This window comes from Scyliorhinus canicula, chromosome 4, assembly GCF_902713615.1.
Source record: "Scyliorhinus canicula chromosome 4, sScyCan1.1, whole genome shotgun sequence".
In the NCBI taxonomy this organism is placed as follows: domain Eukaryota; kingdom Metazoa; phylum Chordata; class Chondrichthyes; order Carcharhiniformes; family Scyliorhinidae; genus Scyliorhinus; species Scyliorhinus canicula.
This window is the reverse complement of record NC_052149.1, coordinates 220,620,361-220,764,539: the sequence shown is the minus strand read 5'-3', so window position 1 is coordinate 220,764,539 and position 144,179 is coordinate 220,620,361. Positions and strand designations below refer to the sequence as shown.

Sequence of the window (144,179 nt, the reverse complement as noted above, 5' to 3'; positions counted from 1 at the left end):
GCCATTGTTCATTTATAAGACAGCCCTGTGTTCATTGATTGGGGAAAATTTTAAATAAAAACAGCAAGGGCTGGAAAAATTCAGAAGAGTTTTTCTAAGGTTTGCAAGATGTTTAGTAGGCATCTTCATACAGTACTATCAAAGTTCAGCAAAGCTAGAATTGTCTGATCGGCACCTAATTCTTTGTTCAAACACGACACGAGAGACGGCCTTGTACATCTGTTTTAAACCTCCTTCAGTACTTTCATCAATCATGGATGCTGCGAGTGTCATTAAGATCGCAATCAATAGTACAACAGCAGCTTTCTTTCATGATCACACACATTTCAGGACCACAAAATAATTAAACAATCAAAGTCTTTCATATTACTGCCTTCTTACAAGTCATTGTTTGGAGAATTATATACAAAGTTTATCTGATAAAACATATCTGAAAGTTTGTCTTCTTGTGGAATTAGTTTCTCTGCATTTCAAAACACTGAAGTTAACTCAGTGGACATTTTGGCTCCTGGTTATTTGTGCACGCAAAGCTTCACCGAAGTCCTAATTTTGGCATCGAAGTGAAAGATAGCTGAAGTATGTTTGTTTATTTGTTTCAAACTGATTTTACAACCCTGGCCCATTGCTAGACATTTTATAGACTTGAAAGTGTTCTATTTTATCATATAGGTGATATGACTCTGTTTATCTGTAATGAAAATAGTCTGCAGCTTTTAACGGGTTACGTTAGCCTTCGCAATGCATGCTGGTAAGATTCGGTCAATTACTGTACTCCTGTCTGCAGCAGCATTTTGTATTTCATCAAAACTATCGCTGCTCCCCCACGTTGAATAGCTTTTGCAAATCTTAAGCACAAATTTCACTTCTTACAATGTCAGGATCACAATAACATGGCTGGGACCAAGTCAGTTTTCGTGGGTGGCATATTAGCACAGTGGTTAGTACTGTGGCTTCACAGCACCAGGGTCTCAGGTTCGATTCCCGGCTTGGCTCACTGTCTGTGTGGAGTCTGCACATGTTTGTGTTTGTGCGCGTTTCCTCCGGGTGCTCTGGTTTCCTCCCACAAGTACCAAAAGACGTGCTGTTAGATAATTTAGACATTCTGAATTCTCCCTCTGTGTACCTGAACAGGTGCTGGAATGTGGCGACCAGGGGCTTTTCACAGTAACTTAATTGTAGTGTTAATATAAGCCTACTTGTAACAATAAAGATTATTATTATCAATTAATTCAGCAAACCTGGGGCAGCAGAGAGGATCAGCAAAAAGTTCAATTTAAAAGCGATTCCTTTGTGGAGCCAGGAGCAGTAGATGCTCGACAGCCTCCAGAAAGAAAGCTAAAGCTTCTCATGCCCATAGCCCAGATCCTCTCACCTTCCCAAATGCAAGATGCCTGTGAGGCACTGCCAGAATCTGAGCTGTGTCATCGAATGACCTCCATGCCTTGTGGACAGCCTATAAATGGGGTTAGGATTTAAAATAACCAGGGCTCCGATGTGTACGGCAGTGGGTGAGTTTTTGACTCACCTCCCCATCCACAAGCCCAGAATTAAAATTGAGCCAATAAATTCTGGTCACCTGAAGCAGTCACATTTCCTCCTCCTATCCCAGGCCACTGAGGCCTCCTGTTCACCACCCAGTTAACACTCCCAAAACCGGGGATTGATTTTGGTCTGTATAGCTCAGCAGATTATTAGGTAAACTCACTGAGTCACCAATAGAGCTGCGTCAATTCCATTATGAGAGCGAAACCAAGTAGCTACAAGATAGTAAAAGTGAGGGCAGTACGGTGCGCAGTGGGTTAGCACTGCGGCCTCACGGCGCCGAGGTCCCAGGTTCAATCCCGGCTCTGGGTCACTGTCTGTGTGGAGTTTGCACATTCTCCCCGTGTTTGCGTGGGTTTTGCCCCCAAAACCCAAAAATGTGCAAGCTAGGTGGATTGGCCACGCTAAATTGCCCCTCAATTGGAAAAAAATAATTGGGTATTCTAAATTTATTAAAAACATTTTTAAAAAGATAGTAAAAGTGACAGAAGGGACAACACTACAAAATGAACGCAACACAATACCAGCAGAAAGTGTAGGTATGACATGAATGAAAGGTCAGAAAGGCACAAAACAGACACAACATGACATAACCTTTATAAAACTGCTGGCTTAATAATTTCAGAATGCCCAATGTTTTTTTTATGCTGTGGGACTGGATTCTCAGTCGATATTGCATTACTCTCCCCTGACTTCCATTCTTAATTCCCGAGAAGGTTACATTTCTTGGGTTAAAGTTCACCACTCTTTTAAGTTAAAATGTTTTTTCAGGAATATAATGACCATTTTAGATGCTGGCCATGCCTTCAGCAATTTAGTTCCACTTTCTTGGAATTCCTGCCCTGCTCCTCCCCACCTCTATCTTTAAGACCTGCCTAATGTTCACTTATTTAAGAAGACTTTCTTGAGTCAAAGGAAGAGTAAGTTTATTTGTTACTAAAAACAAGGAAAATAATAAAAATGCAACACACAGATTAGAATCATAACAGTGCAGAAGGAGACCATTTGGCCCATCGAGTTTGCACCAACCCTCTCAAAGAATACCCTACCTAGGCCCAAGACCCACCCTATCCCCGTAACCCGATAACCCCATCTGACATTTTGGACACGAAGGGGTAATTTAGCATTGCCAATCCACCTAACCTGCACATCTTTGGATTGTGGGATGAAACTAGCGCACCCAGAGGAAACCCACGCATAAACAGGGAAAACATTCAAACTCCACACAGACAGTGACCTAACCCAGGTCTCTGGCGCTGTGAGGCAGCAGTGTTAACCACTGTGCCACCGCTCAGAAATGCTAAAAGTCCAAATAAAAGTTTATAAGAATATATACGTCAGTCCTTGGCTTGTCCGTGATGAGTAGATACTTGCAGCCGTTAAGTTGGGTGACTCCAGTAATGGGCGGCACATTAGTACCGTTGCTTCACATCGCCAGACTCCCAGGTTCGATTCCGCGCTTGGCTCACTGTCTGTGTGGAGTCTGCATGTTCTCCCCGTGTCTGCGTGGGTTTCCTTCGGGTGCTCCGGTTGCCCCCTACAAGTCCCCAAAGATGTGCTGTTAGGTGAATTGGCCATTCTGAATTCTCCCTCTGTGTACCCAAACAGGCACCGGAATGTGGCAACTAGGGGCTTTTCACAGTAAGTTCATTGTAGTGTTAATGTAAGCCTATTTGTGAAACTAATAAAGATTATTATTATTATTTGTGCTGGCTTCAGCAGTTTAGCAGTTAGTTGGTGACACTGGGTTCTGCAGGATAGCTGAAAATCTGCTCCATTTCCTTTGGATTGTGGCTTTTGCCAAGCCTTGCCCACAGCAACATAGAGAGAGATCCATCACCTGTTTGCCTTTGCAGGGGCTGTTTTCTCTTCCTGTTTTACATAGAACATAGAACAGTACAGCACAGAACAGGCCCTTCGGCCCTCGATGTTGTGCCTAGCCCTACTTAAACCCACGTAACCCGTATACCCGTAACCCAACAATCCCCCCATTAACCTTACACTACGGGCAATTTAGCATGGCCAATCCACCTAACCCGCACATCTTTGGACTGTGGGAGGAAACCGGAGCACCCGGAGGAAACCCACGCACACACGGGGAGGACGTGCAGACTCCACACAGACAGTGACCCAGCCGGGAATCGAACCTGGGACCCTGGAGCTGTGAAGCATTGATGCTAACCACCATGCTACCGTGAGGCCCCCTTTTTTTTTTTTTTTTCTTTTTTTTTTTTTTCTTGGCCAATCCACCTAACCCGCACATCTTTGGACTGTGGGAGGAAACCGGAGCACCCGGAGGAAACCCACGCACACACGGGGAGGACGTGCAGACTCCACACAGACAGTGACCCAGCCGGGAATCGAACCTGGGACCCTGGAGCTGTGAAGCATTGATGCTAACCACCATGCTACAGTGAGGCCCCCACACTGGTGTCACCCTCACACTGACACACCAGCACATTAAGATGCATAGATCAGGTCTGCAGCCAGTTTCTAACCCATTTCCCTGCACAATCCTGCAAGGGAAGTTTGTGACTTGCAACCAGAGTTCATGGGCTGGATTCTCCGGATGCCGACGCCGAAATCGCGTTCAGCCGGAGAATCAAAGTTCCCGACCAAATCGGGGGTGGGCGGCGCCGCTTTCACGATGCTCCGTACCCTCCAAAGCAACGCCGCGCCACGTAGCGACAGCCTCAGGACATTGCCTGAGGCCCGCCGCACCCTGATGCTCCGGCCCCGACCGGCCGAGTTCCCGATGGCATCGATCGCATGTGGTCTCATCCACTGGGAACTCGCCGTGGCGGCTGCGGACTCAGTCCAGCATTCACACAGTTGGGGGAGGACCGATCTGTGGGCAGGGGGGATTTTAATAGGGGCCGGGGGCACTGTGAGGTGGGGGGGGGGGGGGGGGGGGGGTGGGGTGGTCCAGGGCGCACGAGCGGCCCAAAGGAGGGGCACTATTTTGTGGTCCAGGTCCATGAGCGGCCTCCGCCATGTAGCATCGCGCAGCCGCTGCGGATTGCCTCCATGCGCATGCTCGGCCATGGACCCGGCAATTCTCTGGGCTGTATCAGCAACTGGAGCCGCGTGCTCTACGCTACCGGCATGCTAGCCCCAGCAGAACAAGGATTCGGTGGCCATTTTATGCCATGTTTTCTGGCATAAAACGCCACCGTTCCCACGCCGGCATGGGAACATAGCCCCAGAATTGGAGAATCCAGCCCTGTTCTTTTCACCTCAGACCATTTGCATATTCTGAGATATAAATCAGCAGGCGATGGGTTTTGGATGTCTGTTGAGATGTGCAATCAGCCTTTTGTCTCCATATCCTTCCTACCCCCCCCCCCCTTTCAAATCTCTGATTGAATAGGTTCATGGACACCTTTCAGGTGCAACATTCCAGGTCTCCAGGTTTCTTGGGACTAGTTGGTCAACTATAATCCACATAGAAATTTTCCAGAAAGTGCATATCATCAGCCATCTCTTGCTCAGTGTTTTTGCTTGTATTACTTTTTAAAAACTAACGTCTTCCTTACTGACTGCCCTTGACATCAAGGTAGCATTTAAACAAGTGTGGGATCAAAGAAACTGAACAAAACCGAAGTCAATGGGAAACAGGGGGGAAACCCTCTGCTAGTTGGAATCAAAGGGAGATGATTGTGGTTGACCAAGGTCAATCATCTTTGATCCAGAACAACACCATAGTGTCCTAGCCCAACCACATTCATCAATGGCTTTCTTTCCATCATAAGGTCAGAAGTGGGAATGTTTGCTGATGATTGCACAATGTTCAGCATCATTCACGACTGCTCAGACACTGAAGCCGTCTATGTTCAAATGCAACAAGACCTGGACAATATGCAGGCTTTGGATGAAAAGTGGCAAGTCACATTCATGCCTCAGATGTGCCAGGTAATAACCATCTCCAACATGGGAGAATCTAACCATCAGCCCTTGACATTCAATGGCATTACCATCACTAAATCCTCCAGCATTAACATCTTGGGGCTTAAAATTGACTGAACAGTGAACGGAACTAATCATATCCATACCGTGGTGACAAGAGCAGGTCAGAGGCTTGCGGGGGGGGGGGGGGGGGGGGGGGGGGTTGTGTGCTGAGTAACTTGTCTTCTGATTCCCCAAAGCGTGTCCACCATCTATAAGTCACAAGTTAGGGGGGTGATGAAATAGGCTCCACTTGCATGGATGAGTGCAGCTCCAACAACACTCAAGAAGCTCAACAACGTCCAGGACAAAGCTTGATTGCCACCCCATCGACGAACATTCACTCTGTCCACTAACTATGAGCAGTGGCTGCAGTGAGTATCATCTACAAGATGCACTGCAGGAACTCACCATGGCTGCTTCGGCAGCACCATCCAAACCCACAACTACTATCATCTAGAAGGATAAGGGCAGCAGACAGATAAAGTCATGACCACCTGTAAGTTCTCCTCCAAGTTATTCACCGTCCCGACTTGGAAACATATTGCCCTTCCTTTGCTGTTACTGGGTCAAAGTCCTGGAACTCACTCCCTAACAGCTTACCTTCACTCCATGAACTGCAGTGATCCAAGAAGTTAGCTCACCACCACCTTCTCAAGAGTAATTAGGGATGAGCAATAGTTGCTGGTCTCGCCAACGAAGCCCACATCCCAAAAACGAATAAAAAGAAATGAAGCAGGTTGATTTGTCCTGGATAGTGTGGAGTTTCTTGAGCATTGTTGGAGCTGCACTCATCCTGGCAAGTGGAGAGTATTCCTTCATATCCCTCACTTGTGCCTTGTAGATGGTGACAGGCTTTGGGGTGTCAGGAGGTTAGATCATCACAGTTGCTCGCAGACGGCAGCTATTGATGGTTGTTCAGGCATTCTGATTTGCACAGGTCTAACCCGAGACACATCTTCATTGCTCATTCCATGACCATATCCTTTTGCTTTGCACCATCATCCTTATGTCACTTAATTTCTTCTGCCTTCCACCCCATCGCAGACAATCCCTTTTGTTTTCTATTTCTTTCTGGCTTTTCCTGTCTCTGTACTTGCTTAAGATTTATCACTCCTCAAACATTTCCCAATTCTGCCCATCAATGTGAAAATTTGGGGAGATACTTAACCCCTTTAAAATAATTGAAGGTCAGAACCATTTCTGGGTCCTGACCCTAGCCTTTTTGGCACCTTGCCCAGCCATTCTCTTACAGACTGCAGATTCTTAATTAGCCGTCTCCGTACCCGCTGAGCAATTAAGAATAGTGGGTGGGTTCCTGTGGTTTAAGGCCCAATTAGATATCTTGCAGCCTTGGACGAACAGCATCTCTACTGGCAGAGATGGGCGCTACTGTTGTAGAAAGTGAACCTTGTGGGTATCTCCACACTCTGGTGGGATTCTGAGGCACTCTCTGATGAGATTCTGCTATTTTAAAACAATCCGTGACATAGCTGCTAGGCAACAGGATGGTCTGCACCTGCAACTGAGGCTCCTGCACCGTCAGTGGAAAGGGAGGTCAGTGGGAGCTAAAAAAAACTGTCTCCATTCTCCTGCTGGGCTTTGAACTCCTCCTGGGGCCATTTGCTGCTGGGAATACCCGAGCAGGGTTCCCTATCTTCCCACACTGGGCACTTAAATATGGAAAACTCTTGCTGCTTCCACCCCATCTCTGTCGAGATTGGCTAAAGGTAAGGTCTTGTTGGCTGACCAATCTGAGTCCTCCTGTTATTCCCAGGCCTGGGCCAGTTTTAATTTTTATCTTTTACATACGAACATATGAACATACAAAGGAGCATACAAATTAGGAGCAGGAGTAGGCCACTCAGCCCCTTGAGACTGCTCCACCATTCAATAAGATCATGGCTGATTTCATTGTAACTTCAAATCCATATCCCTGCCTACCAATAACCTTTCACCCCTTGTTAATCAAGAATCTACCTATTTCTGTCTTTAAAGTATTGAAAGGCTCTGTTTCCACTGCCTTTTGAGGAAGAGAGTTCCAAAGGTTCACAACTCTCTGAGGGAAGGTTTCTCCTAATCACCGTCTTAAATGAGCAAACCCTTATTTTTAAACAGTGACTCCTCGTTCTAGATTCTCCACAAGACGAAACATCCTCTCCGCATCTACCCTGCCAATATCCCTCAGGATCTTAAAAGGTTTCAATCAAGTCACCTTTTAGTGGATACAAACCTAACCATTCCAATCTTTCAACAAAGAATAAAGAACAATACAGCACAGGAACAGGCCCTTTGGCCCTCCAAGCCTGCGCCGACCATGGAACCTGCCTAAACTAAAACCGTCTGCACATACGGAGTCCGCATCTTTCCATTCCCACCCTATTCATATATTTGTATAGATGTCCTTTAAATGCTGCTCTTACCACCTTCCCAGGCAACGCGTTCCATGTAAAAAACTGTCCCTTGAGACTGCTCCGCCATTCAATACGATCATGGCTGATTTCATTGTAACTTCAACTCCCTATCCCTGACTACCAATAACCTTTCACCCCTTGTTAATCAAGACTCTACCTATCTCTGTCTTATAAGTATTGAAAGGCTCTGTTTCCACTGCCTTTTGAAGAAGGGATGTGGAAAAAAAACTTTCTCACAAGACAATCCGCCCATTCCAGGTAATATTCTTATAAATTTTCTCTGGACTGCTTCTAACGCCTCTACATCTTTCCTTAAATAAGGAGGCACTTCTTTTATTCTCTTGCTCTTTCTCTCGACTTCTCAACTTTCTGTTTCATATGTCTTCAGTTTATCAATTTGCTCTTTTTCACTCCACTGATGAAAAAAAAGAATTCTGAAGAGTTAGAAACGTGCAAGGTGGAAGACTGCAGAAAATAAACTAAGGGTGCTGTGGTATTATCTGACTATCAGCATTATAACTGTTAATGTAGTACCATGAATAGCCACTAGAGGGAGGTGCAGATACTACTAGATAAAGCAGTGATGCTGGACCTCAGGGGAGGAATTAGCAGGTGACAGCTAGAGCGAGGTTATAAGAGCAGTTCGTGTGAGAAGGTTAATTATAGTTATACCAGTTTGTGAGATTAGCAGTTGGTGAATGTAGTTAGATGTTATTGATCAATTCTGCATTCTAAAAGGACTAAGTGTCGAAACCCAGTTTAGTAGTGCAAATAAAATCATAGCTTTGTTTAAGTCAGTGGAACACTACGCAATCCATCCTGAATAAGCAACACAAAGAACATCACAGGTGCAGTTTGCAAGTTAGGAATTCTTTAATGGAACTGAGAAGTTTCTTCTTAAAGCATGGTACGTAAAGTAGGAATGTGTTTATATGTGCTTTAGGCTAATGGAATTATTTGCTCGTGTATTTTTTTATTCGTTCAAGGGATGTGGGCGTCGCCGGCTAAGCCAGCATTTATTCTCCATCCGTGCCAGGTCTTAATGGCTCAGCATGTCAGAAAGTGTACTTACCAATCCACTCACCAGGAGAGCTAACACAGGTTTGTTAATTCTATATATCCGAGATGACATTATGTGAACAGAGCTAGCTTCCCTGTGAACCATTGATTGTTTTAACATAAACTAACAGTGGTGATTTCTTTCACACTATCCTCAAATACCAACTATCTCCATGGTAACAGCTCCAAAGCATTCTGAAACTTAAGCCAATAGAGTGGCACAAGTCCACAGCAAATATATGCAAAGATCACTAAACAACCTGAACTTCGGGGCCTCACGGTAGCATGGTGGTTAGCATCAATGTTTCACAGCTCCAGGGTCCCAGGTTCGATTCCCGGCTGGGTCACTGTCTGTGTGGAGTCGGCACGTCCTCCCTGTGTGTGCGTGGGTTTCCTCCGGGTGCTCCGGTTTCCTCCCACAGTCCAAAGATGTGCGGGTTAGGTGGATTGGCCATGCTAAATTGCCCGTAGTGTAAGGTTAATGGGGGGATTGTTGGGTTACGGGTATACGGGTTACATGGGTTTAAAGTAGGGTGATCATTGTTCGGCACAACATTGAGGGCCGGAGGGCCTGTTCTGTGCTGTACTGTTCTATGTTCTATGTTCTATGAACTGAACAAACATGTCCCACTACCTCTTATAATAACTAGTACATGGTTTTTCAATGCTGTGTTCTCTTCAATAACTGAGCAGCAAAGTAAACCTGTCCACCATCTATAAGTCAGGAGTGTGATGGAATACTCTCCACTTACCTGGAAGAGTACAGCTCCAACAAAACTCAAGAGGCTCGACACCATCTAGCCCGCTTGATTAGCACCCCATCCACCACATTGAACATTCACTCCCTCAACCACCAATTCACAGTGAAAGCAGTGTGCACCGTCTGCAAGACGCATTGCAGACAACTCCCCAAGGCTCCTTTGACAGAACCCTCCAAACCCATGATCCCCTAGAAGGTCAACGGCAGCAGATATTAAGGAACACCACCACCTGGAGATTCCCCTCCAAGCCACACACTGACTTGGAAATATATTGATTTTCCTTCACTATCACTCAGTCAAAATCCCAGAACACCCTCCCAAACTGTAGTGTGGGTTTATCTACACCATACTGACTGCAGTAGTTCAGGAAGGTGACTCATCGCCACCTTCTCAAGGGTAATTAGGGATGGATAATAGAAACGCAGGCCTAGCCATGTTCTGTGGAAGAATTTCAAAAAAGCAAGCGCTGTGATCATGATAGGTGATATTACATGATTAGTGGCTGCCAGGCAAGGCATGGGACTGGCTGCTTCCAGGTCTGGGAGGCCACTGGGTCAGGGGAGCTACTGATGTGATGCAGCTACAACACCAACCTGAACCTGACTATCTTTCTCCCTCTCTGTCTGATCCCACACACAGAACAAAGTGATATCAGTATGGAACGAGTGAAGCTGGCTATTCTTCTTATTACAGTGTTGGAGAAGCCCAGATTCCAGCAGTAACAGGAGGTGGCACCCATGGAAGACCCAGCGACAGGAGACCAGGGACCACAGAGCAGGTTCAGGGGTTGGATACCATACCAACCATACAGAGGACATGAAGGAGCAGAAGGAGACCGAAGATATACAGCACCCGAGTGACCTTCATGAAGCTGTCAAACAACTTGCGCTGTAGAAGATTCCGACTCACAGGGAGACTGTGCAGTATCTTTGCCACGCCCTTGTTGACTTGGCGCCACATGGCGATGGAGAAGACCCGCATCCTGGGGTTGTAAAAGTCACGGCAGCCTTGAACTATTACACAACAGGATAATTCCAGGGCTCTACAGATGACATGTGTGGCATCATGCAAGCATCCGCCCATAAGTGCATCCGTGAGGTCACCTATGGGCTTTGGACTTCATTCATTTTGACCTGGACCATGCCCAGAAAGACGAGAGGGCTAGTGGAGTCAGCACCATTGCTGGTCTGGCTCAGGTTCCCTCAATGTGCAGCTGGTGTGCAACCACCAGATGTGATTCATGCACGCTATGTGCATATTTTCCAGGGAATATGTATGATAGTTACATCCTTCGGCAATCGCAGATCCGTGACATTTTCGACTTGTAGTGGACAAGGGATATCCCTTGAGGTCTTGGCTGATGACTCCAGTGCAGAGGTTAGAGTTTGCAGCAGCAGCCTGGTGCAACGAGGTTCACAGTACCACCCAGATCTGTGTTTAGAGCGGTGCATCGGCCTCCTGAGGATGTCTCCGCTGCCTCGACATGTCCAGTGGGGCCCTCCAGTACAACCCTCAGAGGGTTTCCCACAATGTGGTGGCCTGCAGTGCCCTACATAACCTGGCCCTGCAGCGGAACAATGACTTTGTATCATGTGGCAGGCTTGATTCGGGAACTTAAGGTGAAGGAAGCTTTAGGAGGCAGTGACCACAATATGATAGAATTTACCCTCCAGTTTGAGAGGGAGAAGCTGTAATCAGATGTAAAGGTATTACAATTAAATAAGGGTAACTACAAAGGCATGAGGGAGCGGCTGGCCAGAGTTAATTAGAAGGGGGGCAGAGCAAGGAAGACAGTGGAACAGCAATGGCAGAAGTTTTTGGGGGTAATTCGGGAGGCACAACAGAAATTCAACCCAAGGAGGAGGAAACATTCTCAGGGGAGGACGAGGGAAGTTAAGAACAGCATAAAGGCAAAAGGAAAAGCATGCAAGGTGGTGAGGATTAGTGGAAAGCCAGAGGATTGGGAAGCCTTTAAATATGAGCAGAGGACAACTAAAAAAAGCAATAAGGGGGAACACACACACACAGACACACATACGCACAAACTAAGATGGGAAACAGATAAACACACACAGACCACACACACAAACTAAGATGGGAAACAGATAAACATTGTGTACTTTTACAGATTTGAATGACTTCAATCACCGATTTACGACTTCCAGTCTCCTAAATGTATCCTTTGAGTCCTGAGATAACAATGGTGCAGTCCCTGAAGCCAGTTTTGATCATATGACTGTCGGGTTAATGCTTATGGGCCCCTCCTGTCTTGTTTGAATGAGAGAGGCCATCATGATACAATAGAAAATTGATAGTGGCCTTTAAATTTTAATTTTTCCTTTTGTCCAATATGAAACATAGAGACAGATAGTTTTGAAACTCAATAGCCTTTAGTTGTTGGCCTATCCTTATGCAATGAAATGTGTGAATTCCACAACTGACTGTGAAGTACCCTTATCAATATTCATATTTAATTAGGTATTCACCAGAGACTTGGTATTGTCTGTAGTCCAAATGCCAAAAGTCAGATGATTTGTAGCAGACATCTTAACAGTTTGTTTGTGTCCAACTTTTTAAAGTATTGACTAAAATCTCATAATTGACATACCTGTCCTGGGCATGACACTTGATACTTGATTTATACATTACATTCACAGAGAAGAACTGAATAATTGAATAATTAATTTATTTAATTTTAAAGTTGACAATAAATATACAAAGATGCTGAAAAAGTCTCCATGCCCATTTTACATAATCCTGCCATTAATAAATTACAGAGACTAATTTCTTAATGTTTTCTTTGTGTCGTATATCATTCCAGTTTGTAAACGCATTTCCCTATTGAGCTTTCAAGACCAGCAATTCAACAACGTTTGGAAATGGCACAAGCCAGGACATATGTTTCCTCAGTCAAACTCTAGGTTTGTAATTTATAAATTAACGTTTGGACTTTTCTGATATTGAAACCAAGAGCCTTTTCAGAAACTCTAATTTCCCTTCAAGAATATACACAATGAGTTGGCTGAGAAGTTCAGTATCCATCCTGAATGGTAATCTAATCAGCAAAGCCCATTGTTTTACAGGACGAGACAAAAGGTTAGCAATAAAGCTGCACTTCCTGTTGACAGTTTAAAAAAATAATCATCATCATAGAATTTGCAGTGCAGAAGGAGGCCATTCGGCCCATCGAGTCTGCACCGGCTCTTGGAAAGAGCACCCTACTCAAGGTCAACACCTCCTCCTTATCCCCATAACCCAGTAACCCCACCAACACTAAGGGCAATTTATCATGGCCAATCCACCTAACCTGCACATCTTTGGACTGTGGGAGGAAACTGGAGGACCCGGAAGAAACCCACGCACACACGGGGAGGATATACAGACTCCGCACAGACACCACACAGACAGTGATCCAAGCCGGAATCGAACCAGGGATCCTGGAGCTGTGAAGCAATTGTGCTATCCACAAGGCTACCGTGCTGCCCATGCTGAATCATATTCAGACTTTCCATTTATCTCTCCAGCTCTTGACTGCTAAAAGATAACTTGAATTTGTTAGATTTTGTGTTAAGTTTCAGACAGAAATGACAACCCAATCAACTCTGAAGAAGAGTCATATGGACTCGAAACGTGACCTCTGTTTCTCACTTCACAGCTGCTGCTGAGGTTTTTCCCCAGCATTTTCTGTTGTTAAAGTAGGACACACAGTAAACACTAAGAAATTAGTCTCTGTAATTTATTAATGGAAGGATTATGTAAAATGGGCACGGAGACTTTTTCCGCATCTTTGTATATTTATTGTCAACTTTAAAATTAAGTAAATTAATTATTCAATTATTCAGTTCCTCTCTGTGAATGTAATGTATAAATCAAGTATTGTGTCATGCCCAGGACAGGTATGTCACATTATGAGATTTTAGTCAATACTTTAAACAGGTGTGGAGATGCTGGCGTTGGACTGGGGTGAGCACAGTAAGAAGTCTTGCAACACCAGGTTAAAGTCCAACATGTTTGTTTCAAACACTAGCTTTCGGAGCACTGCTCCTTCCTCAGGTGAATGAAGAGGTTTGTTCCAGGAACATCTGTATAGACAAATTCAAAGATGCCAGACAATGCTTAGAATGCGAGCATTTGCAGGTAATTGAATCTTTACAGATCCAGAGATAAGGGTTACCCCAGGTTAAAGAGGTGTGAATTGTCTCAAGCCAGGACAGTTGGTAGGATTTTGCAAGCCCAGGCCAGATGGTGGGGGATGAATGTAATGCGACATGAATCCCAGGTCCCGGTTGAGGCCGTACTCATGTGTGCGGAACTTGGCTATAAGTTTCTGCTCGGCGATTCTGCGTTGTCGCACGTCCTGTAGGCCGCCTTGGAGAATGCTTACCCGGAGATCAGAAGCTGAATGCCCTTGAATGCTGAAGTGTTCCCCGACTGGAAGACCAGAGCGTACTATGAGGTAGGATAACGTCTGGCTCTCATCATATCTTACTGTACATGATAACATTTCTGGTGGCAGAATTGAACCTGAATATGAGTAGAAAGAAAGACTTCCATTTAAATAGCACTACCTTAAAATGCAAGAAAGCATGGCGCTTTAGTTTAATTTATCATCCAAAAGATCATGGGCGGGATACTCCGTCCCACCGTACCCGTTTTCTGGTGCAACGCGACCCTGCTGGCAGCAGGATTCTCCATCCCAGCAGCCGGCCAATGGCATTTCCCATTGTGGGCACCCCACACCACCGGGAAACCCGCAGACGTGAATGTGCTGCCGGTGAAGCGGAGGGTCCCGCCGACGGTGAAACCAGCTGCCCACCACCCATCACCTCTCAATACTTCACTGGAGTGTCAGCCTAGCATTTCTGTGCAGGTCTGCAGTGCAGGACTTGAATCTATAATTGTCTGACTCAGGCAAGAATGATTCCAACTGAGCCTAGGTTGAATACAGGCTAAAATAGTTTTCCAAACTACTGGCTGGATCGTGCTGTTTATGCATTGGTTACAACACGCAATGTATTCTCAGTTGGAATATTTTCTGTCAATTCATTGGCCAAGATGTTAGAATCATAGGAGCAGGAATAGGCCATTTTGTCTCTCAAAATCATACCACTTTTCAACTAGGTTGATCTGCAGCTTAACTTCATTTATTTGCTATAGCTCCAAATAATATTACCTCACAAAAATCTGACAATCTCAGTCTTGCATGCTTCAATTGTCCCAACGTTGTTTTGAGGGGAAGAACTGCAGCCTTCTACTGCACTTTGCAACAGGAAATGCTTCCTGAATTCCCTACCAAATGGCTTAGCCTGAACTTTCCCTTTGTTCTAGACTCCCCATTGGAGGAAATAATTAGTCCGTATCTACCGAACAAATCATTTGAAACTTTTGAACAGTTCGATCAGATTACTCCTCAATATTCTATACTCAAGGGACATGGGGAGGAACATGTGTATTTACATAATGGTTCGTGATGGAAAAATATATCGAAATGTTACTTGTCTGTGAAAAACATGAGAGCATTTTACAGGGATGGACTGGGAAACATGCAGAATGAAAAGAAGATAGCAAACAATTGAGGAAAATGAGGGCTCGAGACAGAAAAACCCATCAAGCAATATACCAAGATGCAGTCATGTCAACATGGGGCTGGTTTAGCCCACTGGGCTAAATCGCTGGCTTTTAAAGCAGACCAAGGCAGGCCAGCAGCACGGTTCAATTCCCGTACCAGCCTCCCCGAACAGGTGCCGGAATGTAGCGATGAGGGGCTTTTCACAGTAACTTCATTGAAGCCTACTTGTGACAGTAAGTGATTTTCATTTCATGTCACCAAAGTCAAACACAAAAATAATCTCAAACAAACTGGAAAACATCATCTGATCCTGAAAAAGGAGTACGATAGGAAGACAGGTCAATCTTTGGCCTGGGGGAAAAAGAAGAAGAAATTAAAACAATGAAGAGGAAGAATGATAAAGTTGTGAAACAAAATGAAGGTTGAAATAACGTGGAATAGAGCACCACCTTCTGAACATGGAATTGTTCAGGGTTTGAGGAGTTCAACTGTTTCAAATTTTAAACTGCTCAAATCATGAAAGGAGCATAGTCAGGACCAGAAGGAGCTTTTCGAGCATAATGGTGGAAATAGAGAAATAAAAACATGGAGGTAAGAGGGAGTCAATTGATTCTCCATTGAAGGGGTTTCCTATTCCCGACCATTGGACCAGCTCTCTTTTGGTAGCAACTGCGCATATGTAAATGTCTGACGAGAATAGCCATGTTCCCAAGACATCTAAGCATCATTCTAATATATGGTGAAATAGTTTGGTTTTGCCATCTTGCATTTATTACTGATGTCTCCAATGATGGACTCTTGTCTCCAGGAAAGAGAAGGTAAAATGTAGGGAATTACCTATTGATGATGCAACATTGAGTACAGCAAGGTCAAAATTATAAAGGAACATGTTGGCCTCCTTCACAATAGGAGCAGGAACTGACTACACGGCCCGTCAAGCCTGCTCCGCCATTCAATACGATCATGGCTGATCTTGGGCTTCAACTCCATTTACCTCCCACTCCCCATTTTAATTTGCTGAGGGATGAAAAATCCTTTGATTCGGGCCTAAAATGTATGTAACTGAGATGGGGAGGTCTTTAAATTGCCCTAAGTGTACAAGAAAGATTAATGTAGATGCCAGACATGCATGACACAGTACATTTTTAGGGGCCGTTGGCACAGTGGTTAGCACTGCTGCCTCACAGTGCCAGGGAACAGGGTTCAATTGCAGCCTTGGGTGACTGTCTGTGTGGAGTTTGCAGTTCTCCCCGTGTCTGCATGTGTTTCCCCCAGGTGCTCCGGTTTCCTCCCACAGTCCAAAGAAGCACAGATTTAGTGGATTGGGCATGCTCAATTACCCCTTAGTGTAGAGTTATGGGGATGGAGCAGGAGGTGAGCTAGGTAGGGTGTTCTTTCAGAGGGCCGGTGCAGACTCGATGAGCTGAATGGCCTCCTTTGACACTGTATGGGTTCTATGGATTTTGGATTGTTTAGCTGACTGCTCCTAACCCAATTGTTAAACTTTCTCCAGCACTGAGTTGCCATGCCATTAGCACTCATTGATGTGGCTACACCCTTCACACTGGCTCTGAGAATTTCAATTTGTTCATTCAAGAGAGGATTAACCCTCTTCTAACCTCCTCTACTTCAACATTCAAACTTGAAACAGTGGGGGTTCTGTGCCATGTAACAGACTTCACAAACATGTGGACTATATCCAATTGGTTCCTGTATTCATCGCAATGATGGTAATGTCTGAACTTTTAAGCTGCTGAAGGCTTTCAAATTGCAGGTCCTGAGATTTCCCACTCAAAACATGTCAACTCCCAGTCTGAGACAATTCCCATTCCTGGGACTCACTTTAATTATTCAAATGGACCTGGACAGGACTATTTGATTGATTGGCGGGGGAGGGAGGGGGGGTGGGTCGTCAAGGGTCAATGGCCAGCCACAACAGAGGTCAATGGCCAGCTCCAATAATGGTAGTGAGGCCAAAATATTGTCTATGGGATTCTCCGTCATTGGGATCCTTCACGCGGCTGGCAGTGCACCCATGCCGTGCGTTTCCCAATGGCGTGGGGTGGCCCACAATGGGAAACCCCATTGGCCGGCTGCGGGAACAGAGAATCCCACTGCCGGTGGGGGCACACCGTGCCGGAAATGGGTCTGGCGGGACAGAGAAATCCTTCCTGAATGTTTTCAAGAAGCAGTTAGATATAGTACTTAGGGCGAACCGGATCATCGGATATGGAGGGGAGGGGAAAGTAGGATTAGGCTATTAAGTTGGATGATCAGCCATGATCACAATGAAATGCGGAGCAGGCTCCAAGGCCAACCAGCCTCCTCCAGCTCCTATTTTCTATGTTTCTATCCACCTGGTAATGTGAAGCGCTGTCCAGGTATGACCTGTACACCAAAGACAGGACAAATCCAAACTGACCAATTACCGCCCCATCAGTCTACTCTCGATCATCAGTCAAGTGATGGAGAGGGTCATCAACGATGCAATCAAGTGGCACTTGTTTCACAACAATCTGATCACGGATGCTCAGTTTGGCTTCCACCAGGGTCACTCAGCTCCTGGCCTAATTACAGCCTTTGTCTAAACATGGACAAAAGAGTTGAGCCCCAGAAGTGAGGTGAGAGTAACTGCCCATGATACGGACGCAGCGTTTGATCGAGCACAGCATCAAGGAGCCCTAGCAAAACTGGTGTCGATGGGAATCAGGTTGGAGTTATACATGGCACAAAGGAAGATGATTGTGGTTGTTGGGGTCAATCATCTCAGTTCCAGGACATCACTGCAGGAGTTCCTCAGGGTACTGTCCGAGGACCAACCATCTTCAGCTGCTTCATCAATGATGGATCTGTACTTTGTTAATATATTTATGTGTCGCCGCACTATATAATAATCAACAGAACTTGAGACTGAGCTTCTTGGGTGAAGTAAAGTATAGCTTTATTTGTGTCAGTTTTAAAGTCGACTGATCAAGTCACATTTTGTGCCAGTACAGAAGCTAGAAAGTTGTTTGTCCAACGCAAATATACAATTAGTTGAGTTGAATTCAAAATACAATTAGTTTGTGGTAATCTCTTCAGATCAAAATTCACAAATCAAAAATGAAACAAAAGGAAATAGAATAGATTTCAAAGGTTAGGTTAAAGATGATTTCAGAGAGAGAGAGAGAGAGAGAGAGAGGTTAAAGATGATTTCAGAGAGAGCAAAAAAGGTTCTCTCCCGGTCTCATAAGGAAATCGTAATATTTAAGGTTCTGTCCCCCTTCTGATTGTGATTGGGTTAAAATGATTATAATTCATCTAATTTGATCGAAATGTCTGTCTATCAAGTTTTAAGAGATAATGTAACATGAGAGAATTTCTATATGTTTCCATAATATGGTGTGAACAAACCACTTGTTTCCCACCATGTTTTCTAGAACTGGGATATTTGCCCAGTAATGAAAATAATGAGTTTACTCTGCAACGTGGCCTTGTAGTGTATGGTCCGCCTTTTCTGCTGTCATGTCTAATATTTGATTTTTAATAGTATAATGTCACTAAATCATTTCTTCCTTTAAACTTTTATTACCGATAAGAAAAGTAGATTTATATCAATCAATGACCTTCCACCCATCATAATATCAGAAATGAAGATGTTTGCTAATGATTGCACAATGTTCAGCACCATTTGCGACTGCTCAGATAATGAAACAATCCATGCCCAGATTCAGGAAGATCTGGAGAATACCTTGGCTTGGTCTGAGAAAAGGCAACTAATATTCACTCCACCAGGCAATTACAACAAGAGATAATGTCATCATCACCCCCTGACATTCAATGGTATTACCATTGCTGAATCCCCCACATCTTGGGGCTACCATTAACCAGAAGCTGTACTGGATTAGCCATATAAATACTGTGGCTACAAGGGCAGATCAGAGGTTAGGAATCTTGAGGTGAGTAATTCACCTCCTGACTCCCCAAAGCCTGTCCACCACCTACAAGGTACAAGTCAGGAGTGTGGTGGAATACTCTCTCCAGTTCCCTGGATGAGTGCAGCTCCAATAATACTCAAGAAACTTGACACTATCCAGGACAAAGCAACCCACTTAATTGGCAACTTACCACAAACATTCACTCCTTCCACCACTGACAAACAGTGGCAGCTGTGTGCACCAACTACAAGATGCACTGTAGGAACTCAACACGGCTCTGAAGGCAGCACCTTCCAAATCCATGACCACTACCATTTAGAAGGACAAGGACAGCAGACACATGGGAACACCACCACCTGGAAGTTCACCTCCAAGTCACTCACCGTCCTGACTTGGAAATATATCGCTGTTCCGTCTCTGTCATTGGGTCAAAATCCTGGAACTCCCTCTATAACAGTACTCTGAATGTACCTGCACCACATGAACTGCAGAGGTTCGAGCAAGCAGCTCACTACCACCTCCTCAAGGGCAATTAGGGATGGGCAATAAATATCCTAACCAGCAATGCCCACATCCTATGAATGAACTATAAAAAAAATACACCAAGCATCCAGCAAGCCTGTCCTGCCATGCTTCTAGATATTGTGCCTCATACATGAAGAATGGTCATTTAGATTGGGTATCTGAGGCATTGCTGCCCTGCAGAAGTCAATACCCCCCAAAAAGATGGGGGGAAAGATTAAAGATCGATTGGCATTAATTGAGGCATGTAGTTGCTGCACATACCAGGACAGGAATGAAACCCCTATTTTAGAATGAGAAGGGTGTTAAATATTTATGATATGGTTCCCAACACAACATTTTGCAAAAATATAATTTGCAGAACAAACTTGAAAATTCAAAAATGTCTGTGCAGATCTCTGAGAACAGATGATTTTGATCAGCAGATATGTAAGCAAGTACTATATCAGTGGAAACGGCACATAAGAAAACTTCATAATATTTCATAAAAGCAGTTGGGAGTTCCTGCAGTGAAGGGGAAGCCAAGAATGTGTTTAGATAGTGGAGGGTAGGGTTTGGTTCACGTTGAACTAATTGCTTTTCACTGTGTTTACACTATTAGAATGTGGAGGAGTAGTCAGAGAAAGTATTACAGCTATCGATGGAAGAGAGTATAGTGAAGTCAAGGCCCCTGAAGTCATCGTTGCACACCAACATAATCCTATAATATGATATTTGTTTTAAATGGCACTTGATTTTAACTCAGGGCGATAGTTCAGTTTGTGTTATCTTTTGGGTTTGCTGAAGTGAGGCCTGATCAATGTTATCTCCCAAACATCAGGTAGGAAGCGGGAGCAACTTTTTCTTCAGGCACTGGCACCTGAGTGAGCAACATTGCACCTCCTGGCTTACAAAGAAGCACTACGAATTTGCATCTCCATTTCAGGGCCATGTTTGTATGATGCCAGGCTTCCCAGGTGAGTCCCACACAAAGCATCAAATGTGTGACAGCATGTTAAAATCGCTTTGGATCACTCTCCCTCGCAGGAAGAGTCCAGACGATCAAAATGAATGTATTGCCCAGGTTCCTCTTCCTGTTTAGATCCATTCCGATCTACATCCCCAAGGCCTTCTTCATAGCGCTGGACAAACTTATCATGGCGTTCGTATGGGGGGGGTAAAAATGCTAGGATCCCAAAGAAGGTCCTACAGAAAACAAAATCCAGGGGGGGGGGCTAGCCCTCCCGAATCTACAATTCTACCACTGGGCGGCAACAGCCGAGCGAGTAAGGGGATGGATCCAGGAGCCAGAAGCCGAGTGGGTGCGTGCGGAGGAGGCCTCCTGCATGGGGACCTCCCTCCGGGCCCTCGCCACGGCAGCACTCCCATCCCCACCCAAAAAACACTCCAGCAGCCCAGTGGTGACAGCCACCCTCCAATCCTGGAACCAACTGCGGCAGCAATTTGGCCTGAACAAAATGTCGGACAAGGCTCCCATCTGCAACAACCATAGGTTCAAACCAGCACTGACTGACGCCACCTTCAAAAGGTGGAGACAGGACGGGGGGACACTGACAGTCAGGGACCTATACACGGACGACAGGATCGCAACACTGGACGAACTGACAGAGAAATTTCAGCTAGCTGGGGGGAACGAGCTACGGTACCTGCAGCTCAAAAACTTCCTATGAAAGGAGACAAGGACGTACCCACAACCGCCACGACAGACACTACTGGAAGACCTACTGGACGCAAGTATCCTAGATAAAGGGAACTGTAGTGACATGTATGGCCGACTGGTAGATAGGGACGACACCGTACTGGACGCAACAAGAAGGAAATGGGAGGACGACCTGGGGATGGAGATAGGGTAGGGACTCTGGAGCGAAGCACTGCATAGGGTCAACTCCACCTCCACGTGCGCAAGGCTCAGCCTGACGCAACTAAAAGTGGTACATAGAGCCCACTTAACGAGAAACCGTATGAGTAGGTTCTTCCCGGAGGTGGAGGACAGATGTGAGCGGTGCCAAAGAGGCCCGGCCAACCACGCCCACATGTTCTGGTCTTGCCCCAGACTTGTGGAGTACTGGACAGCCTTCTTCGAGGCTATGTCCAAAGTGGTGGGGGTGAGGGTGGAGCCATGCCCGATAGTGGCGGTCTTCGGGGTTTCAGACCAGCCAGATCTATTCCTGGGGAGGAGGGCGGACGCCCTTGCCTTTGCCTCCCTCATCGCCCGCCGTAGAATCCTGTTTGGCTGGCGGTCAGCAGCACCGCCCAGAGCTGCAGACTGGCTGTCCGACCTCTCGGATTCTCTCCAAATGGAGAAAATCAAATTCGCCATCCGAGGGTCGGACGACGGCTTCCACAGAACGTGGGAGCCATTCATGCAATTGTTCCAGGACCTGTTTGTGGCCAACGTACAAGAGGAAGAATAGTCGGGGGAAGGTAGCCGGCGGGGACTGGGGGGGCTACGGGCTCGTTACGGGGGTTTGATGGCTAGCTAAGGCCCAAAACCAAACTAAATAAATGCCAATAAACATGTTGGGGAATGTAAAATATGTATGCCGGCAAAGAGGGGAAGGCCACAGTTATTACTACGAAGATGCTCACCTGTAAATATATATGTTAATTTTTGCGTGTTTTTTTTTCTCTCTCTAACAATTTGTAATTTGTTCAATATAAAACATGAAAACTGAATAAAAAACATTTATAAAAAAAAAAAAATCGCTTTGGATTCCTGGGGCAGCATGGTGGTGCAGTGGTTAGCACTGTTGCCTCACGGCGGTGAGGTCCCAGGTTGGATCCCGGCTCTGGGTCACTGTCCATGTGGAGTTTGCACATTCTTCCGATGTTTGCGTGGGTTTCGCGCCCACAACCCAAAGATGTGCAAGGTAGGTGGATTGTCCACACTAAATTGCCCTTTATTTGGAAAAAACAATTTTTAAAAAAAATTGAGTTGGATTCTAGCTGTATGTAAAACTACAATTGATGCGTGGAATACAGCAGTTTAAATTTCTTTTTTAATTAATTTATGGGATGTGGGCATCGCTGGTTAGGCTTACATTTATTGTCCATCCCTAGTTGCCCTTCAGGTGATGGGTTGCCTTCATGAACCGCTGCAGTCCTTGAGATGTAGGTACACCTACTGTGCAGTTAGGGAGGGAGTTCCAGGATTTTGCCCAGCAACAGTGAAGGAATGGCGATATATTTCCAAGTCAGGATAATGAGTGACTTGGAGGGGAACCTCCAGGTGGTGGGGTTCCCAGGTATCTGCTGCTCTTGTCCTTCTAGATGGTAGTGGTCATGGGTTTGGAAGGTGCTGTCTAAGGAACCTTGATGAGTTACTGCAGTGCATTTTGTAGATGGTACACACGGCTATCATTGTTCGTCGGTGGTGGAGGATTTGAATGTTTGTGGAAGGGGGAGCAATCAAGGGGCTGCTTTTTCCTGGATGGTGTTGAGCTTCCTGAGTGTTGTTGGAGCTCCACTCATCCAGGCAAGTGGAGAGTATTCCATTATAGTCCTTACTTGTGGTGAACAGGCTTGGGGGGGGGTCAGGAGGTGAGTTACTCGCCATAGGATTCCTAGTCTTTGACCTGCCCTGGTAGCTACTGTATTAGTATGGCGAGTGCAGTTTAGTTTCTGATCAATGGTAACCCCAGGATGTTGATGCTGGAGATTCAGTGATGGTAATGTCATTGAATGTCAAGGGATGATGGTTTGATCCTCTTTTGTCGGAAATGGTCATTGCCTGGCACTTGTGCGGCATGGATGTAACCTGCCACTTGTCAGCCCAAACCTGGATATTGTCCAGATCTTGCTGCATTTGGACTTGGACTGCTTTATTATCTGAGGTATCGCGAATGGTGCTGAACATTGTGCAGTCATCTGTAAACATCCCTTCTTCTGAGCTTATGATGGAACAGAGTTTGTTGATGAAGCAGCTGAAGATGATTTGGCTTAGAACACTACCCTGAGAAGGCAGCTCACCACCCACATCTCAAGGGCAATTTGAGGTGGGCAACAAATACTGTCCTTGTCAGTGATGCTTTAAAAAAATGCTACATCAATATCTGAGCTGGACCTGACTCCTCTTCATGGCCACAAGGGCTGAACAAAGATACACATTGTGTGGCTATAAAGCAGTGGGGGCTCATACAAGATCTCTAGGAGATTGGGCACAAGCCAACATGTATGAAATATATGGACGAGTAATCCAGACCAGTTCAAATCCCACCATAGTAGTTTAAGGGTTTGATTGTCATTCAAACCCATCGCCTGTTCACTAGTGGCCTTCAATGAAGAAAATTTTCTTTCCTTGCCCAGCGTAGTCTATAGCTGACTCTAGTCCTGCAATAACACTGTTGACTTCTGACTACTCCCTGAAGTAGGGGCTGTTTAGCACAGGGCTAAATCGCTAGCTTTGAAAGCAGACCAAGGCAGGCCAGCAGCACGGTTCAATTCCCATACCAGCCTCCCCGAACAGGTGCTAGAATGTGGCAACTAGGGGCTTTTCAGTACTAGTAACTTCATTGAAGACTACTTGTGACAATAAGCCATTTTCATTTCAAGTGGCCAAACAAGAACATAAGAACTAGGAGCAGGAGTAGGCCATCTGGCCCCTCGAGCCTGCTCCGCCATTCAATGAGATCATGGCTGATCTTTTGTGGACTCAGCTCCACTTTCCGGCCCGAACACCATAACCCTTAAAAAGACAATCAGTTGTGGCAATTACAGATGGGCAATACATGCTAACCTTACCAGTCACACTCACATTTTGAGAATTAACTGAAAATATTGAAATAAATAATTGCAGAATGAAAAATTAGGCACATCAACAAGCATATTTGGTCTGCAAGATGCAAGGTTGAGGCTCATGTAGATTGAGTCCAACACCTCAGCTATTGAAGGAAGGTGTCACTGCTATAAAAGCAAAATACTGCAGATGCTGGAAATATTCATCAGATGCAGGATCACCATGCACGGAGCCAAAACATTAACTGTTCTTTTCCATAGTTGCTTAACTTGCAGAATATTTTCAACATTTTCTATTTTTAGAACACATACAAAATGTTGTGTCAGCTGAGGATATAATGAATTTGTGAAGAGATATGAAGCCTGCTTTTGAATGTGTTTTGAAAGTATTAAGATAGAAACTATAATAAGTTACCATCAGAATGTTGTACCAAATTTCTCCAATTCAATAAAGATGTGGTTAATTATTGCCCATTAAAAAATATATGAGTGTGTTCAGTACTTATTTGAAACATGCGCATCATAATATTAAACAGAGAAAAAAATGAAAACTTATTTGAGTCAAACCGTCTCTTTGAGGTGTCTTAATTGGTGATTTATTGGTAGTCTGCTAATGACTCACATCTGAACGTGAACGTAATTCGGCAAGATGCAACAGAGCAGTGATAACCAATCAGCTCACAACTGTTGTGGGTTTATAGCCATTGGCAGAGCCATCAAAGGCATACAGGATTTCACCAATCTAACCATTTATAGCCATGTCCAACCCTTTATGGAATGTGGGCAGTCACATCCATGATGTTCTCAGACTGTGCTTGTTAACATAACAGTATCTGGGCAGCAAAACTATTAACATTCCAAGTAGTTAATTCCTGTTACTCTATGGCAGTTTTTCTTAAATTTTTCTTCTAAGTAGTGAGGTCTCTCAAAGAATCTACTTGCTTTTCACAACCTCCAGTGAACGTATTGCAAAGCCTCAGCACAAGGATACCTCAAATACTGGCTTAGAGAAAAGAAAGTTAGTCCTGTTATCCATGGTGCGCCTCTGAGGAGGGTGTAGATGAGGTTAAAAACAGCCTTGGAGGCTGCCAAACTTCATTATCCCTATGTTCAATGCTGTAAAAGAAGTAGCACATTAACTCTTTAGCAGCACACCATCACTCCCTCCCCACAGCCCAATAATCCTCTGCTGCTATTGCAATGTTTCTGGACATTACAATTATGTTAAATCAAAATTGCTATAAAAAAAAATAGAAAATGTGATTTAAAAAAAATAATAGTTTACAGGATGTGGGCGTCGGTGGCTGCACCAGCATTTATTGCCCATCCCTAAATGCCCTCCATTTCAGAGGGAATTTGAGTTTGCTGTGGATCTGGAGTCACATGGATGAGAGACCAGGCAGATTTCCTTCCCTGAAGGACATTAGTGAACCAGATGCGTTTTTATGACAATCGCTATCATTAGACTTTTTAACTCCAGATAACTCAAATCAAATTCACCATCTGCCGTTGTGGGGTTTGAACCTGGATCTCACGATTGTACCCTGGGTCTCTTGGTTACTAGTTCAGTGCCAATACCACCGTGCCACTGCCGCCCCTGGAACTCAACATTACAGTGATTTAATTTGGACTACTGCAATGTTTATTAACTGGGTGAATGTAGGGGTAGATAGTCTGACATTCTGGATTCCATGTCGCAACTTCTTTTTTGTTTTTCCTGCACAGTGATATTCCCCAGGCATTACTTACTTTGTAATGTGAACTCCCACTGGCTTCAGTGAACGAATCTTGATAAGAGATGTTGAATAACAAGATGGTTACTATGTGAGTGCTAAGAGAAGGAATGTGTGCACAGTCCAAACACTAAGAGCAAAGCTATTAAGGAAGAGTCAAAATTGAAGAGGGGGAGGTGTGTATCAGACAGGGGCACAGCCATGACTGGAGCGGCATCATCAGAGTTGTTAACACTGAAGACAGAATACCTCCATCTATTCCAGGATTCTAGAGCTTCTGCAGCTGCACCGTAATATTTTGTATTAATCTAATTTTAAAAAAATGTTATTCCTTTCTCAGCATTACAAAGCCAATGTACAGAGTAGACAAAGAAAAACCTTAACCAATCTCCCTATTTGCTCCAAAAAAAGATGCAAATTTAACCCAATTCATGATCTAAAAATGTCAGATCAGAATGCCAGTGTACACATTTCACATGTTGCATATCCAATCTATTTTGGGGCTTGCTGTGGTCCTGATGTAGGGGTATCAACATGACCATCCACAGGCAACTTTTCATGTCTATGCTGCTGAAAGCTGGTCTCAAGCTATGACTTGAGGAGAATATATTAACATTTCATTGGAATTATCTCATGTGCAGCACTTGATGCACTGAAAGATCATTTTGAATGTGCAGAAGGTTAGCTAGCATCAGCATATCTGAAGGGCACTGTTTGAACGACGCACTGGGGAGTTCACCCAGTGGGCTGGCCAATACTTATTCCCCAACCAACATCACTAAAACAGATGATCTACTCATTATCTCATTGATGTCTGTTGAACCTTGCTGTCAGCAAATTGGCAGCGGCATTTTGTACAATACCAGAACCAGAGGTGACATTTAGAAATCTTTTTTATGCACCGAATGGTTGGAATTTGGAATTGGCATCCTGATGGATGTAGTTTCAATAGTTTCCCCACAAAAGGGAATTTGGCAAACACTGGCTTCTACCTGGCAGTGTGGAAATTTGCCCAGATCTGCTTCCTCTACAAAGAGCTGGAAAAATTGGCCAGACCGACCAAATAACATTCCATCAGCCTCCTGTCGATAATCTGCAAAACGATGGAAGGTGTTGTTGAGGGTGTGACATTATGGGAATGTTCAGAATACAAAGAGTCTTATCATAATTTACCAGTAGATGGAGCTAGATGCAGAACTATATAAATCACTGACCCACAGACTTCTGGGAGAGAGCTGGAGGAGTGCTATAGAGAGCAATGATAGAGAGGACAGTACAGTTATAGATCGAGTGCAGAGAATAGTTAGTTGAGTGTAGATTGTAGATTACTGGGTAGCACTGTTGATTCACTGCGCCAGGGTCCAAGGTTCGATTCACGGCTTAGGTCACTGTCTGTGCGGAGTCTGCACATTCTCCCCGTGTCTGCGTGGGTTTCTCCCACAACAGTTTCCAGTTTCCTCCCACAAGTCCAAAAGATGTGCTTGTCAGGTGAATTGGACATTCTGAATTCTCCCTTTGTGTACCCAAACAGGCGCTGGAATGTGGCGACCTCGAGGCTTTTCACAGTAACTTCATTACAGTGTTAATGTAAGCTTACTTGTGACAATAAAGATTATTATTATAGACTATTGTTTACTATAGGGGTAATTGGTCGAGCTTAATTAAGTAGTCTAAATAAATGTTCACTTTGTTAATGAACTTAGCTTCTGTGGTCTTTGTGAACACTACAATATCCATCTTGATAACAAGAATCACAAAGAACACCACAGAGATGCTATCAAACAGGATTTACACAGCAATAACCTGCTCACTGACACTTGGTTTCTGGTCCACCAAGGCCACTGAGCCCCTGTCCTCATTACAACCTTGCTCCAAAGATGGACAAAAGAGCAGACCTAGAGAGGTGAGTTAAGAGTGACTTCCCCTTGGCAGCATGGTAGTGTTTTAACCGAGTGTGGCATCAAGGAGCCCCAGCAAAACTGGAACCAATGGGAATCAGGAGAAAAACTCCCCACTGTTCGGAATCATATCTAGAACAAAGGATGTTGGTTATGGTTGTGGAAGGTCAATCATCTCAATCCCAGGAAATCACTGGAGGAGTTCCTCAACGTAGTGTCCTAGACTCAACCACCTTCAGCTGCTTCACCAATAACTTTTCTCCTTCATAGAATCAGAAGAGGGGATGGTCATTGCTTGGCAGATGTTTGGCGCATATATTACTTGCCACTTATCAGCCCAAGTTGCAACTATAACAAAAATATACAGTGGTTTATATTACATATGTCATTTTAAATATCATGAAAATATACTTTCCCCTCTCGAGGTTGCAAACATGTTTGACCCTCAGTCAGCACTGACCTAGCTGGTCCCTACCAGGATGAGGTCAAGTGCTGTAACTAGCTTTGAAACACATTTTATTTAATCAAAATTATGCACAGGCTGACAATGGAATTGAGTCTAAAAATTGACTCCTTGGGTAAATATTGCTGAAAATTTATTTTATAAACACGCTTTTAATGAATAGGTTCATATTAAAAAGACTATATCAATTACATGGTAACAGTCTTGACCTTTGAGAGTATCTGACAGGTTCGTTGGATTTTAGCTAGAATATTACATTTCCTTAGAATTAGTGCCTTTCAGCACAGCATTTCAGCTGGACTGAGTAATGCTGCCCCCTACTGTAAGAGCACATGTATTGCTGGACATCTTGCAAACTAATTCTATTCTTGAGCACGTGGTGGTACTTTCACATTCTGATTAAAATTACCTACTTGAGAGGAAGAGCAAAGTTATAATTTGAAAAGTTATATTATAATTTGGAAATACATTGTTTAAAAATCAGTAATGTTACCAAGGTGGAGCAGTTTCTGGAGGATATGTGGCAGCAGGAATATACTGCAGGTTAGCTTGTGTCTGGAAAAAAAACAAAAGACATTGGGCGGGATTGTCCGTCGGCTGACGCCAGAATTGGGAAACGCAATTAGGCAGAACATAGGTTTTGACGTCGAAATAATGGCGGGTGTCGGTTTCATATCAAATCGCAATTTAAGCACTTTAGACTCAATCCCATTGTTTGCAGACAGCTGTGCTGCTGGCCGGGGGGGCTTCTGCCAGGGATGGGTTAGTAGCGGGGAGTGGCCAGGAGGTCGGCTGTGGGGTCAGGGTGGACGGGCACAGAACACCATTGCTACGACCTGCAAGGCAGCCATGCAGCTGCGCACACTGCTGACTGCCCACTGTGAACTTCGTGCCATGGGTTGTATCTGTGTTCCCCCAGGCCACCCCCCTAGGTGTCCTCTAGCCCAGTCAACCCATCAGCGGGATGGGCAGGCTCCAGCGCAACCAGTGCCATCTTGTTGGCTGGGATGAGTGTCTGTGGGGAGTGAAGTGTATATATGCGGCTGCAGCTTGTCAGCCTCCTGAATGTCCAACGCGAACCGATGAATTCCACACCCTTTCTCATTGGAATCGACTGTGTTCCACGTGGTGCTGGTGCTAGCCCCCGCAATGGTTGTTGAATCGGTCCAGGGGCGACGCCCAGTTTAGCTGTCGTGAATCCTGCCCCTGCATCAGTACTTAGTCTCAGGAACGGAGAATCCCGCCGATTCTGTTTCTATTGGCCCAGGAGAAGAAAAGGAAGATATGCTCCGCAATAAAATAAAAGTCTAAAAAAAGGGCAGTAATTAGTAAATAAAACAAAGAAAAAAGACATGGATGATGATTGTTTCCTGGGGTGAAAGCAGTTATCCTATGTGGAGAGATTGAATAGAATAATCCTGAGTCATTATTCACTGGAGTTTAGAGGAATAAGCGGTAATTTAATTGAAACAAATAACATCCTTACAGGGATTGGCAGGGTAGATGCTGAGAGGTTGCTACCCTTGACCGGAGAGTTCAGAACAAGGGATCACAAGGGTGGCACGGTGGCACAGTGGTCAGCACTGCTACCTTACAGCGCCAGGGACCTGGATTCAATTCCGGCCTTGGGTGATATTGTGGAGTTTACACCCCGTGTCTACGTGGGTTTCCTCCAGGTGCTCCCATTTCCTCTTGCAGTCCAAAGATATGCAGAATAGGTGGGTTGGCCAAGCTAAATTGGCCCTTAGTGTCCAAAGTTGTGCAAGTTAGGTGGGGTTATGGGGATAGTGGGGGGAGTGGGCCTAGGTCGGGTACTCTTTCAAATTGTCGGTGCAGACCCAATGGGCCGAATGGCCCCCTTCTGCACTGTAGGAATTATTATATGATTCACAGTCTCAGAATAGTTGGTCGGACATTTGGATTTGTTTATTTGTTTATTGTCACGTGTACTGAGGTACAGTGAAATATAATTTTCTGCGTGGAGCACAAACAGATCATTTAGTACATGAAAAGAAAATACATGTTAGGGCAACACAAGGTACATAACGTAAATACCTAGTCAATGGCATCGGGTGAAGCATGCAGGAGTGCAGTATTAATCAGGTCAGTCCATAAGAGGGTCGTTTCGGAGTCTGGTAACAGTGGGGTAGAAGCTGTTTTTGAATCTGTTTGTGCGTGTTCTCGGACTTTTGTATCTCCTGTCCAATGGAAGAGGTTGGATGAGAGAATAATCCGGGTGGGAGGGGTCTTTGATTATGCTGCCCACTTTCCCCAGGCAGCGGGAGATGCAAATGGAGTCAATGGATGGGAGGCAGGTTCTTGTGATGGACTGGGCGGTGTTCACGACTCTGAAGTTTCTTGCGGTCCTGGGCCGAGCAGTTGCCATACCAGGCTGTGATGCAGCCAGATAGGATGCTTTCTATGGTGAACCTGTAAAAGTTGGTAAGAGTTAATGTGGACATGTCGGATTTCCTTAGTTTCCTGAGGAAGTATAGGTGCTGTTGTGTATTCTTGGTGGTAGCATTGATGTGGGTGCATCAGGACAGATTTTTGGTGATGTGCACACATAAGAATTTGAAGCTGTTAAGCAGCACCACCACCACGCCCTTGATGCAGACAGAGGTGTGTACGCTACGTTGCTTCCTGAAGTTGATGACCAGTTCTTTCGTTTTGCTGGCATTCAGGGAGAGATTGTTGTCGTTATACCTCTCCACTAGGTTCTCTATCTCCCTCCTGTATTCTGAGTCATCGTTGTTCGAGATCTGACCCACTATGGTCGTGTCGTCAGCAAATTTGTAGATGGAGTTGGAACCAAATTTTGCCACGCAGTGGTGTGTGTATAGGGAGTATAGTAGGGGGCTAATTACGCAGCCTTGCGGGGCCCCAGTAATGAGGACTATCATGGAAGATGTGTTGTTTAGGACTGAGATGAGGAGAATTTGTTGACTTGTAGAGTTGTGAATCTTTAGAATTCTCTGTTCTAAAGGACCATGGATGTTCAATCATTGAGTATATGGAAGACCGAGATGGACAGAGTTTTGAGTACGAAGGAAATCAGGGGATACGGAGGTTAGGTGGTAAAGTAGATTAATATAGTGCAGTCATGACCTGATTGAATTGTGGAGCAGCCTTGAGATGTTCAATGACCTACTTCTGCTTCTCTTTCTCATGCTCTTTGTGTTCATATTAGGGAATGAAACAGAGATTTTGTTGCAAAGAATCTCAGTTCACTGTTGGCATGAACATTATTTTCAAACCTGTTGACGTGTGACCATGTAATGCAGCTGGACTATGTAGCAACACATGAGGGGTTGCATGGAATTACATCAAATTTTCTATGGCAGGGTATATGCTCCAAAGACCCGTCCTCCTAGCCTACTTTATTGTACCTTCTCAACACACTGAACACGTTCAGCCATTTCACCCTCTATGCTTATCGGGTTTTCCTTTTAATGCACCTGTAAGATGTGCGTTACAATAACATGTGGTAGTAAGTTCCACATTTTCACCACACTCTGAGTAAAAACCATCTTCACAGACATTCAAAAATAATTGTTATTGTAAATATTATAATACTTGATTAGCATAGCAACATCTCAATGTCAAAAACAAGAATGTCCCAGTGTCTGATTCCCTGCTGTCAATCTCAGTGGCTAAGGTGTATTCAACCAGTTTTGACACAATGCAAACATTAAACAAAATATGCAAGATCAGACTCAGGTAGAAAGATAGGTCCGGATTTTCTCCGTTGGGAGAATGGCGCAAGAGGCTGAAATGCGGACGTCCCACCCCGTAAACATGACATCTACTCTTTTCACAGGAGCATAAATGGGCCCATGTTGGAACTTGTACATGTGCATTGTGTGGAGGCAGCTGCCCATATAATTTAGTAGCTGCCTCCAGTCATGTCTAATGTAAAACACAACATGTGCAGAGTAGATCCGGTTGAAGCAGATCTAAACTTTGTTGATTCCTATGGAGAGGTGGGATACCCTTTTGGAGAGTTAAATATGGTCCTGAGACAACTTAGGGGGAGGTAAGATGTCCCTTGAAATTGTTAAAATCAGGCATGAATGTACAGAAAAAAGGGCACAATATAGGAGCAACAAAGGGCCATATGCCGACTTTGTGCCATCTCATGTAAAACCATGCCCCCATCCATCACCCTTTTCAAATTACATCTATCATGCCAACTCGTCCAATACCTAAAATGGAGAAACCTCAGGACCCATGCTGAGATTAAATAAAGTTTTAACTGTCTATGCTGTCTTTATTTTTAAAAGCACTCTCCTTTGTAAAACCAATTCACTGCATTGACATTTTTTCAACCACATCCACATCAAAATAATCATTACATTCATGTTCTTAATCCCTGACAAAATAAATCGGAATGGATGGTCCCACTTCAAAGAGTCTCTAACCACTTTCAGCTGTTAATCAATCTTTGAAATGGGAAGTGCCTTAATGTGAAAATAGAAGGTTGTGAGATCTGTCATGCAGTCCTAATCCAGTGAAGGTAGCCCTCAGGCTTATGTCAACAGACAGAGTGAAATAGCAAGTAATTTCTTTTTGAAAAATACTCAAAACATTTTTTTCATTCAAAGGGTAGGAATTTTAATGCATTCATGGCTTGACAATTATCTTTGACACTTCATTTGGCAATTTTGATGGTCCCTATAGTCTTGATGGTTAATGAGTTTCTGCACTTTTTCCCCACACATTTGTAGAGGATATGAGGGGTCATAGGGATTGGGTAGAGGGAATGCGGTGACATGGATTGGCATGGGAGTGTGTGGGTGGAGTGAGTGTACATGTACAGGGATGTGGTCTGGAAAGCTGTTTTCTGTGGGTGTTTTTTTAAGTTTGGACACAGAGCTGATGCACATAGGTAGGCGTACCATCCTGCCTGCCTCCACACCTGGCAGCCTCCACACTCATTCTGGGGTAATGAGTCCAACTCCCAGAGAATGCCAGCACCCTGGAATGGAAATTCCAACTTCTGGAATACTTATTACCATGTCAATTTCATCCCGACTCTGGGAAATGTCATGACTCTGTGCTCATTGCCCAGGAGAGAGAATCTAATAACCTTTTTTATTGTCACAAGTATGAAGGTATTGTGAAAAGCCCAGAGTTGCCACATTCCGGCACCTGTTCGGGTAAGCTGGTATGGGAATTGAACCCGCGGTGCTGGCTTTGTTCTGCATCACAAGCCAGCTGTCTAGCCCACTGAGCTAAACCAGCCGTCTCAGTCAGACAGACAGAGTTAGTGAGAACAAGGGAAGACAAGTCAGAGACAGACTGACACAGTGAAAGGCAGCCAGAAAAGGTGACTGACAAAGCAGATTGTGTTTAAGAATGAGAAACTGACAGGCAGACAGAAAGAGAACGATTGTGAGAAGAGGGAGTGAAACTTGAAGGGACACTATGGAATACAATAGTTAGATTTTGGTATAAAACAGAATATAGATTCTCATAGAATTTACAGTGCAAAAGGAGGCCATTCAGCCCATCGAGTCTGCACCGGCTCTTGGAAAGAGCACCCTACCTGTGGTCAACACCTCCACCCTATCCCCATAACCCAGTAACCTCACCCAACACTAAGGGCAATTTTGGACACTATGGGCAATTTATCATGGCCAATCCACCTAATCTGCACATCTTTGGACTGTGGGAGGAAACCGGAGCACCCGGAGACAACCCACGCACACACGGGGAGGATGTGCAGACTCCGCACAGACAGTGACCCAAGCCGGAATCGAACCTGGGACCCTGGAGCTGTGAAGCAGTTGTGCTATCCACAATGCTACCGTGCTGCCCCTTTTTTTGCATTTTCTGGCAATATTGTTCTGGGCCAGGGCTCAGAAACTCCAAAGTGTATTATGAAGCTCACCTGTCCTATAACTTTTATGTTGAATTTGGCTAGGATGAGCACAAGAGCCTTCCCTTCAGGTGAGATTCATCAGACTTCTTAGACGCCTTTATCAAAACAAAGCTTATTATAAGAATGTTTTTAACATATATAAAACACTTAGCAAGAATTTGTTATTAATTACAACCATGAAAAAACACAACAGCTACAGTAATCTATGTATATAACTTAATGCATCCCTTAGCTGTTCCAATTCAATACAAAATGCAATGAAACCAAAGTCCATTTGAAAGGTGTGACCCAGCACACTGCAATCTCACTTGAATGGGACGGGTCCTTTCCCTGAGATTCTGAACCAGTTTCCAACCAACAGATTCAAAACTCCTTCAGGAAACCAACTCTAGCTTTAAGGTTACCAAGGCAGTTTGCCAGACCCAAAGTGCTTTCAGTTCACTGGAACAGCTTTAAAATAAAACAGAGAAAACAGGGAAAACTTCCTGCAGCTTAACACACTGCTTCTTCTTCTACAGTCCAAACGAACAAACCGAAAATGAAACCAAAACACTAAACCCCCTCTCACCTGTGTAATCATCTGAGATGGCCACCTGCAAAGGATTATGGGAATTATGGCCAACCCAGGACTCAGACAGATACAGAGCTTCTGTGTATTTGAAACGCAGGTACCTTGACCTGATCGAAACCCCCCTTGTTTGCATTCTAATGGCCAATTTCCCCAGAACAATAGGACTCCAATCAAGAACCGGTACAGCCACAGACTGATCGGCACCACTGCTTTTACTCAGAGAGCCCAACTGCCAAGGTCAATGACCGCTAAGCACCCGCCCCTTTATTGGCCGAAATCAAAGGCAGTGATCAGAGCCCTGTCGAACTATTGGGTCCAAGGTTAAGGACCGACCCAAAGAGCGCAAAATCCCAGAGGGGTAAAAGGGGACACAACCATGTGTTCTGTCTCTTTTGGACCCGGCCTGTGCCAGCCTCTTTTGGATCCGGCCTATGTCAGCCCAACTGTAGCAGGAACAGCCAGCCAAGTTCAAGACCAACGATCGCTACCTGACAGATGAGCCCAGCAGAGACAGAGCCACTTTTTCGAACCAGCCACGTGAAATCAAGATAAAGGCCTTATCCATTTGCACAGTGCTGGTCACCGTGAAATTAATTATTGGTTATTGTAGCTGATAAGTGCAGTTTAACTTGTAGAAGATATTGTGTTTGCATGTCGAAGTAATCCTTGTGTATGTAAATAAACCACCTTTTGAACTGACTAACTGGTTGTGTGGTCATTTGACCGATATAAGGGGAAGGGCAGCAGGGTAGCATGGTGGTTAGCATAAATGCTTCACAGCTCCAGGGTCCCAGGTTCGGTTCCCGGCTAGGTCACTGTCTGTGTGGAGTCTGCACGTCCTCCCCGTGTGTGCGTGGGTTTCCTCCGGGTGCTCCGGTTTCCTCCCACAGTCCAAAGATGTGCGGGTTAGGTGGATTGGCCATGCTAAATTGCCCGTAGTGACCTAAAAAGTAAGGTTAAAGGGGGGGGGGGGTTGTTGGGTTACGGGTATAGGTGGATATGTGGGTTTGAGTAGGGTGATCATGGCTCGGCACAACATCGAGGGCCGAAGGGCCTGTTTTGTGCTGTACTGTTCTATGTTCTATGCTTGTGGTTCACCGAGATAAATAGAAATACCCACAGTATTGGCGACGCTGTTGGGACACAACATCATATTATAAATAGAGCCTCATTATTAAAAAGAGGAACACCTGACAGCCACAGCCCAACTCCACCCACAAATGACATCACTGAAGCCGTGTGGTAAAACACAACCTTTCTCAAAGGGAAACTCACATGACAATATTCAGCAGGCCAGGCAGCATCTGGTGATAAAACAAAAACCCATAGCTCTCAATTAATTGTTGCAGGTTATTTGTTACTTTACTTGTTACCCACATTAGAGGGAGCACTGTTCCAGAACTTTACGGGCAGAGCACGTGGCAAGTTTTGATGCTGTTTTCACCAAAATCTTTGTTTAAATTCTGGTTCCTTCGATGGTTACTGCTATTATTCACCACTCCTCCGTTGCCAACTTTGGTGGAGCGAAGTTTTTATATTCTTAATCCTTTTCTGCATATTTCTCCTGCTCTGCCTAATGCTCCCGAAAATGGGCTTAGTTTTGAGTCCATTGATTCGCGTCCAAGGTCAGGTGACCAAAAGGCTCAGACAGGAGCCAGTTTTTTAACAGCATCATAAAGGAGGAGAGAGAGGTAGAGAATTTGCGAGATTCAGGGGGGGATTCCCAGCAATCAGGCTGAGACAATTAACAGCACATCTCCTGGGGTAGATTGATTAAAATCAATGGTTCTCAGGAGATCAGAATAGGATGTGCACAGAGGTCTTAGAGATATTGGTCTCTATTGTTAGCAGCCGACAAGTACACATTTCAACAGAGGCCGGGCACACGCATTTCGAATGTGGACACTTTGAGCAGTCTTAATGGGGTTTCCCATTGTAGACAGCCCCGAGCCGTCAGGAAATCCCCAGGCATGGGTGTGCTGCCGGCGCAACGGAGAATCCCGACAGCGGAGAATCCGGCCCCCGGTCTTTCACAGCAGGTCTGAATTGCTATAACCCTTTCAGATAAGAAAAGATGAGTTAAGTTGTGAAGACAATGTATTATTATGGGGAACGAGGATAGTCGCACCCACCCCCACTTGGAAGCTATTGTTACATGTGCTACACTGTGCCCATCCTGGGGTGATGAAGATGTTCGCAAGCAATTACGTGTGGTGGCCCGGGACGGATAGCGATATGGTGAATCTGGTCAAACAATGTGACCAGTGTCAAATGTGGCTACATCTACAGCCCTCATGCACCCTTGGGAGTAGCCAGGTCGACATTCGGTGAGACTACCTGTCAATTTAGTAGGCCCATTTATTAGCTCCATGTTCTTGCTTATTTTGATGTTCAGTGGAGGACTGTGTTAGAACATAGAACAATACAGCACAGAACAGGCCCTTCGGCCCTCAATGTTGTGCCGAGCCATGATCACCCTACTCAAACCCACGTATCCACCCTATACCCGTAACTCAACAACCCCCCCCTTAACCTTACTTTTATTAGGACACTACGGGCAATTTAGCATGGCCAATCCACCTAACCCAGGTGGAGAGAGTGAATGACTTTTTTAAGATGGCTGCTGGATATAAGTTCCCTCGGGATATCGTTGCTGAGCACCGTTATCATTGTCCATATCGGCTGCCATCTTCGATCTTTCGCCCTCGAACTCCGTTCTTCCACAATTTAGGTTCTCCCAGTTCTATTAGTGGGTGCACTTCAGCTCTAATTATACGTTAACTGCTGGTTTAAACATACCTGGGCAAAATGTCGTCTGCCCATCCCCCAAACATGCCTGCTCTTTCTTTTTCTGTTTTTTGTAAAATAAATTTAGAGTACCCAATTCATTTTTTCCAATTACGGGGCAATTTTAGTGCAGCGAATCCACCTACCCTGCACACCTTTTTGAGTTGTGGGGAAGGAACCCACGCAGACACGGGGAGAATGTGCAAACTCCACACTGACAGAGACCCAGGGCTGGAATCAAACCTGGGACCTCGGCGCCGTGAGGCAGCAGTGCTAACCACTGCGCCACTGTGCTGCCCAGTTTATTTTTCTCAGTGAGCACTGAATCTTTTTTTAAATAAATTTAGAGTACCCAATTTATTTTTACAATTAAGGGGCAATATAGTGGCCAATCCACCTACTCTGCACTTCTCTGGGTTGTGGGGTTGAGACCCATGCAAATGCAGGGAGAATGTGCAAACTCCACAGGGACAGTGACCCGGGGCCGGGATCGAATCCGGGTCCTCGGCATCGTGAGGCAGCAGTGCTAACCACTGTGCCACCGTGCCAACCCGCACTGGGTCTTTTCTTAATTCATTTTTCAAATTCTTAGACTTCTCTGGACACCAAAACGCCATTTCAACACTGGTGTGTTTATTAATACTGCTCTTGTTAAGTGCTTCGGCATGTTTCGCCAAATGCAAGCTGTAGTTGGGTCCCTGTTCAGTGGCTGATATTTTAAAGACATTTTAGCTAGTCTATACCTCATCCCTAACTACTGCAATTACCTGCGGAGCTTGTGTATAGAATCCATAGAATCCCTACAATGCAGAAGGAGCCATTAAGCCCATCGAGTCTGCACCTATCCCTGCAACCCCACCTAAAATGCTCATCTTTGGACACTAAGGAGCAATTTAGCATGGCCAATCCACCTAACCAGCACACCTTTGGACTGTGTGAGGGAAACTGGAGCACCCGGAGGAAATTCACTGGTTTTGTTGATTTTTCAGCACCCGTCAAATTCTGCTCATGTCCAGAATTTCATTAGGTAGAGTAAGACAGATTTAGCAACTCAAAACTAGGTCAGTCTGCAGTAGAGTTGTATTCAGGGGAGCATGCCAGGACATACCATAGGGCAGCACGGTAGCATAGTGGTTAGCATCAATGCTTCACAGCTCCAGGGTCCCAGGTTCGGTTCCCGGCTGGGTCACTGTCTGTGCGGAGTCTGCACGTCCTCCCCGTGTGTGCGTGGGTTTCCTCCGGGTGCTCCGGTTTCCTCCCACAGTCCAAAGATGTGCGGGTTAGGTGGATTGGCCATGCTAAATTGCCCGTAGTGTCCTAAAAAGTAAGGTTAAGGGGGAGTTATTGGGTTACGGGTATAGGGTGGATACGTGAGTTTGAGTAGGGTGATCATTGCTCGGCACAACATCGAGGGCCGAAGGGCCTGTTCTGTACTGTTCTAAATACCTAACAATGAGAACCAGTGCTGGAGTTCCCTTCGTCAATCTCACTCGATTTTGCATACAGGTGAGGGCAATGGTTCCTCAGGAGCACAGCAAGAGCCAAGCCCGTGGCACCACAGCTGGCTCAGCTGCACAGGAGAGGAGAAAGAAGAGTGGAAGAGCCATCATTCTGGGGATTCATTAGCTGGAGAAACAGCAAGATGTTTCTTCAGGTGTGGACATGATTCCAGAATGGTGTGTTGCCTCCCTGGTGCTAGGGTCAAGGATGTAACAGGGCGGCTGCAGGACGTTTTCCATGTTTCTCATTCTGGTCAGTGTGCTTTACACTCAATTGGCTCTGTTTTATTCCTTTGCTCTAGAGTCGCCAGGTATCTTTATGATACCGCCACGAGGTTCAAGTTCAAGTTCAGATCAATGACTCAATACACCAGTTAGTAAGTTCAAACAAGACACGTTTATTATTAGTTATTTACTACTCATGCATATAGAGTAAGACTAAGACTAAACTATTCCTACCACTACTAGGCCAATACTAATCTGGAATAAGGGAACTGCCGGATCAGGGAACAATGGCCTCCTGCTCTGTACTGGATCCGCAGGCTTCCAGTTGGTGTGGACTAAAGGGGTCAGGAGTGTCTACTCTCGTAGCGTGCGTTGTATGACACTTACTTGTCAGTGTAGCAATTGGCCAGGCCTCTCCTTCTCACGTTCAAGTTCTTAGAGAGCTGCTGCAAAGGTGTTTTGCTGGGAGGGCCGGATAAGAGATCAAATTCGTCTTGGGACCTGACTTTTATAGGTCCCTGGGGCTTCGCGCCCTTTTGGGCGGACCCCTAACTCACTGGCAATCGATTGGGTCGCATCCCAATCGATTGATATGAATCCCCCAATACTGAGGCTGTTCCTCGATCGCGGGGCGGTTCTTTCTAACTTGTTTGTGTCCTTTTGTTTCAGACTCCGTTGGCGCCAGGAAGTCTGACCTGCCATAGAATGTTTCGATTGCAGCTAATTATTGTGTCCATTGTGCCCGGGAATCACAGGGAAACTTGTTAGTTTCAATGCTGTCTGGTTTCTTTGCAGGCAGAATACACAGAGAGATTCTGCAGCCTGCTTGTCTTTCTGACATTGTCCAATTTTCCCTGCATGCATTTCAATTCTCCATTTTATGTCGGGAAGTGACCAGCTTCAGTGGCTACATCCTGGGGGACGGTACATAGCCAGAGGTCATGTTCCATATTTGTACCAATGACCTAGGTAGGAAAAGGAACATCCTCACAGGAATAGTTTTTGGTGCTGTTGGGGATGGTGTAAACTAGGTTTGCAGAGGAATAGGAACCTGAGAGGGAGGTCAGATTGAAGGGAAGCAAAACAGATGACAGGAAGCAGAAAAATAGTCGGTGAATTTAGAAGGGCGACAAAGCAAAGGCAAGCAAATAGGAACAGAATGTTAAAATAATTAAGGAAAAGTAAAGGACACTCTGAATTCATGCAACATTCGCAAGAAGGTAGATGATTTGAAGGCACAAAAATGGGAATAATTTGATTGCCATTATAGAGACATAGTTAGAGACTGATCAAGACTAGGAACTGAATATTCAAGAATATGGGTCACTTATAAACGGTAGGCAAAAAGGAAAAGGAAGTCGGATAATAAGAGATGAAATCAGTATATTAGTGACAGAGGATCTTAGATCGAAGGACCAAGATGTAGTTTTGGTGGAGTTAAGAAACATCATGGAGCAACGTTAGCAGGAATTGTTTGTAGGCCACCAAACTGTAGTGGTAACATTGGCCACAGTATAAATCAGGAAATTAGGGCTACATTGGGGCAGTACAGTCATAATGGGCCACTTCAATTTACATATAGCCTGGGTAAACCTAATTAATATTAATGCTGTGTAGGATGAATTCCAGGAGCATGTATAAGATAGGTTTCTGAAACAATATGTTGAAGAACTAACTAGAGATTGGGCTATTTTGGATTTAATATTATCTGACGAGAAATAACTAATTAATAACCTTGCTGTAAAGCAGCCTTTAGGAAATAGTGACCATAATAATATAATTCTATATAAAGTTTGAACGCAATATAGTTCATTCTGAAACTAGGACCTGAAATATGAACAAAGCAAGCTATGAAGACATAAGGGGCAGGTTGGCTATGGTGGATTGGGAAAACAGTACAGTTGACAGACAATGACCAGTAAGTTAAAGGCGGACTGTTAAAGTTTCTTTCGGTATGTGAAAAGAAAAAAGTTAGCAAGGACAAATGTGGGTCAATTACAGGTAGAGACAGGAAAATGTATAATGGGAATTAGGAAAATGATGGAGAAACTAAACAATTACTTTGTGTCTGTCTTCACGGGAGATACAGAAAATCAGAAATACAAAGGGCTTGTGAAAATGAGGAACTGAAAGAAATAGGTATTAATAAAGAGGTAGTACTCAAGACATTAATTAGATTGTAGATTGATAAACATATTGGACCCGATGAGCTACACCCCTGAGTGTTTAAGAAGGTGACTACAGAGATTGTGGATACATTTGTGGTTTCTTTTATTACTTTACCGTAGTGTGTTTGGTTGCACTACTGAGCGTAACATGCGTTACTCAATCCAGTTGCTGAAGAGGCTTTCTGTATCTTGATGAAAAAGACTCGAAAAAGAGGGATTGAAAGGTTTATTGAGTAACTAAGTTAAACAACTGCGTGAGTTCTTTACTTTAAGATCAATACCAGTAAAAAGGTTACAAAGTCTATATACAGTTGCTATGTCTGACCACACTAATCACCCTGAGCTAAGTCTATGCTCCTGCTCTTGTCACAGTCTAATCACTAAGAGAGGGAGGAACTGCTTGCACCTGGCTTTTATACCCGCCAGTGCTGCCCTCTAGTGATCTTCCAATTTCCCATTAACCCCTTATGTACATGCACATACAAAGATCACTACATGGTTATCTTTATTATTCAATAGATTCTGCAAAGGTTCCTGCAGACTGGAAAGTGAAAAATGTAGTCCTGCTATTTAAGAAGTGGGGGCAGAGAAACAACAGAGAACAGACCTGTTAGCTTGATGTGAGTAGCAGGGAAAATATTAGATTCCATTATAAAGTGTGTGACAACCAAATCCTTCGAAAATAATGATATGACTGAGCCAAGTCATGATGAATTTATGAAACGGAAATCATGTTTGACAAATTCCCTTTGGAGTTTTTAAAGAATGTTTGTTACCTGTAGCAGAGATCAAGCAGAACCAGTGGGTGTGGTGTATTTAGATTTTCAGAAGGCTTTTGATAAGATCCTACACAGAAGTTAGCGAACAAAATCAGTGCACATGGGATTGGGGGTAAACATTGGTATGGATTGAAAATGAGCTAACTGACAAAAAACAGAGTCGGAATAAATGGATCAATCTCAGGATGACAGGCTGCTAAAAGTGGGATATCTCAAGGATTAGTGCTGGGGCCACCATTGTTCACAATCTATATAAATGATTTGGATGTGGGGGACCATAAGTAATAATCCTAAGTTTGCTGATGACCCAAAACTAATTGGGAATGTGAGTTGTGAGGAGGATGCAAGGAGACCGCAAAGGGCTTTCGACAGGCTAAATGAATGGACAAGAATGTGACAAATGGAATATAATGTGAATAAGCGTGAAGTTATTCACATCGGCATAAAAATTAGAAATGCAGAGTATTTCTTAAATGGGGAGAGTGTGGGAATAGTTGGTGTCCAAAGGGAACTGGGTATCCTTGTTCATGAGTCACTAAAAGCTAGAATTCAGTTGCAACACGCAATTGGATGTTTCCCCTGGTGGGTGAGTCTATAACCAGAGGATACAGTGTCAGGATGAGGAGCAGGCCATTTAAAACTGTGAAGAGGAGGAATTTCTTCACTAAGAGGGTGGTGAATCTTTGGAATTCTTTAACACAGACGGCTGTGGAAGCTTAATCATTGTGCACGTTCAAGACAGAAATGGATAGATTTCTGGATACAAATATATCAAAGAATACGGGGATGGTGCAGGAAAGTGTTGTGGTAGGTGACCAGCCAGGACCTAATTGAATGACAGAGCAGGCTTGATGGCTCACTCCTGCTCTTAAGTTCCATAAAGTTAAGCTCATCCAAAACTCTGCCACTAGCTCTACACACACAAAGTCATGCTCACACATCTCCTTGCTCCTTGACATACACTGGTTCATGGTTAGACAATGCATCAATTATAAAATTATTGTCCTTGGTACCCATTGCCCCATGGTTCCCAAGTTCTGTAACCTCCTCAAACCTTACAACCCTGTGATACTTCTGTGCTCCTCCAACTCTGGCCTCTGCTGTGTTATTATAATGATGCAATACATTGGGCTTATTTATTGTACAAAACACAAGGCACCAATCACTCATAAGGGATTTGGTAAACACATTGCGGGTTCATTTATTAATACTAGGCACATATGAAGTTACACATGGCTATAAAGCTTGGAGGCATCAGAGCTGTGGGTGTATGTCCTCTGCTCAAAGCAAAGTGAAACTAAGACAGGATCACATGACATATTTCCTTTCTATGACGGTCAGACTTATCGAGGCTTCAAACCCCCCTCTTCAGATGGGCGCTCCGACTCAGGAAATGTCAAAGCTGAGACGGAACGGTCCAAGGATTCTCGATTAGTTGGCACTGAGGGAGCCCTGCCCATCTGCGCACCCCAGTAGCGTGCACATTCGTTCTAAGGTCGCCCTCCCTGACTGTTTTTTCGGTCCACCTCACCCAAGTGAAAATCCGATCTCTGGGTGACAGCTTTTAAAGGTTAGACCCGGCAAACCCGACACAGGCACGGAAATCTAGAGACCTCCGCGGATTGCTGCAGCATGCTTGAAAATCCTAGTTGAGAGAAAAGTTACGAATTAGCACTAGAAAATTTAATGCGTTGCAATGTAACATTATGGAAAGGACCAGATAACTTGTTGCTGACATCAAAGGTGATTGATTGTTGTAAGATAAGCAGCCTGTTCCTAGTGAATTCTGCCTCTACGAAACTGAGGTGTCCAAATTTCCACATCTCTGGACACATTTACTCGGAATTCATTGGAAGACCAACTCGAGTTCTCTCCCCCTCCCTAGTGTTCTGTGCTCTTATCTCCTACAATGGGATAAAGAGAAGATCTTTAAGTAACTATACTCAAAGTTCCTGCAAACATTTGCCAGTGAAAGAAGTTCATTAAATTTTACTTACTTGCAATCTGGGAGTCTGGCCCTTTAGGTAATAGTATGGCAAGCCCACCTACCGTCCTGATACTTTACATGTTGAGTGGTGTGCCTGACCCACCTATGTATGGCCAGTTTGTTGCAATTTAATGGCGGTCTGGCTTTTAAGTGGTGTGAGGTGGGGCTTCCATGCTGATGCGATTGGTAGTCCCGCCTCTGTCCCAGCAGCGCCACCAGGAGCGGTGGCCACTGCTGGAAATACAGCTTGTGCCCTGAAGAAGAGAAACCTGGGGAAGAATTTTCCGACCCCCGCACTGATCGGTGGGCCCCCCGTGGCGATTCTCCGGCCCACAATGGGCCGAAGTTCCGCCGCTGTCAGGCCTCTCCCCACGACGTGTTTAAACCACCTCCGTGCCGGCGGGAGCAGGTGGCGCGAGCGAGCCCCGGGGTCCTGGGGGGGGCGCGGGGCAATCGGACCCCGGGGGGTGCCCCCACGGTGGCCTGGCCCGTAATCGGGGTCCACCAATCGGCCGGCGGGCCTGTGCCGTGGGGGCACTCTTTTTCTTCCACCGCCGCCACCACGGCCTCCACTATGGCGGAGGCGGAAGAGACCCCCGCCACCGCGCATGCGCCGGTGGTGACGTCAGCGGTCGCTGACGCTCCGGCGCATGCGCAGACTCACACCGACTGGCGAAGGCCTTTCGGCCAGCCACAACACGTGGCGCCAAAGGCTGTTACGCCAGTCGGCGGAGCGGGAGCCGCTCCGGCGCGGGCCTAGCCCCTAAAGGTGCGGAGAATTCCACACCTTTGGGGAGGCCCAACGCCGGAGTGGTTGGCACCACTCCGCTACGCCGGTACCCCCCGCCCAGCCGGGTAGGGGAGAATTTCGCCCCTGGAGCCTGGAACCAGGTGATTCCAGGATCTTACAAAAATGTAAAATAAAATGTAAATATCACCACAGTCCCAGATGACCACAGGCTGCTCTCCCCTTTGAGAATTGACTGGTGGTGATTTAACATGAGAGTGACCACACCTCAAGCGAGGGGCAACGTTGAAAAGGTGGGTCGTCATGAATAACCTCAACCGGTACGGGAACTAAACATGCGCTGTTGGTGTTGCTCCACTGCTGTACTGTTCTATGTTCTATGTTACATCACAGAACCAGCCATTCAGCCAACTGAGCGTACCAACCCCTCCAATCTTACTATGGCCAGGCTGGAATGCCCTGCTCAGGATGATGCAGGGCGGGGAGAGGTGGGGTGGGGTGGGGGTGGGGTATGGGGGGGGGGGGGCGGAGGGAGAGCAGAGGAGGGTTGAGTGGGGGGAGGGGCAGTGTATAAGACAGAGGGGAAAGAAAATTCGGGTTGGGGGGGTGAGGTGACGGGGTGCTTCATTGGATTTATAAATCCCCACCAAATTCAGAAATCCAAGATTTATAGATCTAAGTTGATATGTCAAGACATCATTTTTAATAACTGCAAACTTTTCTTGCCTTTGAAGTTGCTACTTTATTTTCAAAGTTAGTCGAATTCAGAAATCCAAGATTTATAGATCTCAGTTGATATGTCACGACATAATTTTTAATAACTGCAAACTTTTCTTGCCTTTGAAGTTGCTACTTTATTTTCAAAGTTAGTCGAGGGAACGACAAAACCGATGACTTATTTTCTTCAGAGTGGTCTTGACTTGCTAGTTAGTTAATTGTGATCTAATTGCCAAGAGAGCAACCTATTTGGTATTACGATGAAAATCCTCAATCAATAAAATGCGACAAGTGTCCCATCACCAGACCATGGTCTCTCAGAATTCTGGCTTGCCTGTTCAAATGATGGTACCATAGTGGAGACATTCCTTGTGGTATGCCTTGAGACCGTCCCCCAACATTTCTGGGACATCTATGATAAATAAGAAAATGGAAGTTAAATTAAGACAATAAAAAAGGAGATTGTTGATTGTTGTAACAATTCTGCCTTTCCCTTTCCTTTTGTCATAAGCCGCTCCAATTAGTTAATTGACTATGAATATCCAAATGCAAGGACGTGGGACCTGCAGTTTTCTACAACTGTATAATGATCAATGGTATTTTAACATAATGGTCGTGCTTGTGTCAAGTAATGTGTCTGTGCAGCTTTGGTGTTGCATTCTTTTTAAAATTAATTTAAAGTACCCAATTACTTTTGTTTCCAATTTAGCGTGGCCAATTCACCTAACCTGCACATCTTTGGGCTGTGGGGGTGAAGCCCACGCAGACAGGAAGAATGTGCAAACCCCACACGGACAGTGACCCGGGGCCGTTTTCAAACCCAGGTCCTCAGTGCCATAGGCAGCAGTGCTAACCACTGCACCACCGTGCCACCCTGGGGTTGCATTCTGTACTACAGAACAGACCAAAGAAATGGACAGAGTATCTCTCACATCATATATCAGCCAATTCAGCACAAATCGAGATTCAACCAAGGAACTCGCTCGTTTGTGTGACCCAGGTATTCACAGGAAAAAGGAATGAAAATGTTCAACATCTTGAGCCTCTTCCTTCATTCAGTTAGATCAGTTAGAAGGGGCTGTTTAGCACACTGGGCTAAATCACTGGCTTTGTAAAGCAGACCAAGCAGGCCAGCAGCATGGTTCGATTCCTGTAACAGTCTCCCCAAACAGGCACCGGAATGTGGCGACTAGGGGCTTTTCACAGTAACTTCATTTGAAGCCTACTCGTGACAATAAGCGATTTTCATTTCATTTCATTTCATGGCTGCTGTGTACCTGAACGCTATCAGCCGACCTTAGCTTCATATCCCGTAATATTGTTACACTGAACAAAGATCTATCCTTCTTAGTGTTGGTATTTTCTATTAACCTAACCTCTACAGCTTTTTGGTGGACAAAGTTCCAGATTACCACGTCCTTTGTGTGCAGAAGTGCTTCCTAACATTATCCCTGAATGCAATCACTCTCATTTTAAGGTGATGTCCCCTTGTTCTGGACTCCAGAACCGGGAAATAGTTTTCCTCAATCCATTCTGTAAACGTCTGTAAGCATCTGGAGCAACTCAATAGATCACTCCTTAATTTTCGATATTTCAGAAAATACAAAGCTGCTTAATTTAAATCCTTTAGTCCTGTATTATTCTGCATGAATCTGCAATACGCCCGCTCCCAAGGCTGATATATTCTTCTTAAGGTGCAGAACTGAACACAGGTTCATTCCAATCAGAGCTTCATAAAATAGAACCATAGAATTCCTACAGCGCAGAAGGAGGCCATTTGGCCCTTCAAGTCTGCACCGACCCTCTGAAAGAGCACCCTACCCAGGCCCACTCCCCCACCCTATCTATCCTCGTAACCCCATAACCCCATTTAACCTGCACATCCCTGGACACTAAGGGGCCATTTAGCACGGTTAATCTTTCTCACCTGTGCATCTCTGGAGTAGAATAAAGTCTACCCGTTTCTGTTTGAATCCCCTTGAAATAGAGTTCAATATTACTTTTAAATTCCCTTTTGCATGAGTCCATTGGTTTGAAGCGATTTTTAGAATGAATTTTAAATCTCCCCGCTCCTCCACAGTTTCTAGCTTCTCACAAGTTTTAAAAAATACTCTGATCTGACTTTCTTAGGCCTAAAGATGGCCGCACAATTCCCCACACCGAATTTCCTCTTCCGCAGGTCACAATTCACTTAATTTATCAATGGCCTTTTGAAACATTCTGCTCCAATCTGCATCTATTCTTGGGGAGAATGGCAAATTTAAATTGACATGCTTCCGTGACGCAAGGAGGGATGGTTAAAAATAAGAGGTTTGGCCACCTGTCCATTCTCACAGATTGCTTGACCTCTTTGGCTACAATAGAACAAAAACAGTCCTGAGAATGGGAAGCTGCTTTGTTTGGGAATGGGTGTAAACTTAAAATGAGAAGAACCCAATTTAATATTTTTCAGTATTGCAGATAGGAAAAGTACAATGAGATTCTAACTTCAATTGATATTGTTGTTCAGTACGCTGCAAATATTTAATTGAACAATGAGATCTTAAGCCATACCAATCACGAACATTTTAAATGTCAATTTTAAATCTTAACAGGAAGGGAAATTGAATTATCGGTTGTTCCATATTCTAAGAAAAAACCCTTTTACGTCTTATATGCCTGACCTAGGTTTTAGAGGGGTGGATCTTCTTGAGCTTTGCTTTGTAGATCTGGATGAGCTGGATCCTGATGATTTTGACTTTCCACTGGTCTCTGAAGATTCTGAACTTCTTTTAGACGGTGAAGATTCTGAACTTCTTTTAGACGGTGAAGATTCTGAACTTCTTTTGGATCCTGGAGATTCCGAACATTTTTTGGGTGCTGAACCTTTTTTGGGTGCTGACTTTTTTTTGGACGCTGAACCTTTTTTGGGCACTGCCGATTTTTGACATTCACAGGGCCGAGATTCTTTCTAAAATGAAAGGAATTCCTGAACAAAGAGAAGATATAGCAATGTTCTCCCCAGATCAAGAGGTTAGTTTACAAATTATTTCTACACAAAGATGCATAAGTGATTAAAAACTATACACAAAAAGCATTGTTCTAAATTCAAATGTTAAATCTATAATTGTTGTAGATTTTGATCCCTTGTTATAACCCATAGGAGTAACTCATTTCTTTCCAACAGGTTCCTTCATTACGTATGGAGCCTGTAGGCTAAAATTTCAGTAAGGCCTGATTTCAGGCCACGATTTTTCATCTGCCCACACCCATTCCCATTGAGGCAGGCAGCATGCAAAACAGGGATCTAACAACTTGTGAGACAAGCACATGTTCAAGTCCACCTACTACTCTCAAAGGCAGTCTGTCCTTCTCAAAAGGAAGTGCTCTGAATCAAAGGAGCTGCTGCTGACTGTCGCTGCTTCAACTGGACAGAATGGAAATGGAGCTCCAAAACTTCAAGAGGAATCTACGCTTCACACATGTGGCACAGGAAGATTTTCATGGAGGCCCACAAGAAGAGCGACACTATGTTTCCTTGTGGGGCCAGTGTATCCTCAATGACTATGCTCTGAAGGACAGAGCAGCAGGTGAAGAGGGAGATTGAAGCGGAGTCTGACCCTGAGGATCTGGCAGCAGGACCACAAGATGTTTAATGGCCTCCATATTGGTGGACAGGGTGTCACTGAATGCATTGTGATAGGACATCCCATATCTGCAAAAAAAAAGCTCATGCTGCCCAGCGCACCACACTTATTACCCACCCACTCCTGAGCACTCAGGACTCACAGCTAACATTCAGGTACCCAACCTCACAAATTCAATGAAGCTAATCTCACACCCACCTCGTGTTGCCTCCACATCCCTCCAGGCACATCACCCAGACACAGCACAGCACAATCACAAACATTCTGCTCTCTTTTTTACAAGAGAAAGGTTAGAATTTCACAACCCTGATGCAGCAGCGGGGCAGGGCTGGAAAATGAATTAATCATTTAAAACTCCATCGACTTCAGCAGGACTGAAAAGTCCCAATGGCGGGAGATATCGCAAAATTCCACCTAAAAGTGCCGCTGAGTCAAAATTCTGCAACTCCTTCCCTAATAACATTGAAGGTGTAACCTACACCAGATGGACTACACCGATTAGGAATGGGCAATAATTGCTGGTATAGCCAGTGCCACCCACAACCCAAGGATGAATTGAAAAAAAAACAGAAGTGGCTGCAAAGAACTGGCATTGGTCAAGCATGCCTGCATTCCCTGAGCTTGATGGAAGAGGTCATGCTCCATGTCATGGGGCCAGCTACTACAGTGCATCAGGGTCACAAGAACTCTGAGAATGATTGCATGTTCCTACTATATGTCACTTTTCACCTTCCACTTGACCTTTATCCTATGAAATGGCAAGAAGTGCACGCTGGAGATGGTGTGATCATGGATCTTTTGCTTTATACCCAACATTCTCATCCCAGCTCTCCCCTTCTCACTTTCTGCTTTCAGATACACAAGAACTGCTGTCTGGCCAGCCACTGCAGTCTCAGGAGGGAAACAGGGAGCTGCACGGGACCTCCAAGCAAGAGGTGCTGTCACTTGATCTGACTCTCGCAACCACCATGTCAGCAGATACTGGCATCATGCAAACTTTAGAGGCTAGTCTGCAGTTGGCATCTGCACGTGTTGAGTCACAGGACAGGAATGGGCTGCAGCCAGGCCAGAGGGAAAAGATAATTTGAGACGCAGCTCCCCAGGCATTCAGATCAGAGATGAGTTCTACCGCAGGGAACTCAGATGAGGATAAAAGTGAGGAAGGACATCATGCAGATTTTGGAGACCATCTTTCCCAGTGTGGAAACTGTGGTCAACCTCATGGCAGCACTAGTGACACAACTGTGATGGGGCATCTGGTGGTTGCTATCCCAAATGTCAGCACAGGCAGAGGTCAAGTGACTCAGTGCTGCAGTGGAAGGTCACACAGTGGTTATGAACCCACACTTGCTGCCATGCCGGCTCAGGAGGGTGGGGGACAAAATAATATCAATTTGAGGTGAATGGCAAAAGAACCAGAGCGAATGTCTAGAATCTGGAATGCAGTGCCTGAGAATACATAGCACATAGAATAGTACAGCACAGTACAGGCCCTACAGCCCACAATGTTGTGCCGACCATTTATCCTAATCTAAGGTCAACCTAACGTACACCCCTTCAATTTACTGCTGTCCATGTGCCTGTCCAAGAGTCGCTTAAATGTCCCTAATGACTCAGACTCCACCACCTCTGCTGGCAGTGCATTCCACACACCCACCATGTCTCTGTCAGGCAGGGAAGAGATGGTCGAGTGAGGGAACCATGGTTGACAATAGAGGTTGAATGTCTTGTTAAGAGGAAGAAGGAGACTTATGTAAGGCTGAAGAAACAAGGTTCAGACAGGGCGCTGGAGGGATACAAGATAGCCAGGAGGGAACTGAAGAAAGGGATTAGGAGAGCTAAGAGAGGGCATGAAAAATCATTGGCAGGTAGGATCAAGGAAAACCCCAAGGCCTTTTACACATATGTGAGAAATATGAGAATGACTAGAGCGAGGGTAGGTCTGATCAAGGACAGTAGTGGGAGATTGTGTATTGAGTCTGAAGAGATAGGAGAGGTCTTGAACAAGTATTTTTCTTCAGTATTTACAAACGAGAGGGGCCATATTGTTGGAGAGGACAGTGTGAAACAGACTGATAAGCTCGAGGAGATACTTGTCAGGAAGGAAGATGTGTTGCGCGTTTTGAAAAACTTGAGGATAGACAAGTCCCCCGGGCCTGACGGGATATATCCAAGGATTCTATGGGAAGCAAGAAATGAAATTGCAGAGCAGTTGGCAATGATCTTTTCGTCCTCGCTGTCAACAGGGATGGTACCAGAGGATTGGAGAGTGGCAAATGTCGTGCCCCTGTTCAAAAAAGGGAATAGGGATAACACTGGGAATTACAGGCAAGTTAGTCTTACTTCGGTGGTAGGCAAAGTAATGGAAAGGGTACTGAGGGATAGGACTTCTGAGCATCTGGAAAGACACTGCTTGATTAGGGATAGTCAGCACGGATTTGTGAGGGGTAGGTCTTGCCTTACAAGTCTTACTGACTTCTTTGAGGAGGTGACCAAGCATGTGGATGAAGGTAAAGCAGTGGATGTAGTGTACATGGATTTTAGTAAGGCATTTGATAAGGTTCCCCATTGTAGGCTTGTGCAGAAAGTAAGGAGGCATGGGATAGTGGGAAATTTGGCCAGTTGGATAACAAACTGGCTAAACGATAGAAGATGGACAGTGGTGGTGGATGGCAAATATTCAGCCTGGAGCCCAGTTATCAGTGGCGTACCGCAGGGATCAGTTCTGGGTCCTCTGCTGTTTGTGATTTTCATTAACGACTTGGATAAGGGAGTTGAAGGGTGGGTCAGTAAATTTGCAGATGATACGAAGATTGGTGGAGTTGTGGATAGTGAGGAGGGCTGTTGTCGGCTTCAAAGAGACATAGATAGGATGCAGAGCTGGGCTGCGAAGTGGCAGATGGAGTTTAACCCTGACAAGTGTGAGGTTGTCCATTTTGGAAGGACAAGTATGAATGCGGAATACAGGGTTAACGGTAGGGTTCTTGGCAATGTGGAGGAGCAGAGGGATCTTGGGGTCTATGTTCATAGATCTTTGAAAGTTGCCACTCAAGTGGATAGAGCTGTGAAGAAGGCCTATGGTGTGCTGGCATTCATTAGCAGAGGGATTGAATTTAAGAGCCGTGAGGTGATGATGCAGCTGTACAAAACCTTGGTCAGGCCACATTTGGAGTACTGTGTGCAGTTCTGGTCGCCTCATTTTAGGAAGGATGTGGAAGCTTTGGAAAAGGTGCAAAGGAGATTTACCAGGATGTTGCCTGGAATGGAGAGTAGGTCATACGAGGAAAGGTTGAGGGTGCTAGGCCTTTTCTCATTAGAACGGAGAAGGATGAGGGGCGACTTGATAGAGGTTTATAAGATGATCAGGGGAATAGATAGAGTAGACAGTCAGAGACTTTTTCCTTGGTGGAACACACCATTACAAGGGGACATAAATTTAAGATAAATGGTGGAAGATATAGAGGGGATGTCAGAGGTAGGTTCTTTACCCAGAGAGTAGTGGGGGCATGGAATGCACTGCCTGTGGAAGTAGTTGAGTCGGAAACGTTAGGGACCTTCAAGCGGCTATTGGATAGGTACATAGATTACGTTAGAATAATGGAGTGTAGATTAACTTCTTCTTAAGGGCAGCATGGTAGCATTGTGGATAGCACAATTGCTTCACAGCTCCAGGGTCCCAAGTTCGATTTCGACTTGGGTCACTGTCTGTGTGGAGTCTGCACATCCTCCCCGTGTGTGCGTGGGTTTCCTCCGGGTACTCCGGTTTCCTCCCACAGTCCAAAGATGTGCAGGTTGGGTGGATTGGCCATGAAAAATTGCCTTTAGTGTCCAAAATTCTATGATTAACCTAGGACAAAAGTTCGGCACAACATCGTGGGCCAAAGGGCCTGTTCTGTGCTGTATTTCACTATCTATCTATCTATCTGTGTAAAGAACCTACCTCTGACATCTCCCCTATACCTTTGTCCAATCACCTTAAAACTATGTCCCCTTGTGACAGCCATTTCCGCCCAGGGGAAAAGTCTCTCGCGATCCACTCTATCCATGCCTTTCATCACCCTGTACACCTCTACCAAGTCATCTCTCTTCCTTCTTCGCTCCAGTGAGAAAAGCCCTAGCTCCCTCAACCTTTCTTCATAAGACATGCCCTCTAGTCAAGGCAGCATCCTGGTAAATCTCCTCTGCACCCTCTCCACAGCATCCACATCCTTCCTATAATGAGGCGACCAGAACTGGACACAATATTCCAAGTGTGGTGTAACTAAAGTTTTATAAAGCCGCAGCAAAACCTTGCGGCTCTTAAACTCAATCCCCCTGTTAATGAAAGCCAACACACCATACGCCTTCTTAACAACCCTATCTACCCGGGTGGCAACTTTGAGGGATCTATGTACGTGGACCCCAATATCGCTCTGTTCCTCCACACTTCCAAGAATCCTGCCTTTAACACTATATTCAGCATTCAAATTCAACATTCCAAAATGAATCACTTTACATTTATCTAGGTTGAACTCCATCTGCCACTTCTCAGCCCAGCTCATCCTGTCAATGTCCTGTTGTAACCTGCAACAGCCCTCAACACTATCTACAACTTTCCCAACCTTCGTGTCATCGGCAAACTTACTAACCTACACTTCCACTTCCTCATCCAAGTCATTTATATTAATCACAAAGAGCAGAGGTCCCAGAACAGACCCCTGCAGGACACCAGTCACCAACCTTGAGGCGGAATACTTTCCATCCACTCGCTGTCTTCTTTCGGCCAGCCAATTCGGTATCCGGGCAGCTAAATTTCCCTGTATCCCATGCCCCCTAACTTTCTGAATGAGCCTACCATGGGGAACCTTATCAAATGCCTTACTGAAATCCATATACACCATATCCGCTGCCCGACCTTCATCAATGTGTCTCGTCACATCCTCAAAGAATTCAATGAGGTGTGTGAGGCATGACCTGCCCCTCACAAAGCCATGCTGGCTTTTTTTAAAAATCAAACTATGTTTTTCTAAATAATCATAAATCCTATCTCTCAGAATCCTTTCCAATATTTTGCTCACCACAGGCATAAGACTAATGGGTCTGTAATTCCCAGGGATTTCCATATTCACTTTCTTGAACAGGGGAACCAAATTTACCTCCCTCCAGTCATCCGGTACTACTCCAGTGGAGAGTGAGGACGAAAAGATCATTGCCACCGGCGCAGCAATCCCCTCTCTTGCTTCCCGTAGTAACCTTGGGTATATCCCGTCAGGCCGAGGAGACTTATCTATCCTGATGCTTTTCAAAATTTCCAGCACATCATCCTTCTTTATATCAATCTGTTCGAGGCTATTAACCTGGTTCACACTGTTCTCATGATAACCTGGTTCACACTGTTCTCATGAAACCTGGTTCACACTGTTCTCGTGATAACCTGGTTCACACTGTTCTCATGATAACCTGGTTCACACTGTTCTCATGAGCAACAAGATCCCTCTCTCTAGTGAATACTTAAGCAAAATATTCATTAGGGCCTCCCCCATCTCCTTAGACTCTAGGCACAAGTTCCCTCCACTACTCTCACTCTGATCATCCTCTTATTTCTCACATAAGTGTAGAATGCCTTGGGGTTTTCCCTAATCCTTCCCGCCAGGGCTTTTTCATGCTCTCCAGCTCTCTTAAGTCAATTTTTGAGTTCCTTCCTGGCTACTTTGTAACCCTTTAGAGCCATGCCAGATCCTTGCTTCCTCAACCTCACGTAAGCTTCCTTCTTCCTCTTGACTAGAAGCTCACTTCTCTTGTCATCCAAGGCTCCTTCACCTTACCATTCCTTCCTCATCTCAGTGGGATAAAGCTGTCCAGCACTCGCAGCAAATGCTCCATAAACAACCCCCACATTACTGTTGTGCATTTCCCCAAGAACAATTGTTCCCACTTTATGCTCCTCAGCTCCTGTCTAATCGCAGTATAATTTCCCCTCCCCCAATTAAATACCTTCCCATACTGTCTGTTCCTATCCCTCTCCATGACCATGGTAAAGGTCAAGGAGTTGTGGTCACTGTCAGAAATGCTCTCCCACCGAGACATCTGACACCTGGCCTGGTTCGTTGCTGAGCAACTAGTCCACTATGGCCTCCCCCCTAGTCGGCCTATCTACATATTGTGACAGGAAACCTTCCTGTACTCACATGACAAAATCTGCACCATTCAAACCATTTCAGTAAGGAGGTCCCAGTCAATATTAGGGAAGTTAAAGTCACCCATGACAACAACTCTGTTACTTCTGCACCTTTCCAAGATCTGCCACCCAACCTGCTCCTCTATCTCTCTGCTGCTATTGGGGGGTCTATAGAAAACTCCCAATAAAGTGACTGCTCCTTTCTTGTGTCTGACTTCCACCCATACTGACTCAGTAGACAAACCCTCCTCAACTACCTCCTTTTCTGTAGCTGTGATGCACTCCCTAATTAACAGTGCCACACCCCCTCCTCTTTGGATGTGGTGGAAGCAAATTCAATTGTGCCTTTCAAAAGGGAATTGGATAATTATCTGAAGAGAAAAAAAAATGCAGGCCAATGGTGAAAATGTAGGGGAATGGGCTGAGCTGAGTAGCTCTTACAGGGAGCCGGCAAGGACAGGATAGGCCAAATGGCCTTCTGTGCTGGAACCATGTATTGACCATTTAATTTTTATTTCAAAATCTCGGAAGAGCATTGCATGGAGAAATGCCATCAAAATAACATGGAAATTTGTGCACAAATTAATGTTGTCCCCAAAATCTTTGAATAATAATGTCGAGGTGTAAATTAAACTCTTAATATAATTTAATCTTTGCTTTGGAGAGTCTCATGTTAGAGAATTGCAGTTTTGTACCCATTACATTTCCATTCACAGATGCCACTCGAAAAGCATCTCCAATTTTAATCTGATCACTGACCTGTGCTCCTACCTGTAACAAAATGGCAAAAAATGCTTCAACATGCAATGACATTTTCCCATCATTCGCCCTGCGGCAGAAAATGGGTTTCACCCAGGTCCAACCATTATTTTGTTGTGTCCCTGACTTGGTCAGCATTTAAAATATCACACAAGTGTGATATTAAACTCTTCTACAGCTCCCTTCCATTGCTCACTAAGCTGACAGCTGGTGATCTATATTTATACATATATGTATATTTTTAAATTCTGTCTGCAAAGAATGTCTCAGCCTCTGACCCCATATCCAGCTCTGCCTTAGGTCTCACTGCTCAGTCTCAGATCACCCTGATTCTGCCTTTATAAATATTGATCGAGTTGTGACTATGCCTCGTAAATATATTATTCCGATTCTAAGTTCAGTTTCAGGCTCGACTGTTTCTCCCAAACTGGTTTAATTTCTTTTTTCAAACGTTCCCTGCATTTGCTTCCATTTTTGCCTGGCTCAGCCACACTGTTTAATATGAGGCTAACCTTCCTATACCCAGGCCGTAAAATTCGCGAACCTCTGAAAACCTGCTTAGGTTCATTGTGCATTGTGAACCCTGCTCCCATTGCTTTCGATACAGGCAGCCCGCAAACATTGTGCTCTCTAATTATATTCGCACGCATCCAGCACCAAATGCTAAATGGCTACAAAGCTCAGCAAGGGGTGCAAGATATTGAAAGATTGACATGAGTTACCCCTATTTAAAACAGGGACCACTTAAAACCAGCCTGGACCTTTTGAAATGCTGCAATGGAGGCCTTTGTGCCTCAGATGGAGAGCTAAAGGGATGTCGTCTATTCACAGGAGAGCAGAAGGCACTCCAGACATACTTTGTGAAGACAGGAGGCCCAGTCAACAGTGGTGATCGATCCCGGTAGACTAGCCTTGAGGAACTGAATGCAGTGTTACTGTAAGTATATATGTATATTCAAGGCAGTGTTAGACATATTTTTGATTGACAATGGCGTCAAGGTGGCCGGTCGGAAAGTGGAGTTAAGGTCACAATCAGATCAGCCATAATCTTATTCAATAGCGCGGCAGACTGAATAGACTGAATGGCAAACACTTGCTGCTCCTTCTTATATTCTTCATGTTCTTATACGTTCAATGACCTTACACAAGTAGTCAAGGTCAGTGCATGTACTTTCAAATGCCACATGCTATAATCTGCCCCACAGCCCCATCACTTATCAATCAAAAATCTTCATCGATCACGATTTACCCCTAACATTCATAGCTTCAGCTCACCCAGACACAATTACCATCACACCCATATCTCACAGTGTGTACACACTGCCAGCTATTCAACCACAACTGCCACATCACCCAGATTGAACAACACTTATTGATTCACTTTCCTCTCTCAAGATAAGGGGCAGAATTCTCCTATGTAGGGGCTAAGTGGCTGGGATGAGAATGTGGACTGTTTCCCACTACGGAGCCTGATGTAAACACACCAAATCCTCCAGCCCAGACCTCATTAATTATGCCACAGGGTGTTTTTCGCCATATTCCGTGATGGGGCAGGCCTGATGGTGCGTAGTCACCATCCTAGCCAGGTGCCATATTGAAAAGGCACCCAACATCACTGACCTACCATTGAAGAAAGAAGCTGGGTCTCTGGGAGCACTCTGAGACTTGAAGATGGACCCCTCCAGGACACCCTATCTGGTGGGACCACCTGTAGGTGCTCCCTAACCCACTGCTGTGGTTTTCCAAGATCCAGAGCTGTCGGCAGCCTCCATCCTGAACTCTGGAGGTGGTCCCAGGCATTGTTCCGGTGAGTCCTGAAATCTGCTCATGTTTTCCTGCTGCGCAACAGAGAATCGGGCATGGGTGGTCGGGCCTTCTTCTGTGTCCCACTCACAGGGCGCAAATGAGTTTCACACTGGCATCCAGCAGGTTTCCCGATCCACCATGGCTGGCAAAAGCGGATTATCCCACTATAAATTCATGATAGTGTAAAACCAATTTTTGTGCCACCTGCCGAATTCCGCCTTCTCATCTGCTGGTGGGGGCTTGGGAGAATTCTGTCCAAGGTGGCACCCAGCCAGAGACAGCTAACCAACAGGCATGTTTGAATATTCTGACCTCAATGGAGGAGATGGCAGTCATGATCATACAAGCAGCCATGACTGACGCCATTGCGGGGCTGAAACCACTGAGAATGACAGTCTGTTCCTACCTAATCCTCCTCCTCACATCCTACTTCCCTCTTCTCCCACAAATCTCTTCTGATTTACAAGCCGATGATGATATAACTATGGACCTCTTAATCTCCCCTCCTCCCTTAGCCAGAATTCTACCCATGTGACTTTCTCCTTCCAGCTGCCGAAGAACTCCATCATGGCTCGGCAGGAGTGTAAGAGCAACAGATAGAAGAGCAAAGATTACAGTGAGGAACAAGAAACTCATTTGCACTCACACTGGCAGCCACCAGCTCAGGGATTGATACTGTGTGAAATTTAGAGGATAGTTTAAAAGCGGAATGTGCAGCTGATAAGTATCCTGCAGCCAGGGGAGAGGGCAAGCTTAAGCACGACTGTCAGCTTGCCGGAAGGTGAGGTAGAACAGCCATTCTGCTGCAGCAGATGTTTCGTTGTGACAGCCTACAAGAGGCAGCTTCTGAGTAGGCACGATGAAATGTCTGAATGCCTGTAGTCAATATCAAGGAGCATGCATGAGCCCGGCAGCAGCTTCATCAAGGTTTTGCAAAGAGCTCGAAGCCCATCCTTCCAAGTGAGGATGTAGGAAACATCTCCATTAACAGACTTGCAGACCCAACTGGGATACAGCATCTGATGGCTGATGTCTCAGCTTCCATTACTGCACAAGCAAAAGCCACCGAGTGCTGGGGTGCTGAAAGCTAAACTTGGTGCCATGCAAGCGGGGACTGCCTTCCAGCAGCCATGCTGCAGTCAATATAATAGCACTGGAACTTCTCGGACAGGCAAAGGACGTAAAAGATAGACTGAAGTGTATAATACACAAGTGTAATTAGTTCTCATTACTATGCAATATGGCATGATTCGATGTATAAACTTGTTTGGAATGTTTATTTTGTGTGGGCTTTTATTTTTTTATTGTGGCCAAGAAGGGCTGTGATGTTCAGTAATGGAGAGAAGGGCTGTGATGTTCAGTAATGGAGAGAAGGTAAGATATTAAATTGTTCATAAATGGGGAATTGCGGTTGCTGATTTGATAGCATAGTTGGACGATTTGATCAGACAATCTGACCAAAAAGGAGCTATGTTAGTTTAATTTGTCCTCTTCCTGAGCAGGTCACCATATAGGAATCTGCCTTCACGATGGCCATGGATCTTTACAAGCGCTTTGTCAAAAACTGGGGGTTCTTCAGAGCTGCCCAGGAAGCATTGTTGAAGTAACCTGATGGTCTGCTCTATCACATTCTGTGTGACAGCATGGCTTGTGTTATTTGCATGCAGATCACATATGCATGGGTTGCACATAGGAATCCTCAGCCATGTCATCGCACCCTCTGGTTCCTCATGCTGGCTTAAATGCAGATGGCACAGAGAACTACCACAGACTGAAGACATCATGATCGCTGTTAGAATGCTGGGAATTAACCTGCATGATATGCTTCGATGGTCACACATCAGCTGGACATTAAAAGACTGAAATCCCTTTGGTTGCAGATAGAAGTGTAGCCATCTAAGATGGACATTGGGCTACAAAATGGAGAACTGCTAAGGCTGCAGGGAAATACAGTCTTAGTGAGGACAAGCAGCTTGCAGAAGACTGTTTTGCATTCTGCACGTACAGAAACCAGTTTCTGGCCAGGTGCAGAGTTTCAGCCAAAGGTGCAAATGGGAAACAGATCTGCATAGTAATGAGGTGATCCAGATCCAGACCCCGCACAATAGAAACATTTAAGTATCAATGGATACTTTTCCGTAGACGCCCAGACAGAATGGCGCCAAAGCAACCAACACAAAGAGCCGTAGGGACTGCCCCACCCATCGAGGAATGACCCTCAGATTGGGGAGTTTGAAAGATATCGATTGGGAGAGACCCAATCGATACTTGGCAGGTGAAAGAACCGCCCCAAGGGGACACGGACTTCTAGGACCTATAAGAGTAGGTCCCGCACATGGTTCGGTCTGCTTGCTCCGGCCCAGGTCTGTTGTTTTGCTCCGGCCCAGACCTGTTACATCGCATCCTGACTCCAGTTTCATCACCGGCCGTTGAGCCTCAGCCATCGAACTGTAAGTGCCAAAACAACGATCGCTACGTGATCCAGACCTTGCTGGATCTTGACAACTTTACGAATCGGAAAGTTGCAGACCAAGAACGGGACGAAGGCCTTGTTCCCTGACCTTGCCTGTTCCTGTCTAGATAAGTATTTAGTTGTTTAGTATTAGAAGTAAGTTAGTCTCTTTAGCGTATGCATGTGTATTTATTATATTTGTTATAATAAACACCAATCGTTTGGACTTACTAATCGGTGTTAAGACTTATTGCTTTGAACCTGACCTTGATATACTTGTGACGGTGTCTCAATACGACACCTGGCGACTCCGAGCATAATTACATATACAGAGCCATAGTAGTGTTAAGCACACGGCCTTTAAACGGAGGCGTGTTAATCACACTCCAGTAGAACGAGCAACATAAGGAAGTGTATTAAGATCACTTGGAATCCAGAGACTCAGTGATTTATTATATACATGGATGGATGACAAGCGGGAATAGTTACAAATAGCACCTTCTCCAACCTCGAGGTACCTGATGCATTCATGTTCACATCGGCCATTGATAATCATCTTCATCCCGCTCAGAGGACATTCTAAGTGAAGTGCAAATGTCTGCCACTGTTTCTGACTGAGGTTCAGATTTTAAAAAATGATTCCCAAACACCCTATGTACATATAGCTTCCTCCTGAGAGCCTGCTCCCACTTCTCCTCCTCATCCCTCTTCCTGCAGTTTGTCCAGCTCTGTGCCATCTCTGGCTATTCTCCCTTATTTGCTCAAGACCACGAGGATACAAAGTACTGCACCCATATCGGTGAGCAAGTAGTTTGTGCAGAAGTCTGAGAAAGGTCTGTCTACATGTCTCACACCTCTCCCCATAGACTTCAGCAACTTTAAACAACTCTGAAAATAGTCAAACCAACCCACAATCACAGCAAGAACCTGTAGAAATCAATCAGCAATGAACTGAAAGTAGTTGATAATTCCTTTAAATAGCACTGATGGTGGCAGGAGCGAGGTCCGTCCTGCTGCTAGGCAGTTGCTTACATTTGCAAGGTTAGGGGAGGCCATTAGCTAAAGCGTTAAGCTCCAAATTGGCAGCACCTGTGTCAAGTCAGCATTATACGCCCTCACTAAACTGGCATCCAGTGCAGCTAGCACCAGAAATATATGCATGTGCCACGGCACCTTTTAGAGGCAAAATGACATTTGTAATAGCAAATAGCAGATGTTACAGAGCAGAATTACTTCACCAACTCTGCCTTTAGCCTGAAAGAAAACTGTTAAACTTGTCTTACGACTTGAGCACCCCTATCCTGTCAACTGCTACTCACAAAGATTGCAGCTCAACTACTGCCACCGATTGAAGGAAAAATGGCACTTACAACAGCTACAGAGCTGAACTGCTGCCACGGCAATACCTATGGTCTGTAAAAAAAAAACCTGATGAGTTTGCCTTCAGCACCCAAACACGCCAGTGCAAAAGATAGAGTTGAAGTGTTTGTTACAATCTTCAGCCAGAAGTGCCCAGTGGATAATCCATCTCGGCCTCGAGATCCCCAGCGTCACAGATGCTAGTTTTCAGCCAGTTCAATTCACTCCAACTGTTATTAACGCCTGAGGGCACTGGTCACTGCAAAGGTTTTTGGCCCCTGACAATATTCCGGAAATAGTACTGAAGACTTGTGCTTCCAGAACTTGCCGCACCCTTAGCCAAGCTGTTCCAGTACAGCTGCAACACTGGCAGACACCCATCAATATGGAGAATTGCCCGGGTTTATCCAGTATACAAAACGCAGGACAAATCTAACCCGGTAAATTCCTGTCCAATAAGTCTATTCTCGATCATCAGTAAAGCGATGGAATGGGTCATTAACAAGGGAATGGGACTATTTGGCGCCGCCCTTCTGGCGCCGATCATTTGGCGCCGACCTTTTGGCGCTCATCGGTTTTGGCGCTGGCCTTTTGGGCGCTTATTTGTTTGGCGCCAATTCAGACTACTTCAGCAATTAATGATAACAATCTACAGCCTTGGTGCTACATAAGCCTGTTCTCTTTTCACATTTGAAAGCTAGAAATACAGTTTTGCTTTTAATTTCTCTTAGACCCCATACCAGAAATGGCTGAAAAATTCTAAGCAAGAGAGACAAACCAAAATTAACACCGATTGGATATTTATACGTGTTTGATAAATGTAGCAAAAGCGACCCATTGTTAATGTTTTGGAGATGCGAATTAAAAAACGAGTGTAAAGGTCGCATTCACACTAAAAACAATGAAGCAGTGAAGGAAGTGAACGGACATTCTCATGGTGCTTCAGCAGTGGGTGTGGAAGTTGCTACCATCAAAACAAGTTTGAAGCGTAAAGCTGAAGAAACTCTTGAAGTGCCGTCAACAATTATAAACGGATGTCTTGAAAATAGTTCTCAAACTGCACAAGCATCACTTCCAAACTCAGAGGCTATGAAAAAAATCGTAAGAAGAAAACAAAATCTAATAAAGTCTGCTCCTCCAAACCCTGCAAATTCAAGAGCGTTGGTGATCCCTGACGAGTAGAAATGCTGTGTGACGAGCAATGGTCAAAGTGAGAACTTTTTAATTGGCGATGGTGGTCAAGAAGATGAGAGAATTTTAATTTTTGGGAAACAGAGCTGGGTAGTTTTTTTACGTGATTCAGAAGTGTGGTATGGAGATGGGACATTTAAGATGTCATGTTTTTATCCATTATTATTATTATTATTAACTATGAAATGCATTAAACTTTTATACTCATTTTACTTGTTATTTGGTGTTAGAAATAAATGTCATGTTTTTATCTATTATTATTATTAACCTATCATTACATTCCTGGCAATATATTCAATACACAACAAAGGCGCCAAAACAGCTGGGCGCCAAAATAATGAGCGCCAAATCAATTTAGCGCCAAAATGGCGGTGTCAAATGATCGGTGCCAAAAGGGCGGCGCCAAAACGTACCCGACCCCATTAATAATAACCTGCTTGACACTCAGTTTGGGTTCCTCCAGGGTCACTCAGCTCCTGACTTCACAAGAGCCTTGGTTCATTCACGAACAAAAGAGGTGAGTTAAGAGTGACTCCACTTGATATCAAGGCCTCATTTGGCCATGTGTGGCATCAAAGAGTCCAAGCAAAACTGGAGTTAATGGGAAACAAGGGGAAAACTCTCCACCAGTTAGAGTCATACCTGGCACAATAGCAGAACGTTGTGATTGTTGGAGGTCAATCATCTCAGCTCCAGGACGTCACTGCAGGAGTTCTACAGGGTAGTGTCCTAGGCCCAGCCACCTTCAGCTAATTTATTAATGATCTTCCTTCCATCTTGAGGTCAGAACTAGGGATTTTCGGTGATGATTACACAATGTCCAGCACTATCCGTGACTCCTCAGATACTGAAGCAGTCCGTGTCCAAATGCAGCGAAAACTGGACAGTATCCAAGCTTGAACTGACTAGTGTCAAGTAACATTTACAGCGCCAAGTGCCAGGCAATTACCATCTCCAACAAGAATCTAGAAATCGCCCCATTAGGTTCAAAGGTGTTACCATTGCTGAATCCCCACTATCAACATTCTGGGGATTATCATTGATAGAAACTGATCTGGGCTAGCCATATAAGTACTGTGGCTACAACAGGAGCTCAGAGGCTAGGAATCCTGTGTTGAGTAACTTACTTCCTGATCTCCCAAAGGCTTTCAACCATTCTCAAGACACAAATCAGGAATGTGATGGAATACTCTCCACTTGCCTGGATGTGTGTGGCTCCAACAACACTGAAGAAGCTTGACACAATCCGAAAAAAAGCAGCTTGTTTGATTGGCACCCCAATAACATCTACTCTCTCCACCACTGACGCACAATAGCAGCAGTGTGTGTACCAAGTACAAGGTGCATTGCAGGACCTCACCAAGGCTCCTTAGACAGTGTGTTCCAAACCCACAATCGCTATCACCTAGAAGGACAAGGGCAGCAGATACCTGGGAAGCGACCACCTGGAGGTACCCCTCCAAGCCACTCGCCATATTGACTTGGAAATATATCGCCGACCCTTTACTGGGTCAAAGTTCCGTCGCTGGTTCAAAATCCTGGGACTCCCTCCCTAATGCTGTGGGTGTGCCTATATTACAGGGACTGCAGCAATTCAATAAGGAAGATCAGTACCACCTTCTGAAGGGCAATAAGGAATTGGTAATAAATCCTGGCCTGGCCAGCAAACTCCACATCCCATGAATGAATAGAAAAAACCCTATCCTGTTTGAATGCTACTCACAAAAGATGCTGCTCAACTTCTGGTCCCCAACTCCAACAATTTAGAAAAATAATGGTTTTGCTAGGCCTGTGGTCTTGCGCTGTTCCAACTCTGTCTTGTGGATGGTAATAAAAAAAGCTTGATAGGTGCGATTAAAACTTCACTAAAAGTTCAATTCATCATTACAATGATTTTGCTTAAGGGTTCCATCTATCAAGGTCCTAAGATCAGAGCGGCACAGTGGCACAGTGGTTAACATTGCTGCCTCACATCACCAGGACCTGAGTTCAATTCCAACCTTGGCTGATCCTTTGTGTGCAGTTTGCACATTCTCCCATGTGGGTTTCCTCTGGGTGCTCTAATTTCCTCCCACGGACCAAAGATGTGCAAGTTAGATGGATTGGCCATGATAGAACATACAATGCAGAAGGAGGCCATTCGGCCCAACGAGTCTGCACCGACCCACTTAAGCCCTCACTTCCACCCTATCCCCGTAACCCAATAACCCCTCTTAACCTTTTTGGTCACTAAGGCCAATTTATCATGGCTAATCCACCTAACCTGCACGTCGTTGGACTGTGGGAGGAAACCTGAGCACCTGAAGGAAAACCACGCCGACACTGGGAGAATGTGCAGACTTCACACAGTCGGTGACCCAGTGGGGTGTCGAACTTGGGACTCTGGCGCTGTGAAGCCACAGTGCTATCCGTATGTGCTACCTGCTGCCCCTGATAGATTGCCCGTTACTGTCCAAAGGTTAGGTGGGGTCACAGAGATAGGGTGGGGTTGTGGACCTCTAGTTAAGGTGCTCTTTTGGATGATTGGTGCAGAGCCATTGGGCCAAATGGCCTCCTTCTGCACTCTCGGGATCCTATGATTCTATGATCTGGAATTCCCTGCCTGAATCTCTCTTTCTTTACCGCTCTTCCCTTTAAGACTTTGCTTAAACCAACCCTTTTGCCCAAGCTTTTGGTCATCAGTCTTAATATCTTCTTTTGTGGTTCAGTATCAATTTCTGTTAAATAACACTCCTGTGAAGGGCCTTGGAATATTTTACTATGTTAAAGTTGCTATATAAATGCAAGTTGTGTTGCTATTGTTGTAGCTAATTGATGGAGAGAAATGTTACTAGTTACCAGATACTAATAGATGCATGGGTTTTCATTTTCCTAAATTCCCTAGATTCTCGAAAGGTTCCATCAGATTGGAAAATACTTAATATGCCCCCCCTATTCAAGAAAGGAGGGAGATAGAAAGCAGGAACCTAGAGGCCAGTTAGTTTACTATCTGCCACAGAGAACATGCAAGAATCTCATATTAAGCAGGTTATGGTAGATCACTTAGGAAATATCAATACAATCAGGCAGGGTCAACATGTCCGTGTGAAAGGGAAATCATGTTTACATAGAAACATAGAAAATAGGAGCAGGAAGTGGCCATTCGGCCCTTCCACCTGATCCACCATTAGTTATGATCATGTCTGATCATCCAACTCAATAGCTTAATCCCGCTTTCCTCCCATATCCTTTGATCCCCTTTTCCCTATGTGCTATATCTACATGACTAATTTATTGGAGAGCTTTCAGGAAGGAGCAAGCAACATGGATAGAGGGGAACCTGTGGCTGTACAGCACTTAAACTTTTCAAAAGGCATTGGACAAGGTTCTACATCAAAGGTTACTCTTCAAAATAAGAGCTCATTGTGTAGGGAGTAACATATTAGCCTAGAGTAAGGATTTGTTAGCTAGTAGAAACAGCGAGGAGGCATAAAGGGTAATTTTTGAGTTGACACAATGGAATGAGTGAAGTGCCAGTGTTCAGTGCAAGGGTCTCAGCTATTTATAATTTATGGGCAGGATTTTCCAGCCTTTTACGGTCTTGCCAAAAGTCAATGGCCTTTTGGCTGGGCTGCTGAAAATCCCGTGGCAGGTCCCGTCACAATGGGACCAGAAAATCTGGTCTATATCAATGACTTGGATGAAGGGACCAAATGTGTGGTTGCTCAATTTGACGATGACTCAAGGATAAATAGGAAAGTAAGTTGTGAGGAGGACATAAGGAGCCTTCAAACAGATATAGATAGGTTAAGTGAGTGGGCTAAAATTTGAAAGGTGGAGTATAATGTGAGAAAAAGTGAACTTGTTCATTTTGTATTTGCAAGAAGGGGGGAGTCCACAGTGAGTTGAGTGGAATAATAACGGTTTATTTTAGGAGCCCTCGATACATGGCATTCGGTGCTAACCACCCTAGTGAGTGGCAGCCGGTCCCTGACTTGCTGGCTTTGTATCGGAATTGCTCAATTCCTCCTGCCCTCTTAGCCGGGAAGTGCTTATTCCCCCAAGCATTCCGGGAATTCAAGATCCCTGATACCGTAAGTATCAAATGGATATAGGTTATGGTGTCCCTCTCCCTAAAGTCTAAAGGACCCTTCACTGGTTGTTGACATGGAGGAGGAGGAGAAACAGAAGGAGAGGGGCTCCAGCGGAACATCATATCCCCCGAGGCACTGGGTCCGACAGTGAATACCGTGCCAGGGAACGATGTGTTCTACTGGAGCGCCGCAGTAGGGCAGTGGCAGGAGGCGGTTGTGCAGCGGATTCCACCTCAGAGGCTGCTGAAAGCTGCGTGTATGTTTCGGAATCTGAAGAGGGCATGTCCTGTGGATGCGTAGCAATGCATGCATGCCGTGCCTCATGTCGTACTGTGGAAATGGATCCTCCTGGACAGGAACTGGACAAAGATGGGGTCTTCACAACCGAAGGTGATCCAAATGAAGCCGTAATTTCTGGCTGCTGAGCTGAACCCGATAGGAGATCGGACCAATCTGACAAAGAACAGTCCCCGAGTGCCAGCAGGCACCGATGGCAAAATTCCAGATGAATACAGTGTCCCCTGGAGAAAATTGTTGGGCGGAAGACATGGAGCAGGGCAATGTCCCTGCTGATGACATACCTTTGCCCCGATATCCGGCCCATGAGCAACTCCGCCGGAGCTACTCCGATTACTGCATGAAGCCTGGTTCAATAGGCAAACAAGAACAGAGCCATACTCGTATCCATGGAGCCCAAAGTCTGCTTGCAGAGGCCCTGCTGGAATGTCTGGACGGCCCGCTCAGCCAAGCCGTTAGATGCCGGGTGGTAAGGAACCGTCCTTACATGCCAAATTCCGTTGGCCTTAATGAATGCTGCAAATTCCTTACTTGCAAACAGAGCCCCGTTGTCTATAACGAGGACTTCGGGGACGCCATGCATGGAAAAAAGAGACGCAGTTTATTGACGGTAGCGTGAGATGTGATCGTTGTCATCCAGTGGACCTCAAACACTTTGAATGGGTATCCACCAACAGGAGAAACTTGGAACCCATGAATGGACCAGCAAAGTCAGCATGAACCTGGGCCCAGGGGCAGCCCGGCCATTCCCAAGAATGAAGGGGCTTGGCGGCAGGGAGGTTTTGTTATTCCTGGCAGACAGGGTATTCGATAGCTACCATCTCAATGTCAGAATCGAGCCCCAGCCACCAGCTCCTTGCTAACATCTTCACTGCAGACATCACTGGGTGCCCCTTATGCAGGTCCTTCAGTACAAGCTCCAGGCCTTTCGCTGAGATCACAACCCATGAGCCCCACAGGAGGACACCGTCCTCCTCACTGAGCTCAGACATCATTGAGGAGAAAGTGGTTCTCTGGGCAATTGTTGATGCTGGCCAGCAACCAAGACTAGACCTTGGCAAGGATGGGGTCCATTTGGGTCCATTCATGGATGCCCAATAGAGTGACCGGCAGGGAGTCAATGAAGTTCAATATGGCCATGATCTCGACCTCCTGAAGGGGAAACAAGGCTCCGGATGGTAAGAGCATGGGGCTCAGCGTGTCCTCATGTGCTATGTGAATCCCCGGCCGATGCTTAAAAGAGTACTCAAATGCGGCCAATGGTAGTGCCCAGTGCCGAATGTATGCCGATGCAATGAGTGGGATCGCTTTGTCCTCACGGAAGAAGCCCAGTAGAGGCTTGTGGTCCGTAATGATGTTAAGGTGGCAACCGTACACGTGCTGGTGGGATTTATTTACACCAAACACCACCGCTATACCTCTTTCTCGACCTGAGCCTACTTATGCTCGGCTGCGGTCAGTGTCCAGGATGTGAAAGCGATCGGCTGATCTCTACGATCCAGCATTCGATGGACCAGAACGGCCCTAATTCCATAAGATGATGTTTTGCAGGTAACGACTAAACATTTTCCTGCGTCGTAGTGCAAGGAAACAAGGAGATCTGTAGCACCTGTTGGAAGTTCAGGGGAGGCTTGTCCAAGAGCCTCTGGTTGCATCTCTTTTACTCCAATGCCGCGGACAAGGCTATTGTGCAGCATCTTGAATAACAAAGTCCCGTATTTGCAAACATTGGGTCATGAACCTGGTGACTGACTCACCCGGGACTTGCTCTGCCATGTTAAAGCGATGCCGTTGGACGATTATGGACTGCGGTGGGCAAAAACGCTGTCTGATAAACTCCATGAGCTGGCCAAAGGTGGGGGGGGGGGGGGGGGGGCGGTCCCGGCGCCGAAGAGTGGCGTGAACCACTCCAGCATCGGGCCGCCTGGAAGATGCGGAATCCTCTGAACCTTCAGTGGCTAGGCCGGCACCGGCAGGTTGGCGCCGCACCAACCGGCGTTGAAGTGGCTTGGCGCCACACCAACCGGCACTGAAGAGCCTCCACCGGCCGGTGCGAGTTGGCACATGTGCATGAGCGCCAGCGTGTGCTGGCATCATCCCAGCGCATGCGCAGTGGGGGTTCATCTCCGCACCGGCCGTGGCAGAGGTCCACAGCAGCTAGTGCGGAAGGAAAGAGTGCCCCTACGGCACAGGCCCGCCCGCGGACCGGTGGGCCCCGATCGCGGGCCAGGCCACCATGGGGGCACCCCCGGGGCCAGGTCCCTCTGCCCCCCCCGCCGAGGACCCCGGAGGCCACCCACAGAGCCAGGTCCAGCCGGTAAGTACGAGGTCTAATTTACGCTGGCGGGACCGGCCTAAAACGTGCGGCCGCTCGGCCCATCGCGGGCCAGAGTATCGCCGGGGGGGGGGGGGGGGCGCTGCCAGCGGCCTTCGACCGGCGTGGTGTGATTCCTGCCCCCGCCAAAACCCCAGCGCCGGAGAATTTTGCAGCCGGCGGGGGCGGCATTTACGCCGCCCCTGGGCAATTTTCCGGCCTGGCGGGGGTTCGGAGAATCCCACCCGTGGTGTCTGGCGCTGCTGGGTAAGTAAGGCTCTGGATAATCCCATAAGTATGGACCCTGCAAGTGGTTTGCAAGTTTACCGTTTAGCTCTGCAATTGTCAGTGCAAAGACAATAGCGCAAGCACTCTGTATACCAGCCCCAATCCAGGACCCCGACGTCATAGGTGTCCAGCTATTCGAACACTGATATGGTGACAAAACGTGGGCTCCGACCAGCAACACGAACGTCAGGAGGTGGCTGAACCTCAACATCAACATTTGACCAAATTGACTCCTCGTTGTCAGTTTTGTATCTGCAAGAAAAGGGAGTCCACACTAAGTTGAGTAGAGTAATAATGGTTTATTTCAGGAGCTCTGGATACACGACACTCGCCACTACCCGACGAGTGAGACTGGCCGGCTTTATTACAGAATCGCCCCCTTATGGGGGATGTGTGTTTTGCCCCAAGGTTTCTGGGATTCGAGATCTCCAATTCCATCGTATGGATATAGGTTATGAGCGTTCATTTTGGCAAGAAGAATAGAAAACCAGCGTAGTGTTTAAATGAAGAGAGGTTGCAGAACTCTGAGGTGCAAAGAGATCTAGTTGTCCTGGCAGATGAATCACAAAATGCTAGTATGAAGGTGTAGCAAATGATTAGGAAGGCCAATGGAAAGTTTGGCGTTTATTGCAAGGGGAATGGAATCAAAGGGTAAGGAACTTTTGCTAAAGTCGTACAGAATGTTGGTGAGACCACATCCCGAATGCTGTGTACAGTTTGAGTCTTCTTATTTAAGAAAGAATATAGGCTGGATTCTCCGAATGTCCCCATGCTGACGTGAGAATTGGGGCGAATTAAGACAGAAAAAATGGTGTAAAATGGCCACCGATCTGCCATTTGGCTGGGGGGCTAGCAGCCCAGCAGCATAGATCCCGGAGAATTGCCGGGCCCGTGGCCATGTATGCGCACGGTGTCAGCTTGCAGCGGCCACGTCATGCAACATGGCGCCGGCCACTCATGGACCCGGCCTGCTCCCCCTTTGGCCGGCTCACGCATCCCGGATCACTCCTCACCAGTACCCCCAGTCCATGACAAAGTCCCTCCTGTCCGCGGATCTGCCCTTCCCCGACTGTGGCGGCACTGAACTGAGTCCGCAGCCGAGTTCCCGATGGATGAGACCACAAGCGATCGACGTCTTCGAAACTTGGTCGGTCGGGGGCGCAGCATCAGGTGGTGGGCCTCAGGCAATGTCCTGAGGCCGTTGGTACGGCTGCTTTGGAGGGAGCGGAGCATCGCGAAAGCGACGCCGCCCCCCCATTTGGTCGTGAACGGGGATTCTCCAGCCAATCGCCGAACGCGATTTCAGCGTCGGTGACCGGAGAATTCCACCCACTAAGTACATTAGAAGCAGTTCAGAGAAGGTTCACTTGACTTATATTTGGGGTGGTGGGGGAGTTGGGTGTTTATCTTATGATGAAAGGTTGAACAGGCTGGATCTCTATCGACTGGAGGTTAGAAGATTTAAAATGATCTTTTCGAAACAGAAAATCCTGAGGATAGTTGACATGGTGGATGCTGATAAGAATGTTTCTCTTTGTGGTAAAATCCTGGCCCTGCTGTGGCACGACCCATCACGGGTGATCCAACAGGCCACCCAAAATTCCATTGACTTTAAGCGGGACCGGAAGATCCCAGAAACAGTCGGGGCTGGAAAATCCTAGTCTAGTACTGGGGGACAAAGCTTAAAAATAAAGGGTATCCCATTCAAGACTAAGTTTAGGAGAATAATTTTCTCTCAGAGAGTCATTAGCCTTTGCAATTCCTCCCGGAAGTTCAATTGAGGTAGGGTCATGAATATTTTTATGAAAGTGTTATATAGATACTTGGCTAATAAGGGACTCAAAGGATAGGGGGAGTGAGGAGTTGAGACCACAGTCACGTCAGTTATGATCTTATTGAGTGATGGAGCAGGCTCGAGGGGCCAAATGGCCTATTACGCCTCCAGATTTGTATATTTGTGTGTTTGTACACCTGAAAGAGCTTCCCTGCTGTTCTCTGAATAGTGGTATGGAGTCTATTACATCCACCTGGTACATCCAAAGAATTAATATTCTAAGTGCTGTAGCAGAGTCGACCAGCTCACATAGTTAAGAATCAACCATTTTTCTGAAGGACTGGAATCACATTTTGAACAGGTGAGATAACAATGACAAATTTCCTTCCCTGAAGGCCAGGTTGGTGAACCCATTTCATCTTTACAACAATGCAACGGCTTCCCTTATTTGTACTGGCTTTTTACTTCCATTTAAAAAAAATAAATGGTTCAAATTCTTAGAATCCATGGTGAGATTCAATCATAAAATCCATGGTTACCCTACAGTGCAGAAGGAGGCCATTCGGCCCATTGAGTCTGCACTGACCCACGGAAAAACACCCTATCTAGGCCCACCCTCCCGCCCTATCCCATAGCCCCGCCTAACCTGCAATCTCTTGACTTTAAGAGGCAATTTAGCATGGTCAATCCACCTAACCTGCACGTCTTTGGACTGCAGGATGAAACTGGAGTCCCCAGAGGAAATCCACACAGACACGGGGAGAAAGTGTAAACTCCACACAGACAGTCACCCGAGGTTGGAATCGAACCAGGATCCCTGGCGCTGTGAGGCAACAGTGCTAACCGTTGTGCCACCCCTCAGAATCATTTTCTTGCTCTTTTTCAAATTAGTGTCATGGCTTTTACATCCATTCTTTCACAACATTCTTTAACTACTGCACAGGGGCATTGGGCTAGAATGTTTGATGAAATCCCTGGAATGGAACTAGATCCCACAACCGTCTGACTCAGGGGTCAGAATGCTACCACTGAGCCACGATAGAACTACTGCATTACTGTACCCCTTTATGAGATTTCAGCAACATTAATATATTTTAAAAAATAAATGTAGAGTACCCAATTATTTTTGTTTTCCAATTAAGGGGGAATTTAGCGTGGCTAATAAACTACCCTGCAAATCTTTGGGTTGTGTGGCTGAGACCCATGCAGACACAGGAATTTCCGCAACATTAATAATTATCAAGACACAGTCAGAGCCTTTGGGCGGGATTCTCCGACCCCCCGCCGGGTCAGAGAATCACCGGGGGGGGGGGGGGGGGGGGGGGGGGAGTTAATCCCGCCATCGGCGGCTGCCGAATTCTCTGGCGCCGGTGATTTGGTGGGGGCGGAAACCACGGCGGTCGGCCCCCCGGTGATTCTCCGACCCGCGATGGGCCGAGTGGCCGCCCGTTTTCGCCGGGTCACGCCGGCGTATGTTACGACAGGGACCTGGCTCCGCGGGCAGCCTCCGGGGTCCTCAGGTGCGTGTGGGGGGATCTGGACCCCGGAGGATTCCCGCATGGTGGCCTGGCCCACGATCGGAGCCCACCGATCTGCGGGCGGGCCTGTGCCGTGGGGGCACTCTATTCCTCTGCGTCAGCCGCTGTAACAGTTCGCGATGGCCGACGAGGAAATTAGCCCCCCTGCGCATGCGCTGAGGTGTCGCCAGCACACGCTGGCGCTCCCACGCATGTGCCAACTCACGCCGGCTGGCAGAGGCCCTTCGGCGCCGGTTGGCGTGGCGCCAAGCCCCTTCCGGGCCGGCCACACAGCGCAAACCACTCCGGCGCCGGCCTAGCCCCTGAAGGTGCGGAGGATTCCGCACTTTTGGGGCGGCCCGATGCCAGAGTGGTTCACGCCATTCCTTCGCGCCGGAGTTCCCCACCCCGCCAGGTAGGGGAGAATCCCGCCCTGGTGTGTACTCAGGAAGTGTGCCTTGAATATTTGATTAAATTTCAGTGATGTTTCAAGTCAATGTGTCTCCCTTTGCAACTCCCATCTAGTTTTATGTTTGAAATTGTGCAATATGATGTTTTTTCAGTATTTTTCAAACACAATTGGATCTATTAATATATTTACACACATAAGATAGTAAGTTACTTATCTAATAGGAATAATAATCTGTATCAGTGTCATTTAGTTAGGAATTTGCTGCAAAATATATTGTTTTAACATTGACTTAATTACAAAGCAAATTTGGCATGGTAAAATCCCAATGCATACATATCTTGGCATTCATCCTTTCTGAATGCATCTGTGAAAAATATCAACATCTTATGCACCCTTGAATTTGTTAAACTGTGTCTTTCTGGAGTTGGCAATTATTCAGTTTATCAACATCGATCTTTATTATTCTTTAGCATTTGAACAATTACAACTCTCTAAAGTGCCCAGAGCTATCCATACATTTCTTGTTTCTACTATAATAAGTCTCAGATAAAGAGTGATCCTTACTTCTTGACGTTCCATGCTTGCAATCATCTTATCAAGGAATCGCTGTTTCTTTAAGGCTTCCATATGGAATGCTGCCATGTTCAGATACCTAATGGCTCAAGTAGATCTAGTCATGAGCAAGGATGATCTGAAACTTTTAAGTTTGCATTGTTAGTCATTAACCAGCTGTTACCATAGTAACTGTAACCACAGCTTCATGTTTGCTTCTGTTCTGATTTATGGTATCTCTGACTAACTTCTTAATGAAATGACTCTCCAGTGTTTGTTTATTGATTCATAGGCCAGGGAGAATTATTATCACAGAATATCTACACCAGATCATAGAATCAAACAGCACAGAAGGAGGCTATTTGACCCACAGAGTCCATGCTGGCTCTTTCAAACAGCTATCCAATTTGTACCGTTCCCTTACACTTTCTCCATTGTCTTTCATTTTCTTCCTCTTCAAGAATTGTGTGCATACTACACCCCATCTCATCTCTGTTCCTGTACCTCATTTACAATTGTAACATTGATGGTTCATGGTATGCAGCATTTGGTACTTCAGGGTCCTGTAATCCTATGTCGTACTATATTCGTGTTGAGAAAAACCATAATCAATGACTTATGAAATAACAATAGGAAGACAATGTTAGTACGACCAGGGCCGGTTTTAAGCCTATTTGACCAATTTCATCAAATTGGGCCCCGCACCTTAAGGGGGCCCCGCGCCAGCGGCGACAGAGTTACCGTTTGAAGCCTTTTCTGTATTCTAAGAGGAACTATAGGGTAGTTTTTACTTTTGGGAAACGCACCGCATTACCGTCGACAAATCCTTCAGCCCAGCGCCGCCAAATCCTTCCGCCCGGGTAAGTAAGTTTCAAAATTTTAGTATATCAAGCATTTTATGTTTTTTTTGGTTAAAGACGAGCATACTACACGAAATATAAACATACATAAATTTTTACTTTTGTAGAGTAGGGGCCCCGCCATCACTTTACTAATTGGGCCCGCAATTCCTAGCACCGGCCCTGAGTACGACACGCCAGGTAAGTGCTCCTAAATGCCTTTGTGTGATAGCATCAGTGAGATTTGCATTTTATACTCATGCATTTCAATTTGTTTTCATTGGCAGGTTGAAGCCTCAAGCATCATCACGGTTGAAAAGATTAAGGGAGAGGATGGTGCAAATTGTGCAGCAAACAGGCCACAGAGCGCTAATGAAATAATGTGGGACATGAGTGAGCTTCTAAACATTATTTTGGCTAGGATTGGAATTAAAAACAAAGCCAATTAGTACATCTGAAATGATACCTAAATAAAAAGTATAAATTTAAATTGTAAGTAGCATGTATAGTAACAACACATGGGGGAATAATTGCTACAGGATGCAAAAGTTTTGAGTAGTAGATAGGGACTTGGCCAATCGCAAGTGCAGAATTGTCCCCAACTGAATGTATTTGCACTCAAGGAGCGAGGATTTAGACTGCAGAACTTTCTGAGCATGGGGGTTGTGATTCACAACCTGACCATGCCCATTCAGGTGAGAGTAGGCAGCACACAAATAGTGTTTCTTCTTCATTTACCTGATTGCAACAATGGGCTGGGGAGGCTTCGCAATTCGGGCTGATCTCACATGCTATAGTCAGCCTTCTGTTCTTAAAGGCAGTCTTTTTTCTTAAAGGGAAACTGCACTGAGGTACAGGGGGCTACTGCTGAATGCTACTGTTACAATTGCAAACAGGGAAAATGGAAGACCAGGGAAGAGAGTGGGTTGCAGAGTCATGGATGCAGTGTTGGAGGCTTTTGTGGTGAACCTAGACAGTATGTGAGATGCCATGGTTTCATGGGGGGGGGGGGGGGGGGTGCTCAACGACCCCCTCAGAAGGGATTAGGAGGTGACCAAGGAAATCAATTCCCAGAATCGAGACCAGAAGGCCTTGCAAGAACGCAGCAAGAGGTGCAATACTTCAGAAGGTCAATGAATGCATCCTCACGTGACATCTTCAACGCACATCACCAGCGCTCACACTGCTCAATGAACCACAGCAGCACACTCAGGTACTCAGGATTCACATCTAACATCAAAATACTCCACCTCACCTATCAATGTTGCCAGCCTCACATCTAACTCTCAGAGCTTCCACAGACCTCCAACCAGTCAGCTGCAGCAGGCTCATCAACCAAATGCAGTTCATTATAATCACTGACATTCTTCGCTCTCTCTTGCAGGTTAATGAGGCTTCCTAGTTAAATGGGCAGACCAGCCAAGAGTTCCAAATGCGTTTTAGTGTCTCAGGTTCCACAGTAAAGAACATTTCAGAAAGACCAGAGAAGTTCTGGAAGGGGTGGGGCAGCAGCAGGTTGGCCATAGTGGTACCTAGTCGCTGGACTAGTAATGCAGTAATCCAGAAACCCTCTGGGGATAGGGATTTGATTCTCATCGTGCAAGATGGTGAAATTTGAATTCAATACAAAAATCTGGAATTAAAAGTCGAATGTATCTTGTCGTAAAAAACCCATCTGGTTCACTAATGTCCTTTAGGGAAGGAAATCTTACCTGGTCTTGCCTACATGTGACTCCTGCTTCACAGAAATGCCATTAATTCAAGGATAATGAGGGACAGGCAATAAATGCTGATCGAGCTCACATCCCTTGAATTAATAAAAAGGGTCAGTCTTTGTGGTCCCATTTGGGATGACAATACAATGAAAGGAAATGTTTAGGGGATGAAGAAGCAGATCCAAAAGTGTCAATCTGCTGATTACTTCCCCAGATATGTACTAAAATAAAGAAGGATTCTAAGACTATAAGGAGGTCAATGTGTGGCTGTAGCATGATTTCAGGATGATTTACAGGCCTTTGACATCACTCTGAGGGAATCGGAGCTTGTCTGCTAAAACGGGGTGCATCTGAACAGGGGATGAACTAATGCACTAGAAAAATGGTGCAGGGCCAAGAAAGAGGGCAGGAAAAATAAAAGCAAGAGCACATAGTTGAGGCTAATTTACAAATTTAGCACAAGGATGCCATGTAGAATGAATAAAGGGAATAGAGGAAGAAAATCAACTGATAATTAAAGGACCAAGATGAATGAACAAGCTTTGCCAAAGAGTCATCAAGACTCAAAACGTTAACTCCCTTCTCTCTCCACAGATGCTGGCAGACCTGCTGAGATTGTCCTGTAGTTACTGTTTTTGTTTCAGATTCCAGCATCCGCAGTCATTTTTGTTTATCTGAACAAGTTGTTCACTTGGATGAGGAGAATTAATGGAAAGGAAACAACGTCTTATGTTCAAATGAAATACAAAGTGAAAACATCACAATCCTCAGTCGTGAATAAAAAAAAAAAAATTCACCCAGAGAATTAAAACTACCACAGGAACATAAAGGTTCCCTGCCATTAAGAGAAACCTTGGCTGAAACAAGGCAAAAAATGGACAACAAACATTTTGGTTGTGATATTTTGGAAAACATGTAAACATAGAAAATAAGAGCATAAAAAGGCCATTTGGGCCCTCAAGCCAACTCTCCATTCACTATGATCATGGCTAATCCTCTATCTCAATGACATTTTCCACTTTCACCATTTGTGTCTCAAAATCTATTTCCTTCTTTAAAATATTCAATAACTTGGCCTCCAGAGCCTTCTATGGTCGAAAAGGTTATAGGTTCACCACCCTCTGAGTGAAGGAATTTCTCATCTCAATCCTGAGAACCTTGTTCTAGACCCCCAGCCAGAGGAAACGTCATCCCTGCCTTCTTTCTGTCCAGCCCTGACAGAATTTTATAATTTTCAATTAGATTTCTACTCTTCAATGGCTGAGTAGATACAAAAAATAGTGGCAATACTATGGAAGGTGGAAAAGCATGTTATAGAGACAGCATGATCTTCAAGCTCATAACCTGATGTATGGTTCCTTCTCAAACAGGACTGCAATGAGAGGCTTATCATTTCAGAATGTTTTTGTTCCATGCAACTTATTTCTCCAAATCACAACCCATTTGTTTTCCTCCCCTTGTCCATTTTTTCCCCATGCCCTCCAACACATCAGCTGTTTCCATTTTCCTAGTGTTAGCTGTCTCTGTTTCATTGTGGATCCAATCCCTCTATATTTCCACCCCCACCAGGAAACTTTGAAGTCTTTACAATTCTTGCTTAAGCAGAGGTCCAACTAGTTTCCATCCAACACCAAAACAAAAATGCTGGAAAAACTCAGCACGTCAGGCAGCATCTGTGAAGAGAGGAAATGGAATTAATATTTCAAGGCCGTATTACTCTTCATCAGAGCTCTTCAAGATGCACTGTAAGAACTTTTCAAGGCTCCTGCGACAGCACCTTTCAAACCCATGACCATTACATCCAGAAGGACAAGGTCAGCAGATACATGGGAATGCTATCGTCTGGAAGTTCCCCTCCAAACCAGTCACCACCTTGACTTGGAAATATATTGCCATTCCTTCAGTGTTGCTAGGTCACCTGCTTGGAATTCCCGCCTAACAGCTCCCATTAGAACTCCCATTATAATTTTCATTCTTACCTCCCCGTCCTTGGCCCCCTACAGTTTCAAAATGGTTCAATGAAAGCCTAAGAAACAGCATCTCACCTTTCCATTGGATATTTTGCAACTTAACATCGAGTTCAACAATCATATCCACGGCAACCACTTTTTCAGACAGCAGGTGTGAGAAATGGTTCTGCTGTTGCCACTCACATTTGCTTTGTTCATTGTCCTACTATCATCATCATCTTTTTTAAAATAAAAATTTGGAGCATCCAATTCATTTTTTCCAATTAACGCGCAATTTAGCATGGCCAATCCACTTATCCTGCACATCTTTTTGGATTGTGGGGGCGAAACCCACGCAAACACGGGGAGAATGTGCAAACTCCACACGGACAGTGACCCAGAGCCGGGATCGAACCTGGGATCTCGGCGCCGTAAGGCAACCGTGCTAACCATCATCATCTTTTGCCTTTAACCATAGCAACTTTAATCTGTGGAAGTATTGTTCACCTGAGAGGTCAAAGAAGTTGAACCTCTGCCTTTGATTTTGTGAAGTCGGTAGTGTCTCCTGCGAATCCAGCCTCTCTTTTGTGCTTGTGCTGATCCCACCACAGCACATCATTACTTATAGGTGATGATGGTCTTCAACTTCCAATGCACTGTCAATCACATCCCAGGTGCCTCCCTTGCTAATTTGGCCAATCTGAAAACTTGAAAGGTTGAGAAAAGTTGCATCCACACAGGTTTGCCCAAGGGAACTGACAAACCAGTTGTAGTAAGTGATCTTTCAGATGGGACAATACGTTTAAGATCCCATCTGAACTACTGTTCATATTTGTCTGCTCCTTTGGTCAGTTTCCAAAATCCCAGCATTTATTACTCATCCCATTTAAGAGACAACCACATTGCTGTGGAACATGCAGGACAGTCGAGGTAAAGACAGCAGATTTCCTATCCCAAAAGTACATAAGTGAGCCAGATGCGTTTTTATGACAAGTCGACAACGATTCCATGGTCATCCAGGTGACCATGATTCCAGATTTTTATTGAATTAAAATTTCACCATCTGCCATGACTGGATTTGAACCCGGGTCCCCAGAATATTACCTTGGGTCTCTGGATTACTAGCCCAGTAACAATACCACTGGGCTACTGCCTGTACAAAAATAATTTCAGCTCAACCATGGCTGCCACTGGCCAATTTACTATCTACCTTGGTGGAATTTGAGCCAGAGCATTGCTCTAGGTTTGTGGCTTAACAGTTCAGTGACCTTACAAGTAGGCCTATTATATTGCATTCTTCTCTTCCCTATTCCGAGACGGAATTGAGTTAAGGCCATGCCGTGACCAAACAGACCAAGGCAGAGTCCTCAATTAAACCCAGATGGAGCCTATTGGGGCTGTAGAACAAATCATTATTTTTTTAATCCCCTTCCTCCCCCAACCTATCCACACTTGGGGATGAAAATTTCCCCATGAGCTCAGTTTCTCTCTCCACATTTGCTGCCTGACTTGCTGAGTATTTCCAGCAATTTCTGTTTTCACTGCTAGAGAAAAAGACTGATCTACATTGAAAGGTTTAGACAGCATCAAGGTGATTGGAGATGAATGAAAAGGGGTTGTTATATTTGAGGGATTCTACTACAAACACTTTGTTTTTAAAGGAAGGTCATTCTAGAGATATGGATGATATAGGACTGCCATAGCTTTACTGATTGTCCATCTGGTCAAAACATTAGTTAGACCGCAGCTAGAATACAATGCAAATTGCTGTTGTTTAAAGGCATACAGGATCTTGGGTTTTTTAAACATTCTAGAATTATCTGTGTACAGTTGCAGTCACTTCTTTACATGGAATCACTACAGTGCAGAAGGAGGCCATTCGGGCCATTGAGTCTGCACTGGCTCTTGGAAAGAGCTTAAACATGGAGAGTGTGATTGAATTGGAGGGTAACGAGAATTAGGAGAATGTTGCTTGGACTGCAGAAACGTGCTGAAAGATTGGTTTGGGTTGTTTACTTTGGAACAGGGAAGGCTAAGAAAAGATCACAGAAAAATATGGGAGACTAGGTCTGAATTCCATAGAATTTAGAAGGTGAAGATCAGCCACGATCGCACTGAATGTTAGAGCGGGCTCAAAAGCCCGTTCCTTACCAGCACCATAAGAGTAGTGGACTGAACACCAGCAATGCGAGGAGGCAGTGCCCAAATGCCATCCACATCAAAAATTAAAATGATAGCCAACACGCGCATCACACCTTGACTGGCAAAGGTGGCACGATGTCCTCATCAGGCAACCAACTTACTTTTATTAGCCTCTGGTTACCTTCTAGAATGAATCGTCCTTTAACCAAGTTAAGAGAATACACTGGCGACCCCTTTGACTCAGGCACAGCAATGGAACTGATGTGTTAATATGTTGGACATTGAGAGGATATGCAAACTGCTTCACCAGTGACGCCCTGCTTGCCTGCTGACAGCATTTGTGACATAACGAATTACCCACAGCAGGTGCAAGTATAAAAGCTATTGCAACCTTCTCTTGGGAGGTTGGGCACCTGCTTTTTGGGGGGGAGATTCACCATCATAACTTGCACGAATCTTTATACAATTAAATAAAAAGACACACGCATATTTCTCAGACATGTTATTGAGTCGGGCTCCAAGTTGCACCCACTCCCCCAGGTTTGGCTCACGCTCCTTACATGGAGACAGCCGCTCTCAGGCTGGCTGCCCGCCCCGCAGCCGCCCGTCAAAGCCGATGCCCGGGCAGACAGGCCGCCGGCGGGCGGGAGGTGGGGAGGCGGGCAGAGAGAGAGAGCGCGCGCGGCCCACCCCCTCCACGGGGTCTCCCCGAACAGCCCCTGCAGCCGTCGCCGGTCGATCGAACTTGCTGCCGTATCGGGCCCCGCCCCCTAGCCCGCTCCCCATTGGCCCAGCACGGCGGTAGGCCCCGCCCCGGAGGCGCAGGCCGCCCCGCCATTGACTGGGGCGCCTGTCAATCACGCCCATCCTTTCCGCCAGCAGGTTAGTGTGTGACAGAGCCGGCACTCTTGTCGGCGGTGCGGGTGTTTGGTTTGAAAGAGAGGAAAAAAAAATAACAAAAAAGGGCCAGCTCTCTCCCCTCCCCCGACTTGCTTCAGTGCGCGGATCGAGAAAGCCGAGGGCTCACCCTCCCTGCTCGCTCGAAAGCTTCAGCCTCGATCTTTCTTCCCTGCCTTTTCTCCTCTCCCCAACCGGATTCTTGCGGTGAGTGAGCGGCGGCTCCTGTCAGGCTCGGGGACCGGGGGGGGAGGCCGCCGCCGCCATTTTACAGACAGCCCGCGGCGGCAGCGCGGCCATTGGCGGGGGGCCGGCGGGAGGCCTTGCCGCAGGGACACAGGCTGGGGGATTAGGGGGAGGCAGGCAGGGGGCCGACCTTTGTCTGCCTCGGTCTAACTGTAATGACGCAGGGCCCCGGGGTCGAGCCTCGAGTCGCCCGCACACTCTCCCCTCAGCCCCGACCAACGACAGAGAGCGGCCGCCGCTTCTCCCAGTCTGACTGCCGCACGGCACGTGGTTGCACCCGGGGCCCAGATTCACCCCCCCCCCACCACCCCTTCAACACCCCCCCCCCTATCCCTACAACCCCCCATCCCTACAACCCCCCTACCCCTTCAACCCCCCCATTCACTCCCCCCCCCCCGATCCACTCCCCCCCCCCCGATCCACTCCCCCCCCCCCCGATCCACTCCCCCCCCCCCCGATTCACTCTCTCCCCCCCCGATTCACTCTCTCCCCCCCGATTCACTCTCTCCCCCCCCCGATTCACTCTCTCCCCCCCCGATTCACTCTTCCCCCCCCCCCCCATTCACTCTTCCCCCCCCGATTCACTCCCCCCCATTCACTCCCCCCCCCCCGATTCACTCCCCCCCCCATTCACTCCCCCCCCCCCGATTCACTCCCCCCCCCCCGATTCACTCCCCCCCCCCCGATTCACTCCCCCCCGATCCACTCCCCCCCCCGATCCACTCCCCCCCCCCCGATCCACTCCCCCCCCCCCGATTCACTCTCTCCCCCCCCCGATTCACTCTCTCCCCCCCGATTCACTCTCTCCCCCCCCCGATTCACTCTCTCCCCCCCCCCATTCATTCTCCCCCCCCCCCCATTCACTCTTCCCCCCCCCCCATTCACTCCCCCCCCATTCACTCCCCCCCCCCCCCCCATTCACTCCCCCCCCCCCCATTCACTCCCCCCCCCCCCCATTCACTCCCCCCCCCCCCATTCACTCACCCCCCCCCGATTCACTCCCCCCCCATTCACTCACCCCCCCCGATTCACTCCCCCCCCGATTCACTCCCCCCCCCCCCCGATTCACTCCCCCCCCCCGATTCACTCCCCCCCCCCCCCCCGATTCACTCCCCCCCCGATTCACTCCCCCCCCGATTCACTCCCCCCCATTCACTCCCCCCCCCCATTCACTCCCCCCCATTCACTACCCCCCCCCCCCGATTCACTCCCCCCCCCCGATTCACTCACCCCCCCCCCCGATTCACTCCCCCCCCCCCCCGATTCACCCCCCCCCCCCCGATTCACTCCCCCCCCCGATTCACTCCCCCCCCCCACCCCCCCAATTCACTCCCCCCCCCACCCCCCCAATTCACTCCCCCCCCCCCCCCCCCCATTCACTCCACTCCCCTCCCACCCCCACTCACCCCAACCCCGATTCTTTACCCCCCAACCCCGATTCTTCAGCCCCCCAACCCCGATTCTTCAGCCCCCCAACCCCGATTCTTCAGCCCCCCAACCCCGATTCTTCAGCCCCCCCAACCCCGATTCTTCAGCCCCCCCAACCCCGATTCTTCAGCCCCCCCAACCCCGATTCTTCAGCCCCCCACCCCCATTCTTCAGCCCCCCCCAACCCCGATTCTTCAGCCCCCCCCAACCCCGATTCTTCAGCCCCCCCCAACCCCGATTCTTCAGCCCCCCCCAACCCCGATTCTTCAGCCCCCCCCCCCCACCCCGATTCTTCAGCCCCCCCCAACCCCGATTCTTCAGCCCCCCCAACCCCGATTCTTCACCCCCCAACCCCGATTCTTCACCCCCCCAACCCCGATTCTTCACCCCCCCAACCCCGATTCTTCACCCCCCCCCCAACCCCGATTCTTCACCCCCCCAACCCCGATTCTTCACCCCCAACCCCGATTCGCCTCCCCCCCACGTGTTCGCCTGGGCCCTGCTTGACTTGCCGCACCGGGCCTGGTATTGCCGCCTCGCACTCCGAATTGGATAATCTTATCAATCGTCTACATGTGGCAGGGCGGAGAGGGTGGTCAGGCATTGTCTGGCAATTTTCTCCCATCCTTTTCTGATTCCATTGATGATCACCCATGATTATTTCAGGAGAGTTTTTGACGTACGAGTTGAATTAATCCTGCAGATCAGTTGAAAAGCCGGTGAACAATGCCTGCTACTTCCTGATCAGCGTTTTCAACAATGTCTTATCATTGTTACTCCTTTGCAAAAGTGGTCATAATCTCTTGGACATCTTCATTGGGTGGCTGATTCAAACCGGGAAGCCCTTAATGTAAATATAGGGCTTTATTTGTAAATTCATTACTTGATTATGTGAGTTGCATAATTTCAATGTTTAACTATTGGCATTGCAAGCAAACATTGGAAATAGATTCTCCACAATTCCTATAGTATTAGAGAATTGTCTGGGCTGAAATTAGAAACTCAGAAGACCTGTTCCTGTCTGTCATGGCAATTTAGGGAGTGGGGGAAACAAAAGGGAAACAGCATGCTGCAGGGCTTTGAACTCTGGTTATCGGTGTTTCTGACCACGTTTATTTCTCACTATTGAAAGATTGTATTAGAAAGTTGCAACAATTATCGGTGATTTAGCAATGCTAATTTGACTGTTTTTTGAGTGATATTTGTCTGCGTAATGATTCTCCCAAGTCAGTTCACACAGTGTATGAGTATTCTGATGAGTGATTCTTTGTTTTGCGGGAAAATTCAACAGTGATTTTGAGATGACATGTCATGAAAATAATAACACTATTAAAAGAGGCAAACCTAAAAATGTGCAAGCAAACCATGGTGGGAAAACTGTACTTGGAATCATAGAATTCCTACAGTGCACAAAGGAGCTCCCTACCCTATCACCGTAACCCCACCTCACCTTTTGGACACAAAGGGATAATTTAGCATGTCCAATCCACCTAACCTACACATATTTGGACAGCGGGAAGAAACCTGCACATACATGGGGAGAAGCTGTTATCTTTAGTCCCAGTCTTTCTTGAAATTGGGCAGGTTGAGTGAGCTCCAGTTAACTTCTGCCTGCATACTGTATTGTCCAATTCATCTGGCACAGTGTTTGTTATAATATAACATACAATCCTAATAGGCTCACCATGGTGTTAATTACTCCAGTGACCTGAAGGCAAGACTGATTGAATTAAAAGCAAATTACTGCGGATGCTGGAATCTGAAACCAAAAGAGAAAATGCTGGAAAATCTCAGCAGGTCTGGCAGCATCTGTAGGGAGAGAAAAGAGCTAACGTTTCGAGTCCGAAGACTTTGTCAAAGCTAACGGTAGCATTGTGGATAGCACAGTCGCTTCACAGCTCCAGGGTCCCAGGTTCAATTCCGGCTTTGGTCACTATCTGTGTGGAGTCTGCACATCCTCCCCGTGTGTGCATGGGTTTCCTCCGGGTGCTCCGGTTTCCTCCCACGGTCCAAAGATTTAGAACAGTACAGCACAGAACAGGCCCTTCGGCCCTCGATGTTGTGCCGAGCAATGATCACCCTACTTAAACCCACGTAACCCGTAACCCAACAATCCCCCCATTAACCTTACACTACGGGCAATTTAGCATGGCCAATCCACCTAACCCGCACATCTTTGGACTGTGGGAGGAAACCGGAGCACCCGGAGGAAACCCACGCACACACAGGGAGGACGTGCAGACTCCACACAGACAGTGACCCAGCCGGGAATCCAACCTGGGACCCTGGAGCTGTGAAGCATTGATGCTAACCACCATGCTACCGTGAGGCCCTAATGTGCAGGTTAGGTGGATTGGCCATGATAAATTGCCCTTAGTGTCCAAAATTGCCCTTAGTGTTGGGTGGGGTTACTGGGTTATGGATAGGGTGGAGGTGTTAACCTTGGGTAGGGTGCTCTTTCCAGGAGCCAGTGCAGACTCGATGGGCCGAATGGCCTCCTTCTGCACTGTAAATTCTATGTAAACAGACAGAGAAAGTGGGAAATATTTATACTGTGGAGTGAGATTGAATTAGATGTGTCAACTTGTCAGTAAAGTGTCTTTCGGTGAAGTAAAGGTGCATTATGTGATAAGCATAACAAAGATGTATTTTCATTGTTTTTATACCACCTAACCTATTATCCTGTACTTGCACTAACATTTTGGTGTAGAGGAGATGTGATCACAGCACGTGCTGGTTCAACTGTATAATTTCGCAGATATGATTAATGCAAAAATTGTTAGGCAAAAAGTTGATTTCTAAATCTGGAAGAGAAAGTGTGGTTTTGAATTTCAAAGCTGTTGCATAGAATTGCATAGAATTTTCCAAATGATGGAAGCAGACTCTTCAACTCAGCCGGAAAGTACCAACCCCTTTGTCTAACCTTTCAATATATATAACTATATTCTGTTCTCCATTGTTTTGGCTGACTTTCCCTGGAAGGCATCTGTTATTTACTTAATGTGGTGAACCATTTTCTAGGAAAATAAGTTCATTCTAAATTTCCTATTGCATTTGTTAGTGACTATCTTCTATTTGTTGTCTCTAGTTTGAGTCGTTAGTTCATGTGGCATTGAGGGCTATAATTGATATTGCCCACAAAGTTGTATTGTGGATTGCTCTCAATTGCACAGGGAGGTACATTCCCCATTATCATCTTCAATCTCAGATGAGCACGCTGTTGAACTGTGTTGACAGTTTTCTATTTTCTGCTTTATCCTAAGATGGCTTTTGGTGAAATTGCCAATTTCCTAAGCTTTGTGTTGTGTATCTGTCTCCAGGAAGCTGGGTTTAAACTGCCCAATCTTAATCCATCTAGTACTTGATTCGGTTCATATACTCTGGAATCTAATACAGGTCAAGTACTGTGGCATCACAGCTCCTGGGTCCCAGGTGCGATTCCCCATTGGGTCACTGTCTGTGTGGCGTCTGCACACTCTCCCCGTGTCTGTGTGGGTTTCTTCCGGTGCTCTGGTTTCCTCCCACAGTCCAAAGATGTGCAGGGGTTAGGTGAATTGGCCATGATAAGGTTAGGAGGGGTTATTGGATTACGGGGATAGGGTGGAAGTGAGGGCTTAAGTGGGTCGGTGCAGACTCGATGTGCCGAATGGCCTCCTGCACTCTATGTTCCAGAGTAGTGAGCACCCCATCCCTGGCCTCAAATGTGTTGACTTTTTATGAGGTCTCAGTAAGGGATCATTGAACTGGACTACGTGGGTCACACTCCCAGCTTGTACCTTGTGGTCAAGTGCAGAAGAAAACTCCCTTCACTATATCAAGTCCCAAATAAGAGTGCTAGTTGCATTAGGTTTACAGTGCTTTCCTTGTTTGAGTTATATTTTTGAAGTATTACCAAATTAGCAGCTTTAGGTTTTGGTTTGATCCCTTTGAATTAATATTAGTTGAGCAGGTTGGTTTATATAATCCTATGAAGGTATCGCTGATTATTTTCTAAATTATTTTTATAGCAATTCTCAGTTGACCAAAGAGATGGTGATGGAGAAGCCAAGTCCCCTGCTTGTAGGGCGGGAATTTGTGAGGCAGTATTACACACTGCTGAACCAGGCCCCTGACTATTTACACAGGTAAGTTGGCATTTTTCTTTTTGCAAATACCTTTATTTCTGTGCTGTATGAAAACAAGGGTACATTTGTGACGGTCAACTAATTCCTGGGAAGCGGGTTGCCGATCATTTAAGTGTGGAAGTTATAGCAAGAGAGAAGAAGTGAAAGTGGGCTGACGTTTTCGGGCTGAATCTTATTTGATCTGTTTCTACTAGCTCAGAGTGCCAGTTACTATAACTAATACTTGTTCATTTTGACCATGCCAATTGCATTCTGAAACTTACATTTGAATTACAGTATGTTTTAGTACCTGCATTTCAGCTCAGTACCCTCTCCAGGCTGATAACATATTTTACGGATCTGTCGAGTCCTTTGCAGAATTAATTGGAACATTAAGGAAAATACTGGTTCAGAAGATAAGTTAATAAAATGATATTTGTTATTGATTTGATTTTCAATTGCTATATGTGTAACTGGCAGTCTAACATAAAAACATTAATATGAATTTTTAGTACAACATGCTCTGTTACATGATTCGTATGAACATGTGAATTAGGAGCCGAAGTTAGCCATTCGGCCCCTCGTGTCTGCTCCGCCATTTAATAAGATCATGGCTGATTTGTTTGTGTTTCAATTTCCAACATTTCCCACATTCCCTCTCATCTACCCTCTTTGATTCCCTTCCTGACAAAAATCCTTCTACCTCCACCTTAAATATATTCAATAACCCCACCGTCACCTCCTTCTGAGGCAGTGTTCCAAAGTCACTCAACCCTCTAAGAGAAGAACATTTCTCATAGTATTTACAGTGCAGAAGGAGGCCATTCGGCCCATCGAGTCTGCACCGGCTCTTGAAAAGAGCACCCTACCCAAGCCCAAACCTCCACCATATCCCCGTAACCCAGTAACCCCACCCAACACGAAGGGCAATTTTGGACACTAGGACAATTTAGACAATCACTGCCCGAAAAAAGCAACTCATTCTTCCTGAAATATTGTCCCTTGAACCATGGATTTTATGGAAATTTATGCTCTTCTGAGATGGAGGCTGATCTGTCAGTTGCAGGTTGCAGTTGTTTCCTTATACACTAGCACTGTTGTTGCTTTGAGTAGGATGTTCTTGACACCTTGTGTTTTTGGTGTCTCTGCAGTTCTATAAATAATGTTTTGTAATTTTTCAATTTTAAATTTAAATAACATTGTTAATTCATCAATGCATTGGGATTCTGAATTAGTTCTAAAATGTATTCCTGCCAGTCATGTGACATCTTACCTGCAGGCAGTGTAATCCATTACAGATGGGCATTACTGGTGAGTGAATCAGACAGCAAAGAAGAACACCATTCAGCCCATATGTCTCAGTCAGCTCTTTGAATTGGAGCTGTCCAATCTGTCTCAGTCTATTGCTATTTTGCATAGCCCTATAATTATTTTCCTTTTCAAGTGTATGTAATATCCAATTCCCTTTAGAAAGTTACTATTGAATCTGCTTCCACTACCGTTTCAGACACTTTAATTGCAGATCGTCAAAACTCGAAAGCAACCAATTGCACCTGTTATTTGTCTTCATTTGGGCTGTGATAAATTTACCATTTACTGTTTTTATTTGACATTGACTGCATTAAGAAATTCTTTCATGTTAATGTGTCAATGATATTTTGTGAATTGGTATTAACCAGAGTTTTCTTCGTGATGGATGTTGAAGCTTCCAATCAATGAGACAAAAATTCTGTTTTATCACCTGATAGTTTTGAGTATGTTGACAACTTAAGGGATCAAGTATTTTTGTTAAAAACTTGAGGGGTCGAGGTTTTTTTTTGCGTAGCACTGAAAATCTTCCCTACTGTCCTGATTTGTTAAATGTCTTTCGGACTGCATATGTTTTAAAAAATTTAAAATCAAAAAACAAAATATTAATTCATGAGTCGCATTTCTTGCAATTGACTGTTTTTCAACATTGTTGTAATATATATTATTTCATAGCAGAAATAAATTATCTGTTCATGGTGATGGTTACTGTCTCTCTTGCATACAATGATAAGGATGTTCCACTAAGCACATGTCTTGCGTTTAGGTTTTATGGAAAGAATTCTTCATATGTTCATGGTGGTTTGACTTCAAATGGAGATCCAGCAGAGGCAGTGTATGGACAAGCGGTAAGGTTCTTACTTGTACACATGCAGATGTATAAAGTTGCGCATATTAGCACCCAATGAGTCCACTTGTATGTGAGGTTTGCAGTTGCTTGTTGTAGTTCCAACCAGAGTGCTCTGGGCACAGTTTACTATTATGGGGAAATTTGAACTCTGGTACCGAAACCAGACTCTTGTCATTGTTGCACTTCGGGGACTCAGTGCTATAAATGCCTTGGCAGACTCTGCAATCTTCAGATTTACTTTGAGATTCTGTTACTGGATTACTTCAGTATGTAGACGTATATAGCTGAAGCTTTAATATTCCATTACCTAATAATCCTAGTGCTAATGAGACCTTGTTCCAATTGTCTTGCCATTTTGGTATTTGCACTTTTTCTAGCAATAAGATTTTTTTGATCCAATCATTCTGTGTGAAATCCTATACTAATTTACCGGTCAATATGTTTTGTTAGTCAAATCTCCCACCATATCTTGTTATTTACCTTCAGAAGTAGAAATGGAATCAGTAATAAAACTACCTATTGAGCTCCTTGAGACTGACATTAACAAGCGATTGTGTTAAGGCCATATGTAGATTCTAATTCTGTATCTGTTCATAATTAAAATGGATGAGCATGTTCATGGTTGCACATTAAAATGCACATTAAGTTATTTATCTAGCAGAGTTAGCACTCAAACTATGAAGCACAGATTTAGAAGTGACTTCGTGCAATTCACTTCTGCTGAAGAGAATTTGTGTAGAAACGTTCCTCGAGAACAAAATTATACATGGCTATGACATATTTTGCTCCCCTCTCTCCTTTGTGGAATAACTAGCTAGTGGTCACTTTTTAAGTTGAATAAAAATATAATCCCAGAATGCGACATTAAAAAACATAAATGAGAGGAGTAGGCTACTTAACCCTTCCAGCGTGCTCCTCCATTCAATAACATTCTGGCTTGTCTATCTCAGCTATACCTTCCTGTATTGTGGCCACATCATTGGTTTCCTTAGAATCTTTACATCTATTAACGTCTGATTTGAATATTCTCAGTGTCGACAGTTATCTGCAGTAGAGAATACAAAATCCAGAATGTTTTGAGTGAAGAAATTTCCCCTCCTCTCAGCACAAAATGGCAAACTTTAATCTGTGACTGATCCTATTCTACAGACTGACCCTGATTTGAGACTCCCCAAGTAGGGGAGACATGCTCCCCACATCTAGTCTGTCAAGCACCTTAAGAAGTTAATGTCTCACTGAGATCACCTTTTAGTATTCTAAACATTACAAAATATAGGCCTAGTCAACTCAATCTTTGCTCGCATGATGATCCCAATTTGGCAGGAATGAGTTCAGCGAAAGGAGACCAAAACTACTCCGTACTTGAGGTTTGGTCTTACCATGACCCTATGTAAATTCAGTGAGACTATTTTCTCTTGTGCTTCAATCCTTTTGCAATAAAAGGCAATTTCCCAATTCTCTGTTGTACCAACATGTTACCCTTCTGTGATCGTATCGTGAACAAGAGCATCCCAACCTCTTTGAATATCAACATTTGCCAGTTTCTCATAGTCAAAACAAAATCTGCTTTTCCTATTTTCCTCTCAAAAATTGATAACTTTTCATACTTTCCCAAGTTTTTATATTTCATCTGCCACATTATTGCTTGCTCACTTAACCTAAATACTTTTATTGCAACTCCCACGCATGTTCCCTCTTAATTTTGTATCGTCGGCAAACTGTCCCCTCATCTAAGTAATTGATGCAGAATATAAATAGCTGAGACTCGAGCACTGATTCTTATACTCCACTAGTTAAAGCCTGCTAGCCCAAAAACAACACATTATTTCTTCTCTCTTTTTATTGTTCATGGGTCTTAGGCTTTTGCTGGCTAGGCCAGCATTTATTGCACATTTGTAATTGCCCTAAAGGTAATGGTGAGTTACCTTCTTGAACCGCTCAGTTCATGTTGTAGGAGCATTTTGCTGTACTGTTATAAAGGAAGTTCCAGGATTTTGACCCAGCAACAGTGAAGGAATGGCAATGTAGTTCTGGGTTGGGATGGCGTGTTTCTTGGAAAGGAACGTGCAGGTGATGATATTCCAATGCATCTGCTGCCCTTGTCCTTTGAGGTAATAAGGGTTGTTGGTTTGGTAGGTGCTATCAAAGGAGCCTTGGTGAGTTGCATCTTGTAATGGTACGTACTGCTGTCACTTCATCGGTAATGGAGGGAGTGAATGTTGAAGGTGGTAGATGGGGTGCCAATCAAGCAGCAGCTTTGGCTTGGATGGCAACGAGCTACTCGAGTGTTGTTGGAGATGCACTCATTGGCAAGTGGAGAGTACCATCACACTCATGACTTGCGCCTTGTAGATGGTGAACAGGCATTGAGGAGTCAGCTGAGTGACTTGCAACAGAATTCCTGGCCTTTGACCTGATCTTGTGTGCACAGTATTTGGCTGGTCTAGTTCAGTTTCTGGCCAATGGTAGCTCCACGGTGTTTTTGGTGGGGGATTCAGCAATGGTAATGCCATTTTCTCTAGTTGGAGATGGTCATTGCCCCGCACGTGTGTGGTATGAATGTTATGAATGACTGCTTCAATATTTGAAACGTCGCAAATGGTGTTGAACATTGTGCGATCATCCCACTTCTGATATTACGATGGAGCGAAGGTATTGGGTAAAGATGGTTGGGCCTAGGGCACTGCCCTGCAGAACCTAAACTAGGAGCAGTGAGCAGATTATTGCTGAGTAAGACCCGCTTGATATGTCGTTGGTTACTTTAATGAGTTTGTTGATGATTGAGAGTAGATTGATACGGCGACACTTGGCTGGGTTGGATTTGTCCTGCTTTTTGTGGACAGTACGTACCTGGGCAATTTTCCATATTTCCAGGTAGTGGCCAGTGCTGTAGCTGTAGTCCGGCTAGGTATGCGGCTAGTTATGGAACACAAGTCTTCAGTACTGTTGCTAGAATTTCGTTGGAACCCTTAGCTGTTGAAGTATCCAATGACTTCAGCTGTTTCTTGAAGTCATGTGGTGTGAATCAAATTGGCTGAAAATTGTGTTCTCTGATGCTGGGGAACTCCATAGGAGGCCAAGATATGTTTCTGGCAGAATATGCTCCAACCTCCTCTTACGACGATTATTATAAATGCTCCAGCCTTATCTTTTGAACTGCACTGCTGGGCTCTCCCATTTGGGATGGGGGTATATGTGGAGACTCAACCTCTTGTCCATTTTCATTCATGACTGGGTGTGGCAGGACTACAACACTTTGACTTCACCCACTGGTGGAATCGTTTAGCTCCATTTATCGCATGCTGCCTCCGTTGGTTAGAATGCAGGTAATCCTGGGTTATTGCTTCTCCAGGTTAACGCTTCATTTTAGGTATGCATCATGATGGTCCTACCATGCCCTCTTGCATGCTTCATTGTACTGGCGTTGATTTCCTGGCTTAATGGCAATGGAAGGGTGAGGGGTATGTCAGGCTGTGATATTGTAGATTCTGGTTGAATACAATGCTGCTGATGGCCCACAATAGCTCATGCCCAGTTTTGAGTTTCTAGCTCTTTGAAATCTTTCCCATCTGGTATGATGGCAATGCCACATAGCACAATGAAGGGTATCCTCAATGTGAAGGGACTTTGTTTCCACAAGGACTCTGAGGTTGTCACTTCTAATATTGTACTGGACAGATGCATCTGTGGCAGGTAGACTGGTGAGGATGTGTTCCAGTAGATGATCTTCTCTTTTTATCACCTGACACAGTCAAACAAATATGCCCTTTAGGACTCTGCCTGCTCGATCATAGTGGTACTACTGAGCCACTCTTGATGATGGACATTGTAGTCCCCCACCTGGATTACATTGTGTGCCTGTAGCACTCTGCGTTGCGGGAAAGGATTTCCCAGGCATCTATATGTTGCATTTCTTGATGTGAACCATCAGGGTATCTTTGAAGCACTTCCTTTGTCTTCCATTTGTTCGGGAGCCCTCAAGGATATTGCAGAGTCATCAAGGCTGGGTGTGCCGTTGTTGTTTCTGGTGCCTAGGTCAATGTTGGGTGGTCTTGTCAGGTTACACTGCTTTTCGACTTTGTAGTGGGTTGATATAACCGAGTGGCATGCTGGTCCATATCGGTGGGCATTTAAGAATCAGCCACATGGGAGAGGGAGAGCAGGTAAGGGCAGCAGATTTCCTTCTCTAAAAGACAGGAGTGAACCAAATGGCTTTTTATGACAATTGATGAGTTTTCATGATCACCATTACTGAGACTAGCTTTTAATTCCAGATTTACTAATTGAATTTAATGTTCATCATCTTTGAACCCAAGCCCCCAGGACATTAGCCTGGGTCTTTGGCTTACTAACCAAGTGACATTCCCATAAGGCCATCATCTCCCCACAAACATTTTCTGTCTGTTAACTAATGCTCAAATCGATTCGCATATGTCATGTCCCGGGTATTGAAAACTGGGGTGGTAATGAGTTCTGCGTTGGAAATCTTTGGGATTTTGGAGGACCCGGGAGTCCAGGAAGAGAGAGACGCCGACGTTCTGGCCTTTGCTTCCCTGGTAGCCCGGCGAAGAATACTGTTAGCATGGAGGGTCTCAAAGCCCCCGAGGGCTGAAGTATGGCTATCGGACATGGCAAGCTTTTGTGGCCTAGAGAAAGTCAAGTTCGCCTTGAGAGGTTCGCTATCAGGGTTCGCCCGAAGGTGGCGGCCATTTATTGACTTCTTCGCAGAGGAGTAAGCGTCAGGGTAGAGTAGAGTAGGGGGATGTTGAGGCAGGTCCTTGTGTGAACAGAGCCGTAGTTCGCACTATGTTTAATTTGTGTCTAGACATTTTTGTACTGTACAACGTCACTTTTTCTATATGCCTAAAATACCTCAATAAAATTGTTGGTTAAAAAAAACTAATCCTCAAATTTGTGCTAATATATTGCCCTCAATCCCATGAGCCCTAACCTCTTGTATGACACCACATTGAGTGCTTTATGAAAGTTCAGATATAGTACATTCACTGGTTCTCCCCGTTATTCTAGCCTATAGTTACATCCCCAAGAACAGATTTATTATTTCCATTTCCTGTTGATCGTGACCAATCCTATTTTCTAGGAATCTAGGAAATTCTGGAAGATCAAAACCAATGTATCCACTTTTTCTGTAGCCACCGCCTTTTAAAATTGTAGGATTATTACGATCACAGACTTGAACCCCAACAGTGCCTTGCATACTAGACAGAAACCCCATATTTTAATTTAATTTTGTAAGACTGAGGAAAGGATACCCTGTTCCAGGAGTGATTTCACACAAAATAGGGATGTGGTATATTAAAACAAACTTAGTACTGATCGCAATATTAAGATATCTTTAACATCACACGAGAAAATCGCTTACAATGACCCCATGCACAATGTTAATCAATGTAGTGACACAATAACCCTTAACTGATATTTTTATTCCCACTCAATCACAAAACCATCTCAGTTCTCAATACACTTTTAAATATAGTTAGCAGACCCAGGCATACGAGATTAAGATATGTTCTTTTAAGATGTTTTAAGAGATGGACCTGAATCCTGTTCAAACAATGCTGACATCCTCTGAAACTGTCTTCATCGTTTGACTTCTGGAACCACTGCAAATTCCTATCTGTTTAATTCACTGTTGAAACTGCCTATCCTGTTCACAGGCCAATCAGTTTCTGATTTGTCCTGAGACAGATCTTTAACTGAACTACATTGAGAGCAGATGCTTGACTTCTGCTCACGTCCAAATCTAAAACTCAATGAAACTGCTTTTCTGCAAAATGACTGGCGCTCTCGCTCCTACCATTAATTACATAATTTCATCAAGCTGAAACACAATGGGCGGGATTCTCTGATCCTGAGGCGAAGTGTTGACGCTGCCGGAAACGCCGTCGCATTTTACGACGGCGTCAACAGGCCCCCAGGATCAGCGATCCTGCGCCATACAGTCGGCCAGCACCGCACTGGGGTGACTCTCTTAGCTCCAGCTGCCGATACCGGCGTCAAACAGGCACCGCGGGTCTGCGCACGCACGCTACGGCCGACGGGAATTCATGCATGTGCGATTTGCCCGCTGCGAACTCGAGCATGCATGTTAGTTTCCTTCTCTGCGCCGGCCCCGATGCCACATGGCGGAAGCTACAGGGGCCCAGCGCAGAGGAACATAGGCCCCCGCCAGGAGAGGCCGGTCCTCCAATCGGTAGGCCCAGATTGTGGGGCCAGGCCACGGTGGAGTGCTCCCCCCCCCCCCAAAACCAGGCCGCCCCCATAGGGTGAATGCCGAGGTCCCGCCGGGTAGGACCACACGTGAAAGGTGCCGGAGGGACTCGGCCTATCGCAGCAGCCACTCGTGTCAGTGTCACCGGAGAATTGGCAGAGCGTGAATACCCCCCCCCCCCCCCCCCCCCCCCCCCCGATTCTCCGACCCGGCCCGAGGTCAGAGAATCCTGCCCAAGGTAGCTAATTAACTATTCCACAGAGAACCGTCTGAGTACGAGCAAAAACATAATAATCTTTATTAGTGTCACGAGTAGGCTTACATTGACACTGAAATGAAGTTACTGCGAAAATCCCCGAGTCGCCACACTCCAGTGCCTGTTCGGGTACACTGAGGGAGAATTCAGAATGTCCAATTCACCTAACAAGCATGTTTTTCGGGACTTGTAGGAGGAGTGCCCGGGGGAAACCCATGCAAATATGGTGAGACCGTGCAGATTCCGCACAGTGTGACCCAAGCCGGAAATCGAACTTGGGAACCTGGTGCTGTGAAACAACAGTGTTAGCCACTGTGCTATCGTGTCACACTTACTTAGCCCAATCTTTTACGGTGCCTGGCTCTCCAGAAGCCCTTTAAACCAGGAATTTTAAAAACACCATTGGAGCAGTCATACATGCACTAACCTAGACTTTTAACTATTACTGCACCAAATATATATAATACAATCTATCTGAAATTCATATATTTATCACAGGATGTTGCTCATGGAATCCAGAGAATTTGTTGGCTTTTAATTCCATTAATTTCTCCAGTATTGTTTCCCTGCTAAAATTTCTTAAGTTCCGCATTTTCACAAGCTGGCTGGTTCCCTGCCACTTCTGGAATACTTTTGACTTCTTTCGTAAAAACAGATACAAAATATTTATTTCAATGTGTGTATATGTTTGATATCATTAGTCCCCTGCCTGTTTGTGTATTTTTGCAGTCCCCTGCTGTATGTTGCTTTTCAAGGATGAATAGTCCTGTGTTTTCATAATGCAGAATTCTGACACTTGGATAAGCCTCGCTACTCTTCTCTTCACCTCTTGAGGGATTAAATTTTTCACTGATCGTCAATGAATATTGTTTTCAAGCTGTGGACTGATGAACAGAGGGGTTCAGCATGAGGGGCTTAGACTGGAGTTCTGATTTGCCACCAAAGCTCAACATTTTATGGCCTCCTGCACTGTAGGGATTGGATGATTTCAAGGTTTGACATGAGGCCAGCAACATGAAATGTGCAGTTTTGTTTCTATAACTTACCAACTCTTAAAACAGCACCTCATTGAAACCAAGTGAAAAAGCAAAATAATGTTAAGCTGCTAATTAAAAGGGTGGTGGGTTGGTGCAGTGGTTAACAGTGCTGCCTCACAGCACCAGAGACCCAGGTTCAATTCCGGCCTTGGGTGACTGCCTGCGTGGGTTTCCTCCTGGTGCCCTGGTTTCTTCCCACAGTTCAAAGATGTGCAGGTTAGGTGGGGCTACGGGGGTATGGGCCGAGGTAGCATATTCTTTTGGAGGGTTGGTGCAAACACAATGAACCAAATTGCCTCATCCTGCACTGTAGGGATTCTATGATATTCCTACGAAACAGAAAATGCTGTAAAAATGGGCGGCACAGTTGTTAGTACTGCTGCCGTACAACGCCAGGCACCTGGATTCGAATGTGGCCTTGGGTAACTCTTGAGTTTGTACATTCGGCCGTGTCTGCATGGGTTTCCTCCAGGTGCTCCACTTTCGTTCCACAGTCTAAAGATGTGCAGGTAGGGTGGATTGGCCATGATCAATGTATTGGGTTACAGGAATAGAGTGAGAGTGTGGGCTGAGGTTGTGTGTTCGTTCAGAGGTCGGTTCAGACTCAATGGGGCTAAATGGCCACCTCCTTCACTGTAGGGATTCCATGAAAAATACAGCAGGTCAGTAAGTATCTGGAAAGAACAGACAAATTACAGTTCATATGTGGCTGGCCCTTCCCCTTTTGCTAGCAAATTCATATGAGCATTTAGTTTTGATGTGGAATTGTAAAAATATGGAAGACAATCTGTGCATTGTTGCTCGTTTTGAGTGAGTGTGCTTAACACTCACTTGGCTCTGTTTCACGTTCTAAGCTCTGGAGTCGCCAGGTGCCGTAAAGACACCGTCACAAGTATCAAGGTCAAGTTCAAAGCAATAAAGCTGTACACCAATTAGTAAGTCCAAAACAATTAGAGTTTATTATAACACAATTATAATAACAATCATGCACATGCTAAAGATTAAACTTACTTCTACCACTAGACAACTAATACTTAGCTAAGAAGGAACTGCGAGGTCATGGAACTAGGCCTTTGTTCTGGTCTGGTCTGCAGGCTTCGGATCTCTATCAGTCGGCAAGGGTGTCAGTAATGCAGGTTTCAGGTAGCGGTCGTTGTTTTAGGCACTTGCGGATTGGTGGCTGCTGCTCGACGGCTGATGTAGAAGACGGGTCTGGAGGCTGGAGTCGGAGACAGGAGACTGAACCATGTGCCTCTCTTTTATAGGTCCCAGGGGGTCCGTGCCCCTTGGGGCGGGCTCCCTCACCTGCTGGGGATCGATTGGGCCTCTTCCCAATCGATATGTTTTGAACCCCCCAATCCTAGGGCCGTTCCTTGATCGCTGGGGCGGTTCTTAGGACTTATTGTCCTGGCTTCTCTGGCTCCATCGTGTCTGGGCTGCTATTAAAAGTATCGCTTGATACTTAATTGTATCCATTGTACCTGGGACTGCCCGGTATCACCTCATTACTATGTTAACGGCTTTCCCATTTACAGCGCTGCCTGATCTCTGCAGCTGTCAGGAAACCGGTTTCTGCAATTGCCTCAATGCTTAATGGCTCTGCAAGCTGTTTGCTCTTTAACATGTCTGTTTTCCCTGCACTCTTTGCAGTCTTCCATTTTGTGTTCGTTAGTGGCCATCTTAGATGGCTACAGCATGTAGACCTTTTGAAATGTAAAGCTTAAATTTAAGGATTGCCTGGGTTATTTCCATATGTTCAGTATTCATGTTGAAAGCAATAACTGAAAACATGCTTTTTTTCAAGTAGTGGTGGGTTTTGCAGTTTCAGGATTTCATAATGTGAATACGTGAACTTGCTTTTTTCCTTTGTAGGAGATCCACAAGAAAGTTATGTCTCTACAGTTCCGTGACTGCCACACAAAGATCAAACATGTAGATGCTCATGCCACATTGAATGATGGAGTGGTAGTTCAGGTTATGGGTGAACTGTCAAACAACAGACAACCCATGAGACGCTTCATGCAAACTTTTGTTCTAGCTCCTGAGGTAAGAGAACTGGTTCCGTAAATACTGCAATACATTTACCATGCTCCTTTTGTAAGACCATGTAGTGACTTTCTGAAACCTATTACTTATTTTTTTAATGTGCTTTTTTATTATATTTCTATAAACAGAAAAGAATCAAATCATGCTTGGAATTGAAAGATTTTGAACCTGGGAAATGTATTCATACGGTCATAAGAAATAGGAACAGGGGTAGGCCATTTAGCCCCTCGACCATACTCGGCTTTTCAATAAGATCATGGCTGTGTTGAGTTCCACGTTCCCTTCTACCCCCGCTAACGTATGATCACTTGCCGAACAAGAATCTATCGACTTCTGCTGTAAAATTATTCAATGACCCAGCTTCCATTGGCTCCTAAGGCAGAGTTCCAAGGTTGCACAACATAGAACATACAGTGCAGAAGGAGGCCATTCGGCCCATCGAGTCTGTACCGACCCACTTAAGCCCTCACTTCCACCCTATCCCCCTAACCCAATAATTCCTATCCTTTTATGGACACTAAGGGCAATTTAGCATGTCCAATCCACCTGACCTGCACGTCTTTGGACTGTGGGAGGAAACCGGAGCATCCGGAGGAAATCCACGCAGACCCGGGGAGAACGTGCAGACTCCGCACAGTGATCCAGCAGGGAATCGAACCTGGGACCCTGGTGCTGTGAAGCCACAGTGCTAACCACTATGCTACCATGCTGCACAACCCTCAGAGAAAAAAAATCCTCATCTCTGTCCTGTGCAAGCGCTTGCTAATTTTTAAACAGTGCCCCTCTAGTTCTGGCCTCACCCACAAGAGAACAGTTATAGAACAGAACAGTACAGCACAGAATAGGCCCTTCGGCCCTCAATGTTGTGCCGAGCAATGATCACCCCACTCAAACCCACGTATCCACCCCATACCCTTAACCCAACAACCTCCCCCATTAACCTTATTCTTTAGGACACTAAGGGCAATTTATCATGGCCAATCCACCTAACCCGCACATCTTTGGACTGTGGGAGGAAACCGGAGCACCCGGAGGAAACTCACACACACACGGGGAGGACGTGCAGACTCCACACAGACAGTGACCCAGCCGGGAATCCAACCTGGGACCCTGGAGCTGTGAAGCATTTATGCTAACCACCATGCTACCGTGCTGCCCATCCTTTGTGATGTGCAGAGGACGCATCCTTTCAATGTCCATCTTGTCAATACTATTCGGGATCATATAAAGTTAATCAAGTTACCCCTCTCCTAAACTCAAGTGAAAACAAGTTCAGCCATTCCAACCTATTAAGTCAATCTGCTAATTTTCAGATATCAATCTAGTAAATCCTCTGAACCACCTCCAATGGATTTGGGGAGACCCAAAACCGCACACAGTATTTGAGATGCAGTCTCATCAATATCCTGCATAACTGAAGAATAACATCCTTACTTTTATGTTGAGTTTCTTTGGTAGTAAAGGGTAGCATTTCATTAGCCTTCTTGATTGCATGCCTCACCTACATACTAACCTTTTGTGACTCATGCATGAAAACATCCAAATCCCTCTGCATTCTGCAATTGTTCTCCCTCAAATGATTCTAAATTTGTCAAACAGTTTCCATAAAACTGTGAACAGTGTACACTACTACTTTGAGAAGGTTGGTTTGATTATCTTCGCGCTTTTGTATCTCCTGTGCTGTCTGGTCGGTGCAGCATTTTGTTCTTGCTAATGATTCTTAAAACTTGTTTTCCTGATTGCTAAACTGCTGAAAATGTACTTGATGGCACAGTGTCTGAGAACAGGATAACTGCTTGTGTGATTGTTGTGGGTCAAAAGTGTGCTTAGACTCTCTATTATGGTTCATGTACCTATGGTAATTGATGATTTGGTGAGGTAGTTAAGGGTATGTATGGGACCCTGTACCATCAAGGAATCTTATCTTTTTAGAATGGAGGTGGTGGGGCAGGCGGGGGGTAGAATCTGTAGTACAACATCACCTGAAAATTAAACCCGGGATTCTAACATTGGGCATTGTGAAGTCCACAGTATAAACTTTTGTAAGGGGGAGAAAATGATTAATGTTCTTTGTAATTGTCTTTTTGTGCTCCATCTTTGTTTCTCCATTTAGGGTTCTGTTGCAAACAAGTTTTATGTCCACAATGATATTTTTCGCTATCAAGATGAGGTTTTTGGGGATTCAGATACTGAGCCACCAGAAGGTGAGCAAATATATCTCAATAATTTCCCAAGTTAACAACTAACAAATCCAGCCATACTGTTCATTCAATAATTGTCAGTTTCACCTTTATTGTCCTTGTATGTTTATTTAAGCAAATATTTTTTGGCTGTCTGCAATGCTGTTGTGTATCATAATAAACATACATCAACTGTTGGATATTTGGAATGACCGTGGAAAGGCTTTTCAGAGTTTCTTTAATGTGTTACGGCACCCTGGGCTAGGGCGCGGTCATTTCCAGCCCCCCTTGACCTGGAGTCACAATATAAGTGTCAATAATTCTTATAAGGTTTTTGAGATTTTTGGCTTGAGACTGTTCCAATGACTTACAGGCACCAGATTTGTTAGTAAAACACAAGAACTATTTCTAACAAGAAAAGGGTTAAAGCATGCAATACATAAACTGGACAAATGGCCTGCTGATCTATTACTTTCCCCATTGATCGTATCACCCTCTACCCAAACATACACAAGACAGATGCACACAGAGGAAGGGAAAGGGGTAAAATTATGAGGATTAAAATATGGAGGATTCTTGTTGCTGATGTTGAAGTCTTTGTAGTCTGCTATCTTCCTCAGACTGGGAGTGTTGAAAACCACCAGTTGGATTGGATTTTCTGGCATGTGCATACAGTCAGAACTCTCAATTATCAGCCTCACTAAGGTAAGATTAGAGTTATCCAATTATCAGATTTTTAAAAGGAGGTTTTCAAATAACCCAGCCTGCCCGATGCTGGTCTGGATCATCCTGAAGGTTTAACTGGCTGTGGAGAGTGAGAGAAAGACCTTTTCTTCAGGACCTTAGAGAGGTCATCAGGAGAGTGAGAGATCAGAACTGTGGCTCTCCAAGCCTCTTATCAAAAGTGACCTTCACTCTACAAAATGGAGCCTGCTCATAAGAACATAAGAACTAGGAGCAGGAGTAGGCCATCTGGCCCCTCGAGCCTGCTCCGCCATTCAATTAGATCATGGCTGATCTTTTGTGGACTCAGCTCCATTTTCCGGCCCGAACACCATAACCCTTAATCCCTTTATTCTTTAAAAAACTATCTATCTTTACCTTAAAAACATGTAATGAAGGAGCCTCAACTGCTTCACTGGGCAAGGAATTCCATAGATTCACAACCCTTTGGGTGAAGAAGTTCCTCCTAAACTCAGTCCTAAATCTACTTCCCCTTATTTTGAGGCTATGCCCCCTAGTTCTGCTGTCACCCGCCAGTGGAAACAACCTGCCCGCATCTATCCTATCTATTCCCTTCATAATTTTAAATGTTTCTATAAGATCCCCCCTCATCCTTCTAAATTCCAACGAGTACAGTCCCAGTCTACTCAACCTCTCCTCATAATCCAACCCCTTCAGCTCTGGGATTAACCTAGTGAATCTCCTCTGCACACCCTCCAGCGCCAGTACGTCCTTTCTCAAGTAAGGAGACCAAAACTGAACACAATACTCCAGGTGTGGCCGCACTAACACCTTATACAATTGCAACATAACCTCCCTAGTCTTAAACTCCATCCTTCTAGCAATGAAGGACAAAATTCCATTTGCCTTCTTAATCACCTGTTGCACTTGTAAACCAACCTTCTGTGACTCATGCACTAGCACACCCAAGTCTCTCTGAACAGCGGCATGCTTTAATATTTTATCGTTTAAATAATAATCCCGTTTGCTGTTATTCCTACCAAAATGGATAACCTCACATTTGTCAACATTGTATTCCATCTGCCAGACCCGAGCCCATTCACTTAACCTATCCAAATCCCTCTGCAGACTTCCAGTATCCTCTGCACTTTTTGCTTTACCACTTATCTTAGTGTCATCTGCAAACTTGGACACATTGCCCTTGGTCCCCAACTCCAAATCATCAATGTAAATTGTGAACAATTGTGGGCCCAACACGGATCCCTGAGGGACACCACTAGCTACTGATTGCCAACCAGAGAAACACCCATTTATCCCAACTCTTTGCTTTCTATTAATTAACCAATCCTCTAACCATGCTACTACTTTACCCTTAATGCCATGCATCTTTATCTTATGCAGCAAGCTTTTGTGTGGCACCTTGTCAAAGGCTTTCTGGAAATCCAGATATACCACATCCATCGGCTCCCCGTTATCTACTGCACTGGTAATGTCCTCAAAAAATTCCACTAAATTAGTTAGGCATGACCTGCCTTTTACGAACCCATGCTGCGTCTGCCCAATGGGACAATTTCTATCCAGATGCCTCGCAATTTCTTCCTTGATGATAGATTCCAGCATATTCCCTATTACCGAAGTTAAACTCACTGGCCTATAATTTCCTGCTTTCTGCCTACCTCCTTTTTTAAACAGTGGCGTCACGTTTGCTAATTTCCAATCCACCGGGACCACCCCAGAGTCTAGTGAATTTCGGTAAATTATCACTAGTGCATCTGCAATTTCCCTAGCCATCTCTTTTAGCACTCTGGGATGCATTCCATCAGGGCCAGGAGACTTGTCTACCTTTAGCCCCATTAGCTTGCCCATCACTCCCTCCTTAGTGATAACAATCCTCTCAAGGTCCTCACCTGTCATAGCCTCATTTCTATCAGTCGCTGGCATGTTATTTGTGTCTTCCACTGTGAAGACCGACCCAAAAAACCTGTTCAGTTCCTCAGCCATTTCCTCATTTCCCATTATTAAAACTCCCTTCTCATCCTCTAAAGGACCAATATTTACCTTAGCCACTCTTTTTGTCTTATATATTTGTAAAAACTTTTACTGTCTGTTTTTATATTCTGAGCAAGTTTACTCTCATACTCTATCTTACTCTTCTTTATAGCTTTTTTAGTAGCTTTCTGTTGCCCCCTAAAGATTTCCCAGTCCTCTAATCTCCCAGCAATCTTTGCCGCTTTATATGCTTTTTCCTTCAATTTGATACTCTCCCTTATTTCCTTAGATATCCACGGTCGATTTTCCCTCTTGCTTCCGTCCTTCCTTTTTGTTGGTATAAACCTTTGCTGAGCACTGTGAAAAATCGCTTGGAAGGTTCTCCACTGTTCCTCAACTGTTCCACCATAAAGTCTTAGCTCCCAGTCTACCGTAGCTAGTTCTTCTCTCATCCCCTTGTAATCTCCTTTGTTTAAACACAAAACACTAGTATTTGATTTTACTTTCTCACCCTCCATCTGTATTTTAAATTCCACCATATTGTGATCGCTCCTTCCGAGAGGATCCCTAACTATGAGATCATGAATCAATCCTGTCTCATTACACAGGACAAGATCTAGGACTGCTTGTTCCCTCGTAGGTTCCATTACATACTCATCCAGATACAAAAGTTATAACAGCCAAGATAACAAAAACTAAGGGAATACACAAGGAAAATCAGATTTAAATAGGAGGATCCTAACAAATGGGAAGGCTTTAGAGTGCAGGCTACATATCCATAGCCTGTTCCAACAAGCCTGCTTCTTAAAAACTTAACTATTGGTACTTCTAATAGACATTTTCATTCTGCAAATCTAACTTATCATTCAGGTGATTTGCAGACCATTTTGTCCAGTACTCTATTGTAGAGTTGCAGCAAACCTGTTCCTCACTAACCTGTGCTGGCTCATTCAGTGCTCAAATATTAAATGTTCATGTCGGGCCATAGTTCCGTTGTATTAAATCTGATGAGAAATGTTTCAGGAAAAACAAGCTGCTTCCATATATGGAATGTTACATATCATTTTCAAGTGATGTGCAAAGATGTTTATTTTTGTCTTGGAGAAAATGTTGCTCATGGTGAATTGGGTATCCTTTTCTGTGAGTAGATATATCAATATATATGTTAGAAAAAGTGCAAGTAGGTCCTAAATTTCAAATCAACAAACGTGATTCTAATAGTTCTTTGGACAGTCTACACTTGGAGTGGGTCGTTGATGTAAATGTGACTTGGTTCCTGTATGTATTGGTGGTATTGAAGGTTACTATCCAAAGAATGCTGTGTTAAAGGCACATTGTTGTGTCCCTTCTGTCGAGGTGTACTTTACTCAGATACACCAGTTTCATTCCTGAGCTAATTGCTCTCTTTTGCTGGAAGGTCAAGAAGTTTGAACCTGGGCAGCACGGTGGCGCAGTGGGTTAGCCCCGATGCCACACGGCGCCGAGGTCCCAGGTTCGATCCCGGCTCTGGGTCACTGTCCGTGTATAGTTTGCACATTCTCCCCGTGTTTGCATGTGTTTCACCCCCACAAGATGTGAAGGTTAGGTGGATTGGCCACGCCAAATTGTCTTTAATTGGAAAAAAAAATGAATTGGGTACTCTTTTAAAAAAGACGTTTGAACCTGCCCATCAGTTACCAACAATTTTGTTTTGGTCATTTTGACATGGTCTCAAAACTAACTCAACTGTTTGATGAAATTAACCAGCTCATGTTGAAGTGGCATGGTTTCTTGTACTGAAAATAATGCAAAACAAAATTCAAATATTCTGCACCATATGTGTATAGGGGCTGATTTAGCTCACTCGGCTAAATCGCTGGCTTTTAAAGCAGGCCAGCAGCACGGTTCGATTCCCGTACCAGCCTCCCCGGACAGGCGCCGGAATGTGGCGACTAGGGGCTTTTCACAGTAACTTGAAGCCTACTCGTGACAATAAGCGATTTTCATTTTTCATGTGTGCGCACGCACCTAGCCACTGCTGCCTGCAATCAATCTGCCCTGTCCCCACTCATAGTTAATTCATTGGTGGCTTGTACCTTTTTCATTGTGATTTGTGAAAAATAGGTAAATAAGAGTTTTTGTTTTGTCAAATTTGTTCTGCCACTGAAATGTCATATTTCTAGGGCGGCATGGTGGCTCAGTGGTTAGCAGTGCTGCCTACGGCGCTGAGGACCCGGGTTTGATCCCGGTCCCAGATCACTGTCCATCTGGAGTTTGCACATTCTCCCTGTGTCTGCGTGGGTTTCACCCCCACAACCCAAACAGATGTGCAGGTTAGGTGTATTGGCCACACTAAATTGCTCCTTAATTGGAAAAAAACTCTAAATTATTTTTTTAAAAGGAAAGAAATGTCATATTTTCATGGATTTCAAATGTTTCTCCAGTAAAAATGAAAATCGCTTATTGTCACAAGTAGGCTTCAAATGAAGTTACTGTGAAAAGCCCTTAGTCGCCACATTCTGGCGTCTGTTCGGGGAGGCTGGTACTCGGTAACACTGAGTTTGAGAAGTTTAATAAATTGGCTGAAAAAGCTGGGTTGCTTGATGCACAAGAGGATTTGCCTGGTTTGCAGTAGCCTTCCATAAACATGGGTAGTGGGTTTGTAATTTCAGGACATTATATAGTTGCCACCTTTTGCTTATTGTCTGAAATTTTATTTCACTCACACCTGCATCTATTTTGAAGTTGTGCTATCTTGAGAGCTTTAGCATCGGCCAAATCTATAGCTGGCTTTTGCATTCCTTTCTCTGTCTCGTGAATAAGATACCAATAATTGACTTGATTTTGCAGCAATTCCTTTTTCAACTACTTTGGGCCATTTTGCATGTTTACAGCTATTCTCTCACCAAAGAATTGGCCCTAAATAGTTAACGACATTGACGAAAACTTTCTCTGATCTGAAAATGAGATCATTGAGGAAATGTTACAATGATCATCATTCACTGCATTGCAGTGTTTCATGCACCAATAGACAATATTTCTAATGGCAGTTAAACAGCAGCATAAAACAGTTACGTACGGCAGCAGTTAGGCACGACCTAGATTCTTTTATCAAAGCATATGGTGCTGCACCTTATTCCTCTGCCTCTGCTGTTTCACCCCCTCCATTTAACCCACCAGGCCAAATTTCCTTAAGATTTCCATCTGCCCTAGCTCTGATCTCACTTTCTCTAGCTTCTCTACTACTTTTCTTCATACCGTTGCTGAGCTCATCATGCCTACAAGACTCGGCTGCCGCTCCCTCAACCCTATTCGCATTAAATTGTTGACCACCCATCCTGTCTCTGTTAATATTGTTAATGGTTCTCTCTTCTCACTAACTGTGATCCTCCTTCAAATCTGCAGCCATCACTCCTCCCCTCAGAACACCAACCTTTGACCACATCTCCAACTTCCCATATCCCTCAAAGATCCTTGACCATGCTGTAATCTAAATCAGTGCCCGCTTTTCTGAAAACTAGGCTTGAATCCCTCCAATCATGTTTACTCCCTTGCTGTTGTATTAAAATGTCAGCATAAGAAAATATATCCTATGTGACTGACTCGTAAATAGCTCCTCCCTGACATTTTCATCATTGACCAAATCGTCCACCAATGCTCTGCTGTCGCCAGCTGGGTGAGACTATACTCACCTGGTCCTGTTTTTATCTATCAAATCATGGCTCACATCCTGGAGCTTCTCTCCCTTTTTGTCAACTTCCCTCATCTCTTTTTTACAGTCATATTTTGTTTTTTAATACTTCTGTAGAGTCCCCTGGCGTGCATTTCACTGCATTAAAAGCACTATATAATTGCAAGCAGTTCTTTAAGGGACAGATGTGGGCATTGTGCAAACTCTATGGACATGTTGTCTCTGGGCATTAGGATGAGGGTTTGTGTGGTGAAACTAGAATTACATATTGGTTTATTTATTGCAGAGTCTGAGGAAGAAGTCGAGGAACCTGAAGAGCGTCAGCCGTCACCAGAAGCTGCCCAAGATGACAGTGGGGTTTACTACGATGCAACTGTGAGGTAGAGGAATGTTCGTTGCCTTAGCTTGTCTTTTTTTAAAAGTTGTTTAGAGGCGTTGAGTATTTGTGTTTGGGACATTGGATTACATGGGATATACGGCACAGGAACAGGCTATTTGGCCCAATCAGTCTATGCCAGTATTTCTGCTCCATTCAAACCTCCTCCCATCTTTTATTCATTTATCATTGTAACTATCTACTCTCTTCATATGCTTATCGGGTTTCAAATGCATCTATATTATTTGCTTCAACCACTTACTTGGCATGGCAGCCGCTCGGCCCAAGACCATGAGAAAGTCAAAGCCCAGTCCATTATGCGAACCTGCCTCCCATCCATTGACTCTACATATCCCGCTGCCGTGGGAAAGTGGGCAGCATAATTAAAGACCCCTCCCACCTGTGTTATTCTCTAATCCAACCTCTTCCATCGGGAAGAAGATAGAAAAATCTGAGAACATGCACTAACAGATTCAAAAACAGCCTCTTCCCTGCTGTTCCCAAACTCCTGAATGACCCTCTTATGGACTGAACCGATCTCTCTACGAATCTTCTACTGTTGTAGCACTATACTCCATATGTTTCACCTGGTGTCTATGTATTTATAATATGTCCTATGTTTTTCATGTATGGAACGATCTTTTAAAAAAAAATAATTTAGAGTACCCAATGTTTTACCCCCAATTAAGGGGCGATTTGGCGTGTCCAATCCACCTACCCTGCACATTTTTGGGTTGTGGGAGTGAGACCCACTCAGAAACTGGGAGAATGTGCAAACTCCACACAGACAGTGACCCGGGGTCGGGATCAAACCCGGGTCCTCAGTGGTTTTCCGCCTCTACTATCCTCTACTATCCTCACAGGAAGTGGATTCAAGACTCCCACCACCCTCTGGGTCCAAAAACCTTTCCTCGAATCCCCATTAAACCTCCTGCCCCTCAACTTAAAATTATGCCCCCTTGTTATTAACCCTTCAACTAAAAGGAACAGCTGCTTCCTATATACCCTTTCCATGCCCCTCGACCTCATACACCTCAATCCGCTCCCACCTCAGCCTTAAGTAGGGTGCTAGCTATTTCCAAGGGCCAGTACAGACACGTTGGGCCGAATGGTCTCCTGCACTGTAAATTCTAATATCTCCACTTTAAAGAAATCAACCCATGCATATCCAGCCGCTCTTCATAGCTGAAATGCTTTATCCCAGGAAACATCCCGGTGAATCTCCTCTGCATCCTCTCCAGTACAATTACATCCTTCACCTATAGTGAAGCGACCAAATCTACACACACTACTCCAGCTGTGACCAAACCAAAGTTTGAACAGCTCCAACATAATATTCCTGCACTTATAATCTATGCCACGGCTGATAAATGCTAGTGTCCCATGTGTCTAAACTATGCTATTGTCACTTCCGGTGGCGGCGATGTCCAAGTGAGCCGCACATTCGGCGGGCTCTCACTCCGGCGGGGCTTTAGGGGCTGATTTCTCGTGATAGCGGGGCCACGGAGCAGTAGGAAGGCGGCCGTGAAAGTACTGAAGAGCGGGCGGGGGCACATGGAACCACGGGAGTCCAGGAGGCAGAAGAAAAGAGAGAAAAAGGGACAAAGACAAGGAGCTGAGGAAACTGACCTGGAACTTAAGATGGCGGACACACGGACCTTGGACTCAGCAATCCAGCAGGCGCTGGATAACATGCTCCAGGTAATGAAAACTAGTTTTGAAGCGTTGAAGCGGGACAGCTTGGACCCACTCCAGAAGGCAGTGGATCAGCTGAACCATAGGCTGGATGCGCAAGGTGTTAAAGTTAAGGAGCTGGGAGAGGCGGTGGAGGAGCAGGCGGATGCGCCGATGGTCGCGGCGCTAGAAGTTGACGGGCTGAAGGAGCGGCAAAGAAGACTGCCAGACAGAGTGGAGGAGCTGGAGAATAGAGCCTGCAGGAACAATCTTGAGGATGGTCGACTTCCCGGAGGGGGCTGCGGGAGCTGATGCCACAGCGTTTGTAGCAGACTTGTTGATGCAGCTGATGGGGGCTGAAGCCTTTCCGCGACCGCCGGAGCTGGAGGGGGCATACAGAGTGCAGGCGAGGCAGGGGCGGCCGATGGTGATTGGGTTCCACAGGTTCGTGGTCAAGGAGCGGGTGCTGCGGTGGGCAAAGAGCGCCAGGAGCAGCACGTGGAACAACAGTGTCCTCCGTATTTACCAGGACCTAAGCCAGGAGATGGCTCGGTGGCGAGCAGCCTTTAAACAAGTCAAGGAGGTGCTGTTCAAGAAGCATGTGAAGTTTGGTCTGCTGTTCCCGGCTCGTCTATGGGTCACGCACCAGCGTCAACACCACTACTTCTCCGAGCCTGAAGAAGCGATGGACTTTGCGAGGGATCAGGGCCCGAGAACTACTGTATGAAGGTACGCTGAACGGGCCTGGACTGCTGTTCAATGGTTTGCTGGGTCAAAGGTGCCAAGCGGAACATTTGGGACTCTTTCCTTTGTTTTGGACACTTTTTTTTTCTTATGTTTTTGTCGTCTTCCTCTTTTTTCTGTTTTTTCCTTTTCGGGCGGATTTTTACTTTTTGTGCGGCTCGCGGGGGACACTGGAGCCGGCACGGTAACTAAGGGGGGGCGGTCAGCTAGGGGGGCTAGGATGTGGGTTGGGGGGGGGGTTTTGTTTTATTGATGTTCATGCCTTCCTGTGCTAGGGAGTTTGCTCCAGTGGGTTGGAGAGGGGGATGGGGTGCCGGGAAGTGGGGATGAGGACGGGGAAACAATGGGAATAAGACAGGTGGGCGCTGGAGTGATGAGTCACCATGCTAGCAGATTGGCTAGTCAAGGGAGTCGGGTAGGGGGAGATCATAGCCAGTGGATGGCAGGGGTGGGGGTATCGGGGGATGTTGCTAGGTGGTGAGGGGGGGGGGGTTGTTCTGCTGACGTGGGAGGGATTTGAAATAGGCACTGGAAAGGAGGTCGAGGGTGGAGGCAGCCAAGAGGCGGTCCAAGAATGGCGCGAGAAAGGCCATGGCTGACCGGGTTTTGCGGGGGGGGGGGTTGTTCCCCCCAACCAGGCTGATCACCTGGAATTTCAGGGGACTGAATGGGCCGGTTAAGAGGGCGCGGGTGTTCGTGCATCTGAGGGCGGACGTAATTATGTTGCAGGAGACACATTTGAAAGTGTCTGACCAGACTAGGCTAAGGAATGGCTGGATTAGCCAGGTCTTCGACTTGGACTCGAAGTTCAGGGGGTGGCAATCATGATCAACAACGGGTGCAATTTGAGGCGGAGGGCAGACAGGGGGGGCAGATACCTGATGGTATGGGGCAGACTGGAGGGGAGAAGTGTGGTGCTGGTGAATATATATGCCCCTAACTGGGACGACGTGGACTTCATTAAAAGAGTGCTGGGGAAGATCCCGGAGCTGGACTCTCGTAGGCTAATAATGGGGGGGACTTTAACATGGTCCTTGATCCGGCTTTGGATCGATCGTGTTCCAGAACGACTAGACTCCCAGCAATTGCAAGGGAGCTGAAAGGGTTTATGGAGCAAATGGGGGCGGTGGACCCCTGGAGAGCCAGACAGCCGACAGGAAGGGGCTACCCGTTTTACTTGCACGTCCATAAAGTATATTCTAGGATAGACTTCTTTGTACTAAGCAGGGATTGTATAGGGGAGGTAAAGAACATGGAATATTCGATAATCACTATCTCGGACCATGCCCTGCACTGGATAGACCTGCAGATCGGGGGGGGGGCGAACTACCAACGCCCGCAATGGAAGCTAGACGTGGGACTGCTGTCGGAGGAGGGGATCTGTGAGAGGCTTCGGAGGTGTATGCAAAATTACTTGTAGGTGAATAATATGGGGGAGGTCTCAGCGGTGACCCTGTGGGAGGCGCTAAAGGCAGTAGTGCGGGGGGGAGCTGATCTCAATTGGGGCCCACAGAGCCAAGGCAGACAGGGCAGAGATGGATAGATTGGTCAGGGAAATGGGTCGGATAAATGAGGAGCACGCGGAGTCCCTGAGGGAGGTTTTACTCAGGGAGAGGCAGAGACTACAGGCGGAACTGGGGCGCTATCCACGAGTAGGGCCGTGGAACAGCTTAGAAAGGCGAGGGGCATGGTGTATGAGCATGGGGAAAAGGCTAGCAGACTGTTAGCGCAGAAACTCAGGAAGAGGGAGGCGGCCAGAGAAATAAGTCGAGTGATGGATGGGGATGGATGCAGAGTGGAGGACACGGCAGGATTGAATAAGGTATTCCTGGACTTCTATCTCAAGCTGTATACTTCGGAGCCGCCGGAAGAACCGGAGGAGATCAAAAGGTTTCTGGACGGGTTAACATTCTCAACAGTAGGTTGAGTGGATGAGCTGGGGGCCCCGATTAGAGTGGAGGAGGTATTGGGGGGCCTAAAGGCCATGCAGGCGGGGAAAGCCCCCGGGCCGGATGGATACCCAGTAGAGTTTTATAGGAAGTTCTCTGAGTTGGTGGGCCAATCTCCCTGATTAATGTTGATGCCAAGCTCCTGGTAAAGGTACTGGTGGTTAGAATTGAGGACTGCGTACCGGAGGTGATTGAGGAGGACCAAACTGGGTTCGTGAAAGGTAGGCAGCTGTCGGCCAACTTGAGAAGATTACTTAATGTGACAATGATGCCCCCGGCGGGCAGGGAGGTGGAGGTAGTGGTAGCGATGGACGCCGAGAAGGCCTTTGACCGGGTGGAGTGGGACTATCTATGGGAGGTGCTCGGACGGTTTGGGTTCGGGGAGGGACTGGTGAATTGGATCAAATTATTATATCAGGCCCCAAAGGCCAGCGTCAGGACAAACCGAGAAGTGTCAGAGTACTTTAGGCTGTATCGTGGGACCAGACAGGGCTGCCCGCTCTCCCCGCTGCTGTTTGCACTGGCCATAGAGCCGCTGGCGATTGCGCTGAGAGCCGCAGAGGGATGGAAGGGGATGGTGAGGGGCAGGGTAGAACATAGGGTCTCTCTTTATGCGGACGACCTGCTCCTGTACGTGTCGGACCCAGTGGCCGGGATGTGAAGTGTACTGGGAATGTTGAGGAAGTTCGGCCAGTTCTCAGGATACAAATTAAATATGGCCGAGTGAAATGTTTGTTGTACAGGCAAGGGGCCAGGAGAACAGATTAAGAGGGCTACCATTTAGATTGGTTGCAGACTGTAAAGATGACAATCCTCCCTAGATTCCTGTTTATTTTTCAGTGCCTCACGATCTTTATCCCTCAGTCCTTCAAAGGGGTTAACAGGATGATCATGAGCTTTGTCTGGGCGGGAAAATCCCCGCGGGTGAAGAAGGCGATGCTGGAGATGAACCGCAGTGAGGGAGGGCTGGCTTTGCCGAGTCTGACTAATTATTACTGGGCGGCCAACATCGCTATGATAAGGAAGTGGATGGTGGGTACGGGGTCTATCTGGGAGCGGGTGGAGGCGGCTTCGTGCAGGGGCTCCAGCTTGGCAGTCCTGGTCACGGCTCCTCTACAGCTGCTGCCGGCCAGGTACTCCACCAGCCTGGTAGTGGTGGCGACCCTGTGGATATGGTGCCAGTGGAGGAGGCATGTAGGGGAGATGGGGACGTCGGTCTGGGCGCCAATCTGCGACAACCATCGGTTTGCCCCCGGGAGTATGGATGGGGGGTTTCGAGCATGGCGGCGGGCGGGGTGGGGAGGGTGGGCGATATGAAGGGAGTGTTGCGAGTTTGAGGAGCTTGGAGGAGAAATTTGGTCTGGGAAGGGGAAATGATTTTAGGTACCTACAGTTGCGGGACTTTGTCCGCAGGGTCCCATCCTTCCCACGCCTCCCGCCAATGGGGATCCAAGACAGAATAGTCTCTAGGGGGGAAGAAGGGGAGGGTAGAGTCTCTGATATCTATACGGTGCTCTTGTCGGAGGAAGGGTCCCAGACGGAGGAGCTGAAACTCAATGGGAGGAGGAGCTAGGCGGGGAAATGGGGGACGGGCTGTGGGCAGAAGCCCTGAGTAGGGTAAATTCGACCGCGACATGTGCCAGGCTCGGCCTGATTCAATTTAAGGTCGTTCACCGGGCCCACATGACGGTGGCTCGGATGAGCAAATTCTTTGGGGTAGAGGACAAATGCGCTAGGTGCGCAGGAGGACCAGCGAACCACGCACACATGTTTTGGGCCTGCCCGATGCTTAGGGGATACTGGGAGGGATTTGCGGGGATCATGTCCTGGGTGCTAAAAACAAGGGTGGCGATGGGTCCAGGGGTGACAATATTTGGGGTTTCGGAAGACCCGGGAGTCCAGGGTGAGAAAGAGGCCGATGTTTTGGCCTTTGCTTCCCGATAGCCCGGCAACTAATACTATTGGCGTGGAGGGACTCAAAGCCCCCGAAGACTGAGTTGTGGCATGGAAAAAATTAAGTTCGCCTTGAGGGGATCTGTACAGGGGTTCGCCCAAAGGTGGCAACCATTCATTGACTTCTTTGCGGGAGAGTCAGCGTCAGCAGAGGGATGGGATGGGGCGGGGGGGTAGAGTAGAGTAGGAGGGATAAATTGGCGGGTAGCACCAGTGGGAGAGGAGCGGGCTTGTGCAGTAGGTTACGACTGAAGTATTGAATGTACGTGGATGTTTATACATTTTTGCCTTTTTTGCTTTCTTTTCTGTTGATGTCTGTAAGGGCAGCACGGTAGCATGGTGGTTAGCATAAATGCTTCACAGCTCCAGGGTCCCAGGTTCGGTTCCCGGCTGGGTCACTGTCTGTGCGGAGTCTGCACGTCCTCCCCGTGTGTGCGTGAGTTTCCTCCGGGTGCTCCGGTTTCCTCCCACAGTCCAAAGATGTGCTGGTTCGGTGGATTGGCCATGCTAAATTGCCCGTAGTGTCCTAAAAAGTAAGGTATGGGGGGGGTTGTTGGGTTACGGGTATAGGGTGGATACGTGGGTTTGAGTAGGGTGATCATTGCTCGGCACAATATCGAGGGCCGAAGAGCCTGTTCTGTGCTGTACTGTTCTATGTTCTATGTAACTGTTTACAATGCCAAAATCTACCTCAATAAAATTGTTTGTTTTAAAAAAAACTGCGACATCCGGTGGCGGCAATGCGGAGCTAAGCTGCATGTTCGGCAGCTCCCGCTTTCGTAGGACTTGTGGGCTCTTTTAAGGGCCCAAAACGGCGCTGATTCGACGATTCCCGGTGTGTAAAGGGGTCTGGAGCAATACCCCCCGGGATTTATGGTGCGGACCCGGAGTGGGGCGAGGAAAAAAACGGCGGCGGCTCCCCTGGAAAAGCGGGGGAAGGTGAACAAAATGGCGGCCGGTGGAGCCCCCGAGGAGTGGAGGCAGTGGGCGGAGGAGCAGCAGGCGGCCCTTTTGCGCTACTTTACGGAGCTGAAAGTGGAGTTGCTGGACTCTCTGAAGGTTATGACAAGTAAGCTGCTGGAGACCCAGACAACCTAGGGTGCAGCGATCCTTGAGTTGCAGCAGCAGGCATCTGAGCGTGAGGTTGAGGTCTCGGCCCTCGTGGGGAAGGTAGAGATGCACGAGGCGCTCCACAAAAAGTGGCAAGACTGTTTTGAAGAGATGGAGTTTCGGTCAAGGAGGAAAAACTTACGGATCCTGGGCCTCGCGGAGGGGCTGGAGGGGTCGGACCTGCCGGCTTATGTGGCCGTGATGCTGAACTCGCTGGTGGGGGCAGGATCTTTCCATCTGCCCCTGGAGCTGGAGGGGGCCCACAGAGTACTGGCCAGGAGGCCTAAGGCGAATGAACCCCCGCGGGCGGTGCTGGTGCAGTTTCATCGGTTCAGTGACTGGGAGTGTGCTGCGATGGGCCAACAAGGTGAGGAGCAGCAAGTGGGAGAATTTGGTAGTGCGCATCTACCAGGACTGGAGTGCGGAGGTGGCCAAGCGGAGAGCCAGGTTCAACCGGAAGAAAGGCAGTGCTCCACAGCAGGCAGGTGAAATTCGGCATGCTGCGGCCTGCGCGCTTGTGGGTCACCCACAAGGACCAGCATCACTATTTTGAGTCCCTGGAGGAGGCGTGGCCCTTTCTGCAGGCTGGAAAGTTGGACTCGAACTAGGGATTGGGGACTGTGGGGGTTGTATCACTGTTGATGCTGTTGCTGGCTATTTTTTTTTCTGCTTTTGGATGGTGCTGGTTATGGTTTTGTGTTTTAAGGAGGGTGTTGGGGTCTGTGGTTGTTTTTTTTTGTTTATACGGGGTTGGTGGATGGGTTGGGACTGCTACTTGGGAGCTGCGTTGAGGGGGTGGGGTGGGGCAGTGGGAAAGTGCGGGCTTTCCTCTGGTTTCCCGTGCTGCGGGACGAGGGGGGTGGAGCTGGAGGCAAAGGGCGTGGATATCAGTTCCGTTTTCCAGCGCTGGAGCGGTGCCAAGGAGCTGCTGCCGGGTGGGGGGACCCCATATCGGATGGGTTCGGAGTTAGGGCGGGAGCTGCCGGGGTCAGCAGAAGTCAGCTAGCTCACGGGAGTACAATGGAGAGAGCGTCGCGGCTAGCCTGGGGGGGCTGCTGGATTGGCCAGGGAGGAGCTGGTGCGGGTCGGGGTGAGGCTCTATCGCCATGGGAAACGGGCCGAGTGGGGTGTTGCTGGCCAAGGGCGAGCAGTCGATGGGCTATGGCTAGTTGGCGGGGGAGGGGGGCGGGGTGCCCCCTGATCCGGCTGATCACGTGGAACGTGAGGGGGTTGAATGGGCCGGTTAAGCGGGCCCGGGTGTTTTCGCATCTGAAGGGGCTGAAGGCGGATGTGGCCATGCTTCAGGAGACTCATCTGAAGGTGGCGGACCAGGTTTGTCGTGGAAGGGTTGGGTGGGGCAAGTTTTCCATTCAGGGCTTGACGCGAAGAACCGGGGGTGGCGATTCTGGTGGGGAAGAGGGTGGCGTTTGAGGTGTCTGAGGTGGTGGCTGATAGTGGCGGCAGATATGTGATGGTGAGCGGCAGGCTGCAGGGGGAGAGGGTGATGTTGGTAAATGTATATGCCCCAAATTGGGATGATGCTGGTTTCATGAGACGTATGTTGGGCCGCATTCCTGGCCTGGAGGTGGGGGGGCCTGATCATTGGGGGGGGGGGGGACTTCAATACAGTGCTGGATCCCCCACTGGATCGTTCTAGTTCTAGGACATGCAGGAGGCCGGCGGCGGCCAAGGTGTTGAGGGGTTTATGGACCAGATGGGAGGGGTGGCTCCCTGGAGGTTTGGGAGGCCGAGGGCTCGGGAGTACTTTTTTTTTTCTCCCACGTGCACAGGGTTTATTCCCGTATTGATTTTTTTGCCCTGAGTAGGGGGCTGGTCCCGAGGGTGGAGGATGCCAAATATTCGGCTATAGCGATTTCGGACCATGCTCCGCATTGGGTGGATCTGGAGATGGGGGAGGTGCGGGACCAGCGCCCGCTTTGGCGTCTGGACGTGGGGTTGTTGGCTGATGAGGAGGTGTGCAGGAGGGTCCGGGGATGCATTGAGAGGTACCTCGAGAGGTCCGGGTGGGGAGGTCCGGGTGGAGATGGTGTGGGAGGCTCTGAAGGCAGTGATTAGGGGGGAGCTGATCTCCATCCGAGCCCATAGGGAGAGGAGGGAGAGACTGGTGGGGGAGCTGCTGAGTATAGATAGGAGGTATGCGGAGGCCCCGGAGGAGGGATTGTTGGGGGAGCGGCGTAGCCTGCAGGCCAAGTTTGATTTATTGACCACCAGAAAGGCGGAGACACAGTGGAGGAAGGCGCAGGGAGCGGTCTACGAATATGGAGAGATGGCGAGCAGGATGCTGGCGCATCAGCTCCGCAAGCGGGACGCGGCTAGGGAGATTGGTGGAGTGAAGGATAGGGGTGGGAATGTGGTGCGGAAGGGGGTAGAGGTCAATGGGGTCTTCAGGGACTTCTACAGGGAACTGTACCGGTTGGAGCCGCCCGGGGGGGGAGCTTTTTGAACAGGCTGCAATTTCCAAGGGTGCAGGTGGAGGGACTGGGGTGCCGATCGAGTTGGAGGAGCTGGTCAGAGGGATTGGCCACATGCAGTCGGGGAAGGCGCCGGGACCGGATGGGTTCCCGGTTGAATTTTATAAAAAATATGCGGACCTGTTGGGCCCCCTGCTGGTTCGGACCTTTAACGAGGCATGGGAGGGTGGAGTTTTGCCCCCGACGATGTCACGGACGCTGATTTCCCTGATCCTGAAGCGAGAGAAGGACCCCTTGCAGTGTGGATCATATAGACCAATTTCACTGTTGAACGCGGACACCAAGTTGCTGGCGAAGATCTTGGCCACTAGAATAGAGGACTGCGTGCCGGGGGTGATACATGAAGATCAGACGGGTTTTGTGAAGGGGAGGTAGCTGAACACTAACGTGCGAAGGCTGCTAAATGTGATAATGATGCCGGCGGCAGAAGGAGGCGGAAATTGTGGTGGCATTAGATGCGGAGAAGGCCTTTGATAGGGTTGATGGGGGTACTTGTGGGAGGTGTTAGAGAGGTTCGGGTTTGGGGAGGGGTTTATTAAATGGGTGAGGTTGCTGTACGAGGCCCCGATGGCGAGTGTAGCGACAAATGGGAGGAGGTCCGAGTACTTCAGTCTCTACCGTGGGACGAGGCAGGGGTACCCCCTGTCCCCCTTGCTTTTTGTGTTGGCAATTGAGCCTCTGGCCATGGCGCTAAGGGAGTCGAGGAGGTGGAGGGGTGCGGGGTGGGGAGGAGCACCGAGTGTCATTTTATGCAGATGACTTGTTGCTGTATGTAGCAGACCCGGTGGGGGGAATGCCGGAGGTGATGGAGATTCTTGCTGAGTTTGGGAGTTTCTCGGGCTACAAGTTGAACCTGGGCAAGAGCGAGCTGTTTGTTGTACACCCGGGAGATCAGGAGGAGGGGATTGGTAGGCTCCCGCTAAATCGGGCAGTGAGGAGTTTTAGGTACCTGGGGGTTCAGGTGGCTAGGAGTTGGGGGACTTTGCATAAGCTTAATTTTGCTAGGTTGGTGGAGCAGATGGAGGATGTGTTTAAAAGGTGGGACATGCTGTCGTTGGCGGGTAGAGTACAGTCCGTTAAAATGACGGTGCTCCCGAGGTTTTTGTTTTTGTTCCAGTGCCTCCCCATTTTTATTCCGAGGGCCTTTTTTAGGAGGGTGAACAGCAGCATCACGGGATTTGTTTGGGCGCACGGGACTGCGAGGGTGAGGAGGGTCTTTTTGGAGCGGGGCAGGGATAGAGGGGGGCTGGCGCTGCCCAGCCTCTCTGGGTATTATTGGGCGGCTAATGTCTCGATGGTACGCAAGTGGGTAATGGATGGGGAGGGGGCAGCATGGAAACGGATGGAGATGGCGTCCTGTGGAGGCACGAGCCTGAAGGCACTGGTAACGGCACCGTTGCCGCTCCCTCCAACGAGGTACACTACGAGCCCGGTGGTGGCGGCTATCCTCAAGATTTGGGGGCAGTGGAGGCGACACAGGGGGGAAGTGGGGGGCTCGGTGAAGGCCCCGCTGCAGGGGAACCACCGGTTTGTCCCAGGGAACATTGATGGCGGGTTCCTGGAGTGGCACAGGGCGGGCATAAGGAAGTTGAGCGACCAGTTCATTGACGGGAGATTTGCGAGCCTGGGTGAGCTGGAGGAGAAGTTTGAGCTCCCCCGGGGAATATGTTCAGGTACCTTCAGGTCAAGGCGTTTGCTAGGCGGCAGGTGGAGGGGTTCCCTTTGCTGCCCCCGCGGAGGGTAAGGGATAGGGTGCTTTCGGGGGTGTGGGTCGGGGATGGGAAGGTGTCTGACATCTACCAGGTGATGCAGGAGGTGGAGGAGGCGTCGGTAGAGGAGCTGAAGGCTAAGTGGGAAGTGGAGCTGGGGGAGCAGATTGAGGAGGGGATATGGGCGAACGCCCAGGAGAGGGTGAACTCCTCTTCATGTGCGAGGCTTAGCCTCATCCAGTTCAAGGTACTGCACAGGGCTCATATGTCCGGGACGAGGATGAGCAGGTTTTTTGGGGGTGAGGACAGGTGCATTAGGTGTTCGGGGAGCCCAGCGAACCATGCCCATATGTTCTGGGCATGCCCGGCACTGGGGGAATTCTGGCGGGGGTGGCGAGGACGGTGTCCAGGGTGGTAGGGTCCAGGGTCAAGCCAGGCTGGGGACTCGCGATATTTGGGGTTGGGGTGGAGCCGGGTGCAGGAGGCGAAAGAGGCCGGTGTTTTGGCCTTTGCGTCTCTAGTAGCCCGGCGGAGGATCTTGTTGCAATGGAAAGATGCGAGACCCCCAAGCGTGGAGACCTGGATCAATGACATGGCGGGATTCATTAAGCTGGAGAAGGTCAAATTCGCCCTGAGGGGGTCGGTACAAGGGTTCTTTAGGCGGTGGCAGCCTTTCCTCGACTTCCTGGCTCAACGATAGGGAACTAGGTCAGCAGCAACAACCGGGGGGGGGGGGGGGGGGGGGGGGGGGGTCATTGTTTATGTTAATTAAATTTATTTTGTTGTTCATTGGGTTTGCGGGGGGTCCGTTATATGCGTTGTTATGGGTCCGGGGGGGTGCTTATTATTGTTCTGTTATACATTTTTCAAAAATTTCAATAAAAATTATTTTAAAAATAAAAAAGAAAAGAAAAACTATCCTGCTGGCATTCAGGGATCTGTGGGTAAGCACCCCAAGATCCCTCAGTTTCTCTGAACTTCCTAGTATCCTGCCATTCATTGAGTACATTGTTGTCTTGTTACTTTAAAAATGATTCACCCCATATATTTCAGGATTAAATTCCATCAACTACTGATCTGCCCACCTGACCAACCCCCTAATAGACTATTCTGTGGTTGTGGAGTCCCGCTAGAAATAAAGGCTAGTATTTGCTTTTTTTGAAAATAAATTTGGAGGACCCAATTAATTTTTTCCAATTAAGGAGCAATTTTAGCGTGGCCAATCCACCTGCCCAGCACATCTTTGGGTTGTGGGGCGAAACCCGCACAAACACTGGGAGAATACAAACTCCACATGGACAGTGACCCAGAACCGGGATCGAACCTGGGACCGTGGCGCCGTGAGGCAGCAGTGCTAACCACTGTGCCACCGTGCTGCCCTGTATTTGCGTTTTTTTAATGGTCTTGGTAAAGTGGAATAAGTTTTAGTGATTGATATATTTGTACTCCATGGTCTGTTTGTTCCTCTACCCCACCTAGACCTGCACCTTCCAAGTAATGATTGACCTCCCTACCCTTTCTCCAAAATGTATAACGGTGAAATGAAAATGAAATGAAATGAAAATCGCTTGTTGTCACAAGTCGGCTTCAATGAAGTTACTGTGAAAAGCCCCTAGTCGCCACATTCCGGCGCCTGTTCGGGGAGGCTGGTACGGGAATTGAACTGTGCTGCTGGCCTGTCTTGGTCAGCTTTAAAAGCCAGTGATTTAGCCCAGTGTGCTAAACCAGCCCCCGAGGAGTAGGTAGGAGCAGGAATAGGTAATTCAGCCCCTCTAATCTGTACTGCCATGCAATATAATCACGGCTGACCTGACTATGGCTTAAATGTCACTTTCCTGCCTACCCAGATACCCGTAGCATCTTGATTAACAAGGTAGTCTATCTACGCCTGCCTTAAAAATATTCAACTACCCCATTTTTCCTTTGTGATTCACTAGTTACATTTTGCTAACCAGAAATGATTGAATTATTCTGATTTGCACTTCGTCATCCTCTGTATTGACTGCCACCCAAACCCCAATTTGGTATAGTGTACAAGTTTGGAAATTGTGTTTTTGTTTCCAAAGTCATTGATGTAAGTTGTGAACAGCAGTGGTCCCAGTACTGATTCTTGTGGAACACAGCTTCCCACCTCTGCCATTCTGAATCACTTACCTTTTATTCCCACTCTGTTTTCTTATCTTGAAACCAGCTAACAATCCATTCTACCACTTGTCTCTGACTGCACATTCTGCGGCCTTGCTCATTAGTCTGTTACGGGGCACCATATTGAAGGCCTTTAGAAAATCGAATTAGAGCTGCTGCTTCCATTGTCTACTCTGTCACCTCAAAAATCAGTAAGGTTAGTCGAGCAAGATTCTCCCTTTTGAAATCACTACTGACTATTCTTTAAGTTTTCATTTCTTGACACGGAGGCACATTGCTACCTCACAGCTTCAGGGACCCGGGTTCAATTCTGGCCTCGGGTGACTGCGGAGTTTGCACTTTCTGCGTGGGTTTCCTCCGGGTGCTTCAGTTTCCTCCCACAAGTCCTGAAAGACATGCTTGTTCGGAGAATTGGACATTCTGAATTCTCCCTCTTGTGTCCCCGAACAGGCACCTGAGTGGCGACGAGGGGATTTTCACAGTTACTTCTTTACAGTGTTAATGTAAGCCTACTTGTGACAATACTAAAGATTATTATATTATTCCCTTGGTAAATACTGAAGCAAAATACTTATTTAATATATCTGACATGTTTTCAATGTTACCCGTAATTTAATCTGTCTATCCCTTCATGGCTCTATTGCCATCACAGTCTTCCTTTTTCATGATTGTTAAGTTCCTTGAAAACTTAGTTGCAGAGTTCCTCTTTGCCTTCCTGATTGTGTTAGAAATAGTTACTGTCCATTATCAAATCTTAGTGTATAGCTGGGACAACACTGTTCCCAGGGGCATGGATGTATGAATGGACAGATTAAAATCACGCTTGTATTTAAAGTCTGTCATGGTTGTTCTTAAAATTAAAGTTGTACAGATTTATTAGCTTTTTGGAACTCCACCTGGCTCTCTGAAGTCATGGCAATTGAATGCCATTTTGGTGAGGGACACGAACAATATTTTTGCACTGTAGTCGAGAATTAAGATATTTTTGTTGATTACAATGTCATCTTAGATTTTGCAGTCATGCCAATTAGATGGTGCTGCAGTTGCTTGGCGGCAGGATTTGAAAGATACCAGTGGTTCTTGGACATTAATCTCTTATCCCCCGGCTCGAGGGGCCGAGTGGCCTGCTTATATTCCTAATTTACAATTTCCCAGTCAGTCCAAAGATGTGCAGGTTAGGTTACGGGGATAGGCTGGATGAGTGGACCTAGGTAGAGCCCTCTTTTGGAGAGTTGGTGCAGACCCAAATGGCTGAATGGCGTCCTGCACTGTTGGCTGAGAAATTATTAACTTAATTCTTTGTGCTTCCCCACCCCTCGTGTGCTCATTTTTTTAAATTGAAAGGTGGTATGAAGGTTTTGGGCAAAACAAGTATCTTGTTAATGAAACCAAGCTGCCTGTGTAATGTCTGTCTATCAGGCACATTATGACTAATGTTACCAGATTAATGGTGCAGATATTTAATTTGGAATGCTGGACAATAGTTATTTAACTGCTTAATTACATCAGGATGCATTGGTGTGTCTTGACTTTGTGCACTGTCGAATTGCAGCAATGGGTTAGAGGAACCCTTAGAAGAACACATTGTTCCATCAGAACCAGAACCGGAGCCACCTGTGGAGGAAGTAAAGTCTGAGCCTGTATTGGAGGAGGAAGTTGCTGAGGACCCTGTGGTAAAATCTCCATCGCCTCCACCTGCTGATCCAGCACCAGTTGTAACTGAGGATTCCAGGGTATGAGCAAATTTTGCAGGAGAAGAGAGTTTCTCCAGTTTCACAGGCCATTTATTACTTATATTCTTAATTTCATTTCTATTAAACATATTCCATTAATAATTGTAGGATCACGTTTTGAAAACAATTTACAAAATAGCATAATTTCATTTATATTAAATAAAAACAATCCAACCCCCGTTTAATGTTTCCTGGGTTGAAGGGGATTGTCCTTTGAGGAAGGAATGTGTAGACTAGGCCTGCTTTCCTGAGAGTTTCGAACAATAAGACAATCTAATTGAAATAAACAATTATTCAGTGGCTTGTCAGGATAGGTGCTGGGAAAATGTTTCCTTAAGCTTGGTAATGTAGAACATGTGGTTACGATCTCTGAATAAGGGGTGGGGGCTGTTTTTAGGATTGAGATAAATATTTTTATCACTTAAATGGTTGTGAATCTCTGGCATTCTCTAGCCTGGAGAGATGTGGAGGCTGATACAAGAGAAAGACCTGTAGATTTTTATGTATTACGGGGTATAAGTTTGCTGTGAAGTTGAGAGAGATGATCAGTCATGACCATGTTAAATGGTGGGGCAAGCTTGGAGGACCACATGGCCCACTCAAGCTCCTATTTCTTTGTCATTATGAGATGTGCGGGTTAGGTGGATTGGCCGTATTAAATTACCCCTTAATGCCCAAAAGGTTAGTGGGGTTGCGGGGATAAATTGGAGGCTTGGGCTTGAGTAGGGTGTTCTTTCCAAGGGCTGTTCCAGACTTGATGGGTCGAATGGCCTCCTGCTGCACTGTAAATTCTATGATCTACTTTCATGCGGTTTATTGCTAAGTCCACTTTTTCTTCAGAACATAATTACTGAAACTTGGGCCCATCCTGGTTCTTGATCTGTGAATTATTGTTTAACATGACAGCATTAATTGCATGCCAATACATTGAGTCTGATTTCAAACCTATTCAAAATCTCCACCTTCATGGAGTTAAAACCAGGCCCAATGGCCCAGAACATGTGATCTCTGGGGCAGCTGTGCTGCTGAGGTACACCAGAAGATGTGCTGAGGAACCCCTCCCCTCCCCTTCCCCCCCCCCCCCCCCCTCCCCTCCCCCCCCCCCCCCCTCCCCTCCACCCTCCCCCCCTCCCCCCCCCTACCCCCCCCCTCCCCTCCCCTCCCCCTCCCCCCCTCCCCCTCCCCTCCCCCTCCCCTCCCCCCCCCCCCCCCACCTCCCCTCCCCTTTCCCCCCACCCCTCCTCCCCCCCCCTCCCCCCCCCTCCCCCTCCTCCCCCCCTCCCCCTCCTACCCCCCTCCTCCCCCCCTCCCCTCCCCTCCCCCTCCCCCCCCCTATCACCCCCTCCCCCCCTGCCCCCCTCCCCCCCCTCCCCCTCTCCTCCCCCCCCTCCTCCCCCTCTCCATCCCCCCTCCCCCCCCCCCCCATCCCCCCCTCCTCACCCCCCCTCCCCCTCCCCCTCCCCCCTCCTCCCCCCCCCCCCCTCATTGGTGACTTCAGGTGGTTCTCATTGTCTTCGCTGAGTAGTTACCCAAGAAAAGTTAGAAGGATTAAAACTACTACAAACTCCTAAAATACTTACCTCCCTGTCTTCTTGAGATCAGTGGCTGAGATCTTTAAAACCTATCTGGTTTTACAGCAACTTGGGCTGTAAAAAAAAAAGACGTGGCTTCACTTCCCTTGACGCTGCTGCCATGTATTGAAGAGTTCCAGGAGCTGGTACACTGCACATTTTCACCAGGCTTGAGTCAGAAGGTCAGGTGAAAAATGTGCAGCTCCAGACTAAGTGAAAAAGCAGTCAGACTTGCTATTCCTTAGATATTTTGACCCTTTGTTATATCTGAGTGTTGAACGTTGCTGTGATTTGATGCAGTTTATATTTTAATTACTTGGGTTGTGACTTTACGCAGGACATTCAGATATATTGCATAGTATTGCTGTGTGCATAGTTGGTAATTTGTTTACTATGATAACGCTTTCTGGGTTTCTGACTATCACAACTGCTTTCTCTCCAGACGTTCTCTTGGGCTTCAGTAACAAGTAAGAATCTGCCCCCTAGTGGCATTGTCCCCACTACTGGAATTCCACCTCATGTTGTCAAAGCCCCAACACCACAGGTAATGGTTAACCTGTTAATGCTGGCACTAAAGTTCTGTTCCTTAAAACAAATCTATTACAGTTTTCTTGTACCACTCATCCCTGATTACTGCTTACTGGCGTACGGTTCAGTGGGTGCAAGTTAGCATTTCATACTTCACCAAAACTGCTATTGGTCACCTGTAGGCCCCATCCTGTCTTCAGTTAATGTATACATGTCCAGTTGCAACAAGACTTGCTGGATCGCAAGGATATATTTTTCACCTCCTTATTGCGCAGCCACTGGAGCTGATTCTTGTGTATCACAAGTCCAAGCACTTTGCATAGGTATAAGGAGCTGGATTCTCCGCCACGCTACTTTTCAGCCTCGACCTGCTGGCGGGATTCTCCGTTAACGCCGGCTGGTCAATGGGGTTTCCGATTGTGGGGTAGCCCCACGCCTTCGGGAAACCGCGGGCGCTGGCAAAATGGAGAATCCCGCCTAAGTTCTAGCCTGAAACCAATTTAGGGGCTCATTTAGCACACTGGGCTAAATCGCTGGCTTTTAAAGCAGACCAAGGCAGGCCAGCAGCACGGTTCAATTCCCGCACCAGCCTCCACGAACAGGCACCGGAATGTGGCGACTAGGGGCTTTTCACAGTAACTTCATTTAAAGCCTACTTGTGACAATAAGCGATTTTCATTCATTTCATTTATTATGTGTGATTCGCAGATAACTCAAAGAACTTGAGGCCTAATGGAATATTTTAAAAAAATAAATTTAGAGTACCCAATTCCTTTTTTCCAATTAAGGAGCAATTTAGCATGGCCAATCCACCTACCCTGCACATCTTTGGCTGTGGTGGCGAAGCCCATGCAAACACTGGGAGAATGTGCAAACTCCCATGTGAAGGGGCTGGTTTAGCCCAGTGCTAAATAGCTGGCTTTTAAAGCAGGCCAAGCAGCGCGGGTTCAATTCCTGTACCAGCCTCCCCGAACAGGCGACGGAATGTGGTGACTAGGGGCTTTTCACAGTAACTTAATTGAAGCCTACTTGTGACAATAAGCGATTTTCATTTCAACAGTGACCCAGAGCCGGGCTCGAACCTGGGACCTTCGTGCCTTAAGGCAGCAGTGCTAACCACTGCACCACTGTGCTGCCCTTAATGGGGTCCTTATATTTAATTTTTTTTCCTCCCGATATTGGGTGGGGGTGAGGGAAGAGATGTTAAGCTTCCTGTGAAAGTCGGTGTTTTTCTGTATTTTTTGTATTCATTATTTAAACCTGCCTGAAGCAGTACCACACTTGTGTGCATTTTGCTGGGTATGCCTTTCTGACTGGGATATGCTTGAATTTATGCTGGTGGGGTCTTTTTGAAAATTTGCAACTTTCTAGATTTTTTCATAGTGAATGGAACTCCTGTAGTTCCACATGTATATTGCTGTTTTATGGTTGAATTAATATCAAACACTGTATCCTCAGAATGTGAGAGCTCAAATTCATTGCATTTTTGCTGATTTTTATCTGAATCGTTTTAAGATTTTTTAAAGAACTAATAGTATGCAAAGTGTTATTTGTGGTTTTTTTTATATAGCCTCGACCGGAGACAAAACCAGAAATACAGATTCCACCCCCAAGACCTAGCAATCAGCGAATTAGGGAACGGCAGGGTGTGCCACCTCGGGGCCCCAGGCCAGGTAAAATGCTGTTATGTAAGAAGTTAGTGATCGGAGTATAATTTTTATTTGGAATCAGCTGGATATCTCACGCCTATGGTAAAACTATGAGCCCATTGAAGTTTCCAATTTGAACTGATTAATATATACTGAACTTCTGGCAGGTATTTGGAAAACACACGAGTGAGAAACCTGCTTAAATAGTCCCTGCCGGTCTATAATAATAATCTTTATTTGTGTAAAAAGTAGGTTTGCATTAGTACTGCAATGAAGTTACTGTGAAAATCCCCTAGTCGCCACACTATGGTGCCTGTTTGGATACACCGAGGGAGAATTCAGAATGTCCAATTCACCGAACAAACACGTCTTTCGGAAACCAGAGCACCTGGAGGAAACCCACGCAGACATGGGGAGAAAGTGCAGACTCTGCACAGACAGTGACCCAAGCTGGGAATCGAACCTGGGACCCTGGCGCTGTGAAGCAACAGTGTTAACCACTGTGCTTCACACAAGATATGTTGCACGTGTGGCAATTTCACAACGCTCAGTGGAATGAATAAGAACTGACCCAGCAGCTCAAGACTTGTCCATTGTCATGAGAAGAAGCTATGAAGGGTCATCTATAGCAGCAGAATTATATATTGCTACAATCTTTTGCATGATTAAGACCAAAAAAAATTAAATCCATTTTACACCAAATGATTAAGTTTGTAATTTATATGCTACATTTCATTTAATACTGAATTTAGTTGAACAAAAACTCATTGTTTACCACAAGGCATTGCAGCAATCCTTAAGGCCAAACTTGCACATGCTTCCATTTTAATATCCTTTATCGGACTAAACTGGAGACTCAGTGCTGCTTTAGTGCCATAGCTCTTTTTTATGTCCTTCTGATCCTAAACATCAATATTTTTCGGTTTAACTTAATGCCTTAATTCACAATGGAGATTGGCAGTGAAAGAAAGGTCTTTAAGGAGGTTATGCTTAACCTAGCTTAAAAAAACAACAGTTGAAGCTGGATGAAGGTAGGTATAGAATAGAATCCCCACAATACAGAAGGAGGCCGTCATTTGGGCCATCGAGTCTACACCGACCCTCTGAAAGCACACCCCACCTAGGCTCACACCCTGCGTCATCCCCGTAACCACACCTGGTCTGGAGAGAAGAACTGTAATGTGCATTATTTGGAACCAGGGTTAATCTTTATTTGCCACGAGTAGTTTCAGGTTATCCCTTAATTAAGTTGCACATATTCCACCTTGACTGCAGGCATAAGGTCTCTTGTCTTTATCTGTAATAATATACAAATTCACATTTCTATTAAAAACCTCATGAGCCAGTATATCCCTCACCTTGTCCATCACAATCCAATTAGATCAGGGGTGGGCAAACTTTTCCGTGCAAGGGCCACATTCAGAAATTCACAATTTACAAAGGGCCGCATAGTATATTAAGTAAAATAATTACTTCACCCGGTTATGATTCTGGGCGCCTCATATAGAACATAGAACAGTACAGCACAGAACAGGCCCTTCGACCCTCGACGTTGTGCCGAGCAATGATCACCCCAGTCAAATCAACGTATCCACCCTATACCAGTAAGTAACCCAACAGCCCCCCCCCCCCCCCCATTAACCTTAAAAAAAAAAAATTTTTTTTTTTTTTTTTTAATGACTTGGTGGGCCGCAGAAATACTTTTGGCGGGCCGCATGCGGCCCGCGGGCCGTAGTTTGCCCACCCCTGAATTAGATGATCAAATTTGCCTCAATGAGTCATGCAGAGGAACATGTCAGGACAGTTATCAGATATTTCTCAGGATGACATGCCAACTCTGTGAAGTGTCAATAAATGATTTACATAGATGTTAAAACAACAGGCTGAAAGCCAGATAAGTGATCATACAATCAATGGGTTAGGCCAAAGTTTTACTGTGAATTTTGTGGTCCACCATTGAACTTAATGGAAGGAGGCCGTACTCTTCAATGATGGTGGAGTTGAGTGAATGAGCAATAATGCTAAAGTGTTTCCATCAGTCTTCAGGCAGATTTGTGCAGTGGATGACCCTCTGCTCTTCTCCTGGGACCTCAAATCAGAAATGCCAATCTTCAGCCAATTCAAATTACATTGCCTGACTTCAAGATATGGCTGAGCGACTGGTCACAATAAAGGGCACTGACAATATCCTAGCTACGTTGCTGAAGATTTGCGCTGCAAAATCCATGGCTAAACTGATCCAATTTGAAATCTATCCCATTTAGTGCAGTGGTAGTCCCACGCAACACATCAGAGACTTCTCAGTATGGGCCTTTCACAGTAACTTCATTGCAGTGTTAATGTACGCCTACTTGTGCCAATAAAGATTATTATATTATTAGAGGACTTCATCGTCACACGGACTGTGCGTAGTCATGCTTACAATACTGTCATGGACAGATGCATCTGTAGCAAGTAGATTGGTGAGGACAAGGTCAGTTAGGTTTTTCCCTCTTGGTTGTCTCACCACCTGTTGCAGACACAGCCCAGCTGCTCTGCCCTTCAAGGTTCAGTCAGTGTTGGTGCCACCTAGCCAGACTTGGTGATGGACGTTAAAGTTCCCCACCAAGACAGCATTCTGTGCTCTTTGCCACCCTCAATGTTTTTTGCAACCAGTGTTCAACACGGAGGTGAACTCATTCATCAAACGAAGGTGAACTGTAGGTAATAATCTGCAGACTGTTTCCTTGCCCATTATTGAGCCTATGCCATGAGATGTAATGGGGTCCAGAGTCAATATTGTTGAGGCCTTCCAGGGCACATCCTACCTGACTGTATACCACTGTGCTGCCACACTGCGTCTTCCCTGCCAGTGGGCAGGATGTATCCAAGGATAGTAATCATAGAATTTACAGTGGAAAAGGAAGCCCATCGAGTCTGCACCGGCCATTGAAAAGAGCACCCTACCCAAGCTCACACTTCCACCCTATTCCAGTAACCCCACTCCACCCTTTTTTGGACACAAAGGGCAATTTCGCATGGCCAATCCACCTAACCTGCACATCTTTGGACTGTGGAGGAAACCGGAGCATACGGAGGAAACCCACGCAGACACAGGTCAAACCTGCAGACACCGCACAGACAGTGACCCGAGTCGGAAATCGAACATGGGACTCTGGAGCTGTGAAGCAACTGTGCTAACCACTGTGCTACCATGCTGCCCTATAATGACAGTGCCTGGGACATAGTTATACTCACTGAATCAAATCTTCCAGACAGTGTCAGGCTGTTTTCTGACAAGTCCATGGGGGATAGCTCTGCTAATTCTGCACAATCCTCCACATGTCCGCCATAGTAGTTTCTGGTGCATAGTTCAATGCTGTGAGGTCCTTCTATGGTTTGTTATAACTGTAACCTGTTGGACATTTTAAGAGTCATCTACATTACTGCGGGCCTAATGTAACATGCAGGCCTGGCCAGGTATGGGCAGAAGATTCCCTCCACTTCAGGACATAAACAGATCGGATGGGATTTACAATGGTTATGGTCACCATTGCAGGGACTACCGATTTCAAATTTATTAATGAATTTTCCAAATAAAATGTGAAAAAAGCAACATGTGCAGCACCTTTTAATTTATTGTGTTTGTGCTACCTGGCCGCAAAATGGTAACCAAAACATGTTAATCTTTGGTTAATCATTAATATATAAAAAAATAAGGTGTAAAGTACAGACTGGATTCCAAATGGATGCAGCTAGTTAAACTTTGAAGTAACAGTAAAGGCAGCGGCACAATGGTTAGCACTGCTGCCTACGACGCTGAGGACCCGGGTTCGAGCCTGGACCCGGGTCACTGACCGTGTGACAGTTGCACATTCGCCCCGTGTCTGTGAGTTTCACCCCTTCCCCCAACCCGAAGATGTGCAGGTCAGGTGGATTGGTTACGCTAAATTGCCCCTTAATTTGAAAAAAAAATGAGTACTCTAAAATTTTAAAAAGAAAAGAAAGAACAGTAAAGGAAAAGAATCAGAACTAACGGTTAAATATGAATATACGCAGGTAACAACAATTAATGATGTCATAGCACTTATCAATGACAGCAATGGATTTAAACAAGAATATGCATAATAATAGCACTCTATAACACTTCTTCCTCCCTTAAATTTCAATCCCCAGAGATACAATGAAACTAATGCCTTAATTATATGTCAGTCTTTCAGGAGCTTTGTGACTACCCAGTATCACTGGTGACTCTGCCAACTCTGGTGATGTGTGATTTAGTTCAACTGAACTTGTGCGCTCAGGTGTAGGTTGAATATCTGCATGAATGTTCCTCTCCTGAAGCTGAAACCACTGGACATCCTGGTACAACAGGAATCACTTGTTGAATTTCCACACCTGCATTTCCTTGGAACTTTTGCTGTTTGAATCATGGCGTAGATGAATATCATCTTAGTGCGACTAACTCTTTCATTGTTCAATTTCACAACCAAAGACAACCTCGGTTAAGAATAACTCCAGGTAGCCAACGATGGTTATTGCCTGAATTGCTGATATAATCACAATCATTCAGGTTAAAACATCTCTCCTTAGCATGATAATCATGTCTCTCCTTCTGCTTTTCTTGTCTCCTTCCCACTTTTCAGTACCTTTTCTCTTTGCGGCAACAAAGAAATATAGCAATGCTGTTCTAGAAAACGGTCACGTATACTTTCCAGGAATTTGTCGTCCTCTGCATTAGTGTCAATTATGTAGATTGAAATTCCATATGACTACTTTGTTACCCTTATTACGTTTACCTCTATTTCCCTGATTTTATGTATTACCCTTTGTACCAACATTGCAACCACTATTTGGCCTATAACAAATTTGAAGTTTGCTGACCCTTGCTGTTCTTATCTCCACCCAAATAGATTTTATATCTTTATCTTCTTATCTAACATCCTTGCACTAATGTACTGATCCTATCCGGCACGGTAGCACAGAGATTAGCACTGTTGCTTCACAGCGCCAGGGTCCCAGGAGTCTGCACGTTCTCCGTGTCTGCGTGGGTTTCCTCCCACAAGCCCCGAAAGATGAGCTGATAGGTAATTTAGACATTCTGAATTATCCCTCTGAAGCCGAAAAGGCGCTGGAATGTGGCGACTGGGGACTTTTCACAGTAACTTCATTGCAGTGTTAATGTAAGCCTACTTGTGACAATAATAAAGATTATTATTTTGCTATGACATCTGGATGTAGCAGATCCAGATGAGACTTCAGTCTTTTACCCATCAATAATTCAATCCCATAGAATTCCTACAGTGCAGAAGGAGACCATTTGGCCCATCGAGTCTGCACCGACCCTCTGAATGAGCACCCCACCTGGACCCAGCCAGCCCACCTAACCTGCACATCTTTGGACTGGGAGGAAACCGGAGCACCCGCAGGAAACCCACGCAGACATGGGGCGAAAGTACAAACTCTACACAGACAGTCACCCAAGGCCAGATTTGAACGCTAGACCCTGGTGCTGTGAGGCAGCAGTGCTAGCCACCGTGCCGCCCTTTAGTTGTCAGCAGTGCTAGCCACCGTGCCGCCCTTTAGTTGTTTGTGGTGTGATACGATATTGAAATAAACCTGGAAAGCTTGGTCCCTGAATTATCACCTGCCATCTTCTTCAAACATCCCTTCAATATCTGAACAGCACCCTCAGTTCAATTTCATTACCAAAGACCTCGATTTGGAATCTGAATTAACCATTTAAATATGGATGAAAAGATCCAGAATGCATATGGCATATTCCATTCCTTAGCATAATCTCTTGGAACAAATTTCTTGTAATTGTTGTTCTATTATCAGAAATGAGAGAATCGAGTAACTCTTGAGAACTCTTATATGCTCTCTATCATACTGGAAGCTGTAATGTTGCTCATGTATACTTCTAGCCACTTAGAATGTGCATCCACATGCAAAAAACATGTGACCCATGAAAGGACCTGCAAAATCCATAAGAATGCTCGACCAAGGACGATCAGGCCACTCCCAGAGATGTAATGGCGCTAGTAGTGCCATCTTCGGATTAGATTGACATGCAGAACAGGGCTTCACTGTTCTCTAAATCCTGGTCCATATTGGGCCACCAAACATACGACCTGGTTAAAGCTTTCATTTGAGAGGCACCTGGATGAGCCTCATGAATTTCATAATTACTTGCGAAGAACCAAGGGTGGAGCAACTACTCTCAATCCCCACAGTATGCAACCTTCCTGCACACTTGTCTTTGCGCCTCACATAAGGCTTCAACTCACCATCTTCTATGATTGATGGTCATTCTTGCATCAGAAATTTTTTAACTTGTGACAGAATAGGATCTCTCCGTCCACTGCTTAATTTGTTTAGCACTCACTGGAGATTGGGCAAGTCTCTCTAGTAAGAAAATCATCTCGGAAGGGCATAATACCTTGGTTGGCAAATCTGGTAACGGGAGCACATTTTCCCCATGTCTGCGTGGGTCTCACCCTCACAACCCAAAGATGTGCAAGGTAGGTGGATTTGCCATGCTAAATCGCCCTATCATTGGAAAAAATAAATTGGGCACTTTAAATTTATAATTTTAAAAATTCTGGTAAAGGGAGATGACTTAATACGTCCATGTTAGCATTGTCCTTCCCTGCCCTGTACGCAATGCTCTACTGATACACTGATAAATAAGTGCCCAGCGCTGCTTGCTGAGGCCATGGGAGCAATACATTTTGACTTGCTGAAAAGGTTCATCAATGGCTTGCATACGGTGAGCAAACAACCATAGAGGTACTGATGGAATCTTGTTAAAGCAAAAATGATACCTAGACCTATGTCCAACTGTGAAGACCCTTTTTCAGCCTTTGTCAATATTCTAGATGCAAAACTGATGGGGTTTTCGACCCGTCCTCCCATAGGATGAGGCATTGTACGATAGAGTAAGTTCCCTGTCTGGACCAAAATGGACTAGCAGATTTTTTGATTGCTGCAGAGCTGTCACGTCTTTGAAACCCGCCTTCTGTGCAGACTCCCATTTCTATTTGTTTTCTTTGTGCAGAAGTAGGTACAGTGGAGCCAACACCGGTGACAGGTTTTGCAAAATCTTTTTTTTTTAATTTTAGTGTACCAATTCATTTTTTTCAATTTAAAGGGCAATTTAGCATGGCCAATCCACGTAACCTGCACATCTTTGGGTTGTGGGGGCGAAACCCACGCAAACACGGAGAGAATATGCAAACTCCACATGGACAATGAACCAGAGCCAGGATTGAACCATTGCGCCACTGTGCTGCCTGGCAAAATCTTTCCATAATAGTGACCTGAGCTCGGCCATATTCCTGGGTTCTGCAGCTTCCTTAATTACTCGAACTTTCCTTTCCACAGATCAGCTTTTTGCAGTGAATCTATGGCCTAGATACTCCACACGGTGCCTGAAAAATGCACTCTGCTTCAGACAGTCTCACCCCTGAAAACCTTTTCAAAACACGATCCAGGTTGCCAAGGTGCTCTTCCTCAGTCATATCTGAAATTAAAATGTCATCTTAAGTAGACTACAAAATGAGGAATGCCTTGTAACAGGTTGTCCATCATTCTTTGGAAAATTCCTGGGCTGGGTTATGCCAAAAACCAAATGATTATACTTGAACAACTCTTTATTCGTGTTGATGGTCATATGCTGCTACAAATCTTCCTCTCGCAAGAGTTGTTCCTAGGCCTGGCTCATGTCCAGTTTTGAAAAAGTTTTGTTTCCTGCAAGGATCGAAAACCTCAACAGCGGGTAAGCATCCAGCTTGGAAACCTAATTATTGGTAGTTTCTAATCCCCACATATGCGCACAGTATCATCACTTTTAAGAACAGGAACAATTGGAGCTGCCCAATGTGAAAACTGAATAAGCTGAATGATTCCTAGCCTTTGTAGCCGCTCCAACTTGTACCCAGTTTGTCCTTGAAAACCTCAGGATGTTTCTGAATGATGTCTTCTGTCACTTTTGTGTGCTTTATCTCACCCCAGTTCAACTGAACTTTCCTGAGCAAGTCACACCCTAGTAGACTAAGCCCATGCCCTTTTACTACCACGAACTGCTCTTGCTTCTTGGCTGTTTTATTCAGTGTCTACCAGGGGCCAGTTTAGCTCAGTTGGCTGGACAGCTGGTTTGTGATGCAAAGCGAGGCCAACAGCATGGTTTCAATTCCCGTATTGGTTGAGTTTATTATTGAAGCCCCGCCTTCTCAACTTGGCCCCTTGCATGAGATGTGGTGATCCTCAAGTTAAATCACCACCAGTCAGTTCTGTTCCTTAAAAGGCGAAAGCAGCCCATGGTCATCTGGGACTATGGCGACTTTATTTACCTCTAACGCTCCAAGCAATGCTATCGTCTCGCTGGTATTTGTCCGAAGGTTGATTCCTGCCTGAGTACGGGCTGGTGGTACCTGCTTGGAGCCCCAAATCTTCCTGAAGGTCTCCTCACTGATTACCGATACAGAGACCTGTGTCCACCTCCATCTTCATTTTCTGTCCATGAACCTCCACTGTAGCATAAATAGGCGATGCACACCCTCACTCAGCATGTTGTAATTGTGCTCCTCTGCCTGGTCTGAGCTTTCAAAGTGATATGCCGTTCACTGAGGCTTCCTTGCATTTGAAGTCCCTGCTCACTTAGATTTCTTTCAGCACCTTGGCACTTCTTCGCTAAATGCCCCTGCTTGTTGCACTGGTATGTATCAAGCATCTATAAACTTATAATGATTTACACAGTGTGACTCTCCACTCCTGAAACATTCTACTGTCTTTACCTTTGTATTTAGAGCTTCTTTATTTACTTGATGTAGTGCACCTGGCCTTCTGAATATCTTTTGCATTATTTGCAGCCATTTCCATGCTCTGAGAAACTTCTAAAACTGTTGTAAAAGTAAGTACCACCTCTAGCAAACATCGCTGAATGTTATCATCATTAATGCCACAGACTAGTCTGTCCCAAATCATATCTTCCAAAACTGCCCCAAACTTGCAATGTTCAGGGAGCTGGTGCAATTCAACAACAACGTTTTCCACAGACTGCCCTGTCCTCCCTAAATGACTGGAATTTGAAACGTTGAATTACTGAGGGCTTAGGATTGTGGTGATTCTGAACGAGTGTAACTCAATCGACGAATGAAATGTCGTGTGTCCCCCTGCCCCACCGGCTTCCATGCTGTAGTTAAATTTCTCACTAACTTTTAAGTGTTTGCCCCACACACACTCAGGAGAATTGGGTGCTTCCTTGCCTCATCCTTTTTTTTCATCTGCGATCTCATTGGCAAAGAAAGTGTTCCAACAGTTTCACATATTCAGTCCAGTTCTTGTTCTCTTCCACAAACATAGCCATGGTGCTGCTAACTTGTCTTCCGTATGTAAACTTAGCAAAACTTTGTGTTGAACGTGCTGGAAGGCAGAATTTTTTTATTCTTGTTGCAAAAAAGATGTGGTAACTTGACCAGAAAAAGGCAGCTGAAACTTGGTAATCTTAAAGTTAATCTTCTTTAATATATAAAAATAAAGTTTAAAATACAGCATGGGGTGGACCCTAAAATGGGAGCAACTAGTTAAAATAACAGTAACAGATAAGAATAAGAACTAACGGCAGTGAAATACGAATATTACCAGTTTACAATAACATTTAATCATTTCAGAGAACTTGCTGATGACATCACCAATGGATTTAAATAAGATGCATAACACTATAACAGTGTGCAGAGTGCTTTAAGTGATGAGGAAATAGATATGGGAATAAAATATATGCTGAACTATGAGTTGGAAGAGCCGATCAAGAAGTTAGGTGATATTAGAATGTTTCCGAAAGGGGTTTCTTTTTATTGCTGTAAGAGAAATGGGTCCTGGATAGTCTTAAGAAAGCAATCTTGAGGAAGGTATCGTCAATGTGGCTGAACAGTGAAAGTAGTACGTACCAAATTTTCCGCATTGGTTACAGTACTTTGCTTTGTGTGTTATGTAGTGCTCCTCTAACTTTTAAATCTTAATTTAATAAATTGAGGTTTATCACTTTGTGTCTAAATTCCGAGCAAGTAGATGTGTCATCAGTTTCTACTTTAACTAATGGTGAGGGAAATACAGGTAGTTAGAAAGTTGCAATCTTCAAGAAATTTATAGAATTCACAGGAGCCGTAAGACCATATTGAACATGTTAAACACCACTGTTTGATAAATTGCTGTCGTCGCTGGTGTTCAAGGACATGCTGGAGGATCTTGAAAGTAGGTTTTTTTGTTTCAGGTCGCAGTGAAAATGAACCTGGGGATACAGAAACACGGAGGACAATTCGATACCCTGACAGTCATCAGTTATTTGTTGGGAACTTACCTCATGATATTGATGAGACAGAATTGAAAGAATTTTTCACAGGTTTGTTGAATTTTAAAAATTATTGTTGAGTAAGTGTGTTAGGAAGCAGGGCTTGTTTTTAAAAGCCTCCTCTCTTTAATGTGGATTTTTTCTGTAGCTTACGATTCAGCATTGTATTTGCAACATTAAGATTAGATTGCAGACTCCAAACACAGCCTGCTAATTTATTTTTTGTTTACTTCCTTTAACGGCACTGATTGTTGCTAAGCTATACTAACCCAAAGCCTTCCAATCGCATGCAAATTGGCCATTCTTCAAAATTGAACCTAATCATTGCCAAAGGCTACTCATGTGAGACTGTTGTAATTGACTCTGATCCTGTCCTTATCTGGATCTCCAGGTACAGAAGTATGCAGGGCAAGTATCACACTGCAGGTGTTGTACTAGCTGCGAGCAGTTAAATAAGGTCTGACTTGAAGACAATACCTGCATCCTTCTGATCCATGTGGCTGCTGTAGTCCAGTGTTATTTTTGGCTGGTCACAGGTTGCATCTCTGAGGCCACTAAGGAAACCATTTTATAGAATCCCAACAATGTAGAAGGAGGCCATTTGACCTATCGGGTCTGAGCTGACCCTCCATAAGAGCACCCATCTAGGCGCACTTCCCTGCCCTATCCCCATAACGCCACCTAACCTGCACATCTTTGGAATGCGGGAGGAAACCTGAGCACCCGGAGGAAACGCACACAGACACGGAGAAAGTGCAAACTCCGTACAGTCACCCAAGGTCGAGATTGAACCCGAGTCCCTGGCACTGTGATGCAGCAGTGCTAACCGCTGTGCCACTGCATTCTGTTGCCATGCCTCTGGCACCTATTGGTTCCCGAAACAATGTTTGCCTGCAATCTTGAGCAATGCTTACATGGGTTAAAATGTATGCCATTTATTTTCTGAGCCGATTGACAGGAATATTCCAAGTCCATTGTACTATAATCTGGTCAGTGTTGGTTTATAATTGCCGACTACTTCTAGCAATAAAATGTTCATTGATACTAATAGTGAATCTCGGGCTTAGGATTTTGGTACTTAGTTATGAGTCTTAAAATATAAAGGCTAAAGGGGGAATGGTTTTATATTTATTTCCATTGTTTTAACTGCACATCAATTCGAATTTAAACTGGGTTGTTTTTCTATCTAAATGAACATAGCAGCAACATTTCTTCAGTGATTCTTTGCACTGCAAATTCGTCTGAGTGAATACTACCAAGTTGTTTGTTGAATGCCTCCTCAATTCTTGAATTGTTTGGCATGAGCATTCATCTTGTTAATGTGCAGAATAATAAGCTCTCCAGCCAGTTTCAAGCTGAGATCTGTACCCTCAAGGTTATAAACATCTTTTTGGCAAAAACTGGGGCTGGAAAGTTTGTCATTGTATAACGAATCCACACCATACAATGCAAGGCATCAATTGGTTGGAAATGTATCTGTGGAACTCTGGCATGTACAATAAAGCTGAAAGCTATAGGTATTACAATGTGGCAATTTTTTTCTTTGCAGGGTATGGCAATGTGGTGGAACTCCGTATTAACACCAAGAGTAGTGGTGGAAAACTGCCCAACTTTGGATTTGTGGTTTTTGATGATCCAGAACCAGTTCAGAAGATCCTGAGTAGCAAGGTAATGTGTGATAGGTAATGTGTAAGCTGTTCGTCCATTTCTTTACTGTTTGTTATATTTGAGTTTTAAATGGTTGGGGTATTTCCTTCCACCATCTTCCTACCTATGCTCATTTTTAAAATTATCTTTTCTATTTATCATTCATCATTAAATTTGCAGTACAGTTGTGGGAAACCTATTCCATTATAACTTTATATTTTCAAATCACAAATGTACACATCATTTTGCTTAATAACAACCAGGAGAGAGTCTGGTCTTGGTGATTTGCACAAAGTTAATCAGAAAGTGCATGGCTCTGAAACCCTTATTTATACTCCTGTGCTGCTCTAAAATTGTGTTGAAGATTATCATTATTTCACACTTGTGTCAGAGTTTTTGGGCTGATTTTTTTCTTGTCCTAATTCATGGCTAAGTAGATGGCATTGTTTTTATGAAGGAGACTGGGAAGCATTTGGACAAAACTACTTTTCTGTCTCTCTTCCCTTCCCTATAGCCCATTAAATTCCGAGGAGAGCTCCGACTGAATGTGGAGGAGAAGAAAACCCGGCCTATTCGTGACGGTGAACGTAGGGGCGATGACCGCCGAGAAAATAGACCAAGAGGACCTGGTGGACCCCGTGGTGGTCTTGGTGGTGGCATGATGCGTGATCGGGAGGGCAGGGGTGGCCTGTCCAGAGGAGGGCTAACACAGAAACCTGGACCAGGAGCTGGAAGAGGAGGTGGACAAGGAGAGCCTCGGTTCTCGGGGCCACGTCACTGAAAGCACCCTCACTGGCTATTGGTGTGAGCTGATGGTACAGATGTTCTCTCTCATGCTCTTGTGATTCAGCTTTGTTTTTGGAATGTGATTTCGACCTGTACAGATTATCATTTTTTTTCAGTACAGAACATGGCCTTTTTTTTGTTCTCGACTTGTGTAGCAGTCGTCGTCCCACAAAACATTCTGTCTGAAATTTTTATTTGTTTTAAGAAAAATGGATTTTAAAACCAGAATCTCTTTATTGAAGACAGATTCTGACTCCAGTGGATTGGGGTGACTAACAACTATGAACTGGATTTTAATACCTGCTGCCTCCCAGGAACGTGTTGGCCCTTTTGACTGAAATTTGGTGCAGAATTTTTAAATTGGAAACCAGGTTGCTTTTTGTTTTGCACAGACATCCATCTTCGGAAAAACTTGTAGCACTCTGCTATTTTTAAAGCACTCTACTTGGCACAGTGTTTTCCTAGTCAACAAAGGGAACACAGTGCTATCTGTATTTGGAATGGAACCGATGTGATCACTAAATGGTTGGTAATAAGCTGCAGTGCTGTAAACTGGCGAAAGTTATCAATTCCTGTGCAGAGCTGCTGTGCTATTAAGATCAAGAGTGGACTAATACAATAGATGTAAGTCTTCAACTTTTTTCTCTTTTTTGTTTTCATCATTGGAAGAATCTCTTTTACAGTGGGACTTTTAAAAACATTCAACTCTGGCATACTTGACATCAAGACACGTTTCCTCCGGAATTGTGAATTTTTTTTTAAAACTGTAAATTGCAGAAAAACTTTTCTGGTTTAGTTTGTATTGTAAAGCGTATGGTTGTGCCTTCTATTTATCTCTCATTCCAATCTTGGCAAAGTTGTACAAATAAATGTAGATTGCTTTATTCAATATGCACGGCTTTGTGGTATTTGTTCTGGGAAGGTGTCCATTTGGGTCGGGTGTTTGGTTGGCTGACGAGTAAAATTCTAGTGAAAATATTAAAAGCTGGGAGGTCTTGAGCTGGCCTGCATTGATTCTTAATTCAGTTCAATACTTTTTATACTGTGCAGACCAAAGTTTCTTAAAACCTTAACTCTTGAATGGTTTATTTAAAACTCAGCTGTTTCAAAAGAATCCTGGTTTACAAATGCTTTCTGTTAATACCCTGGAATGGCAAACGCAGGTCATGAACATGAATCCCGAGTCATGTAGCTGCATTTGGCTCTTGGCTATATTGGCAGTTTTACATAACAATAGTCCTGTAACAAACAGCAATAATTGCTGATGAGCAGCTTGTATGGGTCTTAGTAGTTCTTCCATTGCTTTTGTAGGAGCTTACTCCACACATGCATTGTATGTTGTTTCTGTTTCAATTGCTTGCAAAGCAATGTTTGTTCCGTTCTTTGAATAAAATGGATTTTATACCGTTTTCAACTGAGCTTCAGCTGAGTTTGCTTTTAGAATATGAAAAGTTTTCAGTTCATTGGGACGTAGCTGGCAGTTTTCAACTTGTAGGGCATGAATTGATGTGCTGAACTTGCTTTGCGTATGTAAAAACAACATTGTACTGCGCCTTTTAAAAAAATGTAGCACTCTATAGTGCCAAGATTACGAATATTTGAAGATTTTGTTCTCTGATATCTTGTACTTCCCTTTTCCACAATTGACGTAACAAGAAACTAAAATCAAAGTAGAACAGACACTAACTGACTGACAATAGTTACTTTCTTCACTAAAGCTTATTTCAAGGTTTTGTAATAGAGATGAGGGAAAGACATTACAGAAATATTGAACACTTGACAGCAACTCGTTTTTACGATTATTAGGAATGGTGCGAATAATAACCCAAACTGAGAGGAAATGCTTCAGAAACCAAAATTGAGGCTTTTTGATTTGTGGGGGAGGGAGCTATTTTCCATAATTGGTGAGTTGGTAACGAGAGCATCAACTTAAAATTGGAAGAACATATGAGAGGTAAGGAGAATTCATTTGAGCTTTTTTGAATGTGGAATGAGCAACCAGAAATAAGTGGGAAATAGCAAAATCCAGAATAAAAGGGAAATGTATAAATACTTGCTGATCCCATTAAGACTGGAGGAATTGCAGTGGGTGGAAGTGTACAGAACCGCCACAGATGGTCTCCAGTTGTGGAAAGTTCTGTGGTTCTATGTTGGGTAAAATTATGACATCAACAAAACTATGGTCTCTTACCTTGTCCATGCTGAGTTTTCTTTTTTGAAAATTCATTTTTACGCGATGTGGGCTTCGCTGGCTAGACTAGCATTTGTTTCCCATCCTTAATTGCCCTTGAGAATGTGGTGGTGAGCTGCCTTCTTGAACCGCTGCAGTCCATGTGTTGTAGGTACACCCACAGTGTTGGATTTTGACCCAGCGACAAGGAATGGTGATATATTTCCAAGTCAGGGTGGTGAGTGACTTGGAGGGGAACTTCCAAGTGGTGGTGTTCCCATGTATCTGTTGCCCTTGTCCTAGATAGTGACTGTGGGTTTGGAAGATGCTGCCGTAGGATCCTTGATGAATTCTACATACTGCTGCTACTGGGCATCGGTGTTGGAGGGAGTGAATGTAGAAGGGCTGCCAATAAAGCGGCCTGCTTTGTCCTGGATGTGGTCGAGTTTCTTGAGTGTTGTTGGAGCTGCACTTATCCAGGCTAGTGGGGAGTATTCCATCACACGCCTGACTTGTGGATGGTGGATAGGCTTTGGGGAGTGAAGATGAGTTTCCTAGCCTCTGACCTGCTCTTGTAGCCACAATAATTATATGGCTAGTCCAGTTTCTAGTCAATGGTAACCCTCTTATGTTAATTGTGGGGGATTGAGGGCTGGCGATGCCATTGAATGTCAAGGGTGATGGTTTAATTCTTGCTGGAGATGGTCATTGCCTGGCATTTGTGTGGTGCAAGTGTTACTTGCCAGCCCAGGTCTTGCTGCATTTGCACGTGGACTGCTTCAGTGTCTCAGGAGGGGTGAATGGTGCTGAACATTGAGCAATCATCGAAAATCCCCACATCTGACCTTGTGTTGGAAGGAAGGTAATTGAAGCAGCTGGAGATGGTTGGGCCTGGGACACTACCCTGAGGAATTGAGTGAACCTGTAAAATCTGGGGCAGTGATGGGAGGTGCTTTTAGTTGCAAAGAGGAGGAAAGTTGGATAGAAAATTATCATTTCTAAAGCTTCATAAATTACAGACTGACTTGAATGCGCAGCTGGCCCTGCTTGGTGCTATGGATCGAGATTTGGTTTTGGAATTTAGGATTAAAGTTGGTGTTTACGAGATATGAGGATTATTGTAGACATTTTCAGTGACTCACTAAATGCTTCCATAACCTGCACCTTCAGAACAAAATAGTTTGCTTATTAGATACAAGTGAGGCATAAATTGAATGCAGTCTTTTTTATTTGATTAAAATCATGGGAAATCTCTGGAATCATTGACTACCAGCTCCATCCAATGTCCTCGCTGTCAGAAAAACAAATTATCCACTTAAAAAAAGCATCAATTGATGACCAGCGAGCTCGCCTGATAGTCGTTTATTTTTTGACCTATTTAGGCTGGTGCAATTCCACTTTTCAATATGAAAGCTATTTAAACTTTTGTGGGGTTAATATCGAAAGAACGGGGAACCAACTATTGTTTGAAATCAAGAATGACCAATTCTCATTGTCAAGTTGAATAATGCAATGGATCAATATGCAACTTCACATAGAATAT

General features: G+C 45.8%; 2 protein-coding genes across 13 annotated transcripts; one reads left to right on the top strand and one right to left on the bottom strand.

The window, feature by feature from the left end:
* Window positions 1-45,927: 45,927 nt before the first annotated feature.
* On the bottom strand, window positions 45,928-90,203 carry LOC119965387 (histone H1-II-like). Of its 10 annotated transcripts, none has more exons than XR_005460508.1 (4): window positions 81,306-81,715; window positions 74,512-74,644; window positions 48,586-48,890; window positions 45,928-46,334 (listed from the first exon to the last, which is right to left on the bottom strand). XR_005460508.1 is itself a non-coding variant. In XM_038796098.1 (4 exons), the coding sequence occupies exons 2-4, from the start codon at window positions 74,587-74,589 to the stop codon at window positions 46,193-46,195; spliced, it is 507 nt and encodes a 168-aa protein (XP_038652026.1). In that variant the 5' UTR covers window positions 74,590-74,653; window positions 89,816-90,203; the 3' UTR covers window positions 45,928-46,192. The 10 variants fall into 10 exon arrangements, 9 of the variants coding, with proteins under 9 accessions (XP_038652026.1, XP_038652028.1, XP_038652032.1 ...); XM_038796098.1 differs by lacking the exon at window positions 81,306-81,715 and adding an exon at window positions 89,816-90,203 and having other exon boundaries at window positions 48,586-48,872; window positions 74,512-74,653; XM_038796100.1 differs by lacking the exon at window positions 81,306-81,715 and adding an exon at window positions 89,816-90,203 and having other exon boundaries at window positions 48,586-48,872; window positions 74,512-74,647.
* Window positions 82,033-141,875, top strand: g3bp1 (GTPase activating protein (SH3 domain) binding protein 1). 3 transcript variants are annotated; one of them, XM_038796094.1, is made up of 12 exons: window positions 82,033-82,248; window positions 87,723-87,839; window positions 89,893-89,974; window positions 99,374-99,547; window positions 101,661-101,751; window positions 108,357-108,450; window positions 123,775-123,955; window positions 125,969-126,070; window positions 127,625-127,727; window positions 137,941-138,084; window positions 139,583-139,701; window positions 140,195-141,875. In XM_038796094.1, the coding sequence occupies exons 2-12, from the start codon at window positions 87,745-87,747 to the stop codon at window positions 140,459-140,461; spliced, it is 1,452 nt and encodes a 483-aa protein (XP_038652022.1). In that variant the 5' UTR covers window positions 82,033-82,248; window positions 87,723-87,744; the 3' UTR covers window positions 140,462-141,875. The 3 variants fall into 3 exon arrangements, with proteins under 3 accessions (XP_038652022.1, XP_038652021.1, XP_038652023.1); XM_038796093.1 differs by lacking the exon at window positions 82,033-82,248 and having other exon boundaries at window positions 137,956-138,084; XM_038796095.1 differs by lacking the exons at window positions 82,033-82,248; window positions 87,723-87,839 and adding an exon at window positions 89,245-89,263.
* The last annotated feature ends 2,304 nt before the right edge of the window (window positions 141,876-144,179 follow it).

Excerpts from the sequence above, each read along its gene's own strand:
- LOC119965387 (XM_038796098.1), bottom strand. The coding sequence starts at position 74,589 with ATGGCAGCATTCCATATGGAAGCCTTAAAGAAACAGCGATTCCTTGAT. Across the intron at positions 48,873-74,511 it reads CAAGCATGGAACGTCAAGAA|AAAGAATCTCGGCCCTGTGA; the intron begins GTAAGGATCACT and ends CTTTCATTTTAG. Across the intron at positions 46,335-48,585 it reads TCCACCCCTCTAAAACCTAG|ATGTCCCAGAAATGTTGGGG; the intron begins GTCAGGCATATA and ends TATTTATCATAG.
- g3bp1 (XM_038796094.1), top strand. The coding sequence starts at position 87,745 with ATGGTGATGGAGAAGCCAAGTCCCCTGCTTGTAGGGCGGGAATTTGTG. Across the intron at positions 108,451-123,774 it reads TACTACGATGCAACTGTGAG|CAATGGGTTAGAGGAACCCT; the intron begins GTAGAGGAATGT and ends GTCGAATTGCAG. Across the intron at positions 123,956-125,968 it reads TTGTAACTGAGGATTCCAGG|ACGTTCTCTTGGGCTTCAGT; the intron begins GTATGAGCAAAT and ends CTTTCTCTCCAG.